Source organism: Dromiciops gliroides, chromosome 2, assembly GCF_019393635.1.
Source record: "Dromiciops gliroides isolate mDroGli1 chromosome 2, mDroGli1.pri, whole genome shotgun sequence".
Taxonomy (NCBI): Eukaryota; Metazoa; Chordata; class Mammalia; order Microbiotheria; family Microbiotheriidae; genus Dromiciops; species Dromiciops gliroides.
Window position 1 is genome coordinate 190,662,553 of NC_057862.1, and position 130,351 is coordinate 190,792,903.

Here is a 130,351-nt window from a genome sequence, read left to right on the forward strand (position 1 = left end):
TTCACACACTCACATTCTAAAGCGTGATTGGGTTTTTTTGTTTGGTTTTTGTTTTATGTATTTTTTTTAAATCCTGAAAGAAGCTAAAGACTGCAAGTGGGTTGGATGATTTGCGTGATAATATTCTAAACAAGCCTTAAGGCAAGAAGCTAGTTCTGATATATGGCTTACCATACTGTACAAATCTACACCCACCCACCTTAATTCTGTTTGTGAACAAACATGTCTAGTGGATTTGGGGAGTGAATTATAGTCTCTCTCCTCTCAGATCCATCCTACACACACACACACACACACACACACACACAAAAGTACCACCCTGACCATATCAGTCCCCTCTTCAAGAAAAAATCTAGTGGATCCTTGGATAAAGGAACCTATCCTTGTGCTTGTAGTATAAAATTTAAACTTTTCAGTTTAGCTCCCCAATCTTGGTTTTCCCAATGTGGCTCCAGCCTATTTTACTTTTGAGTCATTTGGTCTTATCTGTTGCACCTTCTGCTCCAAACTAGGTAACTTAGCTTCTAATTTTCCTAAAATTCCATGCATCCTGATTGTATTCCTTCTATAAGTTGAGTGGTGTCCTTTTTTACTTGGGATCCAGTTTTACCCTTTGTCTAAATCTATTCTCTTTCCCCCTCTTCACCCCCCCCCCCCAACAGTAAATGGCATCTCAGGATATTTTGGAAAATCTTTGTGGAGCAGGTAGGGAGGCTCTGAACCTGTGATTTCATTTAAGTGATTTCCCCAGCATGGGAAATCCTGCATGGGCTTGGCATATCATCTGTAGGTTACCTTCTTAGAGAGCTGCCCAGGGCATGGAGAATGACATGTCCCCAAGCCAGTATGTAGCAGGAGCAGAGCTTCAAGCCAGATTATTCTGAATCCAGAGCCAGTCAGTCCCATGTCTGTTATACTAGGCTGCCTTGCTTTGAACATAGCCAAACAAAATAAAGCACTGAAATATTCTTGAGCCTCTATCATGTTCAGGACAGTCTGGTAGATAAGCACTGTGTGTGAGAGTGTGTGTGTGTGTGTGTGTGTGTGTGTGTGTGTGTGTGTGTGAGTATGTGTGAGTGTGTGCATGAAACACAAAGAAATATAATGATCCTCTCCTATGAGGACTGCTTGATTATAATCCAGTTGAGTAGATAAGATGTAATCACGTGAACATATAAATAATGAAAAAAATAGTTTACCAAGTGTCATAAGGCAGTACATAACAGGATCAAGTAAGTAGTATATTCCCAGGGCAGCCTCAGAAAGAGAGAAGGGATTGGACTGGGTGGGCAGGAATGGGCCCCAGATATCTGTCAAAGTCAAAAGCCCACAAGAGTCAGTTGGTGGTGCAGTAGATAGGGCACTACACCTGGAATCAGAAAGCCATGAGTTCAAATTTGACCTCAGACACTGGCAAGTCACTTAACCTTTGTTTGCCTCTCAGTTTCTTCATCTGTAAAATGGGGGTGATAATAACACCTACCTCCCAAGGTGTTATGAAATCAAAAGAGATATAATTTAAAGTGCTTAGCATAGTGCCTGGCACCTACCTAGTAGGTGCTTAATAAATTCATATTCCCTTCTTGTTTTGAACCAGGGTATCTTGAGGGAAGCCTATCCCCCTCTCTACCACAGTGTCCCATATATCACAGGGGCCCCCCAGAACAGTTGCTCAACAAAGGGGAGACCATGCAAGATGGGGTCACATCTGGGAAGCCTTTTAAAGGAGGAGAGAAAAGAGAAGGAAGATGAATAATAAATTATTTTAAGCCCAATAAGATTTGGGGAAAAATAGATAAGAGAAACATTGGGATCCTTCTAAAATGGTTTCTTGGTCTCTTTGGGAAAGAGCCTGGGATCTGCCTCATTCTTTCTTTCTGACAACTTCCCCATAAACTCATTTACCAAATGCCTTCAGAGCAAAGACTGACCATAGGATTAGATTTGGAAGGTCTTCCGATCCATTTTGCAGGTGAGGAAACTGAGACCTAGAGAGGTTAAATGATTTGTCCAAGGTCACACAGACAGTAAGTAGTAAAGCCAGAATTTTGAACTCAGGTTCTCTGACTCCGAAATGAATGCTTGTTCCATTGGACCGTGATGAGCTATGGCAAGAAGGGCCAGGTTCCTGTAAACCCGGGGCTGACGGCAAGATTCATATTGGTATTTGACATCTCTGGTTTAACTAATTTCTTTCTTTCTTTTTGTGGGGCAATGAGGGTTAAGTGACTTGCCCAGGGTCACACAGCTAGTAAGTGTCAAGTGTCTGAGGTTGGATTTGAACTCAAGTACTCCTGAATCCAGGGCTGGTGGTTTAACTAGTTTCTGAGCATGTGCTTGCATTGGTCTCTATGATCCAAAGTAGCCCCTGCAGACCAAGGGTGCTTTATCATTATTTGTGACATGGACCCTGCTTTCTAGCAAAGCCTGTGAACCCCATCTCAGAATCATGTTTTTAAATGTGTGGAATAAAAAAAAAATAGGATCATAACAGAAACCAATTATATTGAAATAAAGATGCAAATGTTTTTCTACCCATGCTTGTGGACCCCCCAAATCTATCTGGAGCAAGTCACTTAACCCCAATTGCCTCACAAAAAACCCCAAAAACCAAGGAGGCTGGATTTGAACTCCTGCTTTATACTAAAGTTCAGCCTTCTCCTTTTATCAAACCTTTGCCCCATCTCTCTTCTAGGTTGGGTGGGGCACATATGCTAGCATTTGGAGATCTTTAGTGGTGCCCACCAAAGTTTCATTTCATCCCCACACATTTAGAGCAGGTCGTTATGTTATGTTCATGGAATGCATGGCACCAACTTAAACCATAGCATCATTAACTTTTAGGGTTGGAGCAAACCTCAGACATCACCTGACCTAAACTCATTTTCTAGATGACAAGCTAAGGCTCAAAGTCAAGCCAGGGCTAGGCTAGGTTCAATAGAATCTGCCCTTGGACTAAACACCCCATCCGCTAGGGTTACCTAAATCAAAACAACAACCACCAAAAAGGACACCATGACATGTTAGTAAGAGTAACCCTGGGCCTCTCTGACAAAATGCTGGCACAGTCGGGCAAATACAGGCCAGCTGGAAACCTACCAACTGTTGTTCATAATGTTCTGACTAAGGAGATCTCTTAGGTTCCCCCCCAATATACATACATACATACATACATATATACATACATCATATATATATATATACATATATACATCATATATATATATATATACATGCATTCACATATATACAAAGTCTATATTCCACAAGGACGGGGATTATTTTATTTTTGTCCTTGTATTCCTATCATCTATCACAGAGCCTTGCTAAGACTTTATTTATTTATTTGACAAGCCAAGACTTGATAAATGTCGAATTGAATTTAACTAGTCCAAAAACATCTCTCCCCACCACCTCATACTAGGTTATAAGCTGAAAGAGTGGAAAAGAGGGGAGATGCCTGTTATTGCTGTTGAGTCATGTCCCACTCTCTGTGACCCCATTTGGGGTTTTCTTGGCAAAGATACTGGAGTGGTTTGCCGCTTCCTTTTCCAACTCATTTTACAGTTAAGGAAACTGAATCAAATATAGTGTGAAGTGACTTGGCCAGAGTCACACAGCTAGTAAGAGTCTGAGGCCAAATTTGAACTCAGGAAGATTAGTCTTCCTGACTTCAGGCTCAGCACTCTGTGCACTATGGCGCCATCTACCTGCCCAGGGAAGATGGAACACATCATCAAATCAGACTTAGAAAAAAACTCAGAAGTCATCTAGGTTACCTCCTCTCCTCATTTTATAGATGAGGACACTAAGGCACTGGAGGTTGTGACATGCCCCAGGTCATAAGCATCAGAGGTAGTATTTGAATCCATGTCCTCCAGCTAGAGGAAGGGCAAGTGTTCTTTTTCCTTAACCACATTGCCTCTCAAAGGAGAACTTCCTGCTCATGCTCCATTGCTCTTAGCACAATGCTGGGGAAACCTTGCTTAATAAATGTGTGTTAAATAAATGAAGGAAGGAATAAACAATTGAATTAACTAAACTCTGTTGAAAGGAGCTTCTTTACTTAATAAAGTATCCAGAGGATCTAAGATAGTGATAACTAAGAAGGTAAACCAGCTAGCTGGTACAGTAGATAGAGTGGCAGGCCTGAAGTCAAGAAGACTTATTATCTTGAGTTCAAATCTGGCCTCAGACACTTACTAGCCATGTGACCCTGGGCAAGTCACTTAACCCTGTTTGCTTCAGTTTCCTCATCAGTAAAATGATCTGGGGAAGGAAATGGCAAACTACTACAGCATCTCTGCCAAAAACCAAAACAAAACAAACAAACAAAAAAACCCCAACAACAACACCCAAATGGGGTCACAAAGAGTCAGACACAACTGAAAAAACAGAACAGGAAGGTGAGAAAAGACAAAAATCAGTCACGTCTTTTTGAGCAACTGCCTTAATCTACCAGTTCTTTTCCTGGAAGAATATGAAGAAGAGAAAGCCAGATACAAGCAGTACCTGGAGTACCTCAAATTCACTGGAGGCAGATAAGCTGATAGCAAGCAGAGTCTTGTTGGTGCAGGCTCCAGAGACTTCCCACCCAGCCACACCCTACATGCAGCTAGGTCGTACTTGTCATATCTCAGGTGTCTCCAGTTCACTGTTCCCAGCTGGAGAGGAAGCAAAAACTCATCTGAGTTCCCTATCTCTCATCTACACTTTATGAAACTCCCTAAGTGCAATCACCATTCCACATGTCCTCTTCCCCCTTTCACCCAGAATACCTTAGAACATGGTGAGATTTGCATGGTGAAATAAGAAGGCTAGATTTGGTCAGAGGACCTCAGTAAAATCCCTCCCCCCCCCATTACCTGTGGAACCTTGGACAAATAATTTAAACTCTCTGGGCCTTAGTTTCCTCATGTGTAAAATGAGGGGGTTGGAGTAGTTGACCTAGTCTAAGATTCCTTTCAGTTCTAATTCTATGATCTTCTCTCAGAGGAATTCTAATCCCACTTAAAAACTCAAGTTATCTAGCTCTCAGCAATACGAGGATCCAAGACAATTCTAAAGGACCCATGACGGAAAATGTTCTCCATATCCAGAAAAAAGAACTATAGATTCTGGTTTTTTGTTTTTTTAGTGAGGCAACTGGGGTTAAGTGACTTGCCCAGGGTCACACAGCTAGTAAGTGTTAAGTGTCTGAGGCCGGATTTGAACTCAGGTACTCCTGACTCCAGGGCCAGTGCTCTATCCACTGCACCACCTAGCTGCCCCAGAACTATAGATTCTGAATGCAGATTGAACGATACTGCTTCTACTTTGTTGCTGTTGTTTTCTTTTTTTGAGATTTTCGCTTTTGTTCTGATTCTTCTTTCACAACATGACTAAGGCAGAAATATATTTAATGTGATCATACATATATAACCTATATCAGATTGTTTTCTGTTTGGTGGAGGGGGGAGGGAAGGGAGGGAAGGAGAAACATTTGAAACTCTAAAACTTATGAAAACAAATGTTGAAAACTATCTTTACATGTAACTGGAAAATAATAAAATACTTTTAGGATTAGAAAAAAACCCTAAAGTTATACCTGAAGGGAATGCTCAGAACCCCACAATTTCAAGAGATGGAAAAGACACCAGGAGCCATTAGTTCAGCCCATCCATGAAAGGAACCCCCCACTAGGGACCACACATGGGATCATCAATTCTCCTCTTGAGGAGCTCCACTTTAAAGATGAAGAAACCTAAACTCTGATGGATTAGGTGAGTTACCCAGAAGGCCCCAGCCACTAAGTTTCTGAGGTAGGATTCATAGACTCATAGGGTCTTAGGTTTAGGGCTGGAAGAGACCTCAGAGACCATCTAGTTCAACCCCACCTCATTTTATAGTGAGAAAACTGAGTCTCAGAGATGATAATTCACTTGCCCAAGATCACACAGCTAGTAAACATCGGAGGTGGGATTTGAACCCATGTCTTCTCGATTCTAAGATTTCATCTATTTTGTCACACTCCCCTCTTGGGCTTTCTACACTGATACTTTTGGTGAGCAAGGACTCAACAACAAGGAATTTCCTCATTGCCACAGGTCCACCAGCAAGCTAATTATACCCATCACTGCTTTTTTCTTTTTGAGGCAATCACGGTTAAGTGACTTGCCCAGGGTCACACAACTAGGAAGTATCTGAGGTTGGATTTAAACTCAGGTCCTCCTGACTCCAGGACCAGTGCTCTATCCACTTTGCCACCTAGTTGCCCCATGCCCATCACTTCTAAACAGAAACAAACACTTACACTCAGCTCAGGTGGTTAGAGATTGGGGCAGTAGCTTGGAGAGATAGAGGCAACCACGAAGAGGGTCCTTTGTTGCACTGATATCCTCAGTGCTCTCCTCAGTCCTGAAATTCATTTGCCTTTGCCTTATTCTCTTACCTAGTGTAAACTGAGGCAAAGGGGAGCCTTCGTTTTGGGGTTTTTTGGTTGTTTTTTGGGTTTTTTTTGTGAGGTAATTGGGGCTAAGTGACTTGCCCAGGGTCACACAGCTAGTAAGTGTCAAGTGTCTGAGGCTAGGTTTGAACTCAGGTCCTCCTGAATCCAGGGCTGGTGCTCTATCCACTTGTGCCACCTAGCTGCCCCAAAGGGGAACCTTTGGCTGAGATGTCACACATCTGTGCCTGACCTTGGGACTTGAGCTTCCTGTTCTCACTGTACTATACCTAAAGAGGCCTGTCCTTTCTCCAGTCCAATACAAACACTAAAAGACTGTCTTGTCTACCACCCAGGAAATCTTTGCCATACATCTGGACTATTGTGAGAGTCTTCTCGCTGGTCTCCTGGCCTCTTGTCTTTCCCTATTCCAGTCCATCTTCCACTCAGCTGTCAAATCTATCTTAATAAACCAAGGTCTGATCTTGTCACTTCCCTGATCCCTTATTCAATAAACTATAGTGGTTCCCTATTTCCTGCAGCATCAAGTATAATATCCTCTGTTTGATATTCAAAGCCCTTTTTAACCCGGCCCTTTTCTACTTTTCTAGTCTTCTCACACATTATCTCCCCTCTGTGTACTATGCAATCCAGCCTCTTTGCTGTTCCTCAAACACATGACACCCTGTCTCCACGAATTTTCATTGGCCATACCCCGTGCCTGGAGTGCTCTGCCTCTCCACTTCCCTCTCCCAGTTTCCTTCAAGTTCCAAATAAAATCCCATCTTCTACATGAAGCTTTTCTCAGTCCCCCCCCCTTTTTTTGGTGAGGTAATTGGGGTTAAGTGACTTGCCCAGGGTCACACAGCTAGTAAGTGTCAAGTGTCTGAGGTCAGATTTGAATTCAGGTCCTCCTGAATCCAGGGCTGGTGCTTTATCCACTGTGCCACCTAGCTGCCCCCTCAGTCCCCCTTAATGCTACTGCCTTTCTTCTGTTGAATTTATTCCTGAAATGATTATTTATTTATTCCTGAAATTGTTATTTATTTATTCCTGAAATGATTATTTATTTATTCCTGAGATTATTGTTTACTTATTCCTGAAATTATTATTTATTTATTCCTGAAATGATTCCTCAAATTTATCCTGTATACAGCTTGTTTGTACATAGTCCTTCACATCTTGTATCCCTAATTAAATGGAGAGCACTACAGAGAGCAGGGACTATTTTTTGCCTTTCTTGGTATTTCCAGAGTTTAGCATAATGCCTGGTACATAGTAGATGCTTAATAAATGTTTATTGACTCCATTCTACAGCTGCCTCACCTACCACAACGGGAAGGAAATTCCCGATGTGAGGGGGAGCCTCTTTGCTCCTGGCACAGACTTTTGTTAAGTTGGTTTGGGCTGAGCAGAGCCTTGGGGGATGCATGGTCTACATGGATGTCCTTGGTCGAGAATCTCTCATGGAGACTTTTGACTCTGACAGACATCCAGTGGTGAGTACATGTCCATCAAATCCAATCCCTTCCTTTCTTTCTGAGGCTGTCCTGGGGGAAAGAAGAATCTGCTTATTTCTTCTTAGATTAGCAGGTGAAAAGAGGGGCAAGTGTAGTCAGGCTGAGTACAGGACTCATCCTACAGAACAGAACAATTTAAAAAGCTCCCCTATCTTCCTTCCTGCCCCCAAACACATAGTCTCTCCTCACGACCCGACCTTGAAGAACTCATTTGGACAAGATGTCCATCACTGAGGGGGAGGCTGCTTCGGAGCAGAGCTCTAAATGCCTGCAAAAAAAAAATAAAATAAAATAAGTGGAAACAAAAATAAAAAGCATTCTCCCCTTCCTTCCCCCTACCTTGAACTTTGCTTTTTCCTAAGGGAAAAGAAGAAAAGAATTGGAATTTTTATTTTTCTAGATTGATGAATAAAATGTTTAAAATAAGGTATTCCTATAGAGGTACTTGGCTTTTACCCCTCCTTTCCCTTTCCTGCTCTTAATGTCTAATGCAATAGGAAAATGCCAACATAAAAGTTGCTAGGGCAGCTAGGTGGCGCGGTGGTTAAAGCACCAGCCCTGAATTCAGGAGGACCTGAGTTCAAATCCAGCCTCAGACACTTGACACTTACTAGCTGTGTGACCCTGGGCAAGTCACTTAACCCTCATTGCCCCGCAAAAAGTGAAAAAAGGAAAAAAAAGATTAAAGTAATAATAGCTAATATTTATGTAGTGCTTACTATGTGGCAGACACTGTGCTAAACACTTTATAAATATTCTCTCATTTGATTGTCACAACAACCTTGGGGAGGTGGGTGTGGTTATTATCCTCATTTTACAGATGTGGAAACTGAGGCAGGCAGAGATTAAGTGACTTGCCTAGAATCACATAGCTAGTAAATGTCTGAGATGAATTTGAACTCAGGTCTTCCTGACTCTAGACTCAGTGCTCTATCCACTATGCCACATAGCTGCCTATAAGAATGACTATAAAAAATGGAAATAATTTTATGGTCAATCATTTGTGTTGCTGCAAATGTCAGCAGGTCCAAAATTTAGAAGGAGAAAGGTAAGGGATGGCTGAGCTGCTATTGGATTTGAATGGATTGCAAAGTAAACAACTTAAGACTTTCATGGTTTACTTCGACTAGGAATCGAGGAATATGCATCTTGCAGTCAATCAGTCTTTAAGTATTTTTAAAATGCCAACTATGTGCCAGGCACTATGCTACACACACACTGTGACAAAACCTTTACAAAATATAGCATCTGCTTCTTCCCACTTCTGATCCGCTTCAGATTCCTCTATTTTCCAACCATCTTGGAAATAGTCTCACTATATGAGCAAAGAAAAGAACATGGGAAAGAAGAGAAGAGTTTATCCTTTTATGTGTGTGTGTGTGGGGGGGGCAATGGGGGTTAAGTGACTTGCCCAGGGTCACACAGCTAGTAAGTGTCAAGTGTCTGAGGTCGGATTTGAACTCAGGTCCTTCTGAATCCAGGGCTGGTGCTTTATCCAAATTTTGGGGCAGCTAGGTGGCGCAGTGGATAAAGTGGACAAGTCACTTAACCCCAATTGCCTCACTAAAATAAAATAAATTTTAATTGATATTTTCTATTTCTTACCTCATCATAGTATCTTATGCATTTCTCCCCTTCTCAGAGGACCATTCCATATAAAAAATAGGATTTTTTTTAGAAAGGAAGAAAATAGCATGAATGATTGGTACAGTGAAAAAACCCTGAAAATGTGGGTAATGTGTAAGACTCCATGAATGGGTGGGTTGGGGGTGTCTTCTCATATTTTTTCATTTGAGTCCTGTTTGAGCTTTATAATTTTCTTACATTTACTTTTTGTTTTGTTTTGTTTTGTGAGGCAATTGGGGTTAAGTGACTTGCCCAGGGTCACACAGCTAAGCAAGTGTCAAGTGTCTGAGTTTGGATTTGAACTCAGGTCCTCTTGAATCCAGGGCCAGTGCTCTATCCACTGCGCCACCTAGCTGCCCCCTCTTACATTTACTTTTGATTTTTTTTTTTAGTGTGTTGTTCTTTCCATTTATGTTGTACTTACTATATAGGTTTTTTTCTTTGCTCTGCTTACTTCATTCTGCATCTTTCTTTCTTTCATGTAAGTCTTTCCATGCTTCTCTTCTGTATTCATCTCTCTCTCTCTCTCTCTCTCTCTCTCTCTCACACACACACACACACACACACACACACACACACACACACACACACACCAGTTTTCAAAGCACAGTAATATTCCATTACTTTCATGTGCCACAATTTGTTTAGCTACTTTCCGAGGAGTTTATCTTAATCTGGACAAATTTTCCATTTTCAGAAATCCTCTAATATTAAAAAAAAAAAAAAGTTAAGAACCTAACACAGGGGGCAGCTAGATGGCGCAGTGGATAGAGCACTGGCCCTGGAGTCAGGAGTACCTGAGTTCAAATCCAGCCTCAGACACTTAACACTTACTAGCTGTGTGACCCTGGGCAAGTCACTTAACCCCAATTGCCTCACTAAAAAAAAAAAAATGCTACTAAGAACCTAACACAGAACCTGGTACACAGTAGGCACTTAATAAATGCTTGTGCATTGACTGAAGTGTAAGCAGATGTGGAAACAACTGATAATGTAGAAAAAGCCAAATCAGCAAAAAATGCATACATGTATACATACATAAACAAACAAACGAATGGATGAATAAGGAAAAGGGGGAAGGGAGTAAGTATTTACATAGGACTTACTACCTGCCAGGCAATGTACTAAGGGCTTTACAAATATTATTTGATAAATCAACAAGCAAATGAATAAACAAATAAATAAGTATGATAGTAAATAAATGAAACTGAATAAATACATACATAAAATGAGAGCTTTCTGCATGACTATAGATAAATCACAGAATCACAGAGTCTCAGAGTTGAAAGAGATCTCAGAGGCCATATAATCCAACCTGTATTTAAACAAGAATTCTACTCTACATCACATCCAACATACATGTGGTCATCTAGCCTGTGCTGGCAGAACTCCAGTGAGGGAGAACCCACTACATCTCAAAGCAGCCCGTTTACTCCACTTCTGGTTAGTGTCAATTGTTTTTTTGTTGTTGTTTTTTGGGTTTTTTTAGTGTCAATTGTTAAGAAGTTTGTCGACATCAAGACTAAGTCGGCCTCTTTGTAGCTTCTACCCATTACTCCTAGTTCAACTCTCTGGAGCTAAGGGGAATAATTGTAATCCCTTTTCCGTGCAACAGTCCTTTAAATATATTGCTTGACTGAAATAGTTTTTATTCTAAGCTTAACAAACCCTAAATATAATGCGCATTTTATATAGTAGAACAAAAGTATATAAACAGAAAAAGAGGATTGTGCATGAAACTACAGCTAGGTGGCACAGTAGATAAAGCACCGGCCCTGGATTCAGGAGGCCCTGAGTTCAAATCCAACCTCAGACACTTGACACTTACTAGCTGTGTGACCCTGGACAAGTCACTTAATCTTCACTGCCTCGCAAAAAAACAAACAAACAAACAAAAACACTGAAGTGGCCTCATCTTCTATATCTAGTAGATGTTCCATGTCTCCGAGTTTTTGAAATTTAAACTGTATTTCTTAAACTTAGTAGTTTCAAGTCCATGACTTCAATATGTCAAGATCTTTTTGGATCCTGAGCCTTTCACTCAATGTATGAGCCATCATTCCTAGCCTTCTGTCATTCACATATTTGATAAGCATGCCATCTAGACCTACTTTAAGTTATTGATAAAAATACTGAACTGAACAGGACCAGAGACAGAGACTTGAAACACTACTAGAGACTTCCTTTCAATTTGCCATTGATTGATTAACCACTCCTCTTTTAGACACTTACTAGCTGTGTGACCCTGGAAAAGTCACTTAATCCCAATTGCCTCAAACATCTGGTGCCATCTCCAGTCATTCTGATCTATATCTTGCCACTGGACTCAGATGGCTCTGAAGGAGAGAGTGAGGTTGGTGACCTTGCATAGTGCAAGTCATGACATAATCCCTATGTCATGGTACTCTTTGAGAATGAAGGACAAACAACAACAACAACTTCTCTTTGAATCTGGTTAGGGAATATACTATCATTCTGCTCACATTTTTCCATATGATCCATAAGGATTTTGTAAAAAGCCCTTCTTAAATGGTTTACTGAAACCCATGTATACTGTGGAAGCTAGGTATGGAGCACTGGGCTTGGAATGAGTTCAAATCTAGCCTCAAAAGCTTACCAGCTGTGTGACCCTGGGCAAGTCACTTAACCCCCATTGCCCCTCTCACAAAACAAAACAAATAAGGAAACACAAGATATAGACAAAAGAAATACATTATTTTCATTTGGATTCTCCATGCTACCTTTCCAGAGAGAAATATTAACAACTGGGGGAAATCAGGAAAGGCCTTTTGAAGGAAGAAACACTTGGGTTGAGACTTAAAGAGATCTAGAGGTTCCAAAGAAGAGGAAGAACATTTTAGCTATAAGAGACAATTAGTGCAAAAGCATGGAGATGATGGGACACTGGCTGCAATGTACAGGACCAGCAGACAGGCCGATCTTACTGAAATGTAAATTGTATCAAGGAGAATGATGTATAATATTCCTGGAAAGATAATTTGCAGTCCTTTTGTAAAGGGTTTAGAACACCAGCCAGAAGCATTTGTCTTAAAAGCAATGAATGGGGTGCGGGGAGGGGGAGCTAGGTGGTACAGTGGATAAAGCACCAGCCCTGGATTCAGGAGGACCTGAGTTCAAATCCAGTCTCGTACACTTGACACTTACTAGCTGTGTGACCCTGGGCAAGTCACTTAACCTTCATTGCCCTGCAAAAAAAATAAAAATTTTTTAAAAGCAATGAATGGGGACCCATTGGATTTTCTTGGGTGGAAAAATGACAGGTACAATCTTACCCTTTATGAATATCAATTTCACAGCTGTGTTGAACTTAGATTAGAGAGGGGAGAGACGAAGTAGATATGCCAGTTAAGAGGCCATTGCAACAGTCTGGGCAAGAGAGCTTGGACTAAAGTGATTGATTGCCGGTGGAGAGAAGTATATAAGTGATTGTGAGAGATGTTGAGGAAACTAAGGAGATTCCCATTTTGAGTAATGAATGGCATAAAAATGTAATGGAATATTTGGTACCATACGAAAATAATAGAAAGGAGAGTATCAGGGAAAACTGGGAAGAGTTGTATGAACTAATGCAGATCAAAGTGACCAGAACCAAGGGGACATATCATACAATAATAACAATATTATGAGGAAAAATAACTTTGAAGAATTGAGAACTCTGATTATTGCTATGACCAATCTCTTCTTCTTCTTTATTTTTAGGGGCGATGAGGGTTAAGTGACTTGCCCAGGGTCACACAGCTAGTAAGTGTCAAGCGTCTGAGGCTGGATTTGAACTCAGGTCCTCCTGAATCCAGGGCCGGTGCTTTATCTACTGCACCACCTAGCTGCCCCTTGCTATGACCAATCTCAATTCCAGGGGACTGATGATGAAGCATGGCCACCTGTCTCTTTGACAGAGAGGTGATAGACTCAAGATGCAAGATGGACTTACATTTTTTGGACACAACCAGTATAGAAATTTGTTTCACTTTGCTTTGCATCTATGTTACAAGGCCTTTGTTTTTCTTTTTTCAAATGGGGGAAGTTGGGAAGGTGAGGGAAGATAAGGATAGGGCAGCAAAAAGAAAGGAAAAGTAAAGAGGGTCATCAAGACACCTTTAAAATAAAATAATGATAGGAGGCCAGAATGAAGCACTGAGAAGCAGGACAACTTTGAAAGTTACAGGTTGAATTTATTAAATATTTTTTTAAAAGTTATAATAATATGTAATATAAATATTATAATATGAAAATATAATACTAATAAGATGTCTGTAGTTTCTTTTTTGTTTGTTTTCTTTCAGGGCAATGAGGGTTAAGTGACTTGCCCAGGGTCACACAGCTAGTAAGTGTCAAGTGTCCAAGGTTTAATAACTCGCCTGTGGTCACACAGGTATAAATTTCAAAGGTGAGATTTGAACATAGGTTTTCTGACTCCAAACCAAATGTTCTCTCATACCACACTGCCTCTCTGGGTGCCATTACAAGAACTGGTTCAAAAAATCAGGGATGTTTACCTCGGGAAAAAGAAATGTTAGGACAGGCATGATAGCTGTCCAAGTATTTGAACAGTTCTCATGTACAAGAAGGATTACATTTATTCTCCTGGATCACAGCAGAAAGAGGAGCAATGGATGGAAGTTATAGGAAAGCAGATTTTAAAGGGGAAAAAAAGAACAATTTCCTAACAATTTGTTGCTCCAACATGGAACAGCCGTTTCAGGACATCAGTTTTTCCATCGATCAAAGTCTTCAAATAATAGCTCAGTGACCACTTGTCAGAGATGTTTTAGTTAAGATTCATAATGTGTTTAAGGTTTGGATTAGGTGACCTCTGAAATCCCTTCCATCTCTGAATTTGTACTATGCTAAGAAATTTCATGGCACAGTGCATAGAGCGCTGGCCCTGGAGTCAGGAGGGCTTGAGTTCCAATCGGACCTCAGACATTTGCTAGCACTTTCAATGTTTCTTAGCTGTGTGACCCTTGACAAGTCACTTCACCCTGTTTGCCTCAGTTTCCTTATCTGTAAAATGAGTCGGAGTAGGAAATGGCAAACCACTCCACTATCTCTGGCAAGAAAACCCCAAATGGGTTATGAATAGTTGGAGATGACTGAATATTCCTGAACAAAAACATGTGTGACATATACACACATATATTACATATGTGTATACATTTGTTGAGTAAATACATCACAATCTAGGGGGAAATCCCTGAATGAAGTCTACCTCTAAAGATTTGTGGCTGTTCCCCATTCCTGCAATTTTCTTCCTCTTCAATCCCCCTTCCTGGCTTCCCTGGCTCCCTTCAAGTCCTAGCTAAAACCCTACATTTTACAAAAAGCTTTTCCCTAACCCCTTTAATTCTAGTGCCTTCTCCCTGTTGATAATCTCCAGTTTACCCTGTAACTCTCTTGTTTGCACAGGGTTGTTTGCATGTTGTCTCTCTGTTATGCTGTGGGCTCCTTGAGGGCAGGGGCTGTCTTTTGCCTCTCTTTGTATCCCCAGGTCTTATCACAGTGCCTAGCACATAGTAGGTGCTTAATAAATATTTATTGACTGACTAAATGGACTCGGCGATCACTAAAATGATGAGAGGAAGGGCAGCTAGGTGGCACAGTGGATAGAGCACTAGCCCTGGAGTCAGGAGTACCTGAGTTCAAATCCGGCCTCAGACACTTGACACTTACTAGCTGTGTGACCCTGGGCAAGTCACTTAACCCCCATTGCCCCGCAAAAAAAAATTAAATGATGAGAGGTAAATGGGGTACAGAAATCCAATACAAATCAAACAGCGGTTAGTAAGCACCTCTTTTAAATCCAATGCACTGTGCTATATGCTAGTGATCTGGTGATAAAAAGATGTTTAACAATCCTTGTCATCCTAGAGCTTCCAGTGTGGGATGTGACATGTACATAGTGAAGATACAAGATAGAGAAGGATAAGGAGGAAGGAAAGAATTGTGGGATCAGACAAAGTTACACCAGGAAGTGGGGACTGAATGGAGACCAAAGTATGTTCTGCTTTAAGAATTGGACCCTCAGGACCTAAGAAGTGACTCTAGGTATTTAACATGCACCAGAGACCTCGGATCTCCTTTCTTTGCTATAAAGTGCATGTACCACATACATCTGATGGTAAGTACCAATACTTGTAGGACGGTAAAAAGAGCTCATTGAAAATGAATGGTCAAAATGACAAAGAACAAGTGTGGACCCAAAGAAGACATATAAGAAGACCGTTCCTGCTACTCCTTAGCAGAGATGGAGGTGCACAGGTACCAATTGCTGCATATATTATCAGATTTTTGTCTTTGTATTTTTGCTAACTTTTGCTAATTTTACCCTTCTTTTTCTTTTCTTTCTTTCTTTTTTTTTTTTAGTGAGGCAATTGGGGTTAAGTGACTTGCCCAGAGTCACACAGCTAGTAAGTGTCAAGTGTCTGAGGCCGGATTTGAACTCAGGTACTCCAGACTCCAGGGCCGCTGCTCTATCCACTGCGCCACCTAGCTGCCCCCCCTTCTTTTTCTTAAGAAAAATTATTTGTCACAAAGGATAGCTCTTTGGAATGGAGAGAAGGGGGGAGAAGAGGAAATTATGTAATGTAAAACAAAAAGATAGCAACAAACATTTATTTTTAAAAAAAAAAGATCTCCATGCCCATGGATGTGCAACCCAAGGACTTAGGTTGGATCCCAAGCCATGCTTATATTGCTAATAAGTGGCAAAATAAGGATTTAAACCCCAGTCCCCTGACTCCAAATGCAGGTCTTGTTTCACTGCAATCTTCACATTGGTTAGCAGTGCACCTATTCATATAAGATTCCAAAGACAACGCGTAATGTTAGAGCGATAATATCTATAAAAGCCTTGAAGTGCTATCTAAATTCTTCTTCTTCTTCTTCTTCTTCTTCTTCTTCTTCTTCTTCTTCTTCTTCTTCTTCTTCTTCTTGTTATGATAATGATGCTGATGATGTCAATGGATCAAGGCAAAAAGCTCAAGAATATTTATATAAATAATTTTAGGATCTAATACTTCTTTGTATTTTATTAGCTTTATATTTATTCTATATATATTTACATATGTCCTTGTTCCCTCCATTATATGTTCTATATCAAGTATATCTTCTTTTTAGACATGAATAGAGACTGTTTCGTTACTCTGTATCCCCAGGGCCTAGAACAGTGTCGGGCACATAGTACGTATTTAATAAATGCTTGTTGATTGATTGTTTATGAAGATTTGACCTCATTTCACAGGGTAAGGTTAAAAGAGGTATATTTCAATTATAACCAAAATGTCCACTTCCTCCCCTCCAGCCCATATTTTGTCTCTAGAAGGGAGAGCAGAACTGAGCATTGGCGGATTGAGCACTGTGAATTGACCAGTCAATAAATGTTTGTTGTTTTTTTTTTTTGGTGACCAGTCAATAAATGTTAACAACATTCTCCTTGTCCCTAGCACTGGACAAGGTGCCTTGGGCTATGGAAGAAGTATTAAATGCAGCTCTATGAAACAACTAATGAAATATATGCATACACATCTGTGTGTATGTATATGTAAATGGGTGTATTATGTATGTATTTTTCAATGTTATTTGTCTTTGAATATGATGAAGGAATCAGAGAATGATATACGAGTCATGGTGAAAAAGGCAGGTTGCCAAGGAAGAGCAGTTTCGCCCTTAAGAGAAAGAAGCCTGGGGCAGCTAGGTGGCGCAGTGGATAGAGCACCAGCCCTGGAGTCAGGAGTACCTGAGTTCAAATCCAGCCTCAGACACTTAACACTTACTAGCTGTGTGACCCTGGGCAAGTCACTTAACCCCAATTGCCTCACTTTAAAAAAAAAAGAGAGAGAAAGAATCCCATTCCCTAGAGAGCTCAGCCCAATCCCCTGCAGCACAGCCAATAGCCCCTGACCTCTCATGTCCCCCAGTCCCAGGAGTTAGGGTAGGGAGGAGTGGGAGGCAATGGATGTGGGAATATGATGGTTGGAGAAGAAAGAACCAGAAAGAGGGGTGTCCTAGACACCAAACTTTGGGAGTGTCAGCCTGGGGCTGGGGAGGAAAGGGTAGGCCAGTGAGGAATGGAAGAGGGGAATACTTTACATTGCAGAGAATCTTTAAAACAAAATAGAGGGATTTTGGTTCAGTGCAATAGGCAATAGGGAAACATTGTAAGACCTTAAGTGGGGGAGTGAAATCATAAAAATGATATTTTGCAGAGATTCCTCCTGGAAGTGAGTGCATAAGATTGGAAGAGAGCCTGGAACCAGGAATGCCCAGGGAGACTGAGGGGAGGCAGTCAGGCTAGGCCATATATGTGATGATAACAGTGGCAGTAGGAATAGAGGAGGATAAATTCAAGAGATATTTTGTTTTTTGGTTTTTAAAAAACATTTTAAAGTTTTGAACTCCAAATTCCTAATCCTCTCTCCCTTCCCCGCCCCCTCCAGGAGGCAATCAGATATAGGTTATACATGTGCAATTATGTAAAACTTTTGCATATTAGTCATTTTGTACAAGAAAACTTGAATAAAAGAAAAAAATGAAAGAAAGTGAAAAATAGTGTGCTTCATTCTGTGTTCAATCAGTATCAGTTCTTTCTTTGGAGGTGGATATTATGCTTCATCATAGTCCTTTGGGATTGTCTTGGATCATTGTATTACTGAGAAGAGTTAGGTCATTCACAGCTCTTCATCAAATAATATTGCTGTCACTGTGCATAACATTCTCCTGGTTCTGTTCACTTCACTATATATCAGTTCATGTAAGTCTTTCCAGGTTTTTCTAAAATCATCCTGCTTGTCATTTCCTTTCTTTCTTTCTTTCTTTCTTTCTTTCTTTCTTTCTTTCTTTCTTTCTTTCTTTCTTTCTTTCTTTCTTTCTTTCTTTCTTTCTTTCTTCCTTCCTTCCTTCCTTCCTTCCTTCCTTCCTTCCTTCCTTCCTTCCTTCCTTCCTTCCTTCCTTCCTTCCTTTCCTTCCTTCCTTCCTTCCTTCCTTCCTTCTTTCTTTCTTTCTTTCTTTCTTTCTTTCTTTCTTTCTTTCTTTCTTTCTTTCTTTCTTTCTTTCTTTCTTTCTTTCCCTCTTTCTTTCTTTCCCTCTCTCTTTCTTTCTTTCCTTCCTCCCTCTCTCCTTTCTTTCCTTCTTTCTTTTTTAATTCAATTTCATTTATTTCCACATGCATTTATTAAGTCCCTAGTGTACCTAAAAATCTTTCAAGTTCACTGAAAAAGACAACATGTACATAGTTAAGTACAATACAATTTGAGGATAGAGAAATACTAACGTTTAGGGAGAACAGAAGATGCTTCCTGTTGGAGTAGTCACCTAATCTGAACAAGGAAGGAAATTAAGGAGTCTAAGAGGAAGAAGTGAGGTGAGATTAAATTCTAAGAGAAATGGCCTGTGCCTGTGCAAAGGCATGGAAGTAGGAGATGCAATGCTAAATTTGGAGAATAGTAATTAGGTTTATTTGGATTAAATACAAAGTGCATGAAGTGAAGTGGTGTGAAATAAAACCAGAAATGTCTGCTTGTCATTTTCAAGAGACATTTTGAAGGAAGAATCAACCAGAGTTGTCAATTGCTTGGGTATAAGGAGTGAATGAAAAGGAATTAAAGATGGCTCTGAGTCTTCAGGCCTTTGAAAAGTCGGAGGAAAGATAATAGGACCAAAATTGGAAATAGGGAGGTTGGGAAAGGGAGATTGCTTTGGTGGGGAAGATGAGTTCTGTTTTAAATACACTGTTTTTGCAGTTGACTGAACATCCAAATGGGAAAGTCCACCAGGCAGGAAATGTGGAGTTACTGCCTCCTAGATGAAAGATGGAGACTGGAGGTGCAGATTTACCAACATAAAGGAGACTCTTGAAGCCCACAGCAGCAAACATTAATTAATTAATTCATCTATTTATTCATTCATCTAAATATCTATCCATCTATTTTTTTTCGGGTCAATAAGGGTTAAGTGACTTGCCCAAGGTCACACAGGTCAGTGAATATTTATGAAATACCTACTATGTGCAAAGCACTCTGTTAAGTACAGGAGAAACAAAGACAAAAATCAGGCAGTCCTTCACTTATTGGAACTTGTACTGGTATTCAGCTTGAATTCTACATATCCAGAAGAGAAAATGCAAGATAATTTGGGAAGAGAGGGAAAGAACATTTAACAACATGGAGATCCAGGAAGACTTCACAGAGGAGGTGAGTCCTGAGTTGAGCTTCCAAGAAAAATAAGGATACTGAGAGGTGGAAGTTTGCACAGCTTTTTTTGGTGGGGGGGGCAGGGCAAAGAGGGTTAAGTGACTTGCTTAGGGTCACACAGCTAGTAAGTGTCAAGTGTCTGAGGCTGAATTTGAACTCAGGTCCTCCTGAATCCAGGGCCAGTGCTTTATCCACTGTGTCACCTAGCTGCCCCGAAAGTTTGCACTCCTGCGCAAATGCTTGGAGTTGAGAAATGGAATGTCCAGTTTTGGGAATAGTTATTGGTTTAAATTGGATGGCATGAATAGTTGTCAAGGGGAATACTGTGAAAAGTAAAAGTGAAGGCAGATTGTGGGAAACCTTAAATGCCAGTCTGAGGAATCTATATTTTATCCTGAAAATAATGGGGAGTCACTGAAGGCTTCTCAGCAGTAGAATTACACAGTCAGACCTGAGCTTTAGGGAGATGATTTTGGCCATTGTGTTGAAGACAACTTGGGGAAGGTCAAGAGACAAGAAGCTAGGAGAGACCAGGTGGGAAGTTATCAGGGAAGCTTAAGTGAGAGATAACCAGTGTCTGAACTCTAGGATAGGGGCCATGTGAGGGGAGAGGCATGAAAGATGTTGTAGAGGTTGAATCCACTAAACTTAGTAACTGATTGGATATGAGGTTGAGGAAGAAGGTAAAAATCAGGGATCCCACTGAGATTAAAATCCTGGGACACTCCACAAAACTAGAAAATATGAAGGAGAAGATTTAAGAGGTTATGGCAGGGGCAGCTAGGTGGCACAGTGGATAAAGCATTGGCCCTGGATTCAGGAGGACCTGAGTTCAAATCTTACCTCAGACACTTGACACTTACCAGCTGTGTGACCCTGGGCAAGTCACTTAACCCTCATTGCCCCACCAAAAAAAAAGAGGTTAGGGCAGGTTAGAGGGAGATGATAAATTAATTTTCATAGGCTCTTAGAGCTAGAAGAGACCTCAATGGTTATCCAGTCCATCTAGTCCTCTTTTTACACTTGAGGAAATTGAGGCCAGGGAGATCAAGTGATGTTGCTGGAAGTCGAACAGTGATAGGTGGCAGAGGTGAGATTTAAATGCAGGTCCTCTGGTTCCAAAGCTAATGTTTTTTTCTTTTGTAATGCCAAAGGATATGTTGATTTTGTTGGAGTTTTTTGTTTGTTTTTTAAGAGAGAAACAGAGAGCAAGAACCAAAGAATTTGGAAGTTCCTATTGTTAGAGAATGGGATGATGTTGAGGGAAGGAAGGTGGGATTAGAGGGAGGCAGTGCGGTATAATGGAATGAGCACTGACTCTAGTGTGAGAGTCCTGCCTTTGATGATCATTACTCATATGACTTTGGACAAGTCACTTAATCTCTCTGGGCCTCAGTTGATGGCTGATGATGTGGGACTGGATGACTTCTGAGCTTCCTCCCAGCAATCTTATGATAAAGGGGTTGGATTCTAATCTGAGCTTCTAAAATACAGACTCTGTGCATTTAGGATCATAGAGCTAGAAGGGACCTTACTGTTACCTACATTTTTTTTTAATGATGAGGAAGTATTTTACAGATTATTTTTGTACATTTTACAGATGAGGAAATTGAGGTCCAGCGATTACTCACCTTCCAATTAAGGATCTCAGGGTGCTACACACACACACACACACACGTCCTGATCTACGAATTCAGAAACAGAGTGGGTGGAGAGACCAATTTCTTAACCCTGAGAGAGCAAAGGATAGAACCCCAGACTACCTGAATGCCAGCCTACCTGGAGCTCCACCCCTTGCCACTTCATGGGGGAAACCCATAATAAATCAGTGAGAGGAGTTCAAGCCAAGCTCTGCAGACTGCATCCTCAGAAGTCCAAACCGGGCAGCCCCAAAGAGCCAGGTGTGTGAGACCAGAGCACCCATTTCTGGAGGCTGGGGGTGGGGGTGGGGGTGGGGAGTGGGGTGTGGAACCTTTGAGCAAGAGGGCCCTCCCTTCCCTCCCCCAACAAGGAAAGGGAGAAGGGTCTGAAAGAAATAAATTCATTAACCACCCGGGCTTTTATAAATAGCTTCAGCCCCGGCATATTTGTAAATTCAGTGGGGTTTTTTTGTGTCAATGACATCACCCTTCTCCCCATGGCAACTCCCGACGATATCGAAATTGCCAAGCAACGTTGGAGAGACTTGGTGCCCCCAAAACGAGTCCGATGATTTAATTGAGGGAGCCAAGGGTGCCCGAGTGCTCTGGGGAAACATGGGGAGAGCCGTGACGGGGACTCTAGCGGGCGGCAGCTTTCCTCGGCTACAGAGCCTCGGGTGTCTGAGACAAGGGCTTTGTGAAGCCTTACCTCTGCTGCTGCTGCCGCTGCTCTCCCTTTTTTAAGTCAAAAGCGGGAAGGAGAAGGAGGGAGGCTGGGGGGGGAGGAGTGGGGGGCAGGGCGTTCTCTTTCCCATCCCTAACGTGCGATCCAGGTGACTAAGCAAGAGAACGGGGACTGACTCACGCCTAGGTTATGTGCCTCCGTTTTTTATTCTTAATTTGCATTGATTTTTTCGCTTGGGAAACTTGGAGCGATTATCTCAGCTCTCCCCTTCTTCCCGCCCTCCTTCCTTCCCCCTTGGGTAGCGAGAGAATGGAATGACCGGTGGGGCTCTTCTGGGTCGGAGGTTCCGGACGTGCTGTGTGGCCCTGGGGTGTCTCTGGTCAGAAGAGAACAAGCAGAGTCAAATGGCAGGTATGGTGACTTCTCTTTCTGTCCCTTCGAAAGCTGCCGGGAGAAGGGGAGGGGGCGGGGTGTGTGGATTGCATGAATTCTAATTCTGGGAAAAGAAGGGCAATCTCCACCCGATCTGGCAAGCAGCTCAGGAGGTTTCATCTCTTTTTCCAGTGGGCTAGTTCTCCTATGAACCAGAATCTATGGCGAGAGGCAGTGTGGTCTTGGGGAAAGGGTGCTGGGCTTAGAGTCAGGAAGACTCACATTTGAAAGCTGCCTCCGTTGCCTACTTGCTGTATGACTATGGGCAAGTCAACCTCCTTGAGCTCCAGTCTCTTTATCTGTAAAATGGATAGATGATACCTCATGGGACTGTTGTGAGGGTATAGACAAGAACACCCATTTCTGGAGGCTGGGGCGACTGGAGTGTGGATACACATGGAGAGATGGATTATCTATCTATCTATCTATCTATCTATCTATCTATCTATCTATCTATCTATCTATCCATCCATCCATCCATCCATCTATCAATCATCTATCTATATTATCTATCATCTATCCATCCATCCATCTACCCATCCATCTTTGCAAAACTTTAAAGTACTATATAAATGCCAACTAATATTATGAGAAGCATTTGTCTAGAGGGGGCTGGATTGCCTTGGCCTGGTCTAGGCAGGTGTGTGGAATTGCCAAGGGCAGCAGGTTGCTCTGGTGAAATAATGGGGTCCTCCATGAGGATTCTATCCCAATAAACCCTGGGCCATCACAGGTCTCTGAGACTAACTCTAGAAGGTAAGGGGCCAGAATGGCTGCTGGGTGGGTGACTTCTCTCAGAATAACAGGATCATCCATTTAAGATTGGAAGGATAATAGGGTGAGAGGGTGAAATTTAGACCTTGAAAAGGCCCTTGAATCCAACCTCCTCACTTTACAGATGAGGCATCAAGAAGTTAAGTGGCTTGCCTTTGGTCCCACAATAAGTGTCTGAGATGGGATTTGAGTCCAGGTCTATCTGAGTATTAAGTCCAGTGCCCTATCCACTACTCCATGCTGCCTCCCTTAGGGGACCTTAGTGGTCATCTAGACCAACCCCCTCATTTAATAGAAGGGGAAACTGAGACCCATGGAAGCTGAGGCTTGGCTAGGACTGCACAAGTAGGCAGAATTTGAACCTGGAACATCTCACTCCCAGGCAGGTAGGTGGTAGAGTGGATTGAACACCAGGCCTGGCATCAGGAATACCCCAGTTAAAATTCAGCTTCAGACACTGGGCAAGTCACTTAACCCTGTTTGTCTCAGTTTCCTCATCTGTAAAATGGGTTGGAGAAGGGAATGGGAAACCACCTTTGCCAAGAAAACCCTCAAACGGGGTCACAAAAAAGTCTGACACGACTGAACAACAAACAATATCTCAGTCCAAAGCCAGTGTTTTTTCTACTAAGCCACACTAGATTTGGTCAGTATTATAGAGAGAGGGAAAAACAAATAGCAAAAAACACCTGCCTTCCCAGGGCTCAGCCTCATTCTCATCTAAAGGGACATCGAACTGTTCTCAAGTTTATTGTGGCTCAGGACAGCACTTTCCAGCTGGGAGCATGAACGTGGGAGGTCCCATGGTATGTTCCTGACCGGGCAAATAGTACACGAGGTACCTTCATTGGACACGTTCAGTTTAGGGCACCTGGAAAACACACACACACACACACACACACACACACACACACACACTATATTCTTCCCTGGAATCTTGACTTCCTGAGTGTCAGTCAGCACCTAATCTTCTCTCCACTAGCTCACACCCACATCACGCATTAAAATGGGGTCCTGGGGAGCATCTCTCACTTACTATTTCCCCAAGCTAGAGAGGCATCATTGTCACCTGAGAGTAAGAACCCAGAACTTTATTAGGTCTAGCAGTGAGCAACATTTCTGACCTCCACCTGCTGTCAGGGTATTCAGCCCCCAAGGTACCGACCCCTGGCATGTGCCAGGGAGAGGGGGCGCCAGTCCCCTTCCTGCCTCCTCCACAGCAGCTGGCAGTAAGCTAGTGCCGGTGAGTAAGCAGCTGGAGGGAGGATATCTGCATATGGAGACAGGATGACAGCAAACCAGGAGCTTTGGAAAGAAGCTGAGAGAGGAAAGGACTGAGGTTCTTTTTTTTTTTTCTTTTTCTTTTGCCTGAAGCGAGGGCTGTTTCCTGGGTTGGAGACATGCAGCAGCCTGCAGTCAGAGAGCTGTAAGGGCCCCAGCTGCTGGGAAAGTCAGAGGAGCCAAGAGGACCCGATCGGACAGTGTGTTCCAGGTAAGCTTCCCTCCAGGAACCTGGCATCCTGGGCCCAGGGAAGGGAGGCATAGTGGTCCAGCCTCCTCCACAGGCAGGCTAGAAGGAAAAGCCAATCTGGAGAGATTAGAGAGAGGGAGATCCCTGAAGGAGTCCAGTCTCGGAGTTTGGACTCGGCAACGATATTCACCTGGCTCCCTGCCCCTCCCTTTCCCGGCAAGGGTTTAAAACCTGGCCAATCCGAATTGGCCTCTCAGTCCTAAACTTGAAAGGACAAGATCTAACAGAGCCCTCTTAACCCTTGAAAGCCTACTGTGCCAGAGACTTCAACCTTCCCATACCTGGAGGTGGGTTCCTGAAGCAGGATGGGGATTTGCTCCCAGCTCCCAAGTAAGGGGTAAGTGCTAGGGTTCGAGGGACAGTAGGTGCCTTCCCAAGTGCTCAGGTGTTTGGGAACTGAGGGACACTAGATAAGGGTCTACTAATCAAGGTGCACCGTGCGAAATATTTATTAAACTCTTATTATATATCCATGTTGTCTCCCTTATAGAATATAAGCTCTTCCAGTTCAGAGACTATTTCATTCATGCTGTTATGTCTAGAATACCAGGCCCATAATGCAAAGAACTGGAATAGAATAGGAGAAAGAGTTCCATTCAGATTCTTCCTCTAGATGGCTATGTGACCTTGGGCAAGTCACTTAACCATTCCTGGCCTCAGTTTCCTAGCGTGTAAAACTCAGGGGCTGCAAGTGAGACATATAACCCTGAAAACCTCGTCTAATGAAAATATTCTATGATGAAAGGCACCTTTGTAGCATCTTGGAAACCAGGCAAGAGCTAGGGAATTCAAGAGAATAAAAGCCAGTTCCCACTTTTCTTGGGCTAGCTTTCTTGCTCCAGCTACGCCAAAGCAGGCTATGCCAAAGCAGGCAGCACCTGGTGCCTTTAGGGCAGGTAAGGCATTTCCCCCCTCCCTGATAGGTCCTCATCTGTCCCTCTCTGGAGAAAAGTGTTTCTCCCTCAATCCTGAGCCTGCTGGGATATGCAAGGGAGGCAGCTTGACCTAGTTAATATTGCGCTGTGCTGGGAGGCTGGATACCTGGGTTCTAGTCCACACTGCAGTGGGAATTTGAGCAAATCTCATCCCCGTTTGTGCCTCTGGCTTTGTGTCTGACGTTGTGTTAATGACCCCCGCTTCTCCCAGGGGTTTTGTAAGCACCAATGAGCTCATGTTTACAAAGTGCTTGGAACTCAGCAGAGGAGGGAGACTACAGCAATGCAGTCATCTCCATTATCTGTCCTGGGTCTAAAATACGTGGGTACAATCCTCTAGCTTAGGGTCCACACATCCTGCCGGGAAGGGCCAGGGAATCTTGCCAGGGAAGTCAGCTTTTCAGCTTAGTCCAAGAACCTCAGGAATAGGACCCAGAGCCAAGGTTCTAAGGCTTATGATGGTTTAGGGTATTTTTCCTAAATGTAAGCTTCTGGAGGGCAGGAATGATCTTGTTTTTCTCTTGTATCCCAGGGCTTAGCACAAGGATTGGCACATAGCAAATGTTTAATAAATACTTCATTCATTCATTCATTCATTCATTCATTCATTCATTCATTCATTCATCCATTCATCCATTCATCCATTCATTCATTCATTCATTCATTCATTCATTCATTCATTCATAGAACTCTAAAATTTACAAAGTACCGTCTTCATGACAAGCCTATGAAGTAGATAGGACAAGTATTATCATTCCAGTTTTACAAATGAGGAAACCGGAGATCTGAGCAGCAAAGCAACTCGCTTACAATCCAAAATAGGTGCTTAAGAAATGATTGACTATTGATTAGTCAATTCTTCACCAAGCATTTATTAAGTGCTGATTAAGGGTAGGGCACTGGAATATAACTGCATGAATGAAATCATCTCTGAACTGAAAAAAGCTTACATTTTATAGGGGCAACGACATGGACATATAAAGTAATCTATAAAATAAATACAGGAGAATTGGCGGGGGGGGGGGCTCACTAGCATCTGTGGTGATAGGGAAAGCCTTATTTAGGAGGTGGCATTTGTGTGGGGCTTTGATGGAAAGTAGGCAGAGGTGGGAAAGAAGTTCATTTCGATCATGGGGCCGGGGAAAGCCGCAAAGAAGAGATGAAATGTTGTGTGTGAGGAACAGCAAGATAGCCAATTTGGCCAGATCTCGGTGTTCGGAAAGGAAAGTAATGTGTACTAACTAATGCAAGAAAGGTAGGGTGTGACCTGGTTGTGAAGATCTAGAATGCCAGACAAAGAAGTTTGCAGAAGTCATAGGGATCAACTGGGATTTATTGAGTTGGAGGGGGAGAGGGAATAAACATGGTCGGATCTGTGCTTGCTGTGGCTAAAGACCTGGGTTCTAATCCCATATTATATATTAGTTTTGTGCTTTGATTTCTTTGTCTGAAAACTGCCTGTTCATATCCTTTGATCATTTATCAATTGGGGAATGACTTGTATTTTTATAAAATTTGACTCAGTTCTCTACATATTTGAGAAATGAGGCCTTTACCAGAGATATTTGTTTCAAAATTTCTTTCCCAGTTTTCTGCTTCCTTTGTGATCTTGGTTACATTAGTTTTGTTTGTGCAAAAACTTTTTAAATTTTATATAATCAAAATTATCTATTTTATTTTACTTTTTGTAATCAAAATGATCTATTTTATTTTGTTTTGTTCTCTCTATCTTCTTTGGTCCTAAATTCTTCCTCTGCCCATAAATCTGACAGATAAATGATTCCATACTCTCTTATATATTAGCTTTGTGACACTACCCAAGTCATTTAACTATCCTGCAGCTATATCCTTATCTGTGAAAAGAGGGAGTTGTACTTGTCAACCTCCAATGTCAGATCCATCCAAGATCTCCTGACCATGGGGTATCAGAGTCAAGCTCCCCTCCACCCCCACCCAGGGGCAATGAGGGGTAAGTGACTTGCCCAGGTTCACACAGCTAGTAAGTGTCAAGTGTCTGATGCCGGATTTGAACCCAGGTCCTCCTGAATCCACTCAGCCACCTAGCTGACCCCGCCCCACCCCCAACCCCCAGCCAAGCTTTTAACCTAGGTGTCCTGAATCCAAGTCCAGCACTCCTTGGGATCACCAAAGGAGATCTAGACTTGGAGTCTGAGATAGGTTTTTCCTTGTCAGCTATCCCCTGGTAGGATATTCACCTTCCCTCCACCCCCGTATGTCTGGTCCTTGAAAAAGGTTTTGGGGAGTCTATTGGCCAATCAGTCAGACAATAAGCACATATTATTAAGTGTCTGCTCTGTGCCAATCACTATGCTAAACTCAGGGATACAAAAAGTCTGGACGACCGATGCCCGTAACAGCCAGAATTAGGCAAGAGGCCGCTTTCTCAGCAAGGCTGGCAAGTCTTGACGTCCATTTTCCCAAGATGGAAGAGGGTTTTGATGCCACAGAGCATTGTGCCAGGTCTATGAAGCTGTCTGTTCATGAGGAGCCAAACTCATGTTAGAAATCTTTATTTCCATCTGCTAGAGTTTGTGTGCTAGCAGGACGTCACACTCGCACTCATGGGAACCAGAGCCTGGATGCATTCCTCTGGCCACATAAGTACTTTCCAATTTCTTTGGAAGGTGCCTTCATAGTCAGAGAGGACCAAAATGACATCACTAATCCAGGGGAGGCAGCCTTAGTGAAATGGAAGGAGGCCTGAGTTCTATTCTTGGCCGTGCCAATAACTCATTTTGTGGCATTAAATCGTCACCCTCTCTGAGTTTCTATTTCCTCATTACAAAATGAGGGGGCTGAAAGGGATGAGTCAATTCAGTTCAGCAAACATTTATTAAGCACTTAATATGTGCCAGGCACTGGGCTAAGATAGGAGAAATATAAAGGCAAGAATGAAGCAGTCCCTGTCTTAGGAGACTTGTCTCTTGGGGTGGGGGGCGGGGAGAGAAACAACATGGGCAGCATGATACTTCGGAAAGAGTTGCAGAGGACAGCTAGGAGGTGCAGTGGATAAAGCACCAGCCCTGGATTCAGGAAGAAGTGAGTTCAAATCCAGCCTCAGATACTTGACACTTACTAGCTGCGTGACCTTGGGTAATTTCACCGCTCTCAGTTTCCTCATCTATAAAATGAGGAGGCAACATCCCTTTTAGGGCTTAATCTGTGATTCTAAGTTCACAAATAAGCATTGGACAGGGATAGGGGCTGGACCTGTGGGTGCCTTAGGGAATTTCCTATACCAACATTGTTGTTGTTTAGTTGTGTCTAACTCTTCATGTTTTGATTTGGGATTTTCTTGCCAGAGATACTGGAGTGGTCTGCCATTTCCTTCTCCAGCTCATTTTACAGATGAGGAAATTGAGGCAAACAGGGTTAAGCAATTTGTTCAGGATCACACAGCTAATGGGTGTCTGGGGCCAGATTTAAACTCATAAAGATGAGTCTTCCTGACTCCAGGCCCGGCAGTCTGTCCACTGAATCACCTAGCTGCTCTCCTCACGCAGTCAATATTCCAGCCAAACTAGACTACTAGCATTTCCCTGAACTTGACCCTCCATCTGTCCTATGAATTCACAGAAGTTATCTCCCATACCTAGAAGGTGCTCCCTTCTCAGCTGCACATCTTAGAGCCCTTGTCTATCTCTGCTCTGCTCAAGTGCCATCTTCTTCATTAAATATTCCCTGATCCCCCTAGTTAGTGCTCTCTCCCTTAAAGAGCTCTCTTTAGAGCCAGAAAGACCTGGATTCAAGTCCTACTTTTGATAAAGACTGGCTGCATAACCCTGGGCAAGTCACTTAACTTCTCAGGGTTCTAGGCAATTCTCTAAGACTGTCCAATGTAGAGAAGATGCTGATACATGTTGGTGGATTTTTAAATTTATTGTGTTTGAGATAGCTACAAGACATGCATGAGGAAGTGTCCAGCAGGAATTGTAGACCAGGAGCTCAGGAGCGAAGCAAAGACTGGAAATATAGATTCATGAATCATCTTCACACTGATAACACTAGAACCCATGAGAGAATAAGCTCATCAAAGGAGAGAGAATAGACAGAGATCCTGGAAGCTACCCAGGCAAAGGGGGCAGGAATTGGCTGATAATTCAGCAAAGGAAAATGAGTAGTCAGACAGGGAAGAGGAAACCTGGGAGAGGTCAGTGTTGAGGAAGAAAAAGGAGAGAGTGACCCTTCCCAGTTCTAATTCACATAGGTGTAAGTGTTAATGGTCACACTGCAAAGATCCGATCCTGGTTGAACCCTTTCAAACCTCTGCTCCTTCCTACCAGTGCAGCTTTGGGTAAATCACTGTCTCATCTTGTGCCTCATTTTCCTTCCTTCTTTGAAAAATGAAGGAGTTAGATTAGATAATAACAGTAACAAACATTACTAGAGCATTTTAAGGTTTGCAAAGTACTTTATACATGGCATCTCATTTGGTTCTCACACAATCCCGTGGGCTAGGGGCTCTCATTAGCTATTTTACAGATGAGAAAACTGAGGTGAAAGTGAGTGTGTGGGGCAAGATTTAAGCTTCGGTCTTCCTATCTCCTTGTCCAACCCTGTACGCACTACCCAGCTGCCTAAAGAGCCTCTGATCTCCCTTCCGGTTCTAAATCAACATCCCTATGATTCCATGAATGGTAAAATAGCAGGTGAGAAAGGAAGTTTGGAAACACATCTCTCCCCCTTGTACCAAGACAGATGGGTCCCAAACGATAATGTCTCTGATGCAAGGTTTTGGCCCTGTAATGAAGGAGATGCCCAGGCATCTTGGGTAATTCCAGCATGCTGCCTCTTGAAAGGTGACTCCAACCCTGGGAATTTTCATTCCAGGTAGATGAAATGCTAATTCCAAGCACACGAGGCCAGGCAGCGGCTGGGGAACAGCTGGATGGCAGCAGGTAGGCCAGGCAGCAGTAACCGTGGAGTGCCAGGCATCAGGAGGACAAGCTGAGCACCACCCGGACCCTGCCAGGCGGAGAGCAGATGGGCAGAGTGGCTGCTGGACAGAGCCTGACGGCAGGGCGGTGCCAAGCACAGAGAGCAGACAGGCAGGGGTGAGAGCCGTGCCAGGAAGCAAGGACAGGGAAGACGTTGTTAAGGATCTGGGGAGGAGAGCCAGGTAGAGAGCAAAAGGTTCCTCCCCCTGAAATGCGAGAGGCTTTCATAAATCCTGCAACGACAGCCAGCGTCATTCCCAAAGATGTGTCATAACAGGGCTCGCTGTGTTGTCAGGTTGGCTGCAATGCCGCTGGGTTCTGCTGGCCAGGGAGAGGACCTTGGGCACAACCTGAAAAGAATCGGAAAGTTGGCCCAATGAGCAGCGATTACAAATGGAGGCTTAGGATGTAGAGCTAAAAATTACCTTAGAGATCAGCTAGCCCAGCCTCTCATTTTACAAGATGAGGAAGCTGAGGCCCAGAAAGGAAGGAAGAAAACATGTATTAAATGCCTACTGTATACTACACCCTGCATTAAGTGCTTTACATATATCTCATCCAGGGGGCGGCTAGGTGGCGCAATGGATAAAGCACCGGCCTTGAATTCAGGAGGACCTGAGTTCAAATCCAGTCTCAGACACTTGACACTTACTTGACACCTGGGCAAGTCACTTAACCCCCATTGCCCAGCAAAAAAAAAAAGAACCAAAAACAAAAAACAACCAAATATTTCATCCAGTCCTCACAACAACTCTTGAGAGGTAGGTGCCGTGATTATCCCTATTTTATAACTGAGGAAACTGAGGAAAGACAGAAATGTAGCAACCTGCCTGGAGTCTCACAGCTAGTAAATGTCAGAGGTCAAATTTGAACTCAGGTCTTCCTGACTCCAGGCCCAGCTGTACCACCTACCGCCTCTTAGTTACCTAGGTCAAGCTACTGGCCCAAGATTACACAAGAGCTAAACAGGATGTAGGCAATACGGTGTAGTGGACACAGTGCTAAAGATGTTGGCTCAAATCCCGGATTTGCCAGTTTCTATGTATGTGACCATAAGCAGGTCATGGGATTTCTCTGATGGACTATAAAATGAGGATGGGGTTGGACTTGACAATCTAGAAGGATCCTTCTACTGCTAAATCGTAGATCCCATGAAGCTGGATCCTTTGACTCCAAATCCAGTGCTTTCTGTTGTATACGCTGTGTTGTATTCTGAGCTAAGAAGCCCCTGCCTTCAGAGTGCCCCCACACCCACACCCACTCTCACACTCACTCACACTCACACAACACAGGATGAGGCACCACAGGTCAATGCCGACCATTTTCACCATCAGTCACAGGGGTGGGGGAAGCATAAGGAATAACAGCTCAAGATTCAGGTATGGTTTCCAGGTGACCTCAAGCCCTTGGGCCTCATGATGGGTGCTAACACCCCAAATAGCCAAACCATGAGAGATACTGAGTCCTGCAAAGGGAGAAGAGGACGTTTTCCAAGGACTTAGCTTTGTGGGAGGAGGTGGGATTTCTTCCCTCTGTGTTTTTGGCCCCAAGTGGAGCCCTTGGGGTCAGGGGGCAATCAGGCCACCCAACAGGAGTGGCAGCAAAAATAGCTCGTGGGGTTGGACAGTTGAGGATGCATCAGAGAAGGTCACCTTGTTTTTCAGTAGAAGCAAGAGGACTCGAGCAAGCTGATCTCTAAACTTTAGAGGCAATGGATACCCTTCATTCTTCTTACTATAACAAGTGCATAAGAATTTGGGGAGGAAATTTGTTCTATGAAGAAAATTTGTTACTCGCTTATTTTTGTTTTAATTCTTATTGAAATCTTAAAAAAATAATCTCATTATTTCTGTGGGCAGCTAGGTGGCACAGTGGATAGAGCACCGACCCTAGAGTCAGGAGGACCTGAGTTCAAATCTGGCCTCAGACACTTTCTAGCTGTGTGACCTTGGGCAAGTCACTTAACCCTCATTGCCCAACCAAAAAATAATAATAATCTCATTATTTCTGCCCCTTCCCTACCTATCAAGCCAAGCCCTTTCAACAAACAATAAAAAAAGAAAGGGGGAGGAGACAGTTCAGCAAAACTAACTAACTAATCCACCACCTGGGCAGTATATGCAAGGTTCCTTACCCATCATCTTCCTTCTTTTCCAAGAAGGGAGGACTTAACATTTTCCTTTTTTTTCTGAGGCAATCTGGGTTAAGTGACTTGCCCTGAGTCACCAAGCTAGTAAGTGTCTGAGGTCAAATTTGAACTCAGGTTCTCCTGACCCAGCACTCTATCCACTGTGCCACCTAGTTGCCCCTACATTTCCTCATGTCTGGTCATGCTAATCACACAGCATTTGGTTTGTTGCTATTCTTTCTGGACACTCAATTTACCACTTGATCCCGCCTCAAAAAGCTGAGGAAGCAAAGAAATCCTTCTTATGATTTTGCCAACGGTGCATTTTATTGGCTCAGTGTCAGATGCCTGGGACTCTCCTCTCTCCTTCCCACAATCCCCAGGGGATTCCTCTCAGGCTCAGGAGCCTGTCAGATCAATTGAAGAAGGAGGAGCTGCTTTCTTTTTCAAAGACCCAGGAAATAAGTGTAGATGAAGAGACCTCCCTGGTAAAGCAGGGACCCTGGGAGGCTCAAGTTCCACCCTTCTCTGAGACCGAATCCCTTTTATTTCAGTGACATAGAATGACAAGTAAAGCTGACTATAAACAATGCTTTGCTGTCTGCCTATTTCCTTGACAGTTTGTGAACACTGCAAAAGACACACACACAAAAACAAAAAAAACCCCACAGCTCCTAGGTTAGCAAAGGCTGGGTAGCTTCAGCAGCAATTTATGGATCAGCACAGTGGTTAACACAGAAAAATACCTGCAGTTTCCAGAATAATCCATCCAAGCACAGCCTAGAGAAACTAGCTCCTCAGGAGTAGGCAAGCTGGGAGGACCCAGTTTGGTACAATGAAAAAACAAAGCAAACCAAAAAAACAAACCAAAAAACCCCCCAACAAATCACTGATTATGGAGTGAGGAGATCTGGGGACCAACTCCTAAATCTGACACTTGCTTCCCTGTGTGACTTTGAGCAGGACACTTAAACTTCTTGGGGCTTAAGTTTCAACAACAATGATAATAACTGATATTTAGACAGCACTTTAAGGTTTGTAAAATACTTTAAAAATATTACCTCATTTGCTCCTTACAATAACCCTGGGAGGGAGGGAGGTGCTAATATTATCCCCATTTTACAGTTCAGGAAACTGGGGCAGACAGAGTTAAATGACTTGCCCAGAGTCACACAGCAAAATAAATGCCTGAGGGGGCAGCTAGGTGGCGCAGTGGATAAAGCACCGGCCCTGGATTCAGGAGTACCTGAGTTCAAATTTGGCCTCAGACAATTGACATTTACTAGCTGTGTGACCGTGGGCAAGTCACTTAACCCCCACTGCCCCACAAAAAAAAAGTAGGAAAAAAAATAAATGCCTGAGGCTAGATTGGAATTCAGGTCCAAAGCTTGGCTGTAAAATGAGAAGGTAGGATCCAATGGCCTCTGTGGTCTACTTTTAGCTCTTCTGATGCTTTTAGCACCATATTGTGCATGAAGCCTTCCTCGATTCCCCCAACTGCTAGTGCCCTCCCTCAAAACTACCTTGTTTATATTTGTATTTGTACCTTTCCTTGAGGTTGTAAGCTCTTTTCAAGAAGAGACTGTTTCCTTCTTTGTTTTGTCTGTTTGTTTGTTTTGGGAGTGAGGCAAATGGGGTTAAGAGATTTGCCCAGGGTCACACAGTGAGTAAGTGTCAAGTGTCTGAGGCTGGATTTGAACTCAAGTCCTCCTGACTCCAGGGCCGATGCTCTATCCACTGCACCACCTAGCTGCTCCTTGTTTCGTTCTTTATAATCGTATTCCTAGCACCTAACAGGTAGCTAATAAGTGCTCATTGATTAATTCACTGACCTGGGATATTGGAAACTGGAGGTTGGGGAAACTCTGGTTATGGAGGCAGGTCGGCATCTTTGAGTTATAGAGAGGCCTCTTGGGATACCAAGAGGTTGAGTGATTTGCCTGAGGTCACAGAGCCAGTGTGTGTCAGTAGGGAGATTTGAACCCAGGACTTCCTGATTTCTCTCTACCCACTAGACCACGCTGCCTCTTAGAATCATTTTAGGGAAAGAGAAGTCTATATGGGGACACACTCGTACCTTTTTCTGTCCTCTGGAGCAGTGTTGTTTTGCTGAGAATAAGGATGAGCAAACTTGTTAGAAACGTGATGAGGGGTAAAATTAACCTAGTTAAAGGGGCTCCCAGGGCAGGTGGCATTTTCCATACAATCAGATGATGAATTCCAGAGCAGGTGCAGAGGCCCCAGTACTTGAAAAATGGAGATTCTATGATATGGTTCACCTGGAGATACTTGGTGGTGACTCTTCCCGTCTCAATCGGTGCCTCAGAGACATCTGTGATGCCTAATTGATCATCTGTTGTTTTTGTTTTTTTTGGGGGGGGGGGTTGCGTGTTCACTGGCTTTGTGCCTGTGGGTTCATTCATTCAAAAAAGCATTTATTCAATGTGTACTCTGTGCTAGGCATCGTGCTAGAAGCTGAAGATTCAAACACACACACACACACACACACACACACACACACACACACACACACTGCCTACCCTCAAGGAGCTTACAATCTATTGTGGGAAGCAGTAGGGATGCAGATAAGTAATTACAAAGTAATAATAACAGCTTGTTATATAGCGGATTTAAGGTTTGCAAAGCATTTTATACATATTATCTTGTTTGATCCTCACAACAACCCTTTGAAATGGGTGCTGTGATTATCCTCATTTCACAGATGAAGTAACTGAGAGGAAATGACTTGTTAAAGGTCACACAGCTAATAAATGTCTGAGGGGGAGGCATGGGGTGTTCAGGGAGGATTAGCACCTGTGGTGTGAGCCCTTTGCAGGGCTGCTCATCCACCTTTGGTGTCCACCTTTGCCCAACTCTCACCTGTGGCTCCAAGAAACTGTAACATGTATAGCAGCCATACCCTGGTAAAACCATCTAAGGCAGAGGGGCTAAACCAGATAAGGTAACTAAGTGATGGGCCACAACTCTGTCAGTAAGTTAGGGTCGGTGTCTATCCCAGGCATGCGAAGACTTTCCCTGAGGAATGGGCGGATGAGAACAATTTGTTCCAATGGCCATGAAGGCAGCTGAAGCAGGAGTTGTGGAGGGCTCAGACACCCGACCAAACTCTTCCACTGCATCCTGGGCCATCTCCGGTCTTCTTTACTTTTATCCTGCCAAGGGACTTGGATAACTCAGGAAGAGAGTGAGGCTGATAACTTTGTGCAACTCTGCCTCACTTAAATCAATTCACTCACAAGTCAAGCCATCACTCTTGATGTCACTGGTCCTCTTTGAAAACAAAGGACAAAGGGGCAGCTAGGTGGTGCAGTGGATAAAGCACTGGCCCTGGAGTCAGGAGGACCTGAGTTCAAATCCAACCTCGAACACTTAACACTTACTAGCTATGTGACCCTGGGCAAGTCACTTAACCCCAATTGCCTCACCAAAAAAAAAGAAAGAAAGAGAGAGAGAGAGAGAGAGAGAGAGAGAGAGAGAGAGAGAGAGAGAGAGAGAGAGAGAGAGAGAAAGAAGAAAGGAATGAAAGAAAACAAAAAACAAACAACAAATGTCTGAGGCAGGATCTGAACTGAGGTCTTCCTCATTCCAGGTGCAGTGCTGTATCCTCTATACCATTTAGTTGCTTCCTGTAACATTAGGGATGGGGGAGAAGAGGCGAGGAAAGTATTAACAATTGGGCGGGAAAACGGCTAGGGCCTCATTTGGAAGGTGATGCTTGAGATGAACCTGGCAGAAAATTCGGACTAAATGTGTCTCCTGGCTAAGGGAAGCAAGAAAGGGGGAGCTATGTTCTTCCTTGTCCCCCAAAAGATATCAAGTGCTGCTGCCCCTGACCAGGAAACAGAAGAAGAAAATAATTCCTGCTGGGAATGAATCTGGCTGTACTGAATCCAAGGTTTCATCTTTGAGGGTCAGCTAGTGTTTTCTGATCTCTGAACCCAGTTTGACTGGCCTGCCCAGCTTCCAAGGCAGCCTCCAGGAGGGGAATGAGAACAGACCTGTCACCCCACTCCCCTTCTCCTTTGCTTCTGGCTGAGCTGACAATGCAGCAGCTGGGGGGTTAAAACTGGAAGGACTGGTTTCTATGGAGATGGCTGGCTCCTGACCAGGAACTTTTCCAACTTCCATTTTCTTTCCCCTTCCAATCAGGCTCCCTTTGGAGTTCTGCATGGGCACAGACCAACCAGGTAGAGAGCTGAGGCTGTGCCTGGCTTTGGCTAGAGTGTTTCACAGGTTGGTAGGGGAAAGTTCAAAGTAAGAAGAGCTAGGTCATAGCGAAATTAATTTTCATTGAAATACTCTATCTGGGGGCAGCTAGGTGTCGCAGTGGATAGAGCACCGGCCCTGGATTCAGGAGGACCTGAGTTCAAATCCAGCCGCAGACACTTTATACACTTACTAGCTGTTTGACCCTGGGCAAGTCAGTTAACCCCAATTGCCTCACCAAAAAAGAAAGAAATACTCTATCTGGGGGGCAGCTGAGTGGCACAGTGGATAAAGCACTGGCCCTGAGTTCAAATCTGGCCTCAGACGCTTGACACTTTCTAGCTGTGTGACCCTGGGCAAGTCCCTTAACCCTCATTGTCTCGCAAAAAAAAAATACTCTATTTGGGATTATTATATAGTTATAGAATATTAGACTTGAAAGAGATCCTAGGAGTTATCCAATAGAGTCAATCAGTTCCTCAATAAGCATTTATTTAGTGCCAACTGTTTACCTGGCATTGCACTAGTGCTGTGGATGCAAAGACAAAAGGGAAACAGTCCCATCTTTGTGGAGCTTACTTTCCTTGAAGGTTGGGGAAGACCATATGGTCCAAAATGTTGGCTCTCGAGTTGGAGGACCTGGGTTCACATCCTATATTTGATGCTTATCACCCCTGTGACTATGGGCAAGTCACTTGTCCATCCTGGACCTCAGTTTCCTCACTTGTAAAATGAGGGGATTGCAGTTTCTGGCTTCCGAGGTCCCTTCCAGTTTTAGATTTCTGACCTAATGAAAGTCTAGTGGTGGTGCAGCGAGTAGAGGGCTGGACCTGGAAGCAGGAAGATCTGGGTTTGAATCCTGTTTCAGATACTTACTATCTGTATCACCCTGGGTAGGTTATTGAACTTCTCTCTGAGACCCTGTTTCTGCAGCTGCCCCCAAGACAGCAACTATTTCATCTTTGTCTCTGCATGCCCAGAGCCTGGCACATAAAAGGCACCTAATAAATGCTGGCTAAATAGAATTGAATCTAGTGTAGTTTAACCCTTACTTCTTTCATCAAATGATGAAAAAGGTACAGGGAAAATAAATGACTTGCCCAAGGTCTCACAACAGAGCTGGGACCAAAACCTACATGTGACTCAACTTTCTGAGTTCAAATCTGGCCTCAGACACTTACTAGCTGTGTGACCTTGGGAAAGTCATGTAACCCTGTTTGCCTCAGTTTCCTCTTCTGCAAAATGAGCTGGAGAAGGACATGGCAAACCACTCCAGTATCTTTGCCAAGAAAACCCTAAATGGGGTCATGAAGAGTCTGACACAACTGAAATGACTCAACAACAACAACAAAGCATCATAGACACATAGCTATAAGGAGCTAATCCTGACTATGCTATTAACTGGAGATCCCTGACTCTGGAGTTGAAGGACTTGGGTTCAAATACCACTTTTTTTTTTTTAAGTGAGGCAATTGGAATTAAGTGACTTGCCCAGGGTCACACAGCTAGTAAGTGTTAAGTGTCTGAGGCCAGATTTGAACTCAGGTACTCCAGGGCCGGTGCTCTATCCACTGCACCACCTAGATGCCCCTCAAATACCACTTCTGACACTTAAGTACCCATTTGACCTTAAGCTAGCTACTTGACTTTCTTGAGCCTCAGTTTCTTCATCTGTAAAATAAGCAGTTGAGACTGGATGATCTCCAAGGTCCTTTCCAGCTCCAGTGTTCTGGGGCTCTGAACTGACACAAAAAGACACGGTTCATCCTAGTTACCACTGATGCATTGTCCTAAGTCCAGCAGGTGTTCTGTGCCCCACCCCATTGCCAACTCATGCCCATCTGACTGAGTGATTTTCAGGCCTTAGGAGAGGGACACTAGGGGGCCTCTCTTGAACATGTCCTCTTCAAAGCCCGAGTCAAACAGTCAGGGTCTTCCTGGGAAAATCTGGAACCACAAGATGGCATCCAGGGGCTCTCAGACCACCTATCCAGAAAGGCGGAGGGCACTTTGAGGGTGGCACATTGCCTGGAACAACAACAAAAGAGATACGTGTGTCCATCCATAGCCATGAGTAATGTCAGCTGATGATGAAGAGAATGATTATGAAGGAGAAAAAAAAAACTTATGAGGAATAACAACAACACCCCACCTATTTGTATAGTGATTTATAGTTTACAAAGCGCTTTCCCATATACTTGGGAAGGAACAGGGCCCGCCCTAACATGAAATTATAAAGGAGGTGTTTGTTTTTCATAGCCATTCCATCCCTTGTGTGAACTAAACAAAGAGAGTCCTAATTGCTCTTCCATCCTCCGATTCATGATTTTTTCCTTCTCTACCCCTTCTTTTTTTTGTGTGTGTGTGAGGCATTTGGGGTTAAGTGACTTGCCTAGGGTCACACAGCTAGTAAGTGTCAAGTGTCTGAGGCCGGATTTGAACTCAGGTTCTCCTGACTCCAGGGCCGGTGCTCTATCCACTGCGCCAGCTAGCTGCCCCTCTACCCCCTTCTTCTTCCCCTACTGGTGTGGTGCCCAGGGTCTCTCATGGTCCCCTGGGGGTCTAGGGCCTCCCACTGTGGGACCTCACCCGACCCTGGGTAATAAATATCTACCATTCCCACCCCTTCCTTCCCACTTTCACTGGTCTTTTTTTTTGTCAAAATAAATTTTATTGATATATTTTATTTTCATATCACCTACATCCCTTCTCTCACCCTCTTGAGGAGCCATACCTTATAACACAATAAAAAATAGGAAGGAAAGAATAAAAACTCAGCCAGATCAATCCATGCATGAAAAAAATCTGACACCATCTGCAATGTTCCATCCCCAAGAACCCCCTACCTCCACTAAGAGCCCATGATCATATATCTAGAGCTGAGAATGGTCTCAGAGGTCATCTAGTCCAACCCTTTCATTTTACAGATGGGGAAACTGAGGCCCACAGAGGCCTAAGAATACACAGGTTGTAAGTGCCGTAAGAGTTGGAGACAGGATTTGAACCTAGGTCCTGTTACCCTCCCTGTGTCACACAACCCATTCGTCCTGTTCCATTATCTTGGGGGCCTGCCAGGTAGAATAAACTGTAAAAAACAAGGCCTTTTCCCATGTGGGATTATATCTGAGGGGTACCCCCTCCCTACCAAAAAAAGAATTACTCCCACTGATGCCTGAAATGTTACCATTAGTCATTCATTCTTCTGGATTAATCATTGCCCTCTCGCTCTGGTCCTCTTTTAAAATGCACATACTTCTGGGAAGAATAACATATTGTGCCTTGGTAAATGTGAATCTGTCAAGTCCCCTACCTCCTACTAAGAGTAAGATGGTATGAAAACACTGGGCATCTGTCCTAAATATGTAGAGGTATTTTGGTGTGATGGGTAGATCACTGGAGTCAGAAAAACCTAGATTTGCAACCAACTCCAGACATTTCGTAGCCATGTGATCCTGAGCAAGTCCCTTCCCTCCTCAGGATTCCATTTTACTTTTTATAAGGGTCTGTAAAGTGCATGGGGCAGCTAAATGACATAGTGGATAGAGCGCCAGGCCTGGAGTCAGGGAGACTCATCTTCCTGAGTTCAAATCTAACCTTAGACACTTACTAGCTCTGTGACTCTGGGCAAGTGCCTTGACCCTATTTGCCTCATCTGTAAATTGAGCTAGAGAAAGAAATGGCAAACCATCCCAATATCTTTGCTAAGAAAACAAACTCCAAACAGGATCACAAAGAGTCAGACGTGACTGAAACAACGGAACAATAATGACTTTGGACAAATCATTTAATCTTGCCATCATTCAATTTTCTCTGTAAGATTGTATTGGTAGGGGGCGGCTAGGTGGCGCAGTGGATAAAGCACTGGCCCTGGATTCAGGAGTTCCTGAGTTCAAATCCAGTCTCAGACACTTGACACTTACTAGCTGTGTGACCCTGGGCAAGTCACTTAACCCCATTGCCCCGTTTAAAACACACACACACACACACACACACACACACACAAGATTGTATTGGTAGGTCAGAGGTATGGATTTGATGATTTCTAAGGTCTGTTTTCAGCTCGAATTCCTTTATTCCTAGAACCCTTAGATATCGTACCCAGGACAGTGGATAGAGCACTGTACCCAGAGTCAGGAAGACCCGAGTTCAAAACCAGTCTGGGACATGTACTAGCTATCACTTAGCCTCTCTCAGCCTCAGTTTCCTCAACTGTAAAATGGGGTTAATAAAAGTACCTACCTCCCGAGGTGGTTGTGAGAATCAAATGAGATAATGATAAAATGCCTAATGTGGGACCTAGAACACAGCAGGTACTTTCACAGATGCGTGTTCCCTCTTTCTTGTCTTATTGAATGTCTAGACATAAGAAAGTGATGGAAAAAACCATTAATATGGCAGTTTAAACTGAAAAATGTGTCTTGGGTACATCCCCCTTGGGTCAACATTTACCAGCACACCCCGACCCAGGCCTGTCCCCTAGTATGGAATTGAGGGCATTTCAGAGCAAAACAGAAGAAATGAAGCTTATTTTCATGCTCCCATATTCCTATAATAAGCATTTTGATGTATTTGTTGTTGTTATTGTTGTTGTTCAGTCATTCCAGTCGCATCCGACTCTTCATGATCCTATTCGAGGTTTTCTTGGCAGACACTAGAGTGGTTTGTCATTCCCTTCCCCGGGCTCATTTTGCAGATGAGGAAACTGACTTGCCTAGGGCCACACAGCTAGCAAATGTCTGAGGCTAAATTTGAATTCTGGTCTTCCTGACTCCAGGCTGGGCAACTCTATCCTTTGCCCACCTAGCTGCTATATATGTGATGTCACATTTAACATTTTAAAGGGAGAAATGCTATTAGCATTGACATTTTATTCATGGACCCCCAAAGAGCTCTGGATTCTCAGAGGATCATAGATTTATTTATTCATATATTCATTCATTCATTTTCATTTATCTATCTATCTATCTATTTATTTGTTTGTTTGTTTATTTATTTTTTGAGAATCATAGATTTAAAGCTGGAAGTGATTTTAGAGGCAATCAAGCCCAATCCCCCTCATTTTATGGATGAGGAAACTAAGTCATGGACATGCATTCAAATGCTATCTCTGCTAGCTTGAACAAATCTTTTTTTGTTTTGTTTTGTTTTGGGTTTTTTTTTTGTGAGGCAATTGGGGTTAAGTGACTTGCCCAGGGTCACACAGCTAGTAAGTGTCAAGTGTCTGAGGCTGGATTTGAACTCAGGGACTCCTGAATCCAGGGCCAGTGCTCTATCCACTGCGCCACCTAGCTGCCCCTTGAACAAATCTTTTAAACCTTTCTTTTTATGTTTGTTTGTAAAATGAAGGGATGTACGATAAAGGTACAAAGCAAAATTGCAGATTTTTTTTTTCTGGAAGAAGATCCAGGTATGTTAGTGGACCACAAAATCAGTACAATCGAATGGTATGATATGACTGTCGAGAAAGGCAATTTGGTATCCAGGACTCAGAAGGTGATAATCCTGCTCCACTCTACCCAGGTCAGATCTGAAATATTGTGCTTATTTCTAGGCACCACATTTAAGCAATGACATCTAGAAGGTAGGGGATCATCTAGAGGAAAGCACCAGGATGGGTCATGCCACATGAGGACAGGCTGAAGGAACTGGAGATGTTTAACTTGGAGGAGAGAAACCTTAGAAGGGGACATGACAGGGCAGTCATGTGAAACAGGGGTTAGCCTTGTTCTTGCTTGGCAGAATGGGCTGAAGATGCAAACAGGCAAAAATGTAGGTTTGCTCTCATGAAATAGTGAATTTATTAAATTAACAAACAATAAATAATGAATTCCTAATAATTAGCTGCCTTGGGTGGCACTGGGCTATCCTTCTCTAAAAGCTTTCAAGCAAAGGCTGGATGACCAATCATCAGGTATGTTGGGGGCGGGGGGAATTACTTATTCAGGTACAGGTTGGACTTGATGAACTCTGAAGTCCCTTCTGATCTTGGAATTCTACAATTCCAAAGTCCCTTCTAGTTCAAAATCCTATGATTTTCTTCATATCTTATGGGACCTCAGGGTTCTACCAAACACATTTTAGAAAACACGACCCTACAGTGGGGCAGCTAGGTAGCACAGTGGATAGAGTGCCAGGCCTGGAGTCAGGAAGATCTGAGTTCAAATCCAGCCTCAGACACTTACTAGCTGTGTGACCCTGGGTGAGTCACTTTACCTTGTTTATCTCAGTTTCCTCCTCTGTAAAATGAGCTGGAGAGGGAAATGGCAAACCATTCCAGTATCTTTGGCAAGAAAACCCCAAATAGGGTCACAAAGAGTTGGATAGGGCTGAAAAAAAAAACCTGAATCACAACTGCCCTACAGTAGTATCAAATTATAATCTGGTCCTGTCCCACCTAAATAGCTTTTATTTTCCACTAATCTGTAACACCCACTCTGTTTCTGTTCTAGTCAAGCCAGTCTCTACACCCACCAGCAAACATTCCATGCCCCTTCCTACCTTGAACCTTTCTTCCTGAAGGTCAAAGTCCCCTCTCCTCTCCCCATAACCCTGACAAGAATACTTCCTTTTCTTTGCCTGCCCAAATCCTGCCGGTTCTTCAAGGCCCAGCTCAAACCCCACTGCCTCTAGGAAGCCTCTCCTAAGTATTCCAACCCTCATTGATATCCCCCTCCTCTAAATGTCTGTAGTTTAGAGTCTGAACTTTATATTATAGCACAATTTTATGTTGTTACTACAAATTATTTTTTTAATTTTCTAATATTTGGAGGGTTTTTTAATTTAATTTTTATTTTTTGTCAGGGCAATGAGGGTTAAGTGACTTTCCCAGGGTCACAAGTGTCAAGGGTCTGAGGCCGGATTTGAACTCATGTCCTCCTGAATCCAGGGCCAGTGCTTTATCCACTGTGCCACTCAGCTGCCCCTGGATATTTTTTTTTTAAATCACTTTCAGGTTGAAGAAACCTTAGAGATCATATAATCCAATTCTCTCAGTTCACAGTTGAGGGAACTGAGGCTTAAAGATATTGATGACTTATCCCAATCACACAGCAGAACCAGTATAGCCCAAGTTCTCTGCCTCCCAGTATAAAGCGTCCTTCCTCTGCTTCCCCAGGAAGGTCAGAACTCTCGTGAGGATTCAGGTAACCTCCTCACCAGTAGAAAACTATTTCTTGTTGAGAAAAGTTGCCTCTTAGGACATCCGCCCCTCTTAATATGGGCTATTTATAGTGGTGCCTGAAGGAAGAAAAGTGGAGGTGTTTACTGAGCCCTGCATGCCTGGTGGGTGGGTTGTCCACAGTGGTAGAGCCTCAGTCAACTCCAGCCAGCCAGGGAAGAAAAGGCTTCCAGGAGGACATGGGACACAAGAAGAGATCCCCAAGCCCCTGAGGCCAGCTTTTTATCCTGGCAGTTGTTGGGCCAGACATTCAGATACACTGGACTAAGCATGTCCTCTCCTCTATAATCCCTATGGCTAACAGATGTCCTTGAGGTAGAGTTCTCCTCTGTACAAGACCCACTATCTGGGAGGGAGGTCAGCTAGGTTAAGGACCTCAATAGAGTGCAGTCAACCTCTGACCTGGCCACCTAAGGGAGAAGGTGTGTGAGCCTGCCAAGTAACTGAGCTGTTGCTCCAAGACTGGAGAAGTAGTGTCACCTTTCTATTTAGTAAATAGTGGCTCCCTATTACCTCCAAAATCAAATATGAACTTCTCTATTGGCATTAGAGCCCTTCGTGTTTTGGCCCCTTCCAGTTCTCTAATATTTTATTATTAATATTTATCTATAGAATTTTATATGCATATTAACATTTATATCAATTTATATCAATATTAGTATTTATTAACACCTTTCCAGTATGCTAATATTTTATTATCAATATTTATTGATAGAATTTTATACACATATTAACATTTATATCAATATTAGTATTTATTAACACCTTTCCAGTGTGCTAATATTTTATTAAATTTATCGATAGAATTTTATACACCTACTACATAAATTTGTATCAATATTTGTATCTCTGAACACCTTTCCAGTGTTCTGATATCTTATTCTCCTCCACATATTCTATGACCCACCATCACTGACTTTCTCGTTCTTCCTTGTATCAGTCACTTCTGACTCAATGCCTCCCTATGTGTGGCATGATCTCCCTACTCCCCTGCACCTCCTGGCTTCCCTAACTTCCTTAAAGCTCAGCCCAAATGCTAACTTCTACAAGAGGATCCTTCTTGGGTCCCCCAGGCTGCCCCACCTCCTCTCTGAGACCGTCTACCATCTACACCATCTCGCGCTTGTATGTACATAGTTTTATTGCCTGTCCTCCCCTCCAATAAGCTCCTCAAGGGCAGAGACCATGTTTCTGCATCTCTGAATCCCCAGTGATTAGCACGGTTCCTGGAACATAGGAAGTATTTTAAGAATGTTTGTTATTCAGGAGGACCTGAGTTCAAATCTGGCCTCAGACACTTGACACTTACTAGCTGTGTGACCCTGGGCAAGTCACTTAGCCCCCATTGCCCCGCAAAAAAAAAAAAAAAAAAAAGAATGTTTGTTGACTCGTTGGCTGACCGTCCCCCAAGTGCCAGAGAGTAATCCCACCTCTCTGACCCGTAGAGACAATTAGCCTTCAAGGAAAGGGGAGGGAAGGCCCTAGACAGGAGGTGGTTTCTGGTTATTAGTTCTTTGCTCAGCAGCAGCAGCCAAGCATCTACACTGTAAGCAGAATGGCTTTCGGCTGGGGCTTCAGAGGTCACTATGAGCAGGGACTCCAAAGAAATTGGACGGAGAAGATATTAAGTGAATTCATCATAGCTTTGAAATGAGAGTCGCCAGCATAGACAGGCTTTTCCTGTTTTCCAGCCCTTCTCCAGGTGAGTTCATCTACTGCACCCTTGGGAAAGGGTGCAAGAGACCTTCCCTGATGGTGATTCTGGGAATGTGGAGCCATGGGAAGAAGCGGCTCAAACATGAAGGGCAGCCCATTTTTTGCCAGGAAAGTTTGACGGTTAAAAACTTGGGCCAATTGGCCTTTCTGCTGCCCGGTTTGAGAGAACTGGGGCCAGAACTAAGGCAGCTAGGCGGCGCCATAGTGCACACATCGTGCACAGAGCGCTAGGCCTGGAGTCAGGAAGATTCATCTTCCTGAGTTCAAATCTGACCTTAGACACTTGCTAGCTGTAGGACCCTGGGCAAGTCCCTTCACCCTGTTTGCCTCAGTTTCCTCATCTGTAAAATGGGTTGGAGAAGGAAATGGCAAACCACTCCCTTTACCAAGAAAACCCCAAATGGGGTCACGGAGGAATGAAATGACTGAACAAAAACCATGCCGAAGTTTAGTGCTAGGATCAAGTTACCCTGTTAGAGGATACCACTCTCCAGAAAGTTCTGTATCCCTCCCTCCGTAAGAGCTTATTAACTATGGTGTCGTCAGAACAGTCAGAGATTTGGAGTGAAGACCTGGCTTCAAGCTCTCTCTCTAGCACAAGGAAGGAAACAACTCTTTATTTAAGAGCTTACTATGTGGCAAAACCTGGCGATAAAATACAAGCCCAAAGAAAGTCCTGCCCTCAAAAAGCTTACATTCTTGGGACAGCTAGGTGGCGCAGTGGATAAAGCACCAGCCCTGGATTCAGGAGGACCTGAGTTCAAATCCGGCCTCAGACCCTTGACACTTACTAGCTGTGTGACCCTGGGCAAGTCACTTAACCCCCACTGCCCTGCCAAAAAAAAAAAAAAAAAAGCTTACATTCTAAAGAGGAAAGACAACACACATAAGGGAGCTGCAAAGTGGTTAGAGGTGGCAGGAAAATTGGAGGTAGCTAGAAGAGGGTGTGATTTTGACGTCCAGAAGGTCAGGAATGCATCTGGGAGGGTAAGAAAGGCAAGTCAGCCTGAGCCTCTCCACAAAATACAGTTTCTAGCAGGAAGTCACCAAGTGATGCATGGGGGCAGGCCTTGGGAAGAGAGCTCCTGACTGTAAATGGGAATAATGATACCAATACCACTTGTCCAATGGTCCATAGTAAGGAAAGTGCCTGGTAAACCTACGGAGGGCCCAGTAAATGGCAACTGATTCTTTTTGTTTGTTTGTTTTTGTTTTTGTTTTTTTTCCAGGGCAACAGGGGGTTAAGTGACTTTCCCAGGGTCACACAGCTAGTAAGTGTCAAGTGTCTGAGGCTGGATTTGAACTCAACTACTCCTGAATCCAGGGCCATTGCTTTATCCACTGTGCCACCTAGGTAGCCCCATGCCAACTGATTCTTGAGGCATTCAGGTGTTCAGGAAGAGAGAAGACTTTTCTCTTCATTATATAATTGGGGAAACTGAAGTTGAGAGAGGTATGGAAGACTTTATTTTTAATCAAAATATTTCATTATTTTCCAGTTACATGGAAAGATAGTTTTCAACATTTGTTTTCTTTTACTTAATTTAAAAATACTTTATTGGTAAAAAAAATGCTTACCATCATCTGAGCCTTCAGCAAGTCATAATTTTTGTTGGTGGAAGATCGTGCCTCTATACTGATGGGTGCTGACTCAGGATGTGGTTGCTGGAGGTTGGGGTGGCTGTCATTTCTTAGAATAAGGCAACAGTGGAGTTTGCAGCATCAACTGACTTCCTTTCACTTGAACACTTAGAGGTCATTTTAGGGTTATTCATTGACCTAATTTCAACATTGTGGTGTCTCAGGGACTGGGAGGCCTGGGGAGAGGGAGTGAGATGGGGAATGGCCGGTCAGTGGAACAGTCCGCACACACTCCACATTTATTAAGTTTACTGTCTTATGTGGGTACGGTTTGTGGTGCCCCCAAACAACCACAATAATAACATCAAAGATCATCGTTCATAGATCACCATCACAGACATAATAATAATGATGAAAAAGTTTGAAGTCATTGGGTGACTTGCCAAAATGAGACATAGAGACTCGATGTGGGCACGTGCTGGTAGAAAAATGGTGCCAGCAAACTTGTTCAATGCAGGGTTGTCATAAACCCTCAATTTGTCAAAGGTACAATTTCTGCAAAGTACAATAAAGTGAAGCAATAAAATGAGGTGTGCCTGTATATGAAGTGAGCAGGAATCATGTGCTGACTAAGAGAGAGAAAGTAGCTGGGGACAGTTGGAAAGGCCACTGCCTGAAGTCAGAGGACCTGGGTTCAAATCCTGCCCCTGACATTTACAACCCCTGTGACCTTGGACAAATCACTTAACATCCCTGAGTCCCAGTCCCCTTATCTGTAGGATTGGACTAGATGCCTCAAAGGTTCATTCAAATTCTAGATTCCTGAAGGAGAGGGGAGGCTGAGTTGGGAGGGAGGAGAATAACTGAAAAGTAAAAGGGGCTATGTGAGGAGGAGTCTCTGGCTTCCCAGAATGGGCTCTCCTTGTCTCTTTGGGGCTGCAAGATGAGGCAAGGCAAATGGTGAAGTTAGCCTTCCCCTTGTGCCTTGGGGGAAAGGCAACCATCCCTAGGCTTCGAGTGGGTGCACAGCCTGGCAGGCGGTGGACCAGCCCCCTCTCTGGGCCAGCTCCCCATTCTGGCAGCAGGCAGGCTGTCTGCTTGGCTGGATGTGTTGTTTGTGTGCGCTAGACAGTCTGTTGGGAAGATTTCAGGCATGGCATTGGCTCCTGGCTGGGTAAACCCAACGCCATCTGCAAGCACAAGACTCAGAGCAGCTCCTCCCTTCTGAGAGAAGATCCCCCTTTCCCACCTCACCATCTATACACCAAGTTTCTTGATGAGTGAGTATATGGATGTGAGTCTGTGTGTGTGTGTGTGTGAGAGAGAGAGAGAGAGAGAAGAAGGGAGAGAGAGAAAAGGAGAGAGAGAAGGAGAGAGAGAGGAGAGAGAAAAAAAGGAGAGAGAAAAGAAAAGAAAAGAGGAGAGGAGAAAGAGAAAGGGGGGGAGGTTAAGAAGGTGTCCCACCTCCTTCCAGGTGTGGGTCATATATCTAGAACTGAGGTACTTAGTCATGAACCCCTTTGGCAATCAGATACCCTTTCTCAGAATGTTTTTTCATAAAACATTTTTTTCATAAAACATTGTGATCAGAAGATCACAAAGAAAACCAATTACATTAAATGAAGATATCATTTTTCTTATTCAAGTATATGAACCCCTTGGAAGTTCTGTAAACTTCAAGTTAAGAAATCTTGTTCAAGAGACCAAGAGAGGACATAATGGTCAGCCTGAGTCTTGGAGTCAGGAGTTCTGCCTTAAATACTTATTGGCTATGTGACCTTGGACAAGTTACTTAACCATTTTCTGCTTTCATTTCCTCATCTGTAAAATAGGGGTGGTAATAATATCTATGTTCCAGTATTGGTGTGAAGATAAAATGTTATAAACATATATGTGAAATACACACAAACACACACATATATACATACACATATACACACATACATACACACATATATACACATACACATACACATACACATACACATACACATACACATACACATACACATACACATACACATACACATATACATATACATATACATATACATATACATATACATATACATATACATATACATGGTGGGCCAAAAGTCACCAAGGCGTCTGATGTTTTAATAACTTTTTTTTTTTGGTGAGGCAATTGGGGTTAAGTGACTTGCCCAGGTTCACACAGCTAGTAAGTGTTAAGTGTCTGAGGCCGGATTTGAACTCAGGTCCTCCTGAATCCAGGGCCGGTGCTCTATCCACTGTGCCACCTAGCTGCCCCGTTTAATAACTTTTTTAAAAAAATTTTCTTTATTTCTCACCATTTATAAGATTTGATTTTTCACATGTAATATAAATTCATTTCCTACGTGTGTTGCTTTGGTATTGTAAATTAAAACCAAAGATAGAGGAGTTATTAAATATTCATGACTTTTGGCCCACCCCATAGAAATACCCTGTGAACCATAAAGGGTTGCATAAATATTAGCAATTGTAAATTCTTACTTATGATTATGATTATTATAGCTAAAAGAAACCTCAGACATCACCTCATCCAACCCTTTCTTTTGTAAATGAGGAAATTAAGGATGGCTAAGTTCATGTTGGCACAAGGGGGCAACTCAGTAAATGGTCCCTCCTCCCTGTTCCTTGTCCGATCGTTCCATACTGAGGTTAGGTTAGGTTAGGCCAGGCCAGTCCCTGAGGCCAGGAGCTCCCTAGCTGGGCTCCACAGGAAGCTTTGGCTTGTGTATGATGAGCTAAGAGTGACCCTTCAGCTACAGGCTCATTCAGGTGCTGGTCCTATCCCTGTGTCCTAGCCCCACCCATCAGCCCCTCTTGCTTTGCCCTGGGTCTCAGTCTAGCCCCTCCAGGGTCTTTAGGCACTGCAGGTGAAAGTGTCAGAGTTCCTACATCTGGTTTTCCAGCCACTTTGCCCAAACGTGTAGAGGAAACGATAATGTGTTTGTATTTTTAACCACAGGGAGATCTGTATCTTTCCTCTTTGGCCCTAACCTGGTATTCTCAGCTTTCACTTTTTGCTCTCTGGATTTTGCAACAGGCCCAGACGGCTCCACTCTTCCCTGAGAGAGAATGCTGGGAAGGGTTTTCCCTGCTGTCACAACTATTGTGGTGTCTCGAGTTGGTTTCAGCCCACCTCCCTGGCCAACGGGGATCACATGGGCATCTTCAGGGGGGTAATGTTTATGTCCTGATGTCCTAATTTAGTAGATCTGGAGCTGCCAAAGGACCTTAGAAGCCTCCTCATTTTACAGATGAGGAAACTGAGGCCATCTAAGTAAGGACTTGCTCAAAGTCATTTATCATAAGTAGTAAGTGGCAAGTCCAGATTCAAAGCCAGGTTCCCTGAATTCAAATCCAGTGTTTATGCCTGACACTGAACTTTCATTCACCCACTTATGCCTACACTGAACATAATGTCTGTCCTCAAATATTTGGAGGCTTGAAGTGTAGAAGTTGAATGAGGATAAAGCACTGGCTCTGGATTCAGGAGGACCTGAGTTCAAATGTGGCCTCAGACGCTTAACTCTTACTAGCTGTGTGACCCTGGGCAAGTCACTTAACCCTCATTGCCCAGAAAAAGAAAGAAAGAAAAAAAGAAAGAAAGAAATTGAATGAGTTCTGATCTGCTTGACCTCAAACAGCAGAACTGAGAGCAATGGTCATTGGCTACCTCTGTGATCTTGGGAGAGCCTCCTGTCCTCTCTGGCCTCTATTTCTTCATCTTTGAAAAGGAGTAAGTTGGACTGAATGACTTCGAGGTCCCCTTCGGGTTTAAATCTATGATTCTATTTTTCAAATGGGCAGATTTCAACTCAATGCAAATCAGTGATTGCTGCCCCTAAGTAGAGACAGCTTGCCTAGGAAGGTGGTGGGTTCCTCATAATAGGTCTTTTTTTTTTTTTTTGCAGGCAATGGGGGTTAAGTGACTTGCCCAGGGTCACACAGCTAGTAAGTGTCAAGTGTGTAAGACCGGATTTGAACTCAGGTCCTCCTGAATCCAGGGCCGGTGCTCTAACCACTGCGCCATCTAGCTGCCCTCATAATAGGTCTTCAAATGGAGGTTGGATGGGGCAGCTAGATGGCGCAGTGGTTAGAGCACCGGCCCTGGATTCAGGAGGACTTGAGTTCAAATCCGATCTCACACACTTGACACTTACTAGCTGTGTGACCCTGGGCAAGTCACTTAACCCCAATTGTCCCCCCCCCAAAAAAAACCCCACACAACAACAACAACAAAAATCAAATGGAGGTTGGATGATCAATCATCAGTTTTATTTTATTATTAATATGCATTACTTGATTATAGAGCTGATTCTCATGCAAGTATAGGCTGGACTAGATACCCTCTGTAGACCCTTCCAATTCTGAGATTCTCTGGGTTTGGGTCAAAAATATCTGTATCTCACTCAAGTGTGGGTTCACAATTCATTCATTTAATAGACACAGAACTGGGCAGCATGGAGCACATCCGGATAAATAAGACTACACCCCTGCCCTCAGGGTGCTTATGATCTAACGGGAGAGTTAAGTGACAAGCACAAATCACGGCTTTGATTCCCTCCGTGGAGGGAAATACCATTAGGGGATGAGGAATAACAAGCAAGCTCAGTTCTTGTCGACAAGTTTCAAGAGCTGAGAAAAGAATGAATTCCTTCCTCCTTCTTCCCTAACTCTGATCCTCTATGTAGCATCCTAGCCACTACTTATAGATCTCGAGAGAGGTTTGGACAGAAGGGAGAAGTCCATCCCTCCACCCTTGCCCCGCTCACTAAGGGGAAAGATAATAAGTCATATTTTGGACCTGTTGAATTCAAGATGCCTATGGGACATCTGGGGGAAATGACAAGCCTACAATGAATCCATCTTGGTCAAACTTCACCTGTAATACTATTTTGAATAAATTATTCATATTCACAAGCTTCTACAAATCTATAGATTACATAAGCATTTTTAAGTACCAGGCACTGATGAGACAGATAATAATGGAATCTGAAAAAAAATTTAATTTTAAAAAATTTAAAAAGAATGGAATCTGTACCTGGAACTCCTGGTACTAGTATAGGTCAGCATCTTATTGTCTGAAACCTATACTTTTAAGTTGCCTAGAACTATGAGAGGTTAAGTGACTTGCCCCAAATCCCACAGTCACTATACATCAGAAGTTGAATGTGAACTCAAGACTTCCCGGGATTCCAGGAGAGATTTCTTTTCTTTTCTTTTCTTTTCTTTTTTTGTGGTGGTTGTTTTTTTTGGGGGGGGTTTTAGGCAATCAGGATTACGTGATTTTCTCAGGGTCACACAGCTAGTAAGTGTCTGAGATCAAATTTGAACTCAGGTCCTCCTTACTCTAGGGCCAATGGTCTATTCACTGTCCCACCTAGCTGCCCCAAGGAGAGTTCTTTATTTGCTACTCCATACTACTTCTCATGGGTCCTTAATCAAGGGTGTGCTGGAGCTAGCTCCAACAGGAGAGATGATTGTTAAATTTTCAGCATTAGCATTTACACCTTGGAAATCAGCAAATGCAACAAATCAGGGCTTGATTTATCACTCTTGCCGATTGTCCAAACTTAAAGCGATGGAGAAAATGTTAATGATGCAGTAAACTTAAAAGTGTGTCTTAGGTCCATGGAAAGCTAGTTGTAAAAATTCACCAGCGCAGCCCTGGTCCTGATGATACAATGACAAAAAATATCCCCGAAGCACTTACATTCTCCTACTATATAAGATAAATGCAAGGAAATTTTTAGAGGGAGACCCTAGCATCTGGGGGATCAAGAAAGTCCTCATCATAGCATTTGGCATGTGACAAACAATGAACCAAGATGAGGCTTTCTAACCATACCTCACATTTGCATAGTGCTCAGAGATTCAGAAAATGCTTACTTCATACCAGCCTTTTGAAGCAGGGAGTATAAGAAATTAGGACACATAAAGGTTGAATGACTTACTCCAGGTCCTCAAACCCAGAGTCCCTGACTAAATGCAATGCTCTTTTTTTTTTTTTTTTTTTTTTTTTTAGTGAGGCAATTGGGGTTAAGTGACTTGCCCAGGGTCACACAACTAGTAAGTGTTAAGTGTCTGAGGCCGGGTTTGAACTCAGGTACTCCTGACTCCAGGGCCGGTGCTCTATCTACTGCGCCACCTAGCTGCCCCTTGCAATGCTCTTTCTGCCACACCATAACTTTCCTACACCATGTTGCCTCTCAAAGTCTACATAAGATCCCATCGATTTGATGGTACGGAGGCAAGAAATGTTTATTAACTCCTATTATGTGCTGAGCACTATGATAAGTGCTTTACTGGTTTTATCTCCTTTGAGCTTTTCAACAATCCAATCCCATTTTATAGTTAAGGAAACTGAGGCAGAAGCTAAGTGACTTGCCTAGGATCACACTGCAAGTATCTGAGGACAGATCTGAACTCACGTCTTCCTGATTCCAGGCCCAGCGCTCTATCCACTGTGCCACCTAGTGTCACACTCTGGCTTATGACTCCAAAGTTCAGCATTCTTTCTGTGCTGCTTCTCTGGAGTAAATCCCAGCTGTTTCAGTCAGAGGTCAGAGAAGCTGCATCTTTACAATCCACCCTATCCGACTGGCCTCAGACTATGCCTCTCGTCACGTCCAACCTTCCACAAGGATGCCAGGACCTGTGGAGCTTAGGTATCTTATCATCTCCCTGGCTTTGGGGCCTACCTTGTTTGCTCCAAGCAAAGCAGCCTTCTGACTCAGAACTCCGGAGATTAAGGCCCCCAACCTTCCATCAAGGGACTTGATTGGCTCATCTCTGGCTCTCTGCCCTGGGGCTGATCTGATCTGTTGAGTGAGTGAAAGCTCATCTAACCTACTGTACCGGGAGAGCGCAGACCTTGCATCCCATCCCATCCAGACATCCAGTTCACTAGGGTCTACTTGTTCAAGCATTGTGCTATCTTGCCTCACCTCCTGTGACCCTTTTATCTGGCTCCCACCTTCTACTTTTCCTCTGAGAACAGTAAGTATGTCATTGCCACTGGGCAGAGTGTGGCAGTCTCCACTCCCAATCCTTGGGGCTCCCCAGGGCAAAAATCTCTTTAACGGTTGTTGTTCAGTGGTCCAGTCCACCAATTCTTCATGACCCCACTTGGGGTTTTCTTGGCAAAGATACTGGAATGGTTTGCCATGTCCTTTTCTAGCTTATTTGACAGATGAGGAAACTGAAGCAAAAAGATTTAAGTGACTTGCCCAAGGTCACACAGCTAGTCAGTATCTGAGGCCAGTCTTTTTTTGTTTGTTTCTTTTTTTTTTTTAAGGCAATTGGGGTTAAGTGACTTGCCCAGGGTCACACAGCTAGTAAGTGTTAAGTATCTGAGGCAGGATTTGAACTCAGGTCCTCCTGACTCCAGGGCTGGTGCTCTATTCACTGGGCCACCTAGCTTCCCCTGAGGCCAGTCTTGATGACTCCAGGACATCTTTAGTGCTCCCTAGCTACCCCATCGATGGATAACTATTTCTCTCTATGTGTTTTAGCACTCTCCTCTTAGAATGTAAGCTCCTTGAGGACAGGATCAGTCTCATTTTTGTCTTTGTATCCTTAGTGCCTGGCACATGGTAAGCCCTTAATTAATGCTTGTTCATTCGTTCACTTATTCATCACTCATTCATTCATTGCCAGAAGCACGTTAACATTTAGCCTTAGTTCCAACCCCATCCATGATGCCCAGGACAGGAACTACCAAGGATCCCCTTCTGCATTTAGAATGGGCAAGCGAGAAGAGGTGGTAAGCCAATAAACCCAAGTTGGCACTCATCAAACAACCAAATTAAGGCGGGGAGAAATTCCATACGTTCCACCATACCAGGTTCCATACCAGGGACTTCCACTCCTTTCCCTGGGGGAGCACACCCCTCTGGAGAATTAGAGAGGTACAGACAGAACACTACATTCCTGGGGCCATGGAACCTGGCATCAGGTGCCAGATTCTATAGTTCCACCCCATTTCAACACATGCAGCAGTTTCCAAGAGATCTCAACTGGAGACAGGAATTGCCAGGGAGAAGAGAGATTGGAACTGAATGTCTTTTGAAATTGTTTTCACATCTGCACCAGCGGTGATGTTCTTTGCCATATAATCAGCAAGGTATATTATCCAGATGTGTGTGTGTGTGTGTGTGTGTGTTGTACCTAACTTGACTCACCCAGATCCAGGGTAGAAGGAGCAGAGCTGAGTCACGTGCCGTGCCTCTGCAAAGCAAATTAATGAGTTAATTAGCATACAGTCAACCGAGGGGCAGATCTGCAGAGCCCCGCTGCTCTCTCTGCAAGGCCCAGTTCCTGCCCCGAGAGCTGGGATTCTGCTTCCCCACTGAAATGCTGTGCTGTCCGGGCTGACAGAGGAACCCCCCCACCCCCACCCCTCCCCGGCAGGATCCCTCCTACTCTCTGGCTACGGCGGAGCGAGGCCCGAGGGCCGAGCATCAGTGAAGAGAAGCAAGCCGCGGCTTGGAGATGGGCGGCCAGATGAAAGCCGCTGGGCGGGGACAGCTCTCCCCCAATGGCTGGTGGCACCCAGGTGAGGGGGGCGGAGGGTGGCCTCCTTCCCTCGGCCTTCCCGCTCCCCAGGGAGTGGGCCAGGAAGAAGAGAAGTCCAGCCGCAGCTTGGTCTGCCTTGCCAGCTTCCTTCCTCTCCATGGCTTTTCTCTGGTTAAATGAATGTAGGCTGTGTCTCACCTGATGCCACACCCTGAGATCAGAGCTCAGCCAGGTGAAGCCAGCACAGTCCAAACACGTAAGCCCGGGGTCCTCTGCCTCCTTCCTGCGCCTCTGCCCACCCCCACCCCAAGCTGCCGCCTCCCCCCTCCCCCCCCCCACCTTCTCCCCTCTCCCGCCGCGGGCCGCGCTCCCGCCTCTCACAAGTTTCTCTGGGACTCACATCTTGGCAGGTGACGGTCCTCCCTTCCCCTCTTGCCTGGACTCGGAAAAGCTTACCCTGGCTAGGCTGTGGAGGGAGCTGGGAGCTGGAAAACCCCCTTATGGCTCGCTGCTTGTCCTTTCTCTCCCTGCTTGATGACTGCCAAGTCCGTCAGGGGCTGGACTCTCAATGGACTATGGGCAAATCTCCTTGGCTCGGGTCTTTTTGTCTCGGGTTTGAGTTCAGAAGGTGGGGAGTGGGGGGTGGGGGAGAAGCTACCTCTGATTATACGGAGAATGGAGGAGAAAGGAAGTTGAGAAAGGTGTGCTCAGAAATCTCCGCGAAGGTGTCCCAGAAACTAGAAATCTGATTTTTTCGAGAATGGGAATTTTTCTGATTTGTTTTCCTTGTAGTCTGAGTTTTACAGAGGTTGATTAGCTTTTTCTGAACATCCAGCTCGGGCATTTTCAAGGGTTCTAGGTTGCTGTCCTTGACTTTGGGGAGTCCAGGTAGTAGGGATGTACTGGTATAGGAAACCAATATGAGTATCCAGGAAGCAGCTGCGAAGGAATGATTAGTGGAAATGTATTGGAATTTAACAGGCTATTGTTGGAAAGATTCAGAGGGAAGTAAAAAGCTATGCCCTTCTTGAGTACCAAAAGAGCAGATTCTGGGCTAAGAGAGAGGAGCAAAGAAGGCAATGCACTGGCTCTGGACCCAAGGAGCCTGGGTTCAAATCCCACCTCTGACTCTTCCTTTATCTGTGACCTTGGAGAAGTCACTTGACCTCCCTGGGCCTCAGTTTCTTTCTCTGACAAATAAGGGAATGGGCTAGATAGCTTCTGTGGTTGGTTCCAGATGGATATCTATGATCTTGTGATCAGAAGAATTACAACCCATGACCTTGTTAGAATATTCTTGACCTCTCACTTTATACTCACCATGAAACCCACCATCCCCTTTTCCATTAGAGGTGAGATCTGGCAGGGGATGTTTGGGAATATTCAGGAAGCTGACCGGTGACACAATCTTCAAAAGACATTTGCTATGTTGGTTACTTATTTCTGATCTGTTTCAGCAAACAGCAGCATCTGGATCTTTATTCACTGGGGGATCACTGACTAAGGTCCTGTGGTTAAGGAATCTCTCCTATGGTTCCCAGACCTTTGAAAGTTCTGTCCACAGTGCAGTGAAGAGAGCAAGGAAGAGAAGGAAAGGGGAGAAAAGTCAGGAAGTGGTAAGTACAACTTCTGTACCTTCGGGACCCTGGGTGGGAAGGAATTCTCTCTGGGAGATATCTGAAGGAGATACCTTCCCTAGATGCTGAAGTCCCTTTCTTGGGAACACTTGGGATTCTTAAATTATTTTATTTTAAAAAATGTTTTTCCCAATTACATCTAAAGATATTTTTTTTTAATTCCAAATTTTTCTCCCACCCTTCCTTCCCTCCTAAAGCCAGCAAGCAATCTGATATAGGTTATATATTACAATCACATTAAACATAGTTCCACATTAGTCATGTTGTAAGAGAAGAATCAGAACAAAAGGGGGAAAAACTCAAGAAAGAATAAACAACAACAAAAAAGCAACAACAAAAGTGAAAATAGTATGCCTCAATCTACATTCAGACTCCCTAGTTCTTTTTCTGGATGTGGAGAGCATTTTCCACCTTGAGTCTTTTAGCATTGTCTTGGATCATTGTGTTGCTGAGAAGAGTTAAGTCCATCACAGTTGATCATCACACAATGTTGTTGATACAACACCTGGGATTCTTTCTTGCCTTTCAAGTCAATTGTCTCATAGGAGCGAGCTGGGGGCTAAGGGGAAAGGGGGGGGGCGGGAAGAGAAATAATCCCTTAAAAAAAGTTCTCATTCCTTGAGTGTGGATGACTATTCATTAGCTCATTCCTCAATTCAAACTCAGCCCCATGATGTGCTCCATTCTTCACACCTAGCAGGGGTTGTTGCTACTTATCAGCTCTGATTTCCATCCCTGGGGTGAAGTCATGTCACCCAGGTCAGGGCTCTGAGTTGGCAGGTTGGGAAATGAGATTGGGAAACTGCCTTCTACCAACCTGGAGCCTAGAAGGAAGCAGGAAACGTTCTTAATGAGATACTTGGATGTGTGGTGCCTGGAAGGCTGAACTTCACTCTTCAGCAAACTGATACTTTGGCTGCTTAATCCCAGCCGAGTTGATTAATCCTGTCAAATTCCCTTTATCAAGCCCTTCTCACAGTAAGGTAGCAGCACCCCTAGAAGGTAGATTGTCACAATGAATCTGGGTATCTCTGAGTAGAGATCAGGACAATGGCTGTCTGGTTTAATTTCCTTTCTTGTTCTTATTCAACACATGCCTGACATCTTTTAGGATTCTCTGTTTTTTGGTTGGGGGTTTTGTTTGTTTTGACCCCACTTCACCTCCCAGTTCTTTGATCTTTAAAATGGAGCTAAAAATACAGTCTATGGGGCATCTAGGTGGCCCAGTGGATAGAGCACCGGCCCAGGATTCAGGAGGACCTGAGTTCAAATCCGACCTCAGACACTTAACACTTACTAGCTGTGTGACCCTGGGCAAGTCACTTAACCCCAATTGCCTCATCAATAAATAAATAAAAATTAAAATACAGTCTACCTCATAGAGCTATTAAGGGGATTTAAAGAGGTATTGTACTTCAGTCAGTCAACTAGTCTACAAGTATTTATTAAGTATTTCATACATGTACCAGGCACTGTGTTAAGCACTGGAAATACAAAGAAGGGCAAAAACAGGTGGAATTCGAGCTGAGCCTTGAGGGAAGCCAGGAAAACCATGAAGTGGAGGCAGTGAGTGAAGGCTCGGGACGGCTGGTGGCAATGAATAAAATCTGGAAATAGAGTGTTGTGTTCAAGGAATGGCAAGAAGACCAGTGTTGTTGGATCATAGAAAATGTGGAGGGCGCTAAAGTATAGGATGACTAAAAAGGTAGGTCAGGGTCAGGTTGTGAAGGGCTTTGAAAGCCAAATAGAGTCGTTCCACTTTGCATCTGCTGCCCTGATGTCAGTTCCACAGAACAAGATGCTCCTGTTCAGGGTACCCCTAGTAATTTCAATACCACCCCCTCTTTCCTGCCTCCATTTATGTGTTGTCTTCCCCTTTAGACTGTAAGCTCCTTGAAGGCAGGAACTGTGTTTCATTTTATTAATTGTATCCTCAAGTGCTTAACACAATGCCTGACACATAGTAGGCACTTAATAGATATTTATTGGATTGAAAAACAAAACAAAAAGCCAAACTGGGCTTGCAATATGGGTTTCGTGAAAAGCACCATTTATATGTGAGCTAGGATTGTTTTCAGGAATAATAAACATAGTTCACCTTTAGAGAGTGCTTTAATGTTTGCAAAGCACTTTAGAACATAATTTCTTTTAAGCTCTTCAACAATCCTGTGAATGTATTATTATTCTCATTTTGTGGATAGGGAAATGGAGGCTCAGTGAGGTTCAGTGATTTCTAGGTCCCAAGATGACTAAGATGACTATCCACAGAAATGGAGGCTCAGTGAAGTTCAGTGATTTCTTCTAGGTCCCAAAATGACCAAGATGACTATCCACAGAGGGATCAAAACACAAGGCTTTTGGATGCCAAGTCCAGCACTCTCTCCACCCTCTTGAGAATACCAGAACTGAAAAGGATCTCAGACACAGTTTAATCTAACCCTACTCATTTTAGAGATAGAGAATCTGATGCCCACACTACAACAGTACTGTCATTCACACAGTCACTTGGGTGTCTAAGGACTCCAGAGCCACATTAATCACAAGTTTGGATTTTGCAAAAGCCAGCCCTAGTGGGGTCAGATGCTGTCCAGCCTGGGGGTAAAGGAACAAACCTTTGGAACTTATCTTCAATAGGAGGCATGGAAGCCTACATTCTGCTCCTGGGTCTGCCTGCCCCTTGCTAGCAATGTGACCTTGGGCAAGTTGCTTGAACTCTGTGTTTCAGTTTCTTCATCTGCAAAATGGAGGTAACATCATTACCCCTGATTGCTTGCTTATGATCATGAGAAATGAGATGGTCATGAAATGAGAATGTATGAGAGCTTCAAAAAGAACTGTGGTATTAACAAATATTAAATGTATAATTAAAATCTTAACATTGAGCATCAATATAACCAGCAAAACTTGCTTAATAGTTATTTATATTTAATAATAGCTAATGTTTATATAGAGCCTACTATGCGGCAGGCACTGTGTTAAATGCTTTCTAATTATTATCTCATTTGATTCTCACAACCTCAGGAGGTAGGTGCTACTATTATCCCTTTTTACAGATGAGGAAACTGAGGCAAACAAAGGTTAAGTGACTTGCCCAAGGTCAAACAGCCAGTAAGTGTCTGAGACCAGATTTGAACTCAGGTCTTACTAACTCTAGGCCCGACACTCTAACCACTGCATCACCAAGCTGCCTATTTCAATCTATAAAATGTCATTACAATTTTTATAATCATGGGTCACCTTGCCATTCAAAGCTACAAATGCCAACCATTTTCTCTCCCATTGTATCAAAAAAATTTTGGACCTTGATCAACCTTCTCTACTCTATCCCCCACCCCCCAAAAAAGGATGGAAGGAAGGCCCACTTGAACTTTTAGACCTTGGATTGGACATATGGAACAAATGGTTTGATGTGGCCGTAAGGTATGCTTAGCACCTTCTTGAAATGTCCGTATATCTAGTGGCCCTTGTGGGACCAGAAAGCAGAACAATGCCCTGACCCTTGATTCAGGTTTGCATTATTTAATAAAGATCTTTCCAGATTTCTTTTGTACTCTTCAAACTTATCAGTTTTAATTACATTATAGCATCCAACTGCATCGATGGACTACAACATCTTTGACCATTCCACAGTGGACATCTAGCTTGTTTTGCAGTCCCATCTAATACAAGTTTTTGGAAACGAGCCTTTTCTCCTATTTGGTTTTGTTATAACACAACTTCCTTGGACCTTAGTTTCCTCATCTGTAAAATGAGAGGGCTCGACCAGATGGCCTCTGAGCTCTCTTTAAGGTATAGTTTAGCTGTGTGACCTCGGGCAAGTCACTTAACCCTGTTTGCCTCAGTTTCCTCATCTGTAAAATGAGCTGGAGAAGGAAATGATAAACCACCCCAGTGTCTCTGCCAAGAAAAGCCCAAATGGGGTCATGAAGAGTTGGACACAATTGAAAAATGACTCAACAATTATTATTATTATTACTAGAAGGATTCTATATGATGGCTGCCTGCTCATCCAGGCAATGGGAGCAGCTATGAGTTGCTCACTAGAGTGAGGTGAAAACTGCTTTGGAGAGAGCTAGATGTCACAAGAGAGGTCTGTATTCTGTGCCCTGAACCCCTAAAGGTTCAATTTTCATAGAAGTGATGCTACCCCTTCAGAACAAAGGTTAGGATCTTAGGCAAGCCATTCAAATAAAAGGAGAGGAATTATCTTAGCTGAGCCCCAGGAGCCTATTCTCAGCGTTGGGTGGCAGAGGAAAGCTATGGTTAGCCCTGGGTCAATATTGACCGGATTGTTCTAGTCCCAAGTCTTGGCCTCCCAGAAGATGGAATGTTGACATAAGATATTAAATGAGCCTTGTTATCACCTACTAAGGAATTCTCTGGACTTGAAGTGACTTGAATGGAGAAAAAAATAGGAAGCCCAATAGCAAATTGGAAGTTTCTCTTAGTCTCCCTAACAAACCAGTCTCAACCATCAGGGGCTCTGAGGTTACCTTCTACCTACCTGTGTGATCTTGGGCTAAGTCACATTGCTTTTCTATACTTTAAGTTAACTCATCTTTAAAATGAAGGGGTTGGGGTGGGCATCTAGGTGGTACAGTGGATAAGCCACCAGCCCTGGATTCAGGAGGACCTGAGTTCAAATCCAGCCTCAGACGCTTGACACTTACTAGCTGTGTGACCCTGGGCAAGTCACTTAACCCCAATTGCCTCACTTTAAAAAAAAAATTGTTCTGAGAGCTGGGTAGATATTATTTCCTTCTTGACAAACTCTGCGGATGCTGGCAGGGGGCAAGTGAAATCGTTCCCATTACCCTAAGGTCTAGAGAGGAAATAAGGTATGGCTACTTTCACATAATCAGTCTCAGAATCAGAAAGACATAGTTACAAGCCTCACCTCTGAAATAGCCTGTGTGACTTCAGACAAATCCCTTACCCTCCCTGGATGAGCTTCAGTTTTCTCAACCATAAAATGAGGGGGTCAGACAACATGTCCTCTGAGGCCCCTCCCAGTTCTAAATCTATGATCGTTCAGTCACCAAAGGAACCCTAAGCTCTTCCATTTCCTACCCTTCCTCTCCCCCAACCCACATACCCAAAACCCTTATCTCCTGGCCCTCCCTGATCTGGCCAGGCACATGTTTCTGGCCCACAAGTCTAGATTGGATGGAAGGAATACAGCTTCCCAACCTTTAGAGATAAACCAAAATGGGCTCTGGTGAGAGGTGGTCAATTCCTCCCTTGAGAAATGAATTCAAAGGAAAGCCAGATGACCAATTATCAGGGGTATCATGGAGGAGATTTATATATGTATATGGGTTGGAGCTGATGGCTTCAAATACCTTCTTTTAACAAAATGCTTATAATTGATAGCTTTTGTTTTTACATTACCTAGATTTCCCCCTGTATCCCTGCCTCTCTCCTCCCCTCAGGTTCCCACTGATGTGTCTGATTCATTCCCCCCAGAATGTCTTTGTTAACTAGAACGCTGGGTGTCCATAGGCTTTTGATAGATGGGAATGTTTCTCACCCTCTTGAAATCACTTGCTAATGAATGGTGAGCCCTGGGGATGCTGGTGTCTGGAAACGGCCCTGAAAGGATTCAGTCCTATTGCTGGGAGCAGTTGGCCAGGCTCCAAAACAATTCATCAAAGCTGAGTGATGAACTATAAAAGTCACATGACTGACTTTTAAACAAACAGGCCAGAATGAACACATGAAGATAAGCACAACCCCCTTCCTTCAGTCATTACCTGAGGAGGCCAGATACTTACTCCAGTCCTGCTCCCATTGTTCAGAACTGTTTTTAATTTTCTTTGGGAGTTGCCTTTGGAGCCAGATGCGTTTTTTTAATAACCTGAGAAATGGCAAAGTGTATAATATTTTACAGATGGAGGAACTGAGGCACAGGGAGGGTAGATTATTTTATTCCTTTTGACTTTTGGCTATTTAAACTATATATGTTTAATATGTTTATTTATATTTAATATAGTAATATATCAATTTGATAATAGCAATAAATATTAAATATAAATTAGAATGTAAATATAAATGTTATTAAACATATTATTAAATACAAAATTAAAAAATAATGGATAGGGGGCAGCTAGGTGGCACAGTGGATAGAGCACTGGCCCTGGAGTCAGGACTACCTGAGTTCAAATCTGGCTTCAGACACTTAACACTTACTAGCTGTGTGACCCTGGGCAAGTCACTTAACCCCAATTGCCTCACTAAAAAATAAAATAAAATACAATAATAATAATAATGGATATATTTAATATATTAGGTGCATATAAATATATAAATTTAAATAGCCAAAAGTCAAAAGGAATAAAATAATCTACCCTCCTCGTGCCTCAGTTCCCTCATCTGTAAAATAAGGGAATTGGGCTAGAAGGTTCCAAGATCCCTTCCAGCCCCATAGTTCTGATTTTATGATCCTAAGACTGGAGAATGAAGTGGGTGACTGAGCACAGTGATACTGTTTGGAGTCCAAGAGAATGAGTCATGACTCATTTTCCCATATGGCTTGGAAGCCACTTCCAAATGAGGATCTCCAAAAATGCTTTGAGCAATAACCAGCAGAGTTGCAACTGAGAGTGTAACCTTCCCAAGGTAGCAATTTGGAAATAGCATTTATTTGAATGTCAGAGACCTGGTTTATTTCTTGGAATACAAACAATCAAACCAATCCCAGTCTCCCTATTCTCTGGTCATACCTGGCATTGATTGAGTATCCATAGCTCTGAATGGTTACAGGGTTAGAGTCATTCCACCAGTTGCCCAAAGAAGGCTTCCATCAACATCCCAGAACAAGTGCCTCTACCAAATAAGTTCAGGAGGCATTTATTTAATAAATTTGTTATTTTAATAAAATAATTAAATAATGCAAATAAACGGTTTAAATAATTTCAGCAAAATATCTAACAAATTTAAATAAAATGTTCACATAATTTAAATAAAATTATTAAATAAATACTATGTCGAAGTAGTAGAGTGCTAGACCTGGAGTCAGGAAGATATGGATTCAGCTCCTGCTTCTTATTTTCTATGTAACTGCAGGTAAATAATTCAACCTCTCTGATCCTCAGTTTCCGTATCTGTCAAATGGAGTTAATAATGCCTGTAGTGCCAACCTCATATGGTGGTTGTCAGGTTCAAATGAGGTGACATTAGGCACTTTGCAGCGTTTAAAGCCCATATAAATGTTAGTTTTTAAATATCTATTATATACAAAGCACAGTGTTATACATCGGTGATACAAAGACAAATTAAAAAAACAAAACAAAACATAGTCTTTTTCCCTCAAGGAGCTTACATGGGGAGAGAAGGGAGAAGGGAATAAGCATTTGTTAAGCACTTTGTAAATATTATCTCATTTGTTGGGGGTGGAGAGGTACAGAAGGGGTTATATAGCATTTATGCAATCAAACAAAACTGATTAGATTTGGCAGCAACTAGCCTACTCTGATTACATAGTTTTCCACTTTTCTTCTAAGATTAAAGTGTGTTTTTACCAAGTCATTGTCTAGGAATCATGCTCCTTCCCTGCGTGACATCGTTGTTGTTGTTGTTGCCGTTGTCACCCTCCGTCACCCCATTTGGGGTTTTCCTGGCAAAGAGACTGGAGTGGTTTGCCATTTCCTTCTCCAGCTCATTTTACAGATGAGGAAACTGAGGCAAACAGGGTGAAGTGATTTGCCCAGCGTCACACAGGTAGTAAGTGTCTGAGGTCGGACTTGAACTCATCTTCCCAACTCCAGTCCTGGTGACCTATCCATTGAGACACCTCGATTTTCTATAAACTATACACCAGATCATTTCAGGGGAGAATAAATAAACTGATCGAGACAAGGCAACTCTACCTTCAGCTAGTCTCTGAGTGGAAGATTAGTGATGAAAGACAAGTAGAAACCTCTAAATGAGAGCAACCTCGGGAGGTCAGCTGGCCCTGAGCCAGACCTTCAGGCATGCTTCCCCTAAATTATGCCAGGCTGTTCATCATCTAGCATCACAGGCTTATGGGATTTAGAATTAGAAGGAACCTTCATGGTGACGCAGTCCAGTCCCTTCCTTCATTTTACAGAGAATGAAATTAAGGCCCTGACAGGTTAAGTCAGTGAATAAACATTAAGCGCCTACTATGTTCCAGGCACTGTGCTTATCACTTGAATAACTTACTCAAGTTCACACAAAGTAGTAGTTGAAGTAGGATTTGAACCCAGATCTGGGACTCAAAATCCAGGGCAGTACAGTCTACTCCATTAAGAAGTGGCTGCTCCCATCACAAAGGGGCTCTGGGCATTGGAATAAAGCAGAAGGATCATGGTGAATGATATACAGCTATGTGAACCTGGGCAAGCCAATTAGCCTCAATTTCCTCACCAATAAAATTGAAATAATACCAGACTCTACCTCTGACTTATGAGGTTCAAGTGAGAGAATATATGTACAATATTTTGCAAATTTTCAAATGCTATATAAATGCTATCTTCATAATCATCATCACCATTAATTCTTACATGCCTCGTATGTTCCTGAAATATTCTCCAACTGACTGACTGCTTGATGTTCTTAAGATTTGTGGAGGAAAATTACGTCTCTGAAGAAACAGTGATAATAGCAGGGAACCCATAAAAGCTGCTGCAGGCCCTTTGTAAAGGGGCTTCCCACATAAGAATGTCCTTCCCTTTCTAGGATTCACTTCTCACCTCTTCTTCCTCCATAATTTACCTTCCTTAACACTCTATCTCTTCCTTGATAAACTTTTTTTTGGGGGGGGGGGGTGAGGCAGTTGGAGTTAAGTGACTTGCCCAGGATCACACAGCTAGTAAGTGTCAAGTGTCTGAGGTCAGATTTGAACTCAAGTCCTCCTGACTCCAGGACCGGTGCTCTATCCAGTGTGCCACCCAGCTGCTCCCCTTCATAAACTTTTAAACTTAGGATAGTGGAGGATTGATCATTTGAGTCCCCCAATTCATTTGATGAACTCCTCCCCTCACATTAATGAACTAGGTTCAAATCCTGATTGTCAACTACAACCTGCATACCTTTGGGCAATTTATCCAACCTTTCTGGCTTCTAATCAATTCGACATACTTTTAATTTTAATCTAATTATCAACACTTTCTCCATCATTTTCTTAAATCTAGAAAATTGGGTGGCTGGGTGGTGCAGTGGATAGAGTACAGACCCTGGAGTCAAGAGAATCTGAGTTCAAATCCGACCTCAGACACTTGACACTTACTAGCTGTGTGACCCTGGGCAAGACACTTAACCGCGATTGCCTCAAACATCTGGGATCATCTCCAGTAGTCCTGATGCATATCTTGCCACTGGACCCAGATGGCTCTGGAAGAAAGAGTGAGGCAGACTGGTGACTTCGCCTCACTTTAATCCAATTCATTGCAAGTCTTGACATCACCTCCTGATGTCATGGTCCTCTTTGTGAATAAAGGACAAACAACAAGTCTAGACAATCAACAAAACAATGAATCAAGCCATGATTTGTAGCATTTGCCATTTTCTGAGGTGTAAATGTTGTTTAGTCATTTTCAGTTATGTCTGACTATTTGTCACCCCACTTAGGGCTTTCTTGGCAAAGATACTGGAGTGGTTTCCATCTCCTTCTCCAGCTCATTTTATAGGTGAGGAAACTGAGGCAAACAGGGTTACTCGGGGTGTAAATACCCACACTGAAAATTTAATAATCAGTTCTTATGAGCGGGTATGAGATGGTTCCAGCATACTCCCACCAGGACCAATTAATTAAGTCTGGAGAACAGTTTAATTGCCTTTTAGAAGGAAAAAAAAACCTGGCTTATTCTATGTGCATGAAGCTCTATTCTACCGCATCTTAGAAGATCAAATTTTCAGATCACTGAATGGGAGTAGGTATGTTACTGAGTCCAAAGGACATCCTAAGAAATCAAGATGACTGAACTGTTACTGAAATAGGGGTTTCCATTCTTACACTTTGGTGAATTCATTTTTAGCTTTATTGTCCCTCAAGTGCAGCTTGGTAAAAACTGAGGGGGGCAGCTAGGTGGCGCAGTGGATAAAGCATTGGCCCTGGATTCAGGAGTACCTGAGTTCGAATCCGACCTCAGACACTTGACACTTACTAGCTGTGCCCCGCAAAAAAACAAAACAAAACAAAAAAACAAAAAAATTGAGGGGTATCCCAACTGGTTTGTAATATTTAGGATCAGCAGCAAGAGTTTCCAGTCAAAGGTACTAATGCGTTAAGAGCTTCATTCATTTTGATGAATATTTTTTAAAAATCTAATATTTGTGAGATACTGGGATGCAAAAGAAATAATTTTTTTTAAAATCTGCCTTCAGGGAACTTATAGTCTACTGGGAGGATACAACATGGATGTGGATATTTACAATACAGAGTAAGTAGTAAAGTTAGAGGTTGGACAAAGAGTTCTAGGAATATTTGAGGGGAGAGCACTTTTATCTGGGCATTAGGGAAGGCTTCAAGCCAGAAGTAGTACCTGAGATGAATTTTAAAGAATGGAAAGATAAGAATTCCGAAAGATGGAGATGAGGAGAAAGGTCACATGATGGTGTGATTAAGGGGAAGGGAACAGATGGGAGGGATGTTGAAGAGGTACAATCTATGAGACTTGGCCTTTGATTAGATAAAGGATTAAAGAGAAGGAAGGGGTCAAATACAGAGTGTCCCAAAAGTCTTAGGTCAGTTTTAAGCTTTAACAATTTAGTTTATAAATCCTATGTTTGCAAACCCTGGTTGACTGGAAGGATGGTGGTTCTCTTAACAGAGAGGCAAGTTGGGGGGGGTGGTTTAAAGGAAAAGATAATGAGTTTTGCTTTGGACATGTTGCATCTGAGATATTGATGGAAAGTTCAGGTGGATATGTGAGACTAGAATTCAGGTGGATTGAAGTTGGATATATAAGATATAGGAGTCATCTTTGCACAGATAATTATAACCAAAGACAGCAAATGAACTCACTATTAAAAAGAATTTGGAAAGAAGAGAGCTGTGGGGGACACGGATGCTTGGAGGACCAGAGATGGGTGATGATTCATCAAAAGAACCTGAGACAAAACAAAATGGAGCAGTGTCGTGGGAATCAAAGAAGGGGAGAGTATTCGGGAGTAGGAGAGAGATGAGCATGAGGACTTGGGTGGAAGGAAACCCTTGGATTTAGCAATTATGAGCTCATTGGCATCCTTTGAGGGCAGTTCCAGTAGACCAGTGGGGTTGAAAGGCAGACAGCAAGGGGCTGACAAGTGAGTGGGTGGTGAGGAAGTAGAGGCAATGATTATAGATGATTATTACTAGGAGTTTGGCAGTGACTGGAAGGAATAATGTAAGCCAATGGCTTGAGAGGGATGACAAGGTCAAGTGAAGGTTGCTTAAAGAGGGATGAATAGGTATTAGATAGAGGGATAGATAGACAGACGGACACAGACAGAGAAACAATCTATTATTTACTGTGTGTCAGGCACCATGCTATGTGCTGAGGATACAAATACAAGCAAAAAGAAAGACAGTGCCTGCCCCCAAGGAGCTTACATCTTAATGGAGGAAGATAACACACACAAGGAAGCTGGAAAGTATGTTTGGAGGAGCAATGGGGAGGAAGGGGAGGGGGGAGAAGTGCAGTAGGTGAGAAGCAGAAGGAAAAGGATTCAGGAGAGTGTCCAGCTGTGAGCCAGGTGAAGCATGGCTGGAGTCCTTCCTACGAAGGTGGTCTCAAGGAGGGAGCCGCCAATGAGGAACAGAGAGTAGAACAAGGGGTTATAATTAGAAGGCATTTCAGAGTTTAAGACCATAGTGGTAACAGTTATGGGACAGCCAGGGTAGATTAGAGACATAGGTCACTGGAAGAGCTGAGGAGGCCCTGGTTCTAGGGCAGTGTTGTCAAACTCAAATAGAAATGGATTTCTGCAGGTAGTATATTGACTTAGAAAACCACAAATTAACATTTTCTATTTTGTATTGTATTTTTATATATTTTGTTAAACATTTACCTATTATCTTGGGGGGGGGCAATGAGGGTTAAGTGACTAGCCCAGGGTCACACAGCTAGTAAGTGTCAAGTGTCTAAGGCTGGATCTGAACTCAAGTCCTGAATCCAGGGCCCGTGCTTTATCCACTGAGCCACCTAGCTGCCCCCCCCCCAATTATCTTTTAATCTGGTCATAAGAAGTACAAGTTTGCCATGTTTCTTCTAGGCTATTTGTTGTTGTTCAGTGTTTAGTAGTTTTGGAGTGTTTGTGACTCCATGAACCATCTTGTCTGTGAGGTTTTCTTGGTAAAGATACTAGAATGAGTTGTCATTTCTTTCTCCAGTTCATTTTACAGATGGGGAAACTGAGGCAAACAGGGTTATGTGACTTGCCTGGGTAACCCAGCTAGTAAGTGTCTGAGGTTGGATTTGAATTCAGGTCTTCCTGGCTTCAGGTTGGGTTCTCTATCCACTGTGCCACCTAGCTGCCCAAGGCTAGTAGATGATGGTAAAAAAGATCTGGATGAGCGTGACATAGAATTAATGAATGAAAAAGCATTTTGTTAAATACTTCTTCTGGGCTTAGTAGATGTTATATGTTAATAAATATGTAATATTATATATCTATGTATTAGACAGATGGAATGCACTTTGGAAATAGAGAGATTGCTGGGTGATGGTGGCAGTAGGATCTGGAAGAAGCTGTGGGGACCAAGAAGAAGGCTGATTCTTTGTGTAGTGGAAAACTCCCTGGATTTGGAGTAAGGGGGTCTGGGTTACAATCTTGACTCGATCATTTACCACGAATGTGACCTTAGACCCAATTCTTGTATACTCTCTGGCCATCACTTTCCTCAGATTTCCTCAGGGTTATGCAAATAGCAAATGGCAAATGGTCTTTCAAATCAAAATGAGAAAGTGAGATTAGAGATCGCTTTCAGCTCTAAATCTGTAATCTTCTTCCATCTGTGCTATTGACCACTCTTCATCATCTTGTCTTTGGATTGTAGTCCCTTTCTGTCTTTGACCCTTCTCTCTCCAAGGGCCCTTCTCCCTTCAGCAGTTTCTCTTGCTTTTCAGAAACTTCCAGCTGACTGACAAATCCTCCCAACTCCAGCACACCCTCCCTCCCCATTCCGCCGCCTCCCTCCCTGGGTGTGGCAGCTCTTGGTGCAGCCTTTCCCCCAGATAGGGTCAGCCTGGCCAGGCTTTGGCAGCAGGAAACATGCCAATGGAGTAGCTTCATTCTCAAACTGGTTTGGGTTTGTCCCTTCCCTCTGTCAGTGCCAAAATTGATGGTTGGAGATAATACTTAAGAGGAAACTTTAAAAACATCCGTCAACCACAAAAATGTGGATACTGCTGCAGAAGCTTCCTCTGCTTTTTCCACCCCATCTGGTGTCAGAGATGATGCAGAGGAAGGAAAAGAGCAACAGCAGCTAGAAGCAATCAGTCAATCAAACAGGCACTTATTAAGTGTCTTCGATGTGCCAAGCACTAGGGATACAAAGAAAAGCAAAATCACCATCCCTGTCCTCAGGGAGCTCACATTCTAAAGATGCTGGTACAGCGGTTTCCATTTTCATTTCAGATTGCTTTCCCATAGCCTGCTATCTTTTGGGCTCAGATGAAATTCTTTCAATTTCTTTTTTTAAATTAAATTAAATTAAAAATTTTTGTGAGGCAATTGGGGTTAAGTGACTTGCCCAGGGTCACACAACTAGTAAGTGTCAAGTGTTTGAGGCCGGATTTGAACTCAGGTACTCCTGACTCCAGGGCCAGTACTCTATCCACTGCACCACCTAGCTGCCCCAGAAAGCCTTTCAATTTCATAGAACTGGAAGGAGAATAAGCCAGCATTTATGTAAGCACCTGCTGTGTGACAGAAACTGCCAAGTGCTATATAATTATTTACCTCATTTAATCCTCACAACAACCATATGAGGTGCTATTGTTGAGTCATTTCAATCGAAGATGAATCTTCCTGATTTTAGACCCAGCTCTCTATCCACCGTACCACCTAGCTGATGCTACTATTATTCCCCATTTACAGTAGAAGAAACAGAGAAGTTCAATTGTTTGCCCCAGGGTCACACAGCTATTAAGTGTCTGAGGCTGGATTTGAACTCAGGTCTTCCTGATTCAGGGTTCAGCACTCCATCTACTGTGCCACCCAACTGCCACTGAGGCACAAAGTAGGACCTATGAAGATAATCCTTATTTTTCTTTTCCTCGGGGATGTTCCAAGAGCTTGCACTTTCTCTGAGGAGAGAGGTCGCTTCTTAAAGACGATCAAAAAGGTGACTCAGCCTACACTTATCTAGTGTTTCATCATTTACAAAGCACTTCACATACATTATCTCATTTAATCCCTGACGTACTATAACATAGGCAAGAATAGAGGATGGACTAATTCTCTATGCATGAGAGCTCACTCTGTGCACGTATATGCTCAGTGGGTGGAGAATAGTAGAGTCAGGAAGACCTGACTTTGAATCCTGCCTTAGACACTTACTAGCTGTGTCACTTTCCCCAGACTTCCCCACGGTTTATACAAATGGCAAATGGCAAAGGCATGTTGACACCGGGCAGGTCACTTTAACCTCTCTGTGCCTCAGTTTCCTCATCTTTAAAACTGGGACAATAAAAGTACCTACTTCCTAGGGTCGTTGTGAGGATCAAATGAGTTAACATATGTAAAGTGTTTTTTAAACCTTAAATTGCTATATGAATGCTAGATATTGTTATTATTTATTATGGAGATCAATTCATCTTGCCCAGTATTGTGATCTTCATTTTATAGATGAGAAAATTGAGGTCATAGGAATTATATCCTTCAAGGGTCTACAAATGTAAATAGCAGCAGCTAGGTTGTTTTTGTCTTTGTTTTTTTTTTCAACTTTAAATACATTGGGGTTTTTAAAAGTTTTATTGATTTTTACATCATTGTCCTTTCCAAAGACCCTCTCCCCCTCCCAACCTGAAGTATAGCTAAGCAAAACAAATCATCAACAAATTTCAGGTCTGGAAATGCTTACCTTGTTCCATACTTACAGAGTACCCCACGTATCTCTGTCAAGAGAAAGGAGGCATATTTCACATCAGTTGTCCAAATTCACAATAAGTCACTACACTCACTACTCAGAGTTCTAAAGTCATTCCAAATTGTTTCCTTTATATTATTGTAGTTGTCGTGTGAACTGCCCTCATTCTGCTTTCTTTGTTCTGCATCTATTCGTCTTGACCCTATCCATCCCATAGGCCAACAATCTACATCAATCTCATCTTCCTGAATTTCTCTCATTCTTCTCTAAAGTAATGGGGTTATTTTTTGCTTTTTTTTTTCTTTCGCCACCAAACCATAACTGCTTAAGAAAAAGCAAACTGGGAGGCAGAGAAAATCGTGACAGAGCCAAGCATTGGCAAGCTTGTTTGGGGAGCCAAAAATTGTTCTCAAAAAGCACTTATGGAAATTTGAGGATGGTCAGCTGTGAAATTATCCCAAGGCTATTCAGTTTAACTTAATTCTAACTTCTCCAATTGCTGCACTGGGGAAGCCCACAATCATCCCGCTAACCTGGGCTCTGGTCAGAGAATTAGAAACTAGGATGGAAAATTAAGACATTTAAATAAGAAGTTCAACTCATAGTCTAAGCAGAAGGAGCAAGGCAAAAGTCTGCGTGAGCAAAAGAGATGGTATTTTTAATACATAGGTGTTTTGACTTTTAACAATCCTGTGTATTCTGATCAACACAATGACCAATGGCAACTCCAAAGGACCAATGATGAAGAATTCTACCCACCTCCTCAAAGGGAGATGATGCACTAGAGGTGCACAATGAGACATGCATTTTTGGACATGGCCAATATGGGAAACTGTTTCACTTGACTATGCTTATTTATTTAAAAGGATTGTGTTTTTCTTTTTTCCTTTTAGTAAAGAAGGTTAGCAATATGAGCATCTTAATGCATCATAAAAAATGATGAATGCGAAAGATTTGGAGAAACTTGGGAAGAAATGTATGAAGTAATTAAAGTGATCAGGACCAAGGGAACGATTTGTATGATAATAATCCTAATGACTAGTATTTATATAGCAACTAAGGTTTGTGAAGGCACTTTGTATGTGTTATCAAGTAAGATAATAATTTTAAAGCATTTAACACAGCTGCTGACATGTAGTAATTGCTATGCAAATGCTAATTAGTGTTATTGTTGTTATCTCATTCGATCTTCATTAAAACCCCCAAAACCCTTTGATTCAGGTGTTATTATAATCCTTATTTTACAGATGTAGAAACTGAGACTGAGAAATGTTTAATGACATGCCCGAGGTCACACAGTAGCTGAGGCAAGATTTGAACTCAGGTCTCCCTGACTAATTACCAGCACTTGAACCACCTTGTCACAAAAACATAAAGGAAAACAACATTGAAAGATTTCAGAACTTTAATCAATGCTGTGTCTGATTATGACTGCAAAGGACTGATGATAAAGCATAGCCTGTTCCTTTTGGTTGAGAAGTGGTGACCTATGCATTTCCAGACATGGCCAATGTGTTAGTTTTACTTGGTTATTTATTTTACAAAGAAGGATTTTGAGAGGTGGGATCAATAGGGAGGCCTCTGAAAGTGACAATGATGGGTTTTTTTTGTTTTTTTGGGTTTTTTTAGTGAGGCAATTGGGGTTAAGTGACTTTCCCAGGGTCACACAGCTAGTAAGTGTTAAATGTCTGAGGCCGAATTTGAACTCAGGTACTCCTGACTCCAGGGCCGGTGCTCTATCCACTGTGCCACCTAGCCGCCCCAATGATGGTTTTAAAAAAAAAAAATAACATCAAATAAACAAGTTTTTAAAATGTTCTCTAATCCTGGCCTAATAACTATATAGCAGTTTACAAAGTACTTTTTTCATATATATGTCATCTTTGTCCCTCATAATAAACCCTGTTTAATCAATAAATATTTATCAAGCACAGTTAGGGCTATAAAAGGAGGAAAAAGACAGTCCCTGCCCTCAAAGAGCTTATAATCAAATGGGACCGAGACTATGGAAACAAAGTAAGCTATATACAAGATAAGTAGGAAATAATTAACAGAGGGAAGGCATTAGAATTAAGTGGGATTGGGGAAAGGTTTGGAGAAGGAAATGGCAAACCACTCCAATGTCTTTGCCAAGTAAATCCCAAATTGGTCACAAAGAATTAGATATGATTGAACAGCAACAACAAAGTGGGAAGGTTTCCAGTAAAAGACAGGATTTTAGTTGGGACTTAGAGGAAGCCAGGAAAGTCAATTTAGAAGCAGTGTGGTACAGTGGAAGGAGCACTTATTGACTTTTGAGTCAGAGGATCTGAGATCAAATTTTACTTCTGCTACTTATTAGCTCTATGACTTTGATCAAATCAATTAGCCTCTCTGAGCCTCAGTTTCTTCTTTTGTAAAGTGAAGGGGTGTCATTAGATCAAAGCTTCTTTGGGGTTTTTTTTGTTCTTTCTTTCTTTCTTTCTTTCTTTCTTTCTTTCTTTCTTTCTTTCTTTCTTTCTTTCTTTCTTTCTTTCTTTCTTTCTTTCTTTCTTTCTTTGGTGGGGCAATGAGGGTTAAGTGATTTGCCCAGGGTCACACAACTAGTAAGTGTCAAGTGTCTGAGGCTGGATTTGAACTCAAGTCCTCCTGAATCCAGGACTGGTGCTTTATCCACTGCACCACCTAACTGCCCCCGATCAAAGCTTCTTAAACTGAGGGTAACAATCCCACCACGAGTCCATATAACTGAATGTGGGGGTCGTGAAAAATTGGGCAGTAAATGTTTGATTTGTTTATCTACTTTACATATCTATATATGCGGGGTTATGTAAAAATTTCTTGGTTAAAAAGGGGTCACGAGTGAAAAGAGTTTAAGAAGCCCTGGACTAGATGACCTCTAAATTCCATTCTAGCTCAAAATCTATGATCCAATGTAAGATCCAACATATGAGTATAATCTATATTTCCATTGTACAGTTGAGGAAACTGAAGCCCAGAGGAGAGATATGATTTGCTGAAAAGCACCCAGTTAGAACCAAGGCTTGAACTGGAAAGACTTGGTCTTTCTGATTCTGAGTTAATCCCACTACCCTATAATGATTTAGCTTCAATATCTAGGATTCCTTTGACCAATAAAACCTTAGAAACCCAGAACTGAGCCTCTAAGAGCTGAGTATTAGGCAGAGTATCTGGGACCTACTGAAAATCCCCTAGAATAGCTCTGTGCCTAAAAGCATTGGTCACCCAGCTAAGTGGGAGCAGAGCAGTCACAGATGCCCTCGTCTCCTGGTTTCCAGTCCGGAGAGGTGGAAGGTCAGTAGGCACTTCCCAGAGGAGCTCCAGCCCCGCCACATTCTGGTTGGGGAATCAATCCCGCCAGCTGGGTTCCTGTTAGTATAACCATAATAGGACTGGCTAGTTGCTCATCTCAAGTTTTAACAACTCTCTTCTCTCGTTTTCTCTGTCCTCCACCAAGGAAAACCCCTAAATCTATCGGTTTCTGGTTGTCTAGTGATGCCATCACCAAACAGCTGTTCAGAGCTCAATAGTTTATCTCCATGACAATCCCCTGGCCACTCCAGGACCCAGGCCAAGCCTTTCCTGTGAACAGAGAGGAAAGAAAGCTAGGTTTGGAGTCAGATAACCTGGGTTGGAATCTCAGATGGCTGAGTTACTTCTTACTTGTTACCCTGGGTTCAAGTCACTTAATTTCTCTCCTGCCTCAGGTTTCCTCATCTGTAAAGTCAGAAGCTTGGCCTAAATGACCTCTAAGGTCACTTTGAATTCCATGTTCTTGATCCATGAACTCTGAGAGAATCCTTTCAAGAAGCCTTGCTGGGGCAGCTAAGTGGCTCAGTGGATAGAACACTGGCCCTGGATTCAGGAGGACCTGAGTTCAAATCTGGCCTCAGACACTTAACACTTACTAGCTGTGTGACCCTGGGCAAGTCACTTAACCCCAATTACCTCACACCAAAAAAAAAAAAAAAAAGAGCAGCCTTGCCAATAATGATCCAGTAAAGAACTGTTACATTGTTATCTAAGGATGCTGGCCCAATCTATGCTACAGCCAAAAGGATTGACAAAGTGTTAGGCATCATAGTTCGGGAGCTGAGGAAGGGAGGAATACAGCTCACATTCCTATAGCACTTTAAGGCTTGCTATAATTCCAAGGAGTAGGTTATTTTTCATTTTACAGATGGAAAAACTGAGGCTCAGGATTAGGCTAGGTGGTCTAGAGTCAGGAATACTCATCTTCCGAGTTCAAATCTGACTTCAGACACTTACTAGCTGTGGGACCCTGAACAAATCATTTAACCCTATTTGCCTCAGTTTCTTCATCTGTAAAATGAGCTGGTGGGGGCAGCACCAGCCCTGGATTTAGGAGGACCTGAGTTCAAATCCAGCCTCAGACATTTGACACTTACTAGCTGTGTGACACTGGGCAAGTCACTTAACCCTCATTGCCCCAGAAAAAAAAATGAGCTGGAGAAGGAAATGGCAAACCACTCTGGCATCTTTGTCAAGAAAACCCCAAAAGGGGTCACAAAGAGTTGGACATGATTGAAAAATGACTAAACAGCAACTAAATTTATATAGCATTTTAAGATTTGCAAAGTACTTTACCTGTGTTATCTCATTTGGTCCTCACAAAACCCCATTTTTTAAGATAGGTGCTATTACTATCCTTATTTAATTGGTGAGGAAACTGAGGCTGAGAGAAATTAAGTGACTTGCCCAAGATCATACAGCTCAAAGCTTCCTAGCCCCCAACTCTAACAGTCTATCCACCATGGCCAAAGTCACAAAGAGAGCATTATTATTGGGATTTGAACCCAGATCCTCTTGTTTCAGTCAGTGCTTTTCCCACTAGGGAAGCTAAAGCATTATCCCTTTCTTTTAAAAAAACTACTGTGTGTCCAAAGCTGAATTATTGTATACGCTTATGGTCTTTTCCCCTCCAAAACCTAGAACAAACCCAAATCAATCTCGCGATGGAGCCAAAGAGTACTAACAATTGCTTATATTTGTATAGCCCTCTAACTAGGCTCTGTATTTGGTTGTTACAGCATCCCTGCCACATAAAGCAGGCACTGCTATCCCTATTTAACAGATAAAGAAACTGAGGCTCAGACAGGTTAAAATGACTAGACCAAGGTTTCACAACTAGTGGTAGAGATAGAATTTGAGCCCAACTCTCTGACTCCAAATCCAATGTTCTTTCTCTTACCCCATGGAAGATGCTAAGATCACCCCAAATGAATAAGGAGTCAGAGGGGCTTCTGAGTAAAAGCGATGATACCAGTCAGGAAAGATGCCGGTGGTGTGCTGCTAAGTATTTTGCAACTAGCTCTTCAAGGGGAAGAAAAGAAAAAAGAAATGTACACAGGGCATACTTTTAAGTTCAATTTGCATCATTAAAACTTTCTTCATCACTTTCTGAAGTCTAGACAAGCAACAAGACAGATCAAACCCTGGTTTGTAGCTGTAGCTTTTGCTAGTTTTTTTATGTTCACACTGAAACTTTAGCAAGCTTTTTGAGTTGGCTCCAGCACACCCCTAGATGAGAGTTGAAATTGGCTGTGAGGTTTGGAGTCAAGAAGATCTGGGTTCAAATCTCACCTCTAACACTTACTAGCTGGGCCTTGTGCAACTTCCCAGGACTTATCTACCAGGTCTGAGACAAGGGGCACTTCAGAGCTGGATGGGCTGTGTTGTGGTTTGACCCAGTGTAGCGTGTCTTACTTTCTGATATAATGGCAGCATCCGAGGATAAGCCATGTGTAGACAAAGCAAAGAATCCTAGGTGTTACATTTCATACTCCCCCACCTGATGAAGGATGACAGTTGAGGGAACCAAGGAACAGGGCAGCTCCATGACTTGCCAAGATGACAGGTGGAACAAACAGTTCCAAAGCAGTAGGCAGAATTCAATAAAAGATTTCAACGGGGGCGGCTGGGTGGTGCAGTGGATAAAGCACCAGCCCTGGATTCAGGAGTACCTGGGTTCAAATCTGGCCTCAGACACTTGACACTTACTAGCTGTGTGACCCTGGGCAAGTCACTTAACCCCCATTGCCCCACAAAACAAACAAAAAAAAACAACAAAAGATTTCAACAAACATTAGGCACCTGCTGTGTACAAAAGCACTGGCCTAGATACTGGGCAAAACCAAAGATAAGCAAAGAATCTCTGCACACTCCTCAACCTTAAGACCTAGCTAGTCCTTTGAAGATTTGGACCTATTCGGTTCTAGAACTTGTTGTTTGTTAATATCAGAGGGTTCTTCATTTTTGTGTCATGTCGGTCTGATGAAGCCTAAAGACTTCTCAGAGTAATTTTTTAGATGCATAAGACAAAATATACAAGATTACAAAGGAAGTCAAGGATATGGAAGAATAGTTATCAAAATAATGGGCTTTTTTTGCAGAGCAATGAGGGTTAAGTGACTAGCACGCGGTCATACAGCTAGTAAGTGTCTGAGGCCAGATCTGAATTCAAAAAGATGAGTCCTCCTGAATCCAGGCCCAGAACTCTATCTATTGTACCACCTAGCTAAGTTATAAATGTTAGTTATCATTGTTATTTTAGAAAAATCATTCTATTTTATTTATTTACTTAGAAAAAATAATTTTAGAAGAATAATTCTTCTTTGCTTGTCCAATGAAGTTCAGATAGAAACAGTTCATGAAGCTTGGAGATTATGGGTTATCTAGAATAGCAACATCTATTAAATTGTTATTCTTGAGTTTTTATGGATCAATATTATGACTTGAGCAATTGCAGGCAATGGTTCAGTCTGTCAAAAGAGCTTGGCTCCAGTATAGTTTATTGATGGAGTTTTCCAGAATATTTTGTGTCTTGTATTTGTAGTAGATTAGGGATTTGGTGACTGTCAGTCCATGAAAGATAATGTGCTTCTGATATATGGTTTTTAGCCACTGGGTCACATCTTGCTAGGTATTCAGTAAGTATTAAATTTTTAGAAGCTGCTGTAATTAATCTCACAGTTTCTTATGTTTCTTTGTTGTTGTTATTGTTTATCATTATTATTATTATTATCCCACAATAGAAAGCCAGTCTCAGGGTACAGATAGGTAGTGCAGCAGATAAAGTTAGGAAGACCTGAGTTCAAATCCACCCTCAGACATTTACTAGCTGTATGATCTTAGGCAAGTCACTTAACCACAATTGCCTCCCCAAAACCCCCAACAACAACCATAAAAAAGAAAGCCAGTTTGGAAGATCTGGGTTCAAGTCCTTTCCCAGATACACACTATCTGTGTGACCCTGGGCAAGTCACTTAACTTCTCAGCCATAGTTGGATACACTGTACCTTGTTATGTCATTTTGATTTTTTCCAAGAATGAAGGACAACAACCAACCACCACTCTAAGTTGCAGAGGAGGTAACAACCTGCACCGGTGGAGGAACTTTTTCCTCATCCAAAAGTTCCCTACTAAAGAAATCGCAGGTCCAATCTCTATTCCTGTTATTTTTCCACCCCTAAGAGAGTCAGGTAATCACCAAGCTAAGCTCCAAGTGTCAGAACTGATCAGGAAATGAGCCTATTATTTGTGTGAGAGAAAGCGCAATGGACTTTGGTTCCAGTCCCAACCCTGCTATAAATCAAATGACTGTGAGGAAGTTGATGAAATATTCTGAGCCTCATTTTTTTTTTTTATCTGTAAAATGACAGGGTTAAACTTAATGATATCTCAAGGTCCCTTTCAGCTCTAAGTCCCACAAGTCCCATGGATTTCCCTCCTTTCAATTCTCCAAACATTATTAAGTATATGCTGGGGACAAAAAGAAAAAACAAAATCATTCCTGTCCTCAAGAGGCTTACCTTCTAGTGGAGTTTTCTAAAGGGGTTGTTACATTTTTTTTGTCTTTGTATCCCCAGTGCCTAGCAGAATGCCCCAAGCCTATTGCCTGGCACATAGTAAGTAGGTACTTAATAACATTTGGTTTTTTAATTACTTTTTAAATTTTACATTTTTAAAATTTTAAACTTAAATACAAAATGAGAAAAGAACAAAAGTTGACATGTTCACAGCAGAATATAGGAGAGGATTCAATATAAAACAATAAATTTCCGTGTCAAGAAAACCTATTTAATAAATACTACACTCTGTTTTCAAATCTGCCCAGCTTTTCTTTGCTTCCGTGTTGGTTTTCTTTTGTTCTCGGCTGTGCACTTTTTATTTTATTATTTTCCCCTCCTTATTCCCTCCCCCAAAGAATCGGGCTACAATCAAGTATGAATAGATACATATACATATACATATACACATACACTTACACATACACACACACATATACACACACACATGTATACCTATACATAGATATCTATACACATATACACACATATACACATCCATATATATACACATACATACCTATACATAGATATCTATACACATACACATATAAACACTCATACACAGATATGTAAGACCATACTATGCTTATTTCCACTTATCATCTGTTTCTCTGAAGGTGGTAGCATCTTCCTTCACAAGTCTAAGTCTTTTCATACCTTTCCAAGCCAACCAGTTCAGCATCTCCAACACCATGGCTTATTCCAACCCAATTACATCCTATCTGAGAGACTGTCCATGAAAGTTCTTCCCCAGTTTTCTGTATTCCTTCTGTTCTTGGCTACATAGGTTTTCTTTATACAAGAAAAAGTTAATTTAAAATAATTGCAGTTTTCCATTTTACATGTCAACAATGCTCTCACCTTATAATATAGTAACATTTGTTGATTAATAAGTGAATACAAAATAAATGTAATTGGGATGGGGAGGGCAGAATGATGCATTTACTACTAAAGAAATTTGAAAAGGCCTTTGGTAGGAAGTAGTACTTGAGCTAAACCTTAAAGGGGACTAGAGATGCCAAGAGGCACAAGGGAGAGGGGAGGTGGTGTGTTTTAGGCAGGACAATTTTTGCAAAGACTGTACAGGTTGTTTTCTTTTTCTTTCTTTCTTTCTTTCTTTCTTTCTTTCTTTCTTTCTTTCTTTCTTTCTTTCTTTCTTTCTTTCTTTCTTTCTTTCTTTTTTGCGGGGCAGTGAGGGTTAAGTGACTTGTCCAGGGTCACATAGCTAGTGTCAAGTGTCTGAGGCCAGATTTGAACTGAGGTCCTCCTGAATCCAGGGCCGTGTTTTATCCACTGTGCCATCTAGCTGTCCCCAACTGCCTGGGTTGTTAATGGGGGTTGTGGGTACAACTTCTCTGAAGTGCTTTAAGAATAGATAGAATAGAGATTGGTATCTCAGAGCCTCTCTCTCTGTGCCATGCCTTTCTCCCCATGAGAAGTCCAAGGACTTCTTTCATAGTTTCCCTTCCCTTCCCCTTCCCTTCCTCAGCCCCAAAATAAACTATTCTAACTGCTAAAAAAAATAAAAGGATAGAATAGCCCTTTTCTTCCTCTACTCTTGTCTCCAATGTGTCTTACATATTGCTTGGATATAAGATGGCTCAGAGACTTGCTGACATCAGGGCAATATGCTAGGGAGCCACGAATGTGTTCCTTCCATCCTCTCCTGAGAAGTCTGATGCTCAGGAGACCTTCATTAAATGTGGAGGAGTGTGGTCAACAGACTTGTGGTCTCCTATTCCTTGGGTACCTGATATAGACCAGGGCTCCATGGAGAACAAATAGAGATCAAAGACCTGCCCTTGGAATGGGGGTGGGTAGCTGGAACTCTGGACCAACATGGAAATGGGCACATCTTTTCTCTGTGATTTGTTTGTTTATTTGTTCCTATTTATTTTGTGATTTCTGGAGGGGATTGGGAGGCTTTCCCCAGGATTAACTTCCTGGAGGAAGTTGGATAAGAGGAGCTTTGGGGATGAAGGAAGATGAAGGGAAGCATTGGCCAGATGGGAGGTAGAAAGCTATTTCTGGAGCAGAGCTTATTTTGAGAAGGTGGTTAATAGGAAAACAGAAAGGAGGAGGCAAAGGATCTAGGAGGAAATTGGCTTAGTTGTATATGGCCATAACCACAGATCTTTCCATTAACACACACACGCACTTCTGAGCAAAATCCCATCCTGACGACTTGTTTTCTTCTGGTATTCAGACATAATGTTCCGGAAAAAGAAAAAGAAACGTCCAGAAATCTCTGCCCCGCAGAACTTCCAGCACCGTGTGCACACGTCCTTTGACCCAAAGGAAGGCAAGTTTGTGGGCCTCCCTCCACAATGGCAGAACATCCTGGACACCCTGAGGAGACCCAAACCTGTGGTGGACCCTTCACGCATCACCCGGGTCCAGCTCCAACCCATGAAGGTGAGGATGTCGGGAACCCCTAGAGGAAAAGGGATGAGCCCCATACTCATGAAGAGGATAAATAGCACATTGAGGTTTGCTAAACACTTGATGTAAACTGTGTCCAAAATTAAATATAGTTTTTATTGCCTGTCTCCTAAAAAAAATTAATAAACAGATCAGAGAAATTAATTTTATAACATCTCCTACAATTTGTTTCCATACCTGTCCTACCAAAAGAAAAACAAAAACCAGATCAGAGACAGACAGGAAAAACATATTACCAGTCTATTTGTCCCAAGAATAAAGAAGCATGATCATGTGGAGACCCCTTCCAAAAGGAGCTCAGAGACTCCCCCTTTCTGAGGGTATATAAGGGTTTGGGGTTTTTTTGTTCACTGGTTACAGGGTGTTGTCAGTTTCATTAGCATGATACAGATCAACCCAAAAGCAAATACTATAACAAGAATGGATGTAAGGCAAAGCAGTTTTAGCAGTTTCAGTTATAACAAGTATGGAGGAAATATAGAAGCACCATAATAAGATTACAGGATTCCAAAAAGGAATTTGGCAAGGATGAGGATGCCCAGATGTCCCCACAAGATAGGAACTTGCTATCCTGAAGAAAGAAGTCACCAGGTAGGAACTTTTATCTGCTACCTATCTGGGTTCAGTTTGGAGTTTAGTTGAAGGACATTTTGTTCCTATTACCCCAGGCTTTCATAAAAAATACTTTTGGATAATAAGGCACCTCCATCAAATCCAGGTGATCCAAACATTCATATTAACACATGTCATTTCTTCTTCTTCTTCTTCTTCTTCTTCTTCTTCTTCTTCTTCTTCTTCTTCTTCTTCTTCTTCTTCTTCTTCTTCTCCTTCTTCTTCTTCTCCTTCTTCTTCTTCTTCTTCTCCTTCTCCTTCTCCTTCTTCTTCTTCTTCTTCTTCTTCTTCTTCTTCTTCTTCTTCTTCTTCTTCTTCTTCTTCTCCTCCTCCTCCTCCTTCTTCTTCTCCTTCTTCTCCTTCTCCTTCTCCTTCTCCTTCTCCTTCTCCTTCTCCTTCTCCTTCTCCTTCTCCTCCTCCTCCTCCTTCTCCTTCTTCTCCTCCTCTTCCTCTTCCTCTTCCTCCTCCTCCTCCTTCTTCTCTTCCTCCTCCTCATCTCCCTCCTCCTCCTTCTTGTTCTTGTTATTATTACTATTAATATTCCCATTTTACAGATGAGGAAACAGGCTAAGAATAGGTAAATGACTTGCTCAGAATCCTAGAGGTGGTAACTGTCTGCGGCAGCATTCTGACTCAGCTCTTCCTGACTCCAAGTCCAACACCCTAACCATCTTTCGACCCAGTGACCTGCTAGGTCCTCCCAACACTTAGAGAAAAGGAGGGGATTAAGCTCCATTTCTTCTTGACTCGTAGAAATGGCTTCTGTTAAAACCACAAAGAAACCTCGAGAAAGCTCTTAATTATTAGTTATCAATGAACTGTTATTCTAATTCCTTACTAATTAGTCTGAGGCAGCTGGGTGGTTCCGTGGATAGGGCACTGGGCTTGGAATCAGAAAGACTTCTCTTCCTGAATTCAAAGCCAGCCACAGACACTTACTAGGGGTAGGACCTGGGTCTTCATCTTGCCCAGTTGTGACCCTGGACCACCTTCTGCCAGTCTTGGGGCAAGGTGGGAGAAGAGTGCTGTTGGGTAGGGGAAGAGGGAGAAGCATGTAAGACCTTTGCCCAAGCAGATTCATCCTTCTCCACCCGCAGATGCCCTGCCGAGTGGGGATGTGGCTACAGTCAGGCAGGGTTGGAGCAGAGTAAGGATGCCAAAGCTAAAGTTTGTCCAGTGACGCTGACCTCACCAGCATCAAATCAATTCAACAGGTTTGCATGTGGCAGGTAGTATGCCCAGCCCCTTGCACTCTCCCTGAATCATCACTTTTTTGGAAAGTGACAAAACCTGTTTTTCCTTCATACCTTTTTGAAAACTATATAGAGGCATTCTATCTTCAGGGAAGGGAGGAGAAGAGGAGGCAGGAAGAGGCAAGGAGGGCGGGCACAGCTCTGAGCAAAAGGGTTGCTCTCTCCTTACCCTAAACAGGGAAGACCTTGGGCCTCAGATATCAGGCCTCTGAGGCAACTAGGTAGTTCAACAGATTGATCGCTGGGTTTGGAGTTAGGGAGACCTAAGTTTAAATACTGCCTCAGACACAATTTAGTTGTGTGACCCTGAGCCAGTCACTTAACCTCAGTCACCCTCAGCTCTGTAAAACAAAGGGGTTGAATTTGATGATTTCTAAGGTTTCTTCTGGCTTTAAATCTATGAACCTATGAAGCTAAAGCTTCCTAGAGGTAATGACTGCACCCCGGAAGGCCTGTGGGAAGCCTCTCTGGAACAGGAATCAGGATCTGCTCCCTGGCCTTCTTTCTGTACAGTACTCTCTTGGTTCAAAGATGAAGGACAGGAGTCCCTTCTACAGCTGAAGGGGAGTTTTGTTGCCAGGGACCAGAACAAGGCTGTTTAAAGGAGCAGGATATAAGAGGTTTCAAATTACTTCAAAGCAAATCATAACAATAATACAATTAATAACATTTACGATTGAGGCTTTTTTAATACTATTTTATTTTTCCAATTACATATAAAGACAATTCTAACATTCATTTTTTGAAATTTTTGAGTTCCAAATTTTCTCCTTCCTTTTCTCACCCCCCCCCATCCTTAAGACAGGAAGAATTTTAAATAGGTTATATATGTGCGATCATATAAAACATTTCCATATTAGTTATTTTACTATTGAGTTCTACAGCTAGGTGACATAGTGGATAGAGTGCTGTGCCTGGAGTCAGGAGGACCTGAGTTCAAATTCTGCCTCAGATACTTACTAGCTGTGTGACCTTGGGCGAATCACTTCACCCTGTTTGCCTCAGTTTTATTATCTGTAAAATGAGCTAGAGAAGGAAATGGCAAACTACTCTGGTATCTTTGCCAAGAAAATCCTAAATGGGGTCTGGCACAGTCAGATAGGACTGAAAAGATTCAACAACAGCAAATTTGATGTTAATCGAGCACTATATTGTTGGGCATTTCATTTGATCCCCACTTCAGCCCTGTGAGATAGGCAGTGCAAGTATATCTTCATTAAGTACTTACTGTGTGCAAAGTAACTGCCTAGTAAGGGGAGGGGGAGTTGAGAAGGATGAAAAACAAAAGTAAATAAGATCTTTGCCCTTAAGGAGTTTGCTATTGATCTTGATCTTTCAGGGCTAATTGATAACCAAGAACAAAATGTTTCCTAATTTGTGGTTTTTTTGTGGGTTTAAAAGAAAAAAATAGAGATCTAACTAGGTTAAGGCAACTGGAACTTTGCTCCAGGGTATCAAAATGTAGAGGGCACTAACATCATTCAAACTCCTTTAACTGTGTAGAAACAAGTAAGTTTAGCACCTCCCATTTAGAGTAGCCTCATTATGTCCTGGGGTCTCACCTTGCCTTCCCTCCCCGCCCCCCCCCCCCAACCAGAGTGTTTGTCTTCAGATTTTGAGGGTTCCTTTTTTGTATGTCGATTGCCTAGGTTGTGAAATATTCTCTAAAACAGGAAGAAGCTGAGCTTAATTTCTACATTCTCAGATAGGGAAGAAGGTGGGTGTGAATTCCAGTCACTGTGAACTGAGGGAGAGTTCGTGGATGAGGGAGGGAACCTCCCTCTTCAACACTATAGGTAGAGCTAAGGTTTCCTCATCTGTAAAATGGGTTGGAGAAGGAAATGGCAAACCACTCCACTATCTCTGCCAAGAAAACCCCAAACCGCGTCAAGAAGAGTCAAACGGGACTGAAAAAACCGACTGGACAACAAAGGTGAGAATAACTGACCTGGTGTCATTGATTTAGATCCCGAAGGGACCTCAGAAGCCACTGAGGCCCCCAAAGGGAAATGACTTGCCTAAGGTCACAGAGAATAAGTGACCAAACTCTGATTTGAAATCCAGTTCTTTTTCAGACCAGATCAGTGGTGGGAACCATGGGAGGATGCTGGAGCCTGGTTTACATGAGAGTTCTTAAATGCCTAACCCTCCTCTTGATTCTCCTTGAGGTTTTTTCTCTGGTAGCCTCCTCCCTTGCTTCCTCCCTTGGACTCTCTCCCCCTGCTATGCTGTTCCTGCCACTGCCCGTTCTCCTCCTCCCCTCTTGCCCAACCCCCAGACTTCATAGAGCCTCTTTTTTTTCTCTCTCCTGACAGACGGTGGTCCGAGGCAGCACCATCGAAGTGGAGGGCTACATTTCTGGGCTGCTCAACGATATTCAGAAACTCTCTGTCATTAGCTCCAACACCCTGAGGGGCCGGAGCCCCACCAGCAGAAGGAGAGCCCAGTCGCTGGGGCTCCTGGGGGATGAACGATGGGGCCCAGACACAGACATGTACCTTCAAAGTCCCCAGCCTGAGAGGGCTGACCCTTACGGTATCTACCTCAACTGCAACGGGGGAGCCAAAGCAGGCAGGAGAGAGATGATGTGGCCGGAATACCAAGCTGACCAGACCCAGCCTAATGGACTGGTGATGAAAACCCAGTCCCTAGGGCCTGCAGAGTTCCAGGGAGCTGCTCAGCGATGCTTACAGCTCACCTCTTGCCTGCCCAGTCCACCCCTAGGGATCTCCCCTGTGCCGACCTCAAGCAGAGGCGGCAAGGTTGGAAGGCAGAATTCAGAGGACAGAAGACCCCAGTCCTGCCTGGTGGGCCCAGCTGGGGGCAGGCCCAGTGGGGAGGGCAGCCCCAGCCCCAAGACTCAAGAAAGCGGCTTGAAGAATAAGCTTTTCCGTAGCATGTTCATATCTGAAGGCAGCAGCAAGCCAGCCCCCGCTACAAAGAGCAAGGTAAGTGGGAGATGGGGGCTGGACCACATTGGGAGACAATTTGAGAGTCAGTGTGGTATGATCAATAGGGCACTGAAATCAGGAAAACCCGGGTTCAAAACCCACCGCTGCATGACCCGGGGCAGGCTGCTTAATCTCTCTCAGAATCAGTTTCCTCGGCTGTAAAATGAAGGATTTAGACTCAGTGGCGTTTCCGCTCTCTTCCAACTCTAATTCTGTGATTCTATAAACTCCTCTATATCTTATGTCCAACTCTCTGTGGTCCCATTTGGGTTTGTTGTGTTGTTTTTCTTAAAGATACTGGTTTGGTTTTCCATTTCCTTCTCCAGCTCATTTTTACAGATAAGAAAACTGAGGCAAACAGGGTGGAGTGACTTGCCCAGAGTCACACAGCTAAATAAGTGTCTGAGGCTGGATTTGAACTCATGAAAATGAGTCTTCCTGACTTCAGGTCCAGAGTTCATCTACAGCGCCACCTAGCTGCCCATGCCTTGGTTTCCTCAACTATTCAATGAGAGGGTTGGACTCAATGATCTTTAAGATCCCCGCTAGCTCTAAAACCACAGACCTGTGATTCTTCCCATGGGTCTAGAAGGCGAGGCAGGGGAAAGTAAGGGGACGTTGCAAGGACACATTCAGAGAATCCATAGGAAGGGACATCCATAGGACAACTGCTTTGGCCCAGGGATCCATGAACATTAGTGACCTCACGTCCCTTGTCATTCAGCCCACACAATGGCCATTGGGGAGGGAGAGGAAGGGATAAAAAGCTCAAGAAACTGTGTGGACTTTGAAACCCTTCACTTCAAAGTTCCAGGCTCGGGGCAGCTAGGTGGCACAGAGGATAGATCACTGGCCCTGGAATCAGGAGGACCTGAGTTCAAATCTGGCCTCAGATGCTTGACACTTACTAGCTTTGTGACCCTGGGCAAGTCACTTAACCCCAATTGCCTCACCAAAAACAAAAACAAAACAAAAAAACAAACAAAAGTTCCAGGCTCAGTCCTACGGCTAGCTCTGTTCTGTAATTATTCAGAGGGTCCAACCTCCAAGGGACACCCAACATCCTGGAAGTCTGATCAAGGGGTGAGTGAATAAAGGCAATGTATATAGGTTAAGAGCAAGGTACACTTCCCTCCACGGGAATAAGGCATAGCAGACAGAGCATTGGGCTTGTGGTCAGGAAAACCCGAGTTCAAATCATTCCTCAGTCACTTACTAGCTGTGTAACTCTGGGCAAGTCATTTAACCTCCGTTTTCCTTATCTATAAAATGGGCCTAGTAATAGCAGCTTCCCTACCTGGTTGTTGTGAGGACCAAAGGAGAGAACGTGAAGAGTTTGCCAACTTGAAAGCGCTTTGTCTATTTGTATTATTACTGACATTATTCTTCTGAGGTCCCAGGGTCACTATCCCCTTAAAGATCAAGGGGGAATTTAAAGGACACATGACCCCGAACATCCCCTCAGCCACCCAAATCACCAGCCCAATGAACTGACCAATATTTATTAGACTTTGTGCTAGCCACTGGGGATTCAAAGACAAAGGTGGGAAGTCTCTGCCATCAAGAAGCTTGTATTCCCTGGTGTCGAGGGGGAACATGGTGGCAGGGAGCGCAACATGGGAATATATAAATATATTAGATGGGGAAGACCATTAGCCCCAGATGGGGGTGGGCAATCAGGAAAGGTCTCATGAAGAAAGCAATGCCCAAGCTGAGTCTGAAAGAAGACTAGGGATTCTTTTTTTTTTTTTTTTGCTTTTTTTTTTAGTGAGGCAGTTGGGGTTAAGTGACTTGCCCAAGGTCACACAGCTAGTAAGTGTTAAGTGTCTGAGGCCAGATTTGAACTCAGGTACTCCTGATTTCAGGGCCAGTGCTCTATCCACTGCACCACCTAGCTGCCCCTACTAGGGATTCTTTATAGTGGAGGGAAGTACGTTACAGGCAGAGGACAATCAGTGCAAAGGCACGGAGGTGGGAAATGCACTTGAAGGAATGCTCAATGGAATGCTGTTTGAAGAACAGTAATGGGGAGTGATATGCTAACCCAGGAGATCTGGGGGAGCCCTGAAGTTTCCATCTGTTCCAGAAAGGTTCACACCAGACTCTCCCTCAATCTGGTGTGACTAGAAACCTTAGGGGCTTTCCCAGACCAGAAGCCCAGTCGGGCCCAGAACAATCCTCCTGAATATCTCTCTCTCTCTCTCTCTCTCTCTCTCTCTCTCTCTCTCTCTCTCTCTCTCTCTCTCTCTCTCTCTCTCTCTTTTGCGGGGCAATGAGGGTTAAGTGACTTGCCCAAGGTCACACAGCTAGTAAGTGTCAAGTGTCTGAGGCTGGATTTGAACTCAGGTCCTCCTGAATCCAGAGCCAGTGCTTTATCCATTGTGCCACCTAGCTGCCCCCTGAATCTCTCTTAACCTCTCTACTCCCTGCTTCTTCACCTATGAAACAGGGATAATAATAGCATTTAGCTTACTGGGTCAAGTAAGATAATGTATGTAAAGTACTTTACAACTCTTAAAGTGTTATATGATATTCATAGCTGACATTTACATAGCTCTCAGAGGTTTATAAAGCACTTTACATATATCATCTCTTTTGATCTTCACAACAGCCTTTTGTAAATGTCAGCTATTATTATTGGTATTATTATTCTGGCTTTTCCTCTTGAGATTTTGGAGCCTGGGGGGTGGGAATGGGGGGAGGTGTTATGAAAGGTCTGGACAGTTTATTATAGAATCCTGTAGAAGAGATTTAAGAAGGGGGTGACTTTGAATCTTGGCTCCTCCATTTATTACCTGTGTGACCTTGGACAAATAATTTAACTCCTCTAAACCTGTTTGCTCATCGGTAAAAGGGGGAAGGGGGTTAGACTAGATGACCTCTAAGGTCCCTTCCAGCTCTAAACCTATGATTCTAAGACGTGGAGTGAGTTCATTTCTGAGGCTGGGGGATGGAGTTCTCGAACTCTGGAAGACCCTTCCAAGTACTAGGATTCTTTTTTGTTTGTTTGTTTTTTGCAGGCAATGGGGGTTAAGTGACTTGCCCAGGGTCACACAGCTAGTAAGTGTCAAGTGTCTGAGGCCGGATTTGAACTCAGGTACTCCTGAATCCAGGGCCAGTGCTTTAACCACTTAGCCATCTAGCTGCCCCCCAAGTACTAGGATTCTTAAGAGAGTGGTTGATGGGGAAGCCATACCAGGGACCTCCTATATTGGAATCTTGGTGACAAGCCACAGGAAACGTCCATCAGCTCTGATAATGACAAGGTAGGCTCCTTGTTTATTAGGGACCCTGCACAGGGAATCAAGGAGCTCTTGCCCAATCCAGCAGAAGTTGTCCCCCACCCCCACCCCCACCCCCTTCCTCCTTCTACCAAAGTTGGGTTCTGTATAAGAAAGACAAGGAGGGACAGCTAGGTGGCGCAGTGGATAAAGCACCAGCCCTGGATTCAGGAGTACCTGAGTTCAAATCTGGCCTCAGACACTTAACATGTACTAGCTGTGTGACCCTGGGCAAGTCACTTAACCCCAATTGCCTCACTAAAAAAAAAAATAAATAAAATAAATAAATAAAATAAAATAAATAGAAAGACAAGGAGCCAAGGCTCCTAGGAGGTTGAGACTCACTGGTGCTGAGAAGCTTTTAAAGCTTTTAAAAATCAGTCAAGTTCCCCCATCCACTTTGGTCTACATTTTCAAGGTCTGACTTTTCAAGGTCATTTCCGGCCTCCTGATCACGGTTCCAAAGCAAGCACGCCCTGAGGCCAAGGTTTGTGTTCCTGCCCTCTCATAGCTAGGGGAAAGCAGGGGTCATTTTTTACATTCCCAGTTAGAACCACATAATGAGGAAGTACATGCATGAACTCACAGGGTGGGACCTGGGCACCCAATCTAGTGGTAGGAGAGATCGGCATCTCCATGGGGGGCAGGGATTGGGCTGCGGCTTTATTGAAGAATCAGGGAGTTGTAGGGAGCAAGAAATGGGCCAGGGAAATCTTGTTATGTAGACAGAGTTCTGGGTACAAGCATTTAGAACCCAATATGTGAGAGGCAGGATGGCCTAATAGATAGAGAGCTGGCCTTAGAATTGGGAAGACCTGGGTTTGTGTTTTACCTCTGACTCATGCTGGCTGCACGATCCCCGGCAAGGCATTTCATCTCTCCAGTGTCCCGAGCAACTCTCAAGACTATAAATGAACAGGCACCAACCTGCATTGATCGAGGGAGTTTCTTCTAGCAGTAAAATCACAGGTCATGTCCAAAATAAATCATTGCAACTTCGCAGAGTAGAGCAATGTGGTTAGACCTGTGCCTTAGGAAAATTACTTGGCAAGAAGAGGAAGAATGGAAGAGAATAGAAACTAGAACCAGGGAGAACAGTTAGGAAGCTATAAGGGCAGTCCAGGAAAGAGAGGAATCAGAGCCTAAACTCCACGGTGAGATGAGAGGAAGGATGTCAATGATGTTGTGAAGGTAGATTTGGCAACTGATTGGATCCAGAGGTGAGGGCAATGAGAAAGGTCAAAGATGTCTCCAGATTTACAGAGTGACTCTCTAGTACCCATGTTGTTGTTCAGTTCTGTCTGACACATTTGTGACCCCCATAGACCATACTGTCCATGGGGTTTTCTGGGCAAAAAATACTAGAGTGGTTTGCCATTTCCTTCTCCAATGAATTAAGGCAAACAGAGGGTGAGTGACTTGCCCAGGGTCACACAGCTAGTAAGTGTCTGAGGTCAGATTTGAACTTGGGTCTTTCCGATTCCAGGTCCAGTGTACCCTATCCACTGAAGCACCTAGCTGTCTCCCCCTAGTACCAAATATAAAATCCTGTTGGACTTTCAAAGCTTTTCTTAACCTGGCCCCTTCCTACTTTCTCAGTACACCCTGTTTCTCTCTACATACTCTATGATCTAGTGACACTGGTCTCCTTGCTGTTCCTTGAAGAAGACTCTCCATCTCTCCACTCCAAGAGTTTTCACTTGACTGTCCCCTGTGCCTGAAACATTCTTCCTCCCCATCTACTCTGCCTAGCTTCCTTGGCTTCGTTTAAGTCTTACCTAAAGTCCCACTTAAAAAAAAAATCCCCCAATTACGTGTAGAGACATTTTTTAACATTTAAAAAAAAATTCGAGTTCAAAATTTTCTCCCTCCCTCTCTCCCCTCCCACTTCCCCTGAACAGTAAGCAATTTGATATAGGTTATACATGTGCAATCATGCAAAACATGTTCCCACATTCGTCATGTTTTGAAAGACACAGACCCAAAGGAGAAAAAAAAAAGACATGAAAAAAATGAAGTGAAAAATATTGTGCTTTTGCCTGCATTCTGATTCCATCAGTTCTTTCTCTGGAGGTGGATGGCATTTTTCTTCATGAGTCCTTTGGAATTGTCTTGGATTGTTATATTGCCAAGAATAGCTAAGTCATTCATAGTTGATCAATGTCCAGTATTGCTGTTACTGTGTACACTGTTCTCCTGGTTCTGCTCAAAGCCCCACCTTCTACAAGAAGCCTTTTCTATTCCCCCTTATTGCTGGTGTCTTCCCTCTGAAATTATCCCCAATTTATCCTGTAACTATCTTGTTTGTATGTAGTGGTTCGTTGTCTCCTCCATTCAACCGTGGCTTCTTTAAGAACAAAGACTGTTTTTTACTTTCTCTGTAGCACCCTCCCCAGCCCCGCCCCCCCCCCCCCCAGTGTTTAGCACAATGCCTGGAGCATAGTAGGTGCTTAGTAAATGCTAGCTGATTGACAGATTAGGAGAATGGTAGTGACTTCACTAGAAGTAGGGCGGTTTAGAGGAAAAGGTTAGAGACTGACTGGTAAAGGGAGCAGGTGAGAAAACAGGCAGTTTCATTGTGTTGAGTCTGGAATGTGGACAAGACGTTCAGGAGATGCCCAATAAGCAGATGACATTGTGAGACTGGAGATCGGGAGGAAAATTAGGGGTTAGTTGGATAGATTTGTGAGTCACCTGTGTAGAGAGTATCATTAAATTCATCAGAGTTGATGAGATCACCAAGGGAGAGAGTATATATATAAAGAAGAGAGCCCAGGGCAGAGTCCTCAGAGACAACTATGGTTAGGGGACCAGAAATGGAGAATCATCAAGCAAAGAGACTGCAGAGATGCAGTTAGACAGGTAGGAGTAGAATCAGGCAAGAACAGTGTCAGTCATTTAGGAAGGAGAGAGTATCGAAGATGAAGGGATATGTGACAGCATCAAAAGCTTGTAGATGGGGGCAGCTAGGTGGCGCAGTGGATAAAGCACAGGCCCTGGATTCAAAAGGACCTGAGTTCAAATCCAGCCTCAGACACTTGCCACTTACTAGCTGTGCGACCCTGGGCAAGTCACTTAACCCTCATTGCCCTGCAAAAACAACACAAAAAGCTTGTCGATGAGAGGGCTGGCGGGGGGGGGGGGGGGAGGAGAAAGAGGGGAAGGTCAATGGGTGTAGAAATTAAGAGAATTGGTAACTTGTGAGAGCATTTCAGTAGAGTAGTGGGGTTGAAAGTCATATTGCAAGGGCGTGAGAAGTGGATAATAAGGATGTGGAAGCAAAGCGTGCACACAGCTCTTTCTAGGAGCTTTGCAGTGAAAAGAAGAAATATATTATAATAGCTTGAAAAGATTTCAGGGTTAAGAGAAAGGTGTTTCTGTTTGTTTGTTTACATATAGCTGAGACCTGACCATGTTTTGTAGGCAATGGGGGAAAGGAGGAGTAGATGGGGAGAGATTGAATGGGAGAGGGAGAAAGTAGAATGATTGGTGGTGAGAGCTTCCAGAACACAGGGGATGATGGGTATGAGATCAAGGGCACAAGAAGAGGGGGTTGGCCTTGGCATGAAGAATGGTCAAGTTGTTATCAGCCTGGAAGAAAGGAGAAGAAAATGCATAAAAATGCAAAGCAGTGGAAAGAGCCACAGGGGATGGTCTCCATTTTCTCAGTAAAGTAAGAACAGAGGTCACAATGAGAGAAAGGTATAGGGGTTTGAGGAGAGAAAAGAAGGCTTGAATCAAATGAAATAATGTATGTAAAGATCTGTGCAAACCTTAAAGCCCCATATAAACGTTAGCTATTATTAGCAGCCCCTGCAGGGAGTATGATAGAGTCGATCAAGGCAGAATGAAAGGAGCTCCCCTGCAGTGAAGGACCAGTTTATATTAGATAAATGAATTTATGGTGGACCCAGTCAGCATGGTTTGGACCAGGGGACAAAGAAGTCAAGAGCTGAACACAATGGGTAGTTGAAATGGTTAACTCTAGGGTCAAGACAGTGAAAGGATAAAAGGGAAGCTAAAGTCAAACACTGGAAATGGAACGACTCTAAAGCGTGATTTAATCAGCTCGACCTCAGGATTTCATAATCCAAGATGCATAGGGCTGTTATAAATTTGAGGGGTAATGGGAGGGAAGAATGAACTAGGAGAACATGGGCAGGGTCAAAACACTGGAGGGTGTAGGAGAGAATAGCTTTGAATTTGGAGTCAGAGAATCAAAGTTCAAACCTCGGCTCTGCCACTTGGTACCTGTATGATCTTGGGCAATTCACTCTGCCTCTCTGGACCTCAGTTTCCTCATTTGTAAGATGGTGGAACTGGAACTAATTGACTTCTAAGATCCCTCCTAACTCTAAACCTATGATTGTAACTTGTCCTCAGTTTCTATAGCTGTGAAATTTGGGGGTTAGACCAGTTGGTCTCTAAGATACTTTCTATTTCCAAGATTACCTTCCATCTATTCTGTATATCTCATATGGACCTAGTTATTTATATGTTTTCTCCCCCCTTTAGAATGTGAGTTCCTTGAGGGCAGGAACTGTTTTTTACCTTTCTTTAATCCCTAGTTCTTTCTATACTACCTGACACAATGGGATAGGGAGTAGACACTGGGCCTGTGATTTCACTGATAGAGGAAATATCCATCTGAGGAAACACCTCTCTACTGATGCAGTTGGCTTCTTCAACTTGTCTCCTTAGTACTGAAAGGTTAAGTAATTTGCTCAGGGTCTTACAGACAGTATGGGTCAGAAGCATGCCTTGAACCTGGGACATGGTAAGAGGGATTGAGTCTAGTACATAGTAAGCACTTAATAAATGCTTATTGGCTGACTGTTCCTGTGATCCTAATAAGAGTGAAATTTAGGGAAACATGGGAGATTATTAACAGAAAGGTAAATTTGAGAGCTTAATTACATAAGGTTGGCATGATTATGGTTAATGGTGAGGCTTAAGGTATGCCCATCCCCGTGAATGGCTGAGGAGATGGGGAAATAAATGCAGGTCATGGGAGGCAAGGAGGTTTAGCATCGTCCATAGTGAAGTACCCAAGTGTAAGGGCAGGATCTGGGGTGGAGAAGTAGATTATGAACCCAGTGCTGAGCTTCTTGAGAAAAGGAAAGCAAATGAATTGAAGGCCAACAGATTATATACAATAATCTAGAAGTGGTGATAGAGAGGAGAGGACGTACAATGAAGGAGAATCTGGAAGTGGTCATGGGGAACAAGGAGAACAATGCCTCCTCCTGCTCAAGTGTGCCTGGGGAACATGAGAAAAGCAGCCATCAGCATGAAGATGGTCAGGGAGGCAGTATTTTCCAGAGAGAGAGAGAGAGATTTCCATGAGTTCATTATAGAAGAGTATTTATTAAAGGAATTAAAGGAATGAAAAGTATCTATTAATGATAGAACAAGGTCCCAGGAGGCATCATGGGAGGGGAGGACAGAAGAGGAATGGGACTAAGGAGGGGCAGGGTTTGAGAAAGAATACAGGGAGAAAGGGACTAAGCATCTTGTTCAGAGTCATCTGCCTCATGGGTGTCAGAGATGGAAGTGGAACCTAAGTAACCCAAGCTCTGCTTTTTTCTTGTGTCATTTCAGTCATGTCTGACTCTTTGTGACTCCATTTTAGGCTTTTCTTGGCAGAGATGCTAGAGTGATTTGCCATTTCCTTCTCCAGCTCATTTTACAAATGAGGAAACTGAGGCAAACAGGGTGAAGTGACTTGCCCAGGGTCATATAGCTCAGAAATGGACTTTCCCTAGGTCACACGGCTGCTGAGTGGTAGACCGTGAGCTATACCCCAGATCTGTTGCCTCCTAGAACAGGGTGGCTCTTTTCACTATAGCACACTGGTTTTGTTGACAGGTTAATATTCCCAAAGTAGGAAATGCCAGACAGCAGGCTTGGAGCACGGCAGTCTTCGAGTGCCTCCTGCCACGACCCAGGAGGTTTCCAAGACAAGTTGTTTATTGAGCTTTCTCCAGTTAGTGCCATAGGGATGAGTCAGTGTTCCTTTGAATCCTTCGACTTTGGAATTTCCTGACAGCACTTCCCTAAAATGTGAAATCTTGGCATTCCCTTCACCCTTTTCCAGTGGTTATTTAGTAAGCTAGCTGCTAGCGGTCATTTGTCCCAGCCTACACAGCCTTCATCCTCTAGGACTTTCTACCAGCTCAAGGCCCCTCAGGATACTTCTTCTTCTTCTTCTTCTTCTTCTTCTTCTTATTATTATTATTATTTTAGTGAGGCAATGGGGGTTAAGTGACTTGCCCAGGGTCACACAGCTAGTAAGTGTTAAGTGTCTGAGGCCAGATTTGAACTCAGGTCCTCCTGACTCCAGGGCCGGTGCTCTATCCACTACGCCACCTAGCTGACCCAGGATACTTATTATTAATAACAGTTTGCTTTTTTGTCATCAAAGAGGCACCATGGTGTAGGGATAAAGGACTAGCCTTGGGACTGGGGAGACCTGGATGAGAGGACCACCTCTGACACATGCTGGCTGTGTGACCGTAGGCAACTCCCAAAGATGCTAAGATGCTGCACAGTAGTTGATGGTTTGCATGGGTAGAGGGAGAATCTTTACCAGGAGCTCCCTACACTAAAGAAATCAGAGATCTGAACCAAAAAAGCTTATTTTTACATAGCTTACCTTTTTTCTTTGAGGGGCAATGAGGGTTAAGTGACTTGTCCAGGGTCACACAGCTAGTAAGTGTCAAATGTCTGAGGCCAGATTTGAACTCAGGTCCTCCTGAATCCAGGGCTGGTGCTTTATCCACTGCGCCACCTAGCTGCCCCCTATAGAGTGATTTCTATTCATCATAAGTGTTTGTCAAATTGAAATGAATTTTCTTAACTGACCCTCACAACTCTCCTGTGAGGTAGAAAACCTAAGTGGTAACATCTCCATTTTTTTCTAGGTGGAGAAGAAACTAAGGCAGAGAAAGGTTAAGTCACTTAACCTAGGTTACCTAGTTTTGTGAGTGTGTGTGTGTGTGTGTGTGTGTGTGTGTGTGTGTGAAGCAATTGGGGTTAAGTGACTTGCCCAGGGTCACACAGCTAGTAAGTGTCAAATGTCTGAGGCCAGATTTGAACTCAGGTCCTCCTGACTCCAGGGCTGGTGCTCTATCCACTGAGCCACCTAGCTGCCCCCAGGTTACCTACTTTTAAGTGGTGGCTTCAGGACTTGAACCCAGGTCTTCTGAGTCTGAATCTTGTGCTCTTTCCATGTTAGTATACTATAGGAAGATACATTGATTCAAGGGCGAACTTGGATGCCCCAAGCCAACCTATTTGTTGTCTTGAAATTTCATGTCCTTAATTTGGTCTCAAACCAAAAGGGGAAAGGGAAAGGGAAAGATGCAAAAGCTTAGCCTACTAGGATCAGCCTTGAAATAAATCTCCCTGGGCAGCTAGGTGGCACAGTGGATAGAGCACCAGCCCTGGAGTCAGGAGGACCTGAGTTCAAATTCGGCCTCAGACACTTAACACTTACTAGCTGTCTGACCCCAGGCAAGTCACTTAACCCCAATCGCCTCACTAAAAAAAAAAAAAAAGAAAGAAAGAAAAAAAAAGAAAGAAATATACCCATCCTGGACACTTAAATTAGAACTGACATCCATCTGTTTTTTCACGGTTCATGGAAGTAGGTTCTTCCTAGAGTCAAGGGCTAAATCAGATGACCTCTTGACATCCTTCCCTGCTCTATGATTCCAAGACTCTCTTAACAGTCTTCTCCAAGGAAGTACCCACAGTTTCAGTACATATCTCTTTTTTTTGTTGTTGTTTGTTTGTTTGTTTTTGGTGAGACAATTGGGGTTAAGTGACTTGCCCAGGGTCACACAGCTAGTAAGTGTCAAGTGTCTGAGGCCAGATTTGAACCCTGAATCCAGGGCCAGTGCTCTATCCACTGTGCCACCTAGCTGCCCTCTCAGTACAAATCTCTTGACGATGAGTGAAATTCCCTCCATCTGCCATGATCCCTTGGTCTATGTTGGTAGAATAAGCTTTATGGACTAGCTATGGGCATTTCTTATCCTTATTAGTGAATACAGGAGAGAGCATGACACAATGGAATAGAAAACTGGCCTTGTGTCCTAGATCTGCCCCTGATATGGACTGGCTGAGTGACCCTGGGGTGGTCACTGAAACTTTCAGTGTCCCAGGCAACTCTCTGAGATTGTTGCCAAGAAAGCGCTGACCTTCCTAGTTCGGGCTTCCTCATCTTAGGAATTTCCATACCAATGAAGTCCCAGGTTGTGTAGTCCTGATCCCCAATTAACCAATAACTCAGTATCCTGCAGTGTGACCTCTGCCTACCACACCTCATCCCACTCCCTGACTGCTAGGTTCTTCTCTTCATTGTGTCTGCACCCCTTTCTGGCCTAATGGTGCCAGCCACATCCCTGAGAGTTTTCTAAGGCCCTGTGAAGCAAACTCCAGAGGCCAAAGAGGAGAATGTCAGAGGCAAATCTTTTGACAGCAGAGAAAGGAAGGGAGCCTTCCTGCTCATGGATCTTCTTTACAGCTCAGTTCCCCTCAAGGGAACACAGGGCAGAGATGGCCCTTGAAGAATTTTTGGCTCAGCCTCAGACATGTTGGAAACAACCTGGAAATAACATGAATCTAGGGCTTCTAAGAAAACAGGATTTTTTAAAACCTCAACTAAAGGGGCTCTGCCACAGAGGATGGTGAGAAGGATTGTTTAGGCTGATGAGATTAGACCATCTATAAAGTATTCCCCAAGGACACCGGGAAATGGAATCAGGAAGACCTGGAGTTGAATTTCACCTCAGGCACTTAGCTATATGGGGGCAGCTAGGTGGCACAGTAGATAGAGTGCCAGGCCTAGAACCAGGAAGACTCATCTTCCTGAATTTAAATATGGCCTCAGATACTTACTAGCTGTGTGATCTGGGCAAGTCACTTCACCCTGTTTGCTTCAGTTCCTCATCTGTAAAATGAGCTGGAGAAGGAAATGGCAAACCACTCCAGTATCTTTGCCAAGAAAACCCCGAAAGGGATCAAGAAGAGTCAGACAAGACTGAACCCCCCCCCCAAAATGATAACAACAACAGGCTTTTTTCCTGATCTGCCAAATGAGGGCTCTAAATCTTTAATCCTATGATTCTCACCTGTAGAACAAGGAAGTTAAACTCAATAGCCTCTAAAGCAAAGCTTCTTAAAATGTGGGTTGAGACTCCATATGGGGTCACATAACTGAATGTAGGGATCACAAAAATTTGGCAACAGTAAAAGGTTATGTATACCTTTTTTTTTTTTGGCGGGGCAATGGGGGGTTAAGTGACTTGCCCAGGGTCACACAGCTAGTAAGTGTCAAGTGTCTGAGGTCGAATTTGAACTCATGTCCTTCTGAATCCAGGGCCGGTGCTTTATCCACTGTACCACCTAGCCACCCTATACCTATTTTTTATATGCCTATATAGCCGGGGTTTCATAAAAATTTCTCAGGATAAAAGGGGTTGTAAGTGGAAAAAGTTTAAGAAGTCCTGATCTAAAGTACTACTCTAGCCTGAAATCTATGGTCCCATAATCCTATGCTCCTTTCTTCCACATTCTCATTGCAAACTGATGACTGAGGACCTAAAGCCAAATCTCAGGCTGGTAATTCTACTACTTGCCAGCCAAGAGTTAATTTTTGAAATCCTGGGCTTTCACATAGTGAAATTAGGGGACTAGACCACAGATAAGAGAAGGCTTCAGCTCAAGCATGTTGACTTGATCTTGCCAACATAACTTTTCTCGGATCCTGGGATATGTTTGTGCCCAGTCATACTGGGGTAAGACAAGACAATTTCCTTGCCGGTAGCATCACCAGCTGAGATAGATTAGATAGGTAGATAGGTGATAGACAGATAGATAGATAGATAAGATAGACAGAGACAGATTGATAGAAAGAGTTGATAGATAGATAAATAGATAGATGATAGACAAATGGATGAATAGATACAGATATAGATATACACATGTGGGTAGATAGGTAGAGACAGATAGAGATAGAAAGAGACTGACAGACACAGATACGTATATATGTAGATAGAGAAATAGAGTCAGAGACAGAGACAAAGAGATAGATTCATATAGCTATACACAGGTAGGTAGCGAAAGGTACAGAAACAGAGAGATAGTACATTTATTAAACACTTACTATATGCCAAGCCCTGGACTAAGCAGTGGGAATATAAAGAAAGGCAAAAAATGCTCCCTGCTCGAGAAGAGATTGTGAAGACAACAACAAGAGAGGTGAAGACAGCACATAAAAGGGAAATGGGGGGGGGCATTGTGGGGATGGGAAGGAATCCAGGAGAGTCAGGAGGGGAGCCAGGGGAAGCAGAGCTGTTTGGCCCATCCTCAGAATGGAAGAATTCACCAGCGGGAGGAGGAGGTCTTAGGGACAGAGGCATTTTCCAGGGAGAGGAGGCTGCTGGGAAGTGATGTCCATAGAATGGAAGAGAATTAAAAGTGTAAGCTCGGCAGACTTGGGCACTAAGATGAAAACTGTCCTTTTTCTGCTGTTGCCCTCCAGAGGCTTTGAGAAGGGTCACAGAATGGTGGAATGTTAGAACCAGAAGGAACCATAGAGATCACCTTGTCCAGCCTCCCCCCACCCTCCTCGACCATTAACAGATAAGGAAACTGAGTCTCCTAGAGACAAAATGGTTCCTTCAAAGTTTTGCCCTTAGGTAGTTAATCCAGGGCTAGAATTTTCTGACCCCAAGTCCAGAGCTAGTTCAATGAAGGGTTCAGGGAAGCAGTGTAGTGCAATGGAAAGAGCTCTCTTTGCCTTTGACCTCAGAGGAGCTGGGTTTGAATCCTGCCTCTGCAATTCAGTACACAGAGGACCTTGAGCAAGTCTGAGAGCCTCAGGTTTTCTCCTCTATAAAATATCGGGGTTGGGCTAGATGGTGTCTGAGGTCCCTTCCAGCCCTGGGTCCATGCCCCTGTATTTTGTATGTGCATGGGCATTTGGGGTGTGGAGCAGCCCTGGGCACTTTCTTTCAGATGAGGAAAACAGGCTTAGTGATGATAAATGACTCGTTCAGGGTCATTCAGTGAGCTTAGAGGTGTACCTCTAGCTCTGTTTTTTTCCATTATGCTTCATTGCTCAAACTTACCTGAAGATGGATTAATACTGAAAAAAAAATTTTTTTTCCAGGAGTTTTTTCTGGATCCTTCACTGAAATGATAATTTTAGTAGGATCCAGGAACAACCCTCCCACAACCAGCATCCCTTCTCCCCCCCACTGTCTGTCAAACCCTGGTGCAGCTCTGCAGGGAGTCAGCAGATGCTTCCAGACAGGCTAGGGCTTTCATCTCATCACTGTTCCCAAGCTAAGTATCTCATGCCCCAGGTCCATAGGTCAATCAAGAATCATGTATTAAGCACCTACTGTTTGCCAGGCACAATGCTGAGTCCTGGGGGATACAGAGAAAGATAAAAGATAGTACTTATTCTCCAGGAGGTCAGAATTAAGGACAATGGAGAAGGCTTCCTGGAGAAGGTGGGATTTTATCTTGGACCAAAGGAAAGTGAGAGAAGCCCAGAGGCAGAGATGAGGAGAGTGAGAATTCCAGGCAGGAATGACAGCCAGTGAAAATGCCCCATGTCAGGAGCTGGAGTTTGAAGCAGGACCCTAAAGCCCAAGGGAAGAGGAGCTTGAACAGGTGGGAGCCTCCCCTTTGAGTTCTGGAGTCCCTGGAGGTCTTTGAACAAAGGTCACAGGTCCAGCCTTTAGGATTTGATAGAGGCTAGTCAACATTTCTGGACACTTTTGCCCTACTTCATGGTAGGTACTTAATAAATGCTTATTTCTCTCCATTTTACAGATAGGATATCGAGGCTTTGAGTTGTGAGTGACTTACCCAGGGTCTCACAGTAAGTGTCTGAGGTCAGATTTGAATTCAGGGCTTCCTGACTAATTTACAATGCCATCTAGCTGCCCCACCTCTTCCTTTACATCTGGAGAGACTGGTGAGATAGGTGAAGTAATGTGCCATGTTATACAGGTAGTGAGTAGTAGAGCTAGGATTTGAACCCAGTCGACTACACCCCATGCTAGTCTTGGCTCTGCGTCTTCAAGAGCCCTGTGTTTAGATTCTGAGGATGGGGGTCAAATATGGTTTCTGCTATTTACTCCCATGTGACCTCAGGTGAATTCCTTCACTTCTCATTTCCCTCATCTATAAAATAAGCAGATTGAACTAGGAGCACAGAAACACAGGCCTGGAGTTAGGAGGGACCTCAGGGGCCATCTAGTTAACCTTCTTATTTTACAGATGGGGAAACTGAGGCCCAGGGAGGTTGTATTTTGTCCAAGAATGAACAGCTAGGAAATGAGCTCAGGTCTTCCCACCAGATCCTTTGATCTAGCAGTCTTTCCACTGTCTACCAATTTTGCTTAGGCCTGGGACAGGGGGGCAGGGAAGGCCACAAGTGTAAGGAAACCCTCCCTACTGGTTCCCCCCCTCTATTCCTCCCAAAGGAGTCTTGACCAAAGGGCAAGTGAGCCTATCACCCTCTCCTAAAGGAAATATCCCTAGGGGAAGGTCATACTTGGATCTACTTTTCAGTTTTCCAGGTTTGCAATGATAGAACCACAGATTTGGAGCTAAAAGAGATCCTAGAGGGGCAGCTAGGTGGTAAAATGGATAAAGCACTGGCCCTGGATTCAGGAGGACCTGAGTTCTAATTCGGCATCAGGCACTTGACACTTACTAGCTGTGTGACCCTGGGTAAGTCACTTAACCCTCATTACCCCACCAAAAAGAGAGAGAGAGAGAGAGATTGTAGAGACCACATTTTACAGATACAGAAACTGAATTCCTGAGAGGTTAAGTGATTTGTCCACAGTCACATAGCCAGTAAATGTATACAAGGTAGGATTTGAACTCAGGTCTTCCTGAAGCCAAACCCAGCACATCCAATTACACCCCCTCAATGCCTCTAATCATATAGCTAGGGGAAAGGAGTCATGTCTCTAACCCGTCTCCCACTGGGGGGGGGGGGCGGGGCACCTACCAGCTCTGTATCACATCCCACTTTAGGTAACTGAAATAAACACCATTGTGTTTCCCTCTCCAGCCAAGGAAGAAAACATTGAATTGAGACAAATCTGTGGAATCCCACTCCCCACTCTGACCCTAAGATCTACGGCAGGAGATGTTTTCCTTTGTTTTTCTTTTAGTCCCTTGGCAGAAAACCCCAGCTGTTTCTGCAATATTTCAGTTGCCTCATTGCTCATTGCCAAATGGGGACATCTGACCAAAGCAGAAGTAGCAGCAATAGCTCACTAATTACCCATTCCTCTGCCCTTGTTTTGAGAGGGGCAAGTCCCAGCAGCCTCTGTGTGTGTGTGTGTGTGTGTGTGTGTGTGTGTGTGTGTGTGTGTGTGGTCAGCAGCCAGACTGTGGCCCACATTCCCTGTGACTTGGCTCCCTACAGGGGCAGGATGCGCTGTCCCAACAGTCTCCCTGGGGTCTTGTTATTGTTCATTCAGCAAACCTGATGCCTCCTGAAGAAAGTAGATTTTCATTCTCTTCTCGGGAGTGGTAATAGTCACTGCCATGCAGCTCAACCATTCACCCTCCTATGACAGGCCAGAATGGTGGTTTGGTTACAGCTCATTGGAAAGTCATTGTTTTCAGAAGCTTCTTGGTTGAGTTTTACCTCCCCAGCACCCTGATAGGCTCCTGAGCCTGACAGGAACTTCCAGAGATCAGATCTCTTCCTGTCCTCTATTGCCCCCAAACCCAAGGCCAGACAGGCCCGGTTGACTGCTGTTAAATCTCCTTCCTCTTTCTTCCTCCTTCCCTCCATCCAGCCCAATTCCCTCTTCCGATCGCTACAGAAAGACTCTCCCCCAGGCCTGTCAGCCAAGGCTCAGTCTTTGCTCCCTGACCAGTCCGCGGGGGATTTCAATAACCCGATGGTCTCAGAAACCAGCAGCCCCCAGAAGTCCCTACGGACAGCTCCAGCAGCGGCCCCGCCCCCTGGCCGGCCCTCCCCCGCAGGCTCCCCCCGAACGCGGCACCCCCAAACCAGCGCCAGCAACCTGCACCTCCCCCAGGACCCCGCCACGGCCAAGGCCCTGGTGACGGCCGGAGAGGAGCCCGGCATCGTGACCCATGAACAATTCAAGGCAGCCCTAAGGATGGTGGTGGACCAAGGAGACCCCCGGCTGCTGCTGGAGAGTTACGTGAAGATCGGGGAGGGTTCCACCGGCATCGTCTGCCTGGCCCGGGAGAAGCACTCTGGGCGTCAGGTGGCCGTCAAGATGATGGATCTGCGGAAACAGCAACGCCGGGAGCTGCTCTTTAATGAGGTACGGGGGGGAGGGGGGACCTCGGCGGGAGGGGGGAGAGGAAGGATTCTCTGGAGAGTCGGTGGTAGCGGGATCAAGGTCAGGGATCTAAGAACTCGGAGAGACTCCCCGGCGAAAGGACCGGGAGGGGGGGGGGGGGACAGTCCGTGGCCCTCACGCTCTCGCTGGCTCCCGCTACCTCCCCAGGTGGTGATCATGAGAGATTACCAGCACGTCAACGTGGTGGAGTTGTACAAGAGCTATCTGGTGGGTGAAGAGCTGTGGGTGCTGATGGAGTTTCTGCAGGGCGGTGCCCTCACTGACATTGTGTCTCAAGTCAGGTATGTCTCTAGTCCCAGAACTCTTAACCTACCCCTACCCTGCCCCCTAACCCCAAGCCTTCAATTTCCAAGACTTCTGAAAAGTCTGGCTCTTTGCCGACCATGAAGGGAACAACCAGAGGCAAGTTAACCCTGGATTCCTAGCGGGGCTTGCACGCACACCCCTATGCACATACCCCACCTCTGGGAATCTCCTCACAATGTCTGATGCTGCCCATTTGACACATGGTGAAACTAAGGTGTGGTGTAAGGAAGTGACACTTTTAGTCTCTCTCCTCTAAATCCAGGCCTGAGTTACCCGGCCAACTTGAATGGGGCCCTTAAACCTTGGGGATCTAGAGATAGAGGGACGGTTTCCAACCATGGAAGGAGGCTGGTGTCACAGACCACCTGGCTCCAGTTGGCTCAGCCCCACTTGATTAGCCTCATGCCTGCCACCCTCCCCAAAGCTAACCTCAATTCCTTCCTCCAGGCTGAATGAGGAGCAGATTGCTACTGTGAGTGAATCAGTCTTGCAAGCCCTTGCTTACCTCCACTCTCAGGGTGTCATCCATCGAGATATCAAGAGTGACTCCATACTCCTCACCCTTGATGGAAGGGTAGGTCTCTCCTCTGAATTTCTCCATCTCAACCTGACATACCAGGTTCCCACTCTGCTCTGTCTTTTCTATCACTTTTCTATCACTCTCTCTTCTTTTCCTGATGCTTTTCCATCTCCTCATCAGCTACTCATCCCATCTTGTTCTCTCTCCTTCCGCTCTATTACCAGGTGAAACTCTCAGACTTTGGATTCTGTGCCCAGATCAGCAAAGATGTTCCAAAAAGGAAGTCCCTGGTTGGCACTCCCTACTGGATGGCTCCGGAGGTGATCTCAAGGTCCCCATACACCACCGAGGTAACTTCACCCACTATTTTCTTCAGTGGGCATAGCTTTGATGGGGACTTGCTTTCTGAACCTTAGAAACTTCTCCCACACCTTCCCTTATATTTTGTTCCACTTGCCCCTGCTCCAATTTTGGCCTCTCCCTCATGACTTCACCTTGGCTATTGCCCATAGAATGCCCCTCATTCTCCCCCCCCCCAAAATAATCCCTAGTTCTCATATTGCCACAGTCACCATCCAACCAACTCCTTCTCAGTCTCTCTCGAGGCAGCATGGTATAGTGATTAGGATTGCGGATTTAGAGTCAGGAAGACTTGGGTTCAAATCCTGCCTTATATACTTCCAAACTACGTGACACTGAGTGAATATTTGGTCTGTCTGGGCCTCAGTTTCCTCATTCGTTTAAAAAAATTGGGCTCAGTGATCTCTAAAGTCCCTTCCAGCTCTAAATGTATGATCTCCCTCCATTCTTCTTCATTGCTTCCCACTTTTCATTCTAGAATTTGGCTGCTCTCTCATGGCAACTTATCTATCTATTTTTGTTAACTTCCTTTTAAAAAAAATAAATGTATTTTTTATTTATTTTTAACATTCATTAAAAAATTTTTTTTTGAGTTCTGAATTCTCTTTCGCCTTCCAGTCCCTCTCCCACCCATTAAGAAGGCCGGGAATGGGATATCAATTATACATGTGAAATCATGAAAAATAAATGTCCATATTAGCCATCTCTAAGTAATTTAGCTAAAAGGGAAGAGAGATGTAGGGCTCAAGCGCTTTCTCCCTCTCCTTGTTTGTTCAGTTCCTAGGAAGCTCGAGTTAGTCCAGAGCAGCTGCAGATGTGGCCTCTGGGTACGGTTTCTCTCTTCCCTGGGGGCCAAGTTTAGGACTCTGAACATGGTAGTCACTTAGTAGGTATATATGGCTGACTGATGAGCTGGCTATAGGAACCATCAGTGAAGGGTAGAAAGCCTGTCCTGAGTCAGCCACTTGCCATCCCTACCCCAGAGTGTCACTGAGGACAGAGAGAGCTGGCAGAGGAGAGCCACTGATACCCATTCTATTTCTACAGGTGGATATCTGGTCTCTGGGCATCATGGTGATTGAGATGGTGGATGGGGAGCCCCCATATTTCAGCGACTCTCCAGTGCAAGCTATGAAGAGGCTCCGGGACAGCCCTCCACCCAGACTGAAAAACTCTCATAAGGTCAGTAAGTCCATACATTTCATGTGGTTATGTCCCACATAACTAGATCTGTATGTAAAGGAGCACAGCTGGATCTCAGAGACATCATAGTTAGCCTTTCGGGCATAGGAACCAGAGAATTTGGATTTACATGAAAAGACATTCCTTTATCCACAGATACTCTGAATATACCAACATTTAAGCCACTTGGCTGTGATCAAACCCCGCCCCCGGCCCCCCCCCACCCCGACGTTTTCTACTTTCATCAGGCCCCACAGTAGTCATGTAACTGATGTTGATCCTGAAGTTACTAAAATGTCAGAATCCTAGAATGAGTGAGGAGAGATTCCAGGCAGGTAAGAGATGGGAACTCTAAAAGCCGGGAGAGATAAGCTGATTTCTGCAAAGGGAAATGTCAAAAAGGACTGATACCAGTAGGAGTGAATGACTTCTGGATTTGGAGTCAGAAGATATGGGTTCAAATTCTGTGTCATACACCTGTGTGAACTTGGACAAATGACTACCTGAAGACCTTCATTTCTTCATCTGTAAACAAAAGCATTCATGAGTTCTAAGGTTTCTTCTATCTCAAGATCCTCTCATCCCTAAGGAGTAGGGATTTATGTATCTGGACAAATAATTTCTAGGGTTCCTATGCCACAATGTGATGGTTCCCAGACTGTATCATCAAATCTATATCTAATATCATTGTTAATATCCAATCCACAATCTCTCCCTAAATGAATACTTTAAACAACAACTGACTGAGAACAGTCAAATGGGAGTGAGGGGGAGAGCCTGTGGAAAAAAGACTAGGATGAAAATAATATAAGCAAAGCTAATCACAGGAACAATTTGCTGACTTAAAAGATAAAAGGGGTAAAAAGAAACATAAAAGAAATAAATATGGAAAAACTCCAACCTAAAAGTTTTAACCTTAAATATGAATGGATATGGGGCAGCTAGGTGGTGCAGTGGATAGAGCACCAGCCCTGGATTCAGGAGGACCTGAGTTCAAATCCGGCCTCAGACATTTAACAATTACTAGCTGTGTGACCCTGGGCAAGTCACTTAACCCCAACTGCCTCACTAAAACAAAACAAAACAAAACCCAAAACCCAAAAATGTGAATGGATTAAACAACCCAATAAAACCAAAGGAAATGTCAGACTGGACAAGAAAACAAAACCTAGAAATTTGCTGCATACAAGAAATATACCCCCCCAAAACCAGTACAAAATTCATACTAGTATTAACCAGTAATTTACACCTGTTCAGCTAGAAGGAAATAAGATTGCAATGCTACACTGACACCTGGTGGCCAGAAGAAAAAATGTCAGAGGTTGTAATTGAATAATTTCTTAATAGAAAGAAAGGAATGGGGGGGGGGAGACCTAGTAGTGTTGACCCTGCCTCAGCATCATGATGCATCTTCTAAGACAATTGACCACATAGTATTTCTTAGTTCATGGACTCACTCATTGCTGGCTTCCAAGACTTAGCAGTGAGACTCAGATACCTCAAAACAAGCCTCCTTCTTTAGGAGTTAAAGAGATTTAGTTTCATGAAGTACCATACCTTTGTCCTAGGTTGGGTGATATTAATAGTTTGTATATATGTCATGTTTTATGTTTTCCAAAGCATTTTCACTACCTTATCATTTTGTCTTTACCATAACCTTGGGAAGTTAGCAAGATAAGTGTTGTGTTTTTACTCCCATTTTATGAAACAAGAGTGAGAGACACAGATAGACACACACAGAGAAAGCGTCTCAGAGAGGTTATGTAAGGTACTCAGGATCAGAAAAGGGCTTAGTTAGTGGTGGATCCAGGTCTAAAAATTAGGTCTCCTGGGTTCCTACTACACTTTATAGTGCTCTTCCTCTATGCCATACTGCTTCTGTCAAGTGATAGGAAGGCTGCTGTCTCCGTCTGGGAAGAAGGAAGATTGTAACCCAGATTCTCATAGCTCCGTATTTAGCAAAGGGCTCAACACTTTCCCCAAAGTTGACCCAGTGCCCAGAAGATACCGTATTGCCTGAATATAGGTAGTAATTCCCACCATCCCTGAAATCTGTTTTTTCTGAAGATTGTATCTTATAATCACTCTTCACATAGGCTGAATAGTTCTTGGCATTCAATACATTATAAGTGTAATAAAGATGAAGAGATAAGTGAAATGTTTATTTGACTTGGAAAAAAAGCAAAAGAAAAGGCATAAAATGGTAACTCTCTAGAAGTAGGAAGGGAATTAAAAGCCTTTTCTAGTCCATCCTTCCCAGAGAAAAGTTAGGTAATTTGCCCAAGGTCACCCAGATAGTAAGTAGCAGAGGTGGGATTTGAACCCATGTCCTCTGGCTCTACAGTCATTGCTCTTACCACTGTGCTGGATCCAGATCAAGGAGGCTCTGTCCCTACCAGAGAAATATTTCAAATAACTGTATGTCCATACAATCATTTTGTGTATTTTTTTCAGTGAATATCTAGGGGGGGGGGTCTTTTTCCCTTTCAATTTCATTTTAAGAGTGTAGCCTATAGTCAAAGAACTATGGTAATCTTTTTTTTTTTTTTTTAACTATGGTAATCTAAATAAACTACTGGGCTTTTGACTTTGAGCCCAGGAAACAAGGAAGTGGAGATTGTTAAACTACGTCTTGATAAGAAAGACAAACTACTAAAAACTGAATGTAAAATTCTTCAAAGGGAATGAGCATTTATATAGCTCCTATGAAGTGCTAAGGGCTTTTACAGATATTATCTCATTTGATTCCCACAACAACCCTGGGAGGGAGGTGCAGTTATTATTCTCAATTTAGAGTTGAGGAAACTGTGGCAAATGAGGCTGGCTTGCCCAGTCACACATTTAGTAAGTAGCTGAATCTGGATTTGAACTCGGGTCTTCCTGACTCCAGGACCAGCTCTCCATCCACTGCACCATAAGCTGTCTTTGAAAAAATAAGTTCATTTGACTCACAACTCTAACTGAAGCCTATTTGAAATGGGTCACCTGGTATGAAAAACATCCTCATTCCAACATCAGGGTGGGTATTCTGTGGAGGTTGGAGGGGGTAGCATCAAGGGGCAACAGAATATTTCTCAGATAGGAACATACCCTCCTTGATCTGGCTCTTGACACCGTGGTAAGAACAATGACTGGAGTCATAGGACTTGGATTCAAATCCCACCTTTGCCACTTACTCTCTGTGTGATCTTGGACAAATCACCTAATTTCCCTAAACCTTGGTTTCTTCATTTGTGAAATGGACTGGTTTGGCTTCTAAGGTGCCTCTTTCTTCTAGATCTACAATCCTATACCTGGGCTTCATGGGGCTCTCTCACTCTACTCTGTTCCATCTCCACAGGCCTCCCCAGTGCTTCGAGATTTCCTGGAGAGGATGCTGATCCGAGATCCCCTGGATCGAGCTACCGCCCAGGAGCTGCTAGACCACCCCTTCCTGCTGCAGACAGGACTTCCTGAGTGTCTGGTGCCTCTGATTCAGCTCTACCGAAAGCGTACCTCCACCTGCTGAGCCCTGCTAGTAGTGTCCACCAGCCTCCCAGACCCTGCTATTTTGGGGACACAGGATGGAGGAAGCACCAGCAGCCTTCCAGGCAGACTAGGAACAGTTCCTGCATCATCTCAGTATTTTCTCCAAAGACTGAATGTGAAATGATTCCCCAACCGACCCAGGTCCCATTGCCCTTTGGTCCAATGTGCCAACTAGGATTTCTCTCCTTGCCCTCCTCCCCAAGAGAGACACTACTTGTCTTTGGGAATACTGAGACAACTCTTGGCAGGATGACTTTTGGGGAATTCTCCAGTACACATCCAATTCCTTGTACAGAACTGTTTCTGAGGAACCCCAAAGACCAGAATAGTTTTATATGAGGTCCACCAGACTCTCCAAGGTGAAAGCCAGTTCTTCCTAACTCTTATCTCCACATGGGACTTCATTACACCAAAACCATGTGCTCTAGTGCACCAAACATAAACCATATGTATCTCTGGTTAGAACTTGTTTGGGGAAAGATTTTATAACCAGAAGACCTATTTCCCTCCCTTATGCCCAACTACTTGGGGATAGAGGGTGAGGAAGGGCATGGATATCCTACCATAATCTATGTCCCGGTTCTGCATAAATCCCCCCCTACAATCTGGGTGCTGCTCTGCCTCGGGGCCAGAAACAGAATCAACCTTCAGCTGAAAAAAAAAAAAAAAAGAGCTTTTCAGTGGGAAACTTTGTCTCAGGAGAGAATGTGCTCTAGAACAAAGGGCCAACTCCCTCTAAGAATTGGAGGAAGTATTCAGGGAGCCTTTGGCTCTGGTTAGATCCCAAAGCCAGGATCAATAATACCAGCCCCATCCTCATTCCCAAATAATTTAGTTCCTAAGGGACTTCTTCCTCTTTGCCTCCCATCCTCTAAGTCCAAACTAGGTTCCTGGCACATCTGCACTTAGGCCTAGTGGAAATGAGGTGACTCGACTTTAGGGATCCTTTCAGAAGTTGTCCTGTTTCTTGAGTACTCTCAGACTTCAGAAGGCCAGAGCCAGGAGTGGGCAGAAAGCAATGGTCAGGTAACTGGAACTTAGTTTCACCTGTGAATTTCACAAATAGAACCCCTTCCCCCACCCCAAGCCAGGTAACCAAACCATCGTGGTTCAAGGCCTTCCAGGTCTCATTTCAACAGCTCATGAAGACCATCCCAAGGGTGAGGGTCTCAGAACAATTCACTTTCATCTGCCTCCTTGGGCACTTCAAGAAATACTAAGGCAGCACTTGCCATGCCTAGGACACAGTCCTAGGCTAGGAGCTCCCGCTCCCCATCATCAAGGCTGTTGAAGGCAGGCATCTCCAAGAAACTGTTTTGTTGGATCCCTGTCCCACTCAGAAGGTATTTTCTGATTCCAGTGTTTCCCAAATAACCCACTTTAGGGCAAGATGGCAGAGTGCTTTTTTTTTTAAAAAGGTCAGAATTGGAAACTGATCATCCTTCCTAGAGAACTTTTGTGAATTGTTTGCACTTGTTTCCTGTTTTAAATTAAAATGGGTGTTCTTAAATTCAAAGTTTGTGTTCTTCCCATTTTTCTAGAGTGTCAAACTGAACCATCCTTGGGCTGCCTGGGAGCGGTCAGAGGCAAGGGAGAAAATACAAGGGGTCTCCTTTTCATACCCACTGGTTTCTCTCGGGTTGGGCCAGCCTCAGAGCTTTGTCCTCTAATGTGGATCTGGAATTTGACAGAGGGAGACACTGTAAATGGCCTGCCTCAGACCACTTGGGAGCGGAGAAATATAGAGAGTGATCTCCCCTAAGTAGTCGGGTCCAGAAGGCCAGTATAGGAAGCTGAATTTGCCACAGCGCCTTGCAAGGAGCAATTCTGTCCCGCTTAACCCAGGCCCTTTTCGCCATGCATATAGCCAGCCCTACAGCGATAAGAGGAGTCATGGAAAATCATAGTGTTGTTTCTCTTCCCGTTGTGGTCTGAAGCTGTTTTCATTACATTAGGTTATTTTAAGAGAGAGACCGAGACATCAAGATGTAATGGAGGGGCGGCTAGGCGGCGCAGTGGATAGAGCACTGGCCCTGGATTCAGGAGTACCTGAGTTCAAATCCAGCCTCAGATACTTGATACTTAGTAGCTGTGTGACCCTGGGCAAGTCACTTAACCCCCATTGCCCCGCAAAAAAAAAAAAAAAAAAGATGTAATGGAAGGGGCTAAGCCTAGAGTCTGATTTCAAATCCTCCCTCTAATATGCTATTAGCTAGGTGGCTCAATGGGTAGAGTGTGGGCCTGGAGTCAAGAAGATCTGAGTTCAAATAGCTGTGGGACCCTGGGCAAGTCATTTAACTTTTGTTTGCCTCAGTTTCCTCATCTATAAAATGGGGGTGGTAATAGCACCTACTTTACAGGGTTGTTGTAAGGATTAGATGAGATATTTAAAAAGTGCTTAGGGGCAGCTAGATGGAGCAGTGAATAGAGGACCAGCCCTGGAGTCAGGAGGACCTGAGTTCAAATCCGGCCTCAGACACTTGACACTTACTAGCTGTGTGACCCTGGGCAAGTCACTTAACCCCAATTGCCTCACTAAAAAAACCAAAAAACCAAACTAAAACAAATAAAAAACAATCAAACAAACAAAAGTGCTTGGCACATAGTACTATATAAATGTTTGTTGTTGTTGCTGGCTGAGTGATCAGAGACAAGTTATTTAACCTTAGAAACTCTCGGGTATTTCTCTAAGTTTATCTATCAAGTTTATAGGCTTATGAATTTAGAGCTGAAAGGGACCTTTCAGGTCAGGAAACTGAGGCCCTGAGAGGTTGACTTGCCCAAGGTCATACTGTGTTTGAGGGAGGATTCAAACTCAGGTCTTCCTGACTTAAGTTTTAGATGGGTAGCCTTCAATACTGGGTGTAGGGGGTTCCAACTTGGGATATTGACAACAACAAAACGGTAAAGTCAGTGGACTCAAACATAACAGTTCAGTGAATACAACAAAGGCCTGGACTCTGACTTGGCCACTGAGTTAATTTAAACATGTTATTTCACCTTTTGGAAGTATCTGGAGATATTTCCTCATCTGTACAATCAGTTGGACTCGATTATTATTAACTTCCAAGTTCCCTCCCAGCAATCAAATGGCCACATCTTGACTTTCCACAGAGATTTCAGACACCAAAAAAGTACCAGGAGTCGGTGTCATATAAACCACTCTCCTTCCCCAGCCCTATCCCTGAAACACCTCCTTGTGAGCTCATTCTGAATCAGCACCAGAGGAGTGTTCATAAGAGGCCTACTTATCTCCCCAAAAGTAAGAAGGAAATTCCTTTGCAGCCGCTGAGCCAAAGAGAACAAAACAGCCCAATCTCCTTAATTGAATAATACTGGATTTATTAACTATTATTCTGAGTTAATCTTCTTTCTACAAAACAGCCTCTTCTTCCAGAAGGGTATGGATGAGTCACTTAGCCCCACAGACTGATCAATACCTAGAACCACTTTGGGACACCAAGCCCCAGGGATTTGGGATTAGTTTACAATGAAAACAGTGTCATTTGGTTTGGGGGAAGCTGCCTGCCTACACTGGACCAGACAGGTTAGGAATGATGCCCTAAAGGACAAAGGATCAGGGAGATGGTCTAGCTCCACTCTAGAAACCTTGGGCCTGCAGAGAGGAGAGATTCTGGATACCAAACTGTGGTGACCTTGACAATTTCCAAGGATGGCTGTGCTGTAGCAAAAAGTTATAGGGAAAGCAAGCCAGCCATACATGTTATACAAGTAAGACACACGAGTCCGCCCCACACACAGTTATGTGCACACAGGAAGGACTCGCTGTGGTTTTTGAGAAATATCACTTTCATCAAGCAATTTCTTGGCAACTCTGAGAGACTAGCAGGCACCCTTGTTTACCCAGTCAACCAAGGCTGAGGTGACATTTGACCCAAAAGCTACATGTCCACTACACTGGGAAAGACTGGGTCAGCTCTTGGGACAGTGCATTTGCCCAAGCTTAGTTGTGTTTCAACAATGAGAGAAAAAAAATTGTATTCTTGCACTGGATATGTAAATTAAACAGTCAAAAAGGGAGCAATTTAGCAAGCAAGTAGCAGAAGGAAGCAGTTTGCAGTTGAGCTGTGTAGTTCTCCCACCCCCTCAGACCATTTTGAGATAGAACCAGGGTCCAAAAAGAAGCTGGCAAAATTGGGGGGGGGGAGACTGGAGAGGAGTTGGAGACCTCGACTTTAGAGGAAGAAATTGAATGGGAATTCTCCAAGTTGAAACACTCCAGAAATTAAAGCTAATGTGCTAGAAGTTCTAGAAAGGGGTAGTTTTTTTGCAGTAGGAGGGTGAGAACAATCACAGAGAAGAGAATGTCACACACAATGTTCATGATATCTGGTCAAAGGTTCTGTGTCCCAAGGCCCCTTGCCCCCATCCCCAAATAGATTAGTTCGAGGGACTTCTTTGAGCCCTCATTTCACCACAACAAAATGTCTTCAAGTAGCTGGATGACACCCCCCGCCCTTCCCTAAGAATAGAAAAAAAGGATCCATAAGCATTAAGACATTCAGGGGGTGAGGGATTAAAAAACCATCCATGGAATGGATCATCAAGACTTTAGTTCAAATCCTTGCTGTCATTTACCACCTATGTAACCTTGAGCAAGTTACTTTATTTCTTTGGGTCTCAGTTTCCTCAGATGTAAAATGGGGGAGGTTGGACTAAATGACTCTAAGGTCCCTTCCAGCTCTGGCTCCATGGTCTATGATCAATCCTTCCAAATCTTTAATTAGACTGAATCCTTGAGGCCAAGCTGAGGAAGGGAACATGTCGGCCACTAGGGGGCATCAGAGATCAGATGCTGAGTGGGGCCAGGTAGGGCAGGATAAGGTTAGGCACTACCATCTTGGAGATAGTATACTGTGGTTGGGCTGGCTCCTGGGGACAGAGCAAATGGTATTTGGGGTGTGGGAAGCCTGCCTTCTGGAAAGTGGATCCTGCTCTCTGCCTCCAAGGGCTACTGGTGCACAAGGGGGCGGGGGGAGTGTGGAGAAGGATTCCAGAAGAGACACAGGGATCAATACAGAAGAGATGCCTCCTCCATCCCTTTCTTTCCGGTGGTTCAGGGTGAGAGATCAAAACCTCCTTTCCCTCCTCAAGGTAATTCTCCTTGGTAAACAGTTTTCCCCCCAGAAACTCTTCACTCTCCACAGGAGCACAGATTTCTAAAAATCCCAACCCAAGGGTGGAGGTTGTATTCCCAAATCTGTACTCAGAAAAAGACCTTGCCACCCCCACCCACCCCCACCCACCCACAAACCTTTCTCATCAGCCTTGTAGCAAAAGTTCCATCAGCAAAGTCTCTCTCACGGGGTCCTAGTGCCGGCATTTAAGCACAGGCATACTAGTCTAGGCTAACAAAAAGAGAGGGCGAAGACTGAGGGAGGAGAGAAGAGGGAGGAGGAAAGAGGAGGGGAGAGGAGAGAAAGAACCTTTTAACCACCTCTTGGTAGTTGCTTCTGACTCACTAATCTGTCGGTAATGGGGCTGAAATTGGACCACGTCCCACGGGGGTGGGGATGAGGTGGGGGTCAGAATGGCATAACCAGTAGGTTCCCTGGTGGGGTTCAACTTCTAGCATCCGTCATCGCTCTGCCCTCCATCTACAGCCCAGCTAGAAGCTGCAGACTTTTTAGCAGCTTCCTTCCAGCTCTTGCGGGAGTTTGATGTAATTTAAACGGGGACCTGCAGTTAGTGTGGGCTCCCAGCTTCACTGCTTCTTAGTTTAACATCACAAACACTTCAGTCAATTATCTCCCTCACCGAGTTTCTATTTAGAGAGACATTGTCAAGGTTCTTAAACCTCAAATCAAGCCTGCTGCTTTCTGCTAGATGTACCAAGCTTCCAAATGGAAGTTATTGGAAAGTAAAGGGGGAAATTAAGCAAAGCCTTGCAACCCCAAATCTAAAGCACAAACCTATGCGAACACCTTCTGTGCAGATGGTGAGAGAGGGGAAGTTTGGGGCTAACAAGTTGGGGGGAGCACTAAGGAAACATTTCCCCTTTAAGCATCTTAGAAATAAGTGGAAATCGTGAAGTGAAAAATCTAGGGAAATAGGAGTATAAAAGGCATGTTAATTTATAAACCTTTGGATGCCATTACCTCAGAAATTTAATTCAGATCCAATGGAAACTGAAAGAGGTTTGGTTGTTTTCCCCTGATGGCTGTTCAGTAGCTAGGATGTGGATGTTGGGGGCGGGGGAGGGTTAGAACAAGAAAAGTTTGGAAGAGTACTTGGGGTGGTCTGGTAGTATGACCGGTAGACCCCCAGAGAAGTCAGACCCCCAGGCAGAGGTGATGGCAGCTAGGACTAGTGTGCCCAACACTCCCTAGGAGATAGGACACCAGACTTGGAGTCAGGAAGACCTCTGATACTTATTAGCTATCTGCCCCTAAACAAGCCTCTCAACATCTGGATCTGGGTCTGGGTTTCCTCCTCTGTAAAATGAGGGGATTGGAGTGGATGGCCCTTAAGGTCCCTACCAATTCTAAACCTATATTCCTGTGGTATAGGAGACATGAGAGGACAATAGCAAAGATTCCTGACCAGGTTTTTTCATTCCTGGTGAACTGCTTTTAGGGGGAAAATACCCTTTCATAGTCACTAAAGACATAGAGTTTTCTCCCTCCACACACCTCCGCCTACTCATAGAAAGTGACAGAATTCAGGAAGGAGCTTTTTTGTCCCTGTGGTCTCCGAACCCCCCTTTTGTTCTCCCCTTGCCCTGGGACTGGAGCACCATCCCTATTGGTGCAAGGAAAGGACTGTCATAGACCTACCTGGATCAAGCTGGCAATCACCTGGGGCAGATGGCTGCCAGCATTCTGAGAAAGCATTCTCCCATACCTCAAGATGCTATGGCTGCAGCACAGAGAATGTGCTGGCATGCCTACCGTTTGCACAAATGAACGCTAAAGGTTAAGGAAGCAGGAAGGTGTAATCTAAAACAGCAATGGATCAGGGAATAAAGAAAGAGCTATCAGCTTGAATTCTGGCCCCGACACTACCTGCATGACCTTGGGAGACTCACTTCATTTCTTCTGGGTCCCAGTTTTCTCATTTATGAAATGAACAGACTGGAGCAAATGAGTTCTAAGATATTTTTCAGATTTAACAATCTATGATTCTAGGTCTCACTACAGGCCAAGACCCTCAAAGCTATTACACCTTTGGGTTCATCTAGACCCTGGGCCCTGAGTCTGTTGGGCCCCAGTTTTTCTTCACCTTGTTTTTAGTGCAAGGGGAAGAGAATGAAAGGGGAAAGCTGGGTCATTGAATGGAGGTGGAAAATCTAAACGAAAAATGGAAAGGAGGGCAGAGACGAGGATTGGAGTGGGGGGACCAACGGGGCATGGGGGAAAGGGAAAGGGAGTGGTGCAAGCCCCTCAGAGGGACTGTTCAGAGACCATGGCTACTCTGGCGGATGCCTGGGGTGGAGAAGCAGATCTGGGAGCTACAGGTAACTTGGATGGCCCTGTATGAAGGACAACTCTGGCCCTTTCACAGGTGGGAGGGTCAAGAGGGAAAAGGAACCGGGTTGTTGCATGGATCCAGCACAGGAGAATTTGGGTTTGGGGAACCTTGGTGAAGCGCCCTGGGGCCTCTTCACCGCTGGGCTTGCAAGACCACCGCTTCTGCCTCGGTGCCCCCCTGCCAAGGGGTCTGCTGGTCAGGCAGGGTGAGGGGCAGCGAGTCGAGCTCCTGCTCCTGCTCCAGCCCGCCGTCGGAGCCTTGCGCCTCCCCCACTAAGCTGGGGATGTCCGGCGCAGTAGAACGACGGCGCAGACCCAGGCGGCCTCTCCCAGGGGCGCCCTCAGGGTGGGGGGTGAGCCCACCGGGAGCCTTGATTAGGGCCAGAGCCTTGCCTTCGAGCAGCTCCTGCGAGCGCCACCTCCCGGTGCCCGAGGCCGGAGGGGAATTTGGCCGGGGAAGCTGAGCTGCCGCCCTGACCCGCGCAGCCTCCTCCTCGGTCACCGAGCCCAGCGCCAAGCTCATGCTGCGGCCAAATTCGGGCCGCTCGTTGCCCAGCGATCTCTGCCGGCCCGAACCCTTGCCCCCGGGACCTGTTTCACCCCCGTGGCCGCCCGCCGCCCGGGCGAAGCGGGCCAGAAGGGGCCGCGGAAGGCGGCGGGGGCTAGGCCGGCGACGCTCCGGGCTTGGGGCGGCACTGGGCCGGCCCGGGGGACTGTCCGAGGTAGAGCCCCTGGCGCGGGCGGCCGCCGCAGCCGCAGCTCGGCCCCAGGGCCCCGTGAGCGCTTGGACGCAAGGCCCGTGGCCGCGGGCGGCCGCGAGCTGCAGCGCCGTGAGGCCCGCGCGGTTAGTGCGGTCGAGGCGCAAGCCCAGGCGGCGGAAAGAGCGCACCAGGAATTCGAGCACGGCGCCGTGGCCGCACGCGGCGGCCCACATCACTGGGCTGTTGCCCGCCGAGTCGGCCGCCTCGGGGTCGCCGCTGAACTGCACCAGCAGCTGCACGGCGTCCAGGTGGCCCCGCTCGCAGGCCAGGCTCAGCGCCGTGCGGCCCCTCTCGTCTCGCAGGTTCACGGCCGCGCCCTGTTCCAGCAGCAACCGCACGAAACGGGATCTGAGCGTGGGGTCCGGCAGCCCCACCGCCACCATGAGCGGCGTGCGCCCCTGCTCAGCCCGGCAATCGATGATGCTGCGGTCCAGGGCGTCCAGGACGAAACGCGCCAGGTGCACCTTGCCAGCTTGCATCGCCTCCAAAAAAGTACGAGTGCCCGCCCGAGGGCACAGATCCTTTGGCTTCAACATCCCCTTGGTCCCTTCAGCTGCGCTCGGCCTTGGCGCCTGGGGAGGCGAGCTCCGCTGCCCGGGAACTACCCCTGGGTCTCACTTAGAAATGTCCAAGGTGCCTCTGGGCCTCGGGCCTGCGGCTGGGGCTCCACGCGTGGGTGGCCCTGGCCCAGAGCTGTTGCTCCTGCGTTTTGGGCTTGGCGCCCAGGTGTCCGAAGGACTCCAGCTGCAGGTCCTGGGTTTCCCACGAAGCTGAAGCCCTTCTCTGGAGTCCCTGCCGATTGCTGTTCTGCTTGTGGAGGTCCCTTGCCCCTCGCTGTGCTCCGACTCCTTGTCTACGCTCTTTACTTCTCTGGCTCCTGGACTTCACGCGTGGATATTTTTGCTCCACGCTGCTCTCTGGAGCCAGTACCTAGCTGTCCACTAGACAGTAACCACAGGTCCCGGGCTTCTGAGTCTGGGCTTCCCCGCTACTCTTTCTGCCCCCAGTTGTTCCCTAATCCCATACCTGGGGGCCCTCTCGCAGCTCTTCAGGTGATCGAGTCTAGCTTTTCAGCCTCCCAGCCTTCCCTGCCGAAACAACAGTGGAGGCGATGGGATCTCTTCCAGAGCTGGTGGGGAGCGCTGCTCCTTAGGCTGCTGCCGCTGCCGCTGCTCTTCCTCCCACTCGGGGGGGTGGAGGTGGGGGTGGGAGTGGGGGTGGAGAGGGAAGCCTCACTGGGGCGCCAGTTACTTGGGGGATTAATTGGCTCAAGAGCAGTCGAAGCCACCCCGCTGGGAGTCCGGGTTTTATAGCCTCGGGGGTCGGGATAGCGTCGGACTCTCCATGGTAATGTCTCCTTTGGAACTCGAGGAGGGCTCCGGGACAGGGGAGCGGCGCCCAGCGCCCCACTGGGGGATCAGAGCGAAGAATCGACTCCTCCTCCTCCCTCTCCGCTGGGGCTGAGGCGGCGGCTGTGGAACTGGGGGCGGGGGGCGGGTGCAGCTCGTAGGGGGCCACTGGCACTGAGCAGCTCCAATCCTAGCTCCCAGAGTCCCAGCCCCTCTGCCTGCACTGCAGGGCGCCTGAGTCCCACCCCCTCACGCTCCTCGCCTGCCCCCTCCAAGGGCCTGGTGGGGATGGGTGGGTGCAGCTCAGACACCCTCAAGCGGCGGGATCAAGTCTCCAGACTGGGGGAGGGGGAAAGAGAGCGCCCCAAGCTACGCCCTGTACTGAGAAAACGAGAAGAACGATCCGTCGTTCAGCAACTGAGTCACCAGAGGGGAAGAGTCATTTCCCTGGGAGCGGGTCAGTTTGTGACAGGTCAGAGTTGGCACTGAAAAGAGCTGAGAACCTTGGGGCGGCTGGTGGAAGGGCCGGGGGAGGGTGTAGTTGGGGGGCGGGGGGAAGATGTCACGTTTTGTGCGACTGGGGAGCGCTCCACTGGAAGTCGTCGACTTACATCTTCACAAATCCTATATACTCACAGGCTCCCCGATACACGCAAACACACATACACACACAGTGGTTTTCTCTGCCGCACGCTGAGACGCGCGCGTGTGTACACACACATTCTCACACACACACTCACACACACACACTCATACATACACACACACACACACACACACACACACACGGCATTGAGGCTGAATTCTACATCCTCCAACACCTTCAGCCTGAACACCCCCAGGCCGTCCCCCGCACAGACTCTCTGCAGGCTGCAGGAGGAGACAGAAGATGCCTCCTCTTTCCCTGATCACATTAGCTGCTCCGAGTTCCTTACGAGCTCCCAGAGCCTTGCATTTTAGTCTCTGCTTTTCGCACTTCGTTGAAAGAGGGCCACGAAGGGGACGGGAGCAGAGCAGAAGCCACAGGTGACTCAATCAAGAGAAATGCATCCAGAACTCGCAGTTTCCCTCCCCCTCCCACACCATTCTCCGGACTGGATGGAGAAGCAGCCCTTTTCCAAGCTCCAGTGCCGCCTTCAAGCCTCCTCCCTCTCCCGAACCCCAGCCTTGGTCTGGGGGAGGCAGGGAGAAGTCGTGAAGGACTGCTTCCTTCTATAAAGACCACTAACTTTTCACCTTCCTCTGAACCCAGACCTTCTTCCAGTCCACACTTACCCTCTCACCCAGGAAAACTGGAAAAGGGAAAGTGTAAAACCCATTGATCCCACTCGCACACAAGGTTGCATCCAGGAATTCAAGAAGACTTCTTAGTCAGCAGAAGAATGGGGAGCCAGCCTCTCCTTGTAAACCATAACTTCTACCTTCTCCCCACTAGTAACCTGGACTCTTTTTTTTTAAGCGAAGCAATGAGGGTTAAGTGACTTGCCCAGGGTCACACAGCTAGTAAGTGCCAAGTGTCTGAGGCCAGATTTGAAATCAGGTCCTCCTGAATCCAGGGCCAGTGCTTTATCCACGGCGCCATCTAGCTGCCCGTAACCTGGACTCTAGTCAATAAATCCGCTTGCTCTGAGAAGTCAGCTTTTGTCTTATTGTGCCCGGTCTGGGCCCCCTTGATGCCTCCCCATGATACTTCTGACCCGCCCCTTGTATAGCACCCCCGCCCCCTTTCCATTTCCTTTTTTTGTATAGTCTTCTCCCATTAGAATGTAAACTCTTGGAGAGCAGGGACTGCCGTGCTTGCATGTAGCATTTGTATTCCCAGCCCTAAGCACAGTGCCCAGCACATAGTTATCACTGCATGAATTCTCTCTCTGACTCTGGCTCTTTCTGTTTCTGTCTCTGGTTGTCTCTCTCCCCTCCTCCCCATGCTGTGAGGGGAAGAAAGGGGATAAAAAAAAAAAAGACTTTATACAATACTTAACGCTGTATCGGCATTGTAGAAGATACAAATTCTCAAAAAAGATTTACTTCCCCAAAGTACTGTGGATTCAAACATGACTACTTAGTCCATGGTTCCTGACTCCTGGGAGATTATAGTCTAGGAGGATACTGTGAGAGGCTAAGTGGCAAAGTGGGGGCTGGAGTCAGGAAGACCTAACCTCAGACACTGGGCAGCCTCAGACATTCACTAGCTGTGTGACCCTGGGCAAGTCACTTAACCCTGCTTGCCTCAATTTCCTCATCTGTAAAATGAGTTGGAGAAGAAAATGACAAACCACTCCAGTATCATTGCCAAGAAAACCCCCAAAAGGTGTCTCGAAGGCTCAGACACGACTGAAATGACTGGACAACCACACAAATAAGTATAGAGATAGAGAGAGGCAATGGACAGGTCCTTACCTACCCTCAAGGAACTTATTGTTTAGGTGGACAAGACATATAAAGGGACCAAAGTGACTAACAATCCAAGTGTCAGAGGATCAGATAATAGGTGTGTAAGGGAAAAGAGAAATAATGTTGGGGACAGGTGATGGGGAGAGTCTTTCAACTTCTTTTGAAGTTGAAATCTGAACTGTGTAGGACCTTAAAGGATAGATGGAATTTTGTGGAAAGAACATTGGCTCAGGAAACAGAAGACTGGGGTTCAAGTCCTACCTCTGGCAACCACCTGTGTGACATTTGATAAGTCATAACCTCATTGGCCTCAGTTTCCTCATCCGTAAATGACAGGGTTGGACTAGATGGTCTCTCTGTTCCCTTTCACCATTATGACCCTATGAAAGCTTCCCAGGCAAGCAGAGTGGACTGAGAAAAGGTGATAAAACCCAAGGCATCTTTTTGCTGCTATTCAGTTATGTCTGACTCTTCATGACCCCATGGACCATACTGTCCCTGGGATTTTCTTGGCAATGACACTGGAGTGGTCTGCCATTTCCTTCTCCAATGGATTAAGGCAAACAGAGGGTAAGTGGCTTTCCCAGGGTAACAGCTAGTATGTGAGGCCAGATTTGAACTCAAGTCTTCCTGACTCCAGGCCCAGCACAATATCCACTGAACCATCTAGGAGAACAATTTTATTATTAGACTTAGGAGAACAATATTATTATTATTAGACTGTGGCTGGCATGTCAGGGAGGTAAGGAGGAATGAAGGTTCCCCCCCCCACATACACACACCATAACCATTTCAGGGATGAGAAACTGCTTTTGAGTGGATAGAGAAAACAAGGAGTAGAATATGGAAAAGCTTCTGTTCATAAAATGGTTTGGACTTAGGAAGGTGTGGGATGAAATGGGAGCTCAAAAGATATTATTTGTCTGTTTCCCATTTTTCACATAGAATAGCAGTACTTCAACCACCAAAGATTCGGAAGTCCCAGGACACAAAGAAATGTTCCCCAGCCCTTCTATTTGTCAGAAGGTAAAACACCCACATGCATTCACATTCATCTGATCCAATTCAGTTTGATAAACATTTATGAAGCACTTATTCTGAACAGAAAACTATGTCCAGGATACAAAGATGAAGTCAGGACTAATCCCTGCCTTGAAAGAATTTACATTCATACGGAGAGAAAAAACAGACTGAACGTGTTATGGCTAATGTGGAAATATGACTTGTGTGACTTCATATAATGAGTATCATATTTCTTGCCTTCTCAATGAGAGGAGGAAGGGGGAAGGGAGGGAGAGAAATTGGAACAGAAAATAAGAATAAAAAGATATATTGTCCCAAAACCCCATATGTAACATGTTAAATGACTATCACATAATTTAAATGACAAGTACAGAGAAGAGGGCCAAAATACCACAAGAAAGGGGCAGCTAGGTGGTGCAGTGGATAAAGCACCAGCCTTGGATTCAGGAGGACCTGAGTTCAAATCCAACCTCAGACATTTGACACTTATTAGCTGTGGGACCCTGAGCAAGTCACTTAATTCTCATTGCACCAAAAACCAAACAAACAAACAAACAAAAACAGCAACAAGAAATTTGGGACGGAAGATCACTTCAAAATGAGGGTATCAAATGTGGGATTGGAACCTGTGTTGGGCCTTTAAGGTTCAATCTCTGCAACCTTAGACAAGTCACTCAACCTTCCTGTGCCTCAGTTTCCTCCTTTGTAAAATGCAGGGGTTGGGTTGGATGGCCTCTGAGGTCCTTTTCATCTCTAGATCTATGATCCTAAGGAGAGAAGGGAGTTCGATAGGTGATGGATGGCAGGGAAAGGTCTTTTTCGGGGGTGGGGAGGGAGAAGCACAAGGAGAGTGAGAGACACCTGAAAGGTCAGCGTGAGAATTTGATCATTCCATTGTTGGAACACTGAGCATGTGAATGGGAATAGTGAGAAAAAATTCTGGAAAAGTAGCCTGGAGCCAGATTTGGGGGGCTTCCTATGGCAGACTAAGATGTTTATACTTTATTTGGGAAGAAAACAGGGGAATCATTTTAGACTTTTGAGCAATTATGCACATGTTCTCAGAGTCCAGTTTTCTCTATTTCCCCCCAGAGTTTCATCTGGGCTATGCTAACTCAGCTTCCTCCCCACCCCTAACAGTCTTTAGAGCACAGTATGGGCTGGCTGAGATAAGGTACTTTCCAATTCTGAGAGCCTATGATCTGGTGATGCATTAATTAACTTTCAGACCACAGTGTCCCATAACAGTCAAAGCCTCTACCATAACTACTAGGAATAGCATCCTGGGAATAGACCCAGGGCCTATGGTATGTGACTGGCTTAGCCTGGTAGGATAAAAGGTTTGTCTATATGCCAGAGGTTTCCTTATTCATCATGTATTTCCTAGCACAGCAACAGAGGCAGTGTTTCTGGGGACCAGGGGTTAGCTCTGTTGGCAAATCCCAAGTACGTGGCTCTGAGAGATCTCTACAGTGAGCTCTGACAGGAAACAAGACCACCCCTCATTCCTTTCCTCATCTACACCCAAGGAGGGAGCTAAAGTTTCTGGGTCCAGTTCCTGACTATCCATCCATCCATCTTTTCTCTTCCTTCTACCTCATTACCTTTCCCCACCTTTGTAAAAGAATCCAATGCATCCTGAGTCTGAGCAGTGCAATCAAGTCAGGCCACACAAGGGACCTTAAAGGCTTAGCCCAATCTCAATTTAGAGAATGGGAAACTGAAACATAAAGAATTCCCTTAAGGTCACAAAGATAATAAGAGAAAGTGTATCTTTGGTCAGAACTGGAGGAAACATGTATTTGATTCTCAGTATGGATGGCAAAGAAGGGAGAAAAAGAATGTGTCCAATAGACTGGACCCGAGCTTCAAGGTCAGCTTTGGTCACCTCTGTTTAACGGCCTATAGATTTAGAGCAGGGGGGGGTCATCTAGCCCAGCCTCCTCATTTGATATATGGGGAAACTGAGACCCAGAGAGTTGCCTAACATCATCCATATAGTGAGAGATACACTGGGTCCTTGGGCAGCTTTGGCCTCCTCTGTCATAGATGTACAGATTTAGAGGAGAAAAAGATCTTAGAGATCATCCAGGATACGCTCCTTCCCCTGCCCCCCAAACCAGAGCCCAGAGAATGAAAGTCATTTTCCCACAGCACAAATATAGTCAATGGCAAGTTGGAATTTGAATCCAAAGCCGGCTTTCCCTTACACCATACCTGTCACTGAGCCCTTGGTACCCCCTCCTTCCTGATCCATGAGAGACCTCTTAATGTTCTCATTACCCTGGAGAAGAGGAGACTCCTAAGATCTTACCCTGCGGTTTGACCAAAGGAACTAGAATGCCTCTTTTGTTAAGAGGGGCCCAATTCTACCCACCCCTCTGGCAGTGCTGCCATCCAGAAAGGCCAAGCCGATCACATCGGAGCCGGCTGCTCTGGCTTCTCTGTGGGTACATTCTGAACCAAGAAGAAATAGCAGAGCTGAAAAAAGCTGAGACTTTAGCACAAAGCAGAGGAGAAGCACAAACAGCCGGAATTAGAAGCTGTCGCTTAAGGGAGAAGAAGGCTGACAAGGAGACAGAGCCTCGGGAGAAGCACCTCCCCCTCCCCCTCCTTCTCTCACTCCCTCCCAACTCCCGCACCGCCTGCCCCCCACCTCTTGGTTCCCCTAGCCCTTCTCCCCAGGCAGGGCTGAAAGAGAAGGGCTTCTTAGAGCAGAGCAGCCCGTCTGTCTGTCTGCAGATGCTGGCCTACCCCACCCCCCCCCACTTCTTTCCTCATCTGTCACCCAGCCCCCTCAGCCTGTCATGCTGTACTAGCTAGGAGGGTCAGGCCTGGGCCTTCATGGCAGGTGGATGGGAGATCTACAGAGCAACTTCGGGGCGGGGGGGGGGGGGGAGCGGAGGTGGAGTCAGCAGGGGCCACTTTGATTTCTTAATCAGCAACGAGACCAGGGAGAGGGAGTGAGGAGCTTTCTTTTGCTTCAAAGGGGGGGAAAATGAGGCATGGAGCAGGGGAGGAAACAGGCGTTCTCTGGTTTTTCCAATCAATAAACAAGAAATGAAACTTAAGGGTCCTGAACCCCATTACATATCCCACCACCTCCGGGTTTCGGCTGGCCCTGGGGGAGGGCCCCCCCCCAATCCCTTCCTCTGGACCTTTCCCTGTAAACAAAGAGTAAGTATGCTAAGTGGTGCAAACAGGTGGAATGAGCAGATAGAGTATTTGACCATTAGCACTTTTTTCTGGAGAATAAGGGAGGTCAAAAGAGATCTGCTTCCCCTCAGCCCCCATGGAAGCTGCCTAATGGACTGATCTGCCTTATAGAGATGCTAACCCCCACTGCAAAAGGGGCCGCTTAAGGCACTGCCAGGGACTGGGCTAAATAAACCAGGCTACCTCAGAGAGGAAAGAATAAGGCAGCCTTCCCTCTCCCTCTGCTTCCTCTACCCACCCCCCCCTTTCCCCAACCTCTTCTCTTTAGACAGCTTGAGTCACCAGCCAGAAACTGGGAGATGCTCTGATTCAACTCCATCCGGGCCCCTCAGACTCTGAGCCAGCCCCACGTGCCCAGGTCCCTGAGGGAATTCCTCCGGTGTCCTGCTCCCCGACCCCCGGGCACCAGGAGATAGAATTGGAGGCTTCCAGCTGTGTATGGAGGCTGGCTTCAAGAAAGAATGCTGGGGCAGCTAGATGGTGCAGTGGTAAAGCACTGGCCCTGGATTCATGAGGACCTGAGTTCAAATCCAGCCTTAGACACTTGACACTTACTAGCTGTGTGACCTTGGGCAAGTCACTTAACCCCAATTGCCTCACCAAAAAGAAAAAAAGAAAAAAAAAGACCTCAGAGGACATCTAGTCCAAGCCCTACTCTCTATCTCTTTCCCGTTAAAGTTGAGGAAACACAAAGGTCCAATCCATTAAGTGACTTACCCATGGTTACATAGGTAAATGACAGAGGCAGGATTTGAACCCAGGTCCAGTGATTCTGAATCCAGTGCTCTTTCTACCACTAAAGATGCCTATTAACTATAGCAATGATTCCTGTTTTTGTTTGGTTTTTGTGGGGCAATGAAGATTAAGTGACTTGCCCAGGGTCACACAGCTAGTAAAGTGTCGAGTGTCTGAGGCTGGATTTGAACTCAGGTCCTCTTGAATCCAGGGCCAGTGCTTTATCCACTTTGCCGCCTAGCTGCCCCCAGAAATGATTCCTCAAGCATGGATTATAGGGACCAGTATCCACTGACCCAAGTTAATCAGTCAATAAATAGTAAGTACTTACTGTGTGCCAGTAAGTAATAGTAAGTGCTTACTGTGTGCTTCCTGGGGGTACAAAGAAAGGCAAAAGACACTCCCTGCTCTCAAGGAGCTCACAGTCTAATGCATCCCATTTCCTAAAAGCACACAGCTAACTCACTGATGAGAGGGAGACAAGATACAAACAGTAATGTACAGAGAAGATACATACGGGATAAATTAGAGATAGCCAACAGTGTGAAGGCACTGGATTCAAGGGGGGAATTTAGCTGGGACTTAAAGGAATACAGAGAAGCCAGAAGTCAGAGGAGGAAGAGAATTCCAGGCAGGAGAGACAACGCTTAAAGGTTGGGGTGGAGAAATGCCCTGTTAGGAGTTTTGTTGGAGGAACAAGAAGGAGGCCAGTGTCACTGAGTGGAGGACTATGGATAGGTGAAGTCAGGTTGGCAGGACCCCTGAGACCAAGGCTCCCAGGAGATGCTCCTTGTTTGTGTACTTTCCTGTGCCCCAGGTGTTGCCAGCTGATGGCATCCTGTGTAACTGGAAGCCAACAAAACAACTGTTTCCCGGCATTCCCCACACTTGGGATAAGCCCTCCCCAACCAGGACAAGAGGACTCAGAATAGCACAGGAAGGACTGGCCTTACGTAAAGGTAGAGTGAGTGACTGCCCACAGCAGCCATCGTGGTATGATTTGAGGGGTGGAGATCACTGAGATTCTCACCATTACATCACTCCTTTACTGGTTGGACAATACATCTGCCAGGATTCCAATCTGATGGCAATGGATGTAGAGTCCAAAGAGCTGAGTTCAAATCTCAGCTCTGCTTGGTGTGACCTTGGGCAAGTCACTCTCTGGTCCTTGGTTTCAAATAAGAGGTTGCCATGATTAAGGAGGATCAGTGATGAAAGAATGCTACCCATCGGGGCAGCTAGGTGGCGCAGTGGATAGAGCACCAGCCCTGGAGTCAGGAGTACCTGAGTTCAAATCTGGCCTCAGACACTTAACACTTACTAGCTGTGTGACCCTGGGCAAGTCACTTAACCCCAATTGCCTCACCAAAAATAAAAAAGAATGCTACCTATCTCCTGACATGGTCCAGTGCAGAATAAGACACAGTTTTAGACACTGTCAATATAAGAATTTTGTTTTGCTTAGCTACGTTTGTTACAAAGGTTTTGTTTTTCCTTTTATTTTTTCCCTAGTAGGGAAAGGGGAGGTGGGAGAGAGAGGGGAAAATGCCTAGTAATTGAATTTTTTAAAAAAGTCATTAATAGGGGGCAGCTAGGTGGTGCAGTGGATAAAGCACTGGCCTTGGATTCAGGAGGATCTGAGTTCAAATCCAGCCCCAGACACTTGACACTTACTGTGTGAACCTGGGCAAGTCACTTAACCCTCATTGCCCCATCCCCCCAAAAAAGTCATTAATAAAAAACCAAGAGGTTTGACTTACTGATTTCTAAGGTTCCTTTCAGGTCTTTTGACCCTATGATTAACCTATGACCCCAAGGGAGAATAAGATCCTCAGGGAAGTGGCTAGGAAAATGATAATTAGAATAGATAAGAGAGAAAGGTAAATTATGATAGGGAAGGGGCATAGAAATACCAGAAAAATTGCATCAAT

The 130,351-nt window shown here is 44.4% G+C and overlaps 2 protein-coding genes across 4 annotated transcripts; one reads left to right on the forward strand and one right to left on the reverse strand.

The window, feature by feature from the left end:
* Window positions 1–21,602: 21,602 nt before the first annotated feature.
* On the forward strand, window positions 21,603–112,962 carry LOC122744347 (serine/threonine-protein kinase PAK 6-like). 3 transcript variants are annotated; one of them, XM_043989801.1, is made up of 12 exons: window positions 21,603–21,679; window positions 22,406–22,514; window positions 24,684–24,801; window positions 57,549–57,707; window positions 82,840–83,048; window positions 87,256–87,888; window positions 105,017–105,517; window positions 105,704–105,837; window positions 106,310–106,436; window positions 106,607–106,732; window positions 107,790–107,924; window positions 111,265–112,962. In XM_043989801.1, the coding sequence occupies exons 5-12, from the start codon at window positions 82,845–82,847 to the stop codon at window positions 111,430–111,432; spliced, it is 2,028 nt and encodes a 675-aa protein (XP_043845736.1). In that variant the 5' UTR covers window positions 21,603–21,679; window positions 22,406–22,514; window positions 24,684–24,801; window positions 57,549–57,707; window positions 82,840–82,844; the 3' UTR covers window positions 111,433–112,962. The 3 variants fall into 3 exon arrangements, with proteins under 3 accessions (XP_043845736.1, XP_043845737.1, XP_043845738.1); XM_043989802.1 differs by lacking the exon at window positions 24,684–24,801; XM_043989803.1 differs by lacking the exons at window positions 21,603–21,679; window positions 22,406–22,514; window positions 24,684–24,801 and adding an exon at window positions 56,106–56,131.
* Window positions 112,963–114,792: 1,830 nt separating this feature from the next.
* On the reverse strand, window positions 114,793–120,386 carry ANKRD63 (ankyrin repeat domain 63). The gene has a single exon (XM_043989904.1). It carries the CDS (start codon window positions 120,237–120,239, stop codon window positions 119,076–119,078), a length of 1,164 nt encoding a protein of 387 aa, XP_043845839.1. The 5' UTR covers window positions 120,240–120,386; the 3' UTR covers window positions 114,793–119,075.
* Window positions 120,387–130,351: the final 9,965 nt, after the last annotated feature.

Excerpts from the sequence above, each read along its gene's own strand:
- LOC122744347 (XM_043989801.1), top strand. The coding sequence starts at position 82,845 with ATGTTCCGGAAAAAGAAAAAGAAACGTCCAGAAATCTCTGCCCCGCAG. Across the intron at positions 83,049-87,255 it reads TCCAGCTCCAACCCATGAAG|ACGGTGGTCCGAGGCAGCAC; the intron begins GTGAGGATGTCG and ends CTCTCCTGACAG. Across the intron at positions 87,889-105,016 it reads CCCCCGCTACAAAGAGCAAG|CCCAATTCCCTCTTCCGATC; the intron begins GTAAGTGGGAGA and ends CCCTCCATCCAG.
- ANKRD63 (XM_043989904.1), bottom strand. The coding sequence starts at position 120,239 with ATGTTGAAGCCAAAGGATCTGTGCCCTCGGGCGGGCACTCGTACTTTT.